The following is a 144,179-nucleotide window of genomic DNA, read 5'->3' as shown; positions in this document are numbered from 1 at the left end:
CGTCACAATTGAACAATCAATCACGTCAATCCAATTTCTACATGTCTCAAAACTTGGATCAAACTTATCATGATAATTTAAGTGTCCAAATACGAAAACTAGAGGGAAAACTAGCTCAAGAAAGAGAGATTGTAGAACAAAAAGTGAAAAACGATTACAAGATTATATCCCAAATGATGAAAACACTTCAAAAAAATTAAAGTTCAAATACAAACCTTGAGCAAGTTGATGTGAAGGATCTAATTGAAAAATTAGACATACCTTCTCTCCTCTCACAAATAGAGATGATGAAACAATTTCAAGAAAAGAGCACAAACTTTAACCATGTTCTAAATTAAGTTTTGTTTGATCAAGTTCCAAATCAAACCTCATTTAATCAAATGTATCAAACCTCATGCAATCAAAGTCCATTCATTCAAATTTTGAATCAACAACCAATGATCCAACAACATACAATTATCTAACAACAAGCAATGGTCCAGCATACACAACCAACACATCAAATGGTGCAATTTCAACAATATATCCAACCAAACACAATGTCAAAAATTGGTCTAACCAATTGTCAAGCATCAATATCCAACTCGGTCAACAAATCATTATCAACAAATACAACCAGAAATTCAAAAACCAAAGTTGCAACTCACATCAAACCAAATTTCAAACATGTCAAACCAACTCAACCTAATTCAAAATCAAAACATCACACCAAACAAAAGCCAAAACACCTTCAAACAAGTCCAAAATACAAAGCCAATTATGTCAAAACCTTGCAAGGATTCAAATGTGTCTCCAAAGAAAGATAGCTCTTTCAGACATTTCCTAAAGATAATCCTAAGCGAATCTTTTGAGAAAGATCAAAATTGTGCACCTGTGTCTAGCAATGGCTCATTCCCCCATAAGAAAATTGACTCTCCAGTGGCATCTATTTATACATCTCTTGAAAATTTTCAAGAACCTTTCATATCATCCTCACCAAATGATACACCCAAGGATTAAGTTCCCCGAGGGCTATCCACAATTGATTGCCAAGCTAATCCAATTCATGGTTCAAGTCCTTGACATGTCTTAGATATGCTAGACCCAATTCCACCATGCACTTCATTTCCCACCAAACCTATTTCACAGGATCCCATTCAAAGCCCATCTCCTTCATGTCCAAGCATTTATTCCTTGCCAAATTTGACCACCAATGTTCAAAGTCCAACCCCATGTCAAGAGGATAATTTACAACACGAAGAAATGAGTTCTCACATAAATCAAGATCAAGATCCTGAAACCTTATCATCCAGTCCAATTGTTGACCAGGATCCCATTTTCCCCAGACACCCATGATGATCCCCCTATCATTGTCCATCCCATCCAAAATCCTGTTAATATTCCACTCCTTACACAAGGTCAAAATATCCCTTCCATCCTTTCCGATATTCCCATTGAAAGTCAAGAGAAGAGCACATTTAAAGAGGAATCCAATGATCCCCCTTTTCAAGATCAAAGTATCCTTTTAGCTTCATGCCCACCACAAGATGTTGTCATCCCTCCATCTCCTTGTCATAATCCTCCATGTCCAGTCCAAGATCTCATATCTTTTGATGATCACATTATTCCTCCCACTCCATCTCATGAAGATTCTATCATTGATCCATGTCCACCACATGATCCTAGTCCCCCTCGTGATCCTAATCTCCCTCATGATCTTGATACCCCTCATGATTCTAACATGTTAGTGCAAGATGTCCATGAACCTCCTACATGCATAAATGGTTCATCCACTTTGGTCCAGTCTGATTCACTTCATGATCTCATCATGTCATGTCTACCTCATAATGGACTCACATCTTCTTCCCAAAGCAAAGAGTAACCTACAGGTCAAAATAATTCTAAAGGCAAAGGAATAGACCTTTGCGAGCAAGAACCCCTGCATATCAAAGAAAATATAGTCCTCTGAGACCTAAAGTCCAAAAAGAAAAACCCTCGTCTGTAGTTTCTCTTGCAGCTAAAGAAAAAATAATGCGTTTCAAACCCTCTGATTAGACTTTAAGGCATAGTAACCAAAATTTAGGCAAATCTAAAAGAAAAGTAAAGATAATTTCCAGCAAGTGGTTATAGAAAGTGAAACTGAGTCAGATAACAATTCATAAGGATGATGTACAATAAACCACCATCCAGAGTCCCAACTCCTCTATCTCCTCCTCATTATTTTCCACCAACAAATATAGGAATGGAGAAGAAAGAAGGGATAGATATAAATGTTAATTTGAATGTGTTGTTGCAAGATGGTACTCAATTAGGAACTGAAGGGATGGTTGGTTTGGATAAGCTTGCAACTGTTACAGAGCATATGGCTTCTGCAATTCAAGAAAAAATAAGGGTGCCCTTACTAATTCCTCCAACATTCATGTGGCCTGAATTGTTATTTTATATGGACCAAACCGTTCAAGAGGAATTTGAAACCTGGAAAGAATAGAAGGAAACATTACAAAATGAAATCAATAGGAAGGATAGGGAAATTCTAAAATTGAAAGCCAGTTTGGGAGAGGTCGTGGAGTTAGTCCCTCAAATTGTGCAATGTTGACCTCCACCCAAAGTATATTATTTATACTTAAAAGAACTATATCTTTTCTATCAGTTAGCAAGGGATTTTTGTGGTTTATGTTCTTCTTTGCTAACCCCAAGAGAGTTTCTATGTGCATATGAGACTTCAATTTTTTGTTGAAAAAATCTTGATTTGTGAGTTATATTTGCATAATTATGTCATTCCAGTTGACACTCATTTGAATCCTCTGTTATACATTGGTGATGTTCAGTTCAAGGCATTCATGTCTTACATCTAGAATTAGAATAGTTGGGGGCAACAATTTAGGCAATACAGGGATTTGGAATTAAATTTTCCATTGGAATTAAGAGCTAAGACATCTGACTCATACAATGTATTGTACCAATGCAATCAAATTTTAACTCACAACAAGAACAAAGACCTTGTTTTGGCAAAAAGGGAACAAGTGTACAAAGAATATGAAGCAATGGCTAAGACTTCAACACACATGGTGTTTGGATACCTTGCTCAGCGATGAAATGGGTTACCAAATGAGTTAAAGAAGAGGTAACCACACTCTCTACAAAACTATCATGCAATGTTGAAAAGGGCAATCAGGTACATCCAGTTGGGAAGATCATTGCAGGAAAGGTGGATTCCTCTCACATTTTACCCTCCACTTTTACTATACCTTGTTCTAGATTGGAAGAACCTTCAGACACATGAAAAAGAAGCTAAGGATACTCATTGGAAAGAAATGGAAGAAAATTGGGGTTTTTATTGGGATCCATATGTTTAGGCTATAGGAGAGACAAAGGTGACAAATTTCAGAAATAAAATATTTAAGAAACACGCAAATGCTTGAGGATAGGCATTAGTTAGGTTGGGGGAAAATGATGAGTCATCTTTTTGGCTATTTTATATGAAATTTATGTTATGTTAGATTTGTCATTTTGTGGCAGACATTACAGTTGAGATAATTATCAGCCTTTTGTGTTTAACCTATGAATGTTGATATCTATTAAACAACCTTATAAATGATATTAAATCTATTTCAATGATAAGGGAATGCTTGATTAAATATTGATTAAAAGTAGTATTGTTCAAATATATGTTGTGCGTGTTAACTTTTATGCATACAACGGGAGGAAAGACTAAGTCAACAAAGGACATTTGTTGTTGATTTGAAGAATTTAAATCCTGATCAAATAAGAATTGTTGAACCAGTCAAGCCAACAACTATTAACTATCACAAAATTCCTAGTTATGGTTAATGAAGTTGTTGCTTCAGAACATGTGTCAGTTTGTCAAGGAAATCTAGAGGAAACTGTGGCCTATATTTGTGCATGAAACTGAGTCCTAGAATGATTCACTCTTCTATGCTTTTATTTCTAATAAAAGTCATCTTCCTAGTTTGTTGGAAGTAGATCGGCTACGTAGTTAGTTAATTGTGAAATCTCTTATAAATCCATCGGTTAGAGATGGAGAATGCAATGCAATATTATCTTACTTGAGCACCGAGTGTACTTTGTTTCATAGTTGAAAATAATAAAGAGATTTCAGTTTTGTCATATTTTCTGTCAAAAAGTATCAATGTGTTTATGATGCTATTGTAATATTTAGATCTGGTTAAGATTTTGGAGGCTCATCCAAGGGGGGACACTTGGGGAGCATCCACATTCATTTACTTTCATTTTTGTATGTGTGAGTTCATTAGCAAGCTTATGTTCGTTGGTTAGAATATTTCAGTTAACTGTCCTGCAGCCACAAAAACTCTATTCTGTGACTGTTCTTGCAGCCGAAGGAAAGCAGATTTTTATGGTTACCAGGTGGTTAGTTAATTTTATACATAAAATTATAATCTTTATATTAAGTAGATTAAGTTGATATCAGTAGAAACCAACCTAAGAATTCATTGCTTTTCGTCAATTTTTTATTTAGTTGCTTCAAGCTTAAGTTAAGTATTCCTTATGAGTTTGTTAGTGCACATATAGTGCAGACTTGTTTCAAGTATATGTTCCTAGGTTGAAAAGTGAATGAGTTTCTAATTAATGAATTAGTAGTCGAATGATGCAGAGAATTGAATCTCTCGGTCAAGGAAATGTGTCTTAATTACTAGGGCATTAGTAGTAACCAACAGTCACCATTTTTGTTGATGATTTTTCTTGCTACCCTTAATCTTAAGAGAAATTATCGAAAACCTAAACATGGGATTAAACATCTAGGTCAGATATTTGACCCTATCCACAAATCAAGGACAAGAAAATAAAATATTAACAAGGCTGGACAAGCCTTCTTCACTTTGAGCTCCACCAAACTCAGGAGGGTATTCCTTATTCGCAGGTTCATATAATACCAGTAATTAATCTCTAAATAGCCAATTCTCGTTGGTAGTGGATAATTCTAATGTTCATAAACAATGGATGTTTATAATTCATCATTACCTGATACTAATCCTATTTCTTTCAAATAATCATTGAGAATAATTAAATTAACATTTCTATTTCTATCATATTGAAGAACAAATGATGACACTCTCACACTTTGTTCATCATTATTTGAACACCTTGGAGATGTTACAACTGAAATAAAAAGTAAAAAAATAATAAAGGAAATGTGGTTTTGAATTTCTTGATTTTTTCTGAATTGAATCTTGGAGGTTTCATAGACTAGTTCCTAATCCAGGGTACAGGGTCAGACCCATATCCAGATGCAAACATTAAACAATAATTTATCTTAATTAGTGAGCTTCTGTGGCATTAATGCCTAACACTAATACAACCCTTGCAATTATTATAGAAACCATATTTATAGATCCATATTGTGTCCCTAAACTTATTGCAATTCGTATGCAAGAATTTAATCTTTTCCTTGAAAAGAGCCCACAAACAAGCTCACAAATTCACAAGATTTTTGCAAAGACAAATAATAAAATATTTGATATTATTATTTGTATAAGATGAAGAAATTTAGTATGGAGACAAATTCTACAAAATTTCCATAATATATAATTCATAAACCAATTGATATTTCTAAATAGATTTATACATTCTTCTTTGTGAATGACTCCTCATCTGACTTAGACACTGCTATTCTACCTTTTTCAGTAGAACCTCCAATTTTCTACCATCCAGAATCCATTTTCTACAGCCCTAGAATTCATTTTATAAGAGAAAGGAATGCACCAAACTTTGGGCTATTTACAACTAGCATGTTTTTATTTGACACATATTTGGATTGTATGCATAAAAGAAAATTACCACTTCAAAACCTAAAACAGAAAAGGATAAATATTAAACTATGTGCATTAGAATTCATCTTGGTAAAGAATAAAATGTCGTTGAAGTCTAACTTCTTGAGTCATGTCACCATCACATTGTTTATGACTTTGAGGATACAAGATTCTCACTATGAAAACTAGTAGAGGAGCTTATAGAACTAGAAGAGAAGCTATAAGGGCAATCTTGTAATCAGAATAAGGAATAAAAATTTAGCTATCTATTTTAGCTAAATAGGCTCTTTACTAGAGCTAACTCTCCCCTATCCTCATTGTTTTCCTCCCCACTCCCCTTTGCTTCCTAGTCATCAGATGATGAAGGGATGAAGATAGGTAGCTTTTGAAAGGCCTTTTGCAATTGCAGCCTCCTTTCAATATCCCTTTAGTTACCTTCTGAATTTTCAATATCTCTTTAACTACAAAGTAGATTATTGTGACATTCTCATGACACCTGTGTCATTGAACAAGTGCACAATTTGTTTCCACACCTAGGAACTCCATTTTTCAAACTACTTTCAAACAAGCATAGAGAGAAACACTTATAATGTTTCTTGACCAACTCATCAGTCACCAACTTAAGAAAAAAATTGACGTTTCTAAAATTAAAATCTCTAAATATAGTCAAGCAAATTGTAGCATGCATATAAAATATCTTTTTTGTTTTTGTCCTTTCTAATGATTTGAGTTTATCCACTATGATTACATAACTATCACTCCAATTCTTCCTTCATGAACAATCCATCATCCATACTCATGCAACTTTTCATGCCACTAATTTTTTTTCTTTGGCTTATCATACATAAGGTCTTTTGATTATTCAGACTGGTGATGATCCTGTGCAGGTGATTCGTCAAGATCTTGTTTTCTGGGCACACAGTTAGCATTCCCGACCTATTGCTTTGTCAACACTTTTGCATGCTATTCCTCTAAATCTTAAATATTTTGATAAAAAAACATTGATGATCATCAACAAGATTTGAATCTCCTTGATTTTATCATTTAAGCTCGATGTGAGTCATCTAGTGTAATGCCCACCAAAATTTCTTAGAGAAATATAACCATCTAACATGCAAAATAGAGAATTTTTTTTTCTTCTTAAGGATAACTAATGCAACACATATAACTCAAAAACTGTAACATCATCTAGTCATGATCTTAGATGTTGCATACATCATCTACACATTCACATAATCAACTAAAACACATGATCATAAGCACATAAGTACACAAGCAGAAATATCAACATCGCATAGATCAACCTTCCCTTAGGTATCTCAATGCCATCACTTAACATGATACTAGGAGTATAAGAAACATCATAGAACTTAATTTATCATTAATATAAGTCATCTTACTTACATAAGATATATCTCATCAACTTAATCCTTTTTCTAGAAAATAAGTCCACACAAACCTAACTCATACCTCACATCATCTTTACACATGATAGAAATACCTAGACTATGCCAACAAAGAATGACAACTCCATTTACAAGAATAGCAATCATCTAGGATACAAATCAAGTTTTGCAAGGGTGTTTTTTCCACAACATTCCTAGTGATCATCATAGAAAACATCCATACAACTAGCCATTATGCATTTACAAATACAACCCAATTTACTTCTATGTTGTAGGTTCGTTTTAGAGCACCAAATCCAAATTTTCCTAATCACTTATTCCCAACCATTAATTATCCATACAATTCCAACATCAATACTAGAGATAACCATTTCCCACTCTCTAATAGAAGATTCCATGCAAGTCTCAAGAATAATATTCAATTCAATAACACAAGATACACATATTTCTAATTCAAATAGCATCTATTAATCCATCACGGGTACCAACCATCAATTATAGGAACAATGACATATCCAAGATACATTATACATGTATTAAGATTATTACAACATATCCTACTTCAAGAACCATAGTCTCAACTGCCACATCATTATCCAACTACATATGATTACAATGATGTCATCAATATTACAATATCCCTTTTACATCAAGATGGATAGTTTCCTAATCTATAATTATGAATTACTTGTGATACATTCTACATCTTTGCCACTAATCCACGAAGTGCATAATATTTGTTCAAGAATCCATAGACAATCTGGAGAGATAGGAATCCATATCCACACACACTAGCATCCAACAAAGAGAAGAACATCCCAATGGAAGAAGGGATCAACCACCCGACTATGTGGAACCATAACGAATCATCCCTTGTGCTAGAAAGAATGATGCAGGATCCCACTCATGCTCTAGATCTAGGTTGACACCTGACAACCAAAGGACATAACCAAGCCATCACTGAAAAGCAACCACATGAACAATGCTCCAAATTTGAACACAGGGATAAATAAAAAGCACAAAACATCCATAAGCTTTCCAACAAATTGAGGCACAAGAAATTAGGATCTACATGTAAGGAAGATTGTCATCGCATGATATCACCACAAAACAACAAAGGATATCCTAGGTAAGGGTAGCCAGAGATCCTTGTTCCTGACATCCGTGATACACACGTGGAATCATCTCAACCTTTAAGGAAATCAAGGGAGTTCAGTTTATCCAGATCACCACGATCTTCCCAAATTCACTCTGGTCTGCACTAGCACTCTAGGCCATGAGATGGGGCATCACCAATCCATTTCTTATCTTATTAAGATGAATTACTACTCCTATCTCACCTAAGATTAATTTATTAGGTTATCACTTGATTATACAATAAACTCCCAATGGACTATCCTGACGGTCTAGACCCCGACTCCTTAACAAAAGGAATCCTAGCAATCCATTCCTCATGACCTCAACACTCTCATGGAATCCCACTCTCCCTAATCATGCTCCTAGACCTTACGGAAACACATACACATGTAAAATAATAGGGCTATTAACAAAACATAACCCGGATAGCCAAGGTTCTTCATCAACAAGATAATCAACAAAGACATTCATAACAAATGCCAATAACCACACCCTTACATAGGCAACATGGAAAACATTGTCGGCAGTTGACACTCATTTGAGTGGGTTCATATGTTGTCATTGATGGTAACATGTTCTGGCTTCATTCTTTGGTTTGGTTCTTCACTGGCACCAGCAGATATCTTCACCGATAAGAAGGATTATATGGGTATCGGCATTGAAGGCCAACATGACTTAGAACATGGTACTGATATAGGAGGTCTACATCATTTGGAGATTCAACAATCGGAAAATTCATTTTGTTATTAATGTATATATGTAATGAGTCGAAATATATATTCATTTTGTAATTATCTATGTAAGTCGACATGAGATGAAAGATTGTAAGGGTATATAGGCCAATTAATTAGACCATTATGTGATATGATAGGACATGAGTGTAATGATTGTAATGAGAGGAATGTTGATGTTGTGAGAAATGCGAAGATCATGTAAGAGTTTATTCTAGTAAGGGTTTAGGGTTTTAGAACCGGAACAGTCAAAGCTTGAACCAAAACTCAATCATAGCAGATGCATTAAATGAGTTCAGTTTTATGTTTTCTTATTCAAAGTGACTGTAGTCAGTGAGATTCTTTTGTGTTGAGTAGTGTGCTCTAGGTTGTAATCCTTCCTGCATGTGTAGGCCCCCATATTATGTAATATATTTTTCATATGGCCAATGGATTGATATTGTGGGTCACAAATCCCACCGTGGTTTTTCCTCTTTGAGGTTTTCCACATATAATTCTCTATGTTATGGTATTCATTTGTGCGATTGGCTTATTGATTTCTTTACTTCTTTCAATTATATATGTGCCAATTTACCGGTTGGTGAATGCATGTTATAATAAGGTTGAAATTGAACATTCTAGCAGAACACTGATTCTACTCCCGGTCAATGTTCTAAATACAATAAGTATGTTCATAAGATAGAAGATTGTAGAATGAATGTAAAATGTCATGCCTTAAGAAAATTTAGACATATGGCTAATCAGTGCAAGTCAAGCAACTATATCGGTTATAGCAAGGCAATTCAAAAGAATAATGTTACATGTTATGCATGCAACAAGGTTGAACACATAACTAAGTTTTGTAGAAGAAAAAATCCATTGGTTAACAATGATGGATCAAATGATAAAGGTAAAGAGAAGGTCAATGAAATCTAGCAAGATCATATCAAGAAATGGGTCAGGAAGTCAAATGATCAATCAGTAGATGGAATTGCTCTGGTTACTCAATCGATAGAGGAGGTTTCTCCTGCATCGACATGAAGATCATCCGGTAGCTGAGACAAATGCCTTAGGGGTAGGCAAAATTAATGAATATATTACATATGCCCCGGGAAAGAGTTTTAGAAGATTTTCCAGACATCACAAATGGTTATCCGACATGGAGATGTTCGACCAAGATCCGATATGTTCCATTGAAAGTCATTCATATTAATGACAAATTAGGGTTTCTTTAAGGATAAAAGGTTGAATCCACTTCATTTTTTATCACCTTGTATTTAGAGCGATTAAGAGCAATACATAGCAAGTCTAAGGAATTTCAATGCGATCAGATATCATCTTGAGCAATTTCACCAGTGATCGGAAGAGTTATTTAGGGTTTCACCACCAACCATTTCTCAAGTACTTATTGAAATCATCTTTCATCATGGAAGCGAGATCATCCTCTACACCTACTTTCATTGCAAATCCAATTGTTGTCGAGGTTAAGGATCGTCCTAGGCCAATTTTCAAGCAATGCCCACATATTTCCACCTTGGATGATTCAATTGGTGTTTTTTCCTATGTTCTGGAAGGAGTTGTTTATTTGGAAGATGTCAGAGCATACATTCACTGCCACATTGAGGATATGGGTACCACTGACATCAAGAGTATGCATATGAGCGAGTTGATGGGTGACTCTGGAAAGATCAAGCTCGAGTATAAGTACATTGAGAATCTAGGGTTTATCGGTATTCTTGAAATCCCTGAATTCAAAGATGAGATCATCATATATGTATTGAGAAAAGTTCATGGAGAGTTCATTTGGTTAGAAATAACTTATAAGATCATGAAGGAGACCTTTAGGGCCATCACCAGTTTACCACAGATTAGTTAGCATCCAGAGAAAAAGATTTCTAATGATCAGGTTAACAAACTCACCAACGCAACTTCAGACCGACGATCGATGAGGGTCAGCACTATCACTGATAGAGACATCAAATTTGTCAGCATGATTATTGGGTATAAGGTAACTCAATCCAATCATCTCAATTCTATTTCCAGCTCCTGCATATATGTCGCACATAAGATTATGAAGGAAAATGAGAAGATAGATCTCTGTGGATGGATGTTAGGTGAGTTGTTAATTAACCTTGGGAAGATCAAAGGAGAGAAAAAAGGGACATTCTGGTATGGGAATCTTATTGTCTGCTTGATGTTATTTTTCATTATTGAAACTCCCGGTTTTGGGAAGAGATAATGGGCATTTGATATCTTAATAGGCAAACAGTTGAAACAATCTATTTCTAGTTTGGGTAGTTAGTGAGATGATAAGGTTTGGGGTTATTTCAAGGCATTCCAGAAGGCAATGAAATCTAGAGAGAGGGTTCCTAAACACATTGTTGAGAAATACTCAACCAAGATCTACTTTATGGTTAAAAAGGATGAAACCTTGATGGAAGCAGTTAAACCACGAAAGATATGGATAAAGGAGCTGGGATATGGGGTTGATGCTCAGATTTTGGATGCTTATGCCAAGATGTTGATTGATGCTCCTATTGATGAGGTTGAGAAATCCTTTGGCACTGCAAAACAGAAGAAGCAAGAGGTTCAAACTGAATTCAATTGAAAGAAGAGGGAGAAATAGCAAGGCAAGGCCAACAAATTTGTTGAATAAGTATATCAGGAAATTAAGGCCTTAATGGATGTTGTTCCGGAAAAAGGAAGGAAGAGGAAAGACCCTAAAATCTTCATGGAGCCTATTCCATCAGACTTTGTAATTGAAGATGACACACCTTTAGCATTCAAGAGGGTATTGAGGAAGAAAGGTGAGGAGTCTAAGGAGGAAGCAAGGAAGCAACTGGTAAGGAAGGTCACAATCAAGGTACCAGCAAAGAAAAGAGCTCCAAAGGAAAAACCTTCTGCTCCATCTGGTACTGGTAGAAGAAAGAAGATGGATGACATAGACCTTGCTATTGTATCCGATAATGTAACTATTATTCCACCCAAGACGTGTAGAATTTGTAGATAAAATCACTAGGGATGGTATGTTAAAAAATGTAAAATTCTATTATGAGCACTTAAATGATGATGAGCAGAAAGAAATTGAGGAAGCAATTTTATTATATTTGGATATATTTAAGAAGGCTTTATTAGAAATTGAGAAGCAAATACCGACACAACTATATGACAACCTAGATGCTAGGAGATTATCAGCTATGGAGGAGGATAAACGCATAAATATTCAAGAGTTATTAACTACTTGTGGATCCATTACTCCAAATGAGCTAAATATGACACTTGAAGTTGCAGACATGACAATTTTTCAAAGCAAGAACATGATAGTTAGTCTTATGTTAGGAAGGGTTAATGAAATAATTAGTGAAACCCACGAGGCATGGGTTCAATTCTTTATTGACAACCCTGGTTTCTATACTTCACCAAAAGCTAAGACAAACATTACTGACATCCCGGTTGAAGGGAAAGGCAAAGGTATAGTAGGTACCCCACCTACAATTTTGAAAGATAATAAGGCATTGGATATAGAGCCCCCGGTAGAAACTAATGTACACACAGAGGAGATACCAACAAATGTAGAGATCGGCAGATTCACAGAGTGTACAGGTTACAAATGTTGAGGACAATAGTCCTTCGGATCATAATGTACATGTTAAGGATGCAGTTCATGTGGAACCGACAATAACTAATACTGCACCAAGCGACGAAGCCACCGGTGCAAAAGAGGAAGTTATTAAAGTTAATAAACCATCAATAACTAACTAATACTGCACCAAGCGACGAAGCCAAAAGAGGAAGTTATTAAAGTTAATAAACCATCAATAACTAACTAATAGTTCATGTGGAACCGACAATAACTAATACTGCACCAAGCGACGAAGCCACCGGTGCAAAAGAGGAAGTTATTAAAGTTAATAAACCATCAGAGGAAAAGGGAGAGGAATCTGGTAGGGAACCCGTAGCGAGCACATCATTGTTGTCAATTGACACCTCATAGGTATAGTAGAAGAGCATAACTGAGATGAGTTCTACTGAGCTCATGATGATGGTTGCACAGAAGATGATGAAGGAAGGATCCATGGACAAAGGAATTATTGATCAATCAATCCCAATTTTGCATAGACTTGTTTTGGAGTGCCATTTTGACAAAGGAGCAAGCCCATCTAGCAAGCTCAAAATAATCACTGAGCACATTTCTAAGGATTTTCAATCTTTACAATAGATATATAATCGACAGGCATTGGAGAGATTCACACAAGCTAAGAGAGCCACTTTTGATCAAATGATTGAATCAGAGAAGAAAGAAATTACTGACAAATTGAAGTTAACTGATAATGCCTTAAGGCAAGTTCTAATATATATAGAGTATGTTGTAACACTGGATTACTTACTACAGATATAGATAAAGGGATTAAGGATTCGCAGGACAAAATTGTAGGTATAGTCAATTCTTTTGATGGCTCCAATTCTTTTACTACATCTATTGATGAACACATTTTGGTATTAGTAGCTCAAATTTTAACTCTTGAAAGGGATAAAGACACAATCATAAGGAGAGCTAAAGGGCTCATAGGATTGGTGAGTACCCGGTTGGAATCATTAAGTGTACATAAGAAGGAATGCATTGATATAGTTTGTAAGCCCACACTGGCAGAGCTTGAGGAGAAAGAGTCCTATGCTCACATGCTTAATGGACTTGTATTTATTTCCGGCACATTCAAATCTGTTTGGGACACTTATCTAGAGCTTTTGGAGAAAGCCTATCTAGAAATCTTCAAGTATTTTTAGCTTCGGTAAAATGTTTTTGGACACATTCTTTGTACAAACTTTCATTCTTTGTCCCGGTTTTTGGTATTTTTGGCATTGATGTCAAAGGGGGAGGTATAGGTGAAAAATATATTCTTGACATTGGGAGATATGGAGTATTTGTACAATTCATGATCACAGATGGATATTCAGCTCAGGGCGGCAGTCTTAGGGTGAAACCGACAAATGGAAACCATTATCATTTTTCACATGAGTGTTGCCATCAATGCCAAAGGGGGATATTGTTGGTAATTGACACTCATTTGATTGGTTTCATATGTTTTCATTGATGACAACATGTTTCGACTTCATTATTTAGTATGGTTCTTCATCAGCACTGATAGAAATGATTCTATGGGTACCGACATTGAAGGCTGACATGACTTACAATAGGGTACTAGTATAGGATGCCGACATCATTGGGAGATCCATCAATTGGAAAATTCATTTTGTTATTTATGTATATATGTAAAAAGTCGACATGTATATTCATTTTGTAATTATCTATGTAAGCTGACATGAATCATGAAAGATTGTAAGGGTATATAGGTCAGTTGATTAGATCATTTTGTGATATGATAGGACATGAGTGTAATGATTGTAATGAGAGGAATGTTGATGTTGTAATGAGAGGAATGTTGATGTTGTGAGAAATGCAAAGATCATGTAAGAGGTTATTCCGGTGAGGGTTTAGGGTTTTAGAATTAGAACAGTAAGAGCTTGAATCAAAACTCAATCAGGGATAACAAATGCATTAAATGAGTTCAGTTTTATGTTTTCTTATTCAAAGTGACTGTAGTCAGTGAGGCTCTTTTGTGTTGAGCAGTGTGCTCTAGGCTGTAAGCCTTCCTGCATGTGCAAGCCCCCATATTATGTAATATCTTTTCATATGGCCAGTGGATTAATATTGTGGGTCACAAATCCCATTGTATTTTTTCCTCTTTGAGGTTTTTCACGTACATTTCTCTGTGTTATGGTATTCATTTGTGTAATTGGTTTATTGCTTGCTTTACTTTTTTCAATTATATATGTACCTGTTTACAAGTTTGTGAATGCGTGTTATAATAAAGTTAAAATTAAACATTCCGGTAGAACACTGATTCACCCCCCTCTCAGTGTTCTTGGATTCCAACAAACACATAATCTCCAAAAGATTCAATATCTAGTATATCTAACAAGAGCCCAATAAATAACAAAAAAACATATCCATCTTGCTTATAAACCAATATTAACACAAATATTCAATCATCTCAATAACCATATATGTATCCAACATGAACCCAATACAACACCCAACCATAACTATCCGACTCGTATAAAAAAATAAATACAAAATCTCTACTCTGATCAAATCAACCAATATGGAAAACAACATAGAAATCTCAGTAAATCCAAAAATAGCTTCTAGATTAGCGAAAATTAAAAAAATTAAAAAACAAAATTGTCTTAGAGAACATAATACAACAGACTAGCACATTCAGATACTGACTCAGTGCCTTCACAAACTTATTCAATGCATATACAATATTCGATAGTGCATTTACTACACATTCTTGTGCTTATAATAAACAATCTAGTATATTTAATCCAAACTTTGGCGCATATGATTCACAGTTATGCGCATAAGAAACATGAAACAACACATACAAAACATAAAGTGGCACATACATTATACAAGGCGACACTTATGTACATCAAGTTAGCACATTCCTCAGACAGACCAACATATTTATACAGTACAATAGCACATTTACCAGTTCATTTAGTGCACACAACATAAGAAATAGTGCATATAACACATCAATAGAAACCTCGGAATTGGAAGCAGAATTGAATGATTAAGAAAAAAATGACCCAAGTACAATTTACAACTTCAACCACGAATTATGAAGACAACAATCAGCCCAAGACAAACATTACATATAGAAAAAGGGGTAGATATACGAGTTGCATTTAATTAAGGCTCAACTCGACACACAACAATACTTATCCAAAAAGACTTAGAACTCTCATTGACCCAATAACAAGAGAGTACATGTACAAACAATACTTTAAGCTCAATATTTACATATATTTTCCACACACAACAATTGTAATTTTCATAGACATGAAGAAGTCACTCCTTTAAAATTAAAAGAAAAAGGGGCCAAATCCTCCAACCTGGATAATAGAAGTGATGGAAGCAAAATTGAAGAAGCACAATCCACAATCCATTGAAAATCCAAGCCAAGATTCCATGAGCCAAAATAATTATTAGAAAATGTTGATGTTCATCAATCAATAGTATTCAGAAAATTCTCCAACAAATCCACCCATGACTAACTCAAATCTCCCAATAAATATAAATTAATTAAAAATTATACAGCTTCTCCAACCAATCAAAATAATCCAAAATAATATATTTCTTACCAACTATCTCGAAAATTAAAACAAGATAATATAAAATAATGTTATCCCAGTCTCCAAATCTCTTAGCCAATAATGAGAGAGGGTAAGGAAAGTAAACAAAAAATAAACAAATGGGTAAAAAGAATAAACAAAAATAAATAATAAAGAAACCCATTAATCGATAAATAAAATAGATAGGGCTATGAAATAAAATAAATAAATCAAAAGCCCAACAAATGTTAAACCACAAAAATAATATAAATAAACAATTAAATAATATTATATCACAAACACAACTCCCAAAAAGGCCAATCATAGCAAGGGGTAAGTAAACAAATAAATAACCAATAAATAAATAAGCCAACGACCAATAAATAAATAATTAAATGTTCGGATAAATATAAATGCTCCAACCAATTATAATTTAAAATCAATAACATTAATATCTCCCATGTATGTGTATTAAATATAATAAATAAATAATCTTTCATGCATAATTATAAATGCCCAATATTATGATCCATAAAATAACATTAATAAACAATAACCCTCAATAATTAAATACATAATTATATTTAAATATCAATGTCATCCATTAATTTTATTTCATATTAATAAACTATATAAACCAATTAATTAATTGATAATTGCAACTCCTCAAGACAACTCAACATAGGGTAACATAAAATATCACACAACGCTACACATGGCGACTGTTAACCAAAACACCAACTGACATGGTACAAGCTAAACCTAGAGTATAGAATGGGATTTCATGTCACCTCCAATCAACTTGCCATTGGGATAAAGACACACTCGAACCTATTGAACTAGATGGAGTTGACCTGTAACCACAAATGTACACACAACGACACACACACACACACACACACATATATATATACACATATATATGTGTATATGTACATATATATGTATATATATATGTATATATATGTGTGTGCGTATATGTATATATGTATGTATGTATATATATATATATATGTATATGTATGTATATGTGTATATATGTATATATCTATATATATACATAATGTATATATATTTATGTATATATGTATGTATATATGTGTGTGTATGTGTACATACATACATATATGCATGTGTGCACACACATGCACATATATTTATGTGTGTGTATATGTATAATAATAATCAGAAAGGTGAAAGAGAATCACGACGTCATATCATGCTCACGAGGCGTGGTATGATATTCTCTTTCACAACGCAATAGTAAAACAGTCATAACAAATATAACATCTTCTTCATCATCATTGCCCGACATAAACATGAATTGAGGTTAGCACACAACAAGATACCATCATATTAGCGTAAGAAAATATAAACCTTACATGCATAACGAGTGCATATAAATCACCAATCCTAAATCCCTCGTCATAATAGTCCCGAATATATTGTCAACCACATAACACCATTATGTCTCATCTGCCAATATGAAATGTCTAGCACAAGATAAATCATCATAAGAAATAATCATGAACCACATGTCCTAAATAATTCAATAATCACAAAGCTCAGTATAATCCTATCTTCAATAATCAAACTAGAGCATTGAATCAACATAGTAATCGTAATGAATCCACTATTCTCAAAGAGAATATCAATATTGAGAATGAAATGGGAAGCATCCAAAACATGAACAAATCTAAAAGTATTTATCACATCCTCTCATAAAGTATGAATCAGGGAGGGGCACTACATCTAGAGCTTCATCGATTTTATTCAATGAATCTCGATTTCAACTTCACCAGTCTTTCTCTCCCTTTCTTTTTGAAAAGCTCATTGAAAAAAGAAGTCTCACTGAGTCCTAAGTTGACATGTTGGACTCTTCATCAACTACAAAAATCCATCTTGATACTTGCTCAAGAACTCACCCGAGAGGGGAACCTCTTAGCAAGTGTTGTGTTATTCTACATGTCATTCTGTGGTTATTTTCCTCGGACGCTTGCTCAAGCACAAGGAGAACCTTATCGAGCTTCGAATATTCGAATTCTTGTGCTTCATCCTTAAGACTCGGGTCTCGGTGAGAGTTTTGAAACATCTCATTGAGTATCCAAGTTGACACTGCCATTGCGAAAGATACACTGCTTAGATTTGGGTGAGATAATTTTCTTTGTCACATCGAGTCCCAAGCTACCCTTTAGAGCCTCACCCCGCTAGCACACCAGATAGAACTCGGACGCTTGACAAGGCGTGTATAACATCTTAGTGCATGTCGGGAAAAATTAAAAGTGAGGCCAAATTGAAGCACGCGAGGAAAAGACATGTCCCTAGGACATCGTGGAAAGGGGCCAAATACTAGGCACAAGATATTTAAGCATTCATAAGGAGTGCAAGAGACTTAAGATAAATCATGTGCTATAGTTACTAGTTGAAATGAAAGCGCTAGAACATGGGGCCGATGGTGAATGATTAAAAACCCCTGAAGGAAAAACTTAAGCCATGGGTGACCATAATAAGAGGTCATTGAGCAAACATAAAAACTCGCCAAAGGGAAATTTGAAAGAACCTTAAACCAAGGCGAAGCTTAAATCCAAACCCTAAGGCACTTTGCAGAATCTTTTGTAAGGATATATCAGCATGCCTTTGTCATATTTTCACACAAGCACTAGAAATTCATACTGAATTTGAGGGTGCTAACAATATCTTCCTTCATGTGATTACATGTATGTTCCTTGGTTAGGACCTTTTCTTTACTTGAAGCGGTGCATCTTGTATGCAAATTCTCTCTTTACAAGGAGTGCAAATCTTCTCTTCATCCCTATGTTTGGTGGGCATTGATTTCCCTTATCCTTTCTAAAGATCCACATTTCCTTTGATGAGTGGTGTTTACTAATGATATGATATTATTTCTTGTGTGAAGATGTTTGTTTTCTCATGGATTCTCTTTATGCAAGAGGTGTATCCTTATCTACAACCTCTTCTTCACTTGGAAATGTATGTCTTTTATAAATAAACCCCTTACTTAGGGTCAAAAGTCTATCATCCTTCATCAAGAATCCCTTTTATCTAGCAATGGGAGGAAGGTATGAATTATTGTTTCCCTTCCTTTATTTTGGCCAATGATGTTATTTTTGTTAAAAATATCCTCTTGGAGGTAGATGTCTTTGAGCAAATATCTCTTCCTCCTTCTCCTCCAAAGGATTCCCTCTAAAATTGTTGCAAGATATCTCTTTTACAACTACCTTTTTCTTGCTTACAAGAGTCATTCCTATTTAGCTTGGATTTATGTACATTGTTTCCTAGAGGATATCTCCTTGGTGTCAAAGGTGTGTATCCTTGTTTCTAGCTTCCTTAAGACATCAACATAACTCTATTGTGAAATCTCAAGGGGGGCATACATATCACCCTCTTTGTACTATACTTGTGATTCTACATGTCTTCTACAGTGTGTACATTCTTGAAACCATACCTAACTCTCAGATAAGGTGCTTAATTCTTAACACCAGATGCAACCTTTTATATGTCTTGTACGGGGCATACATTCTCGAAACCATACCTAACACTTATATGAGATGTTCCTAAAACCAAACATATTTATTTTTCAATTTCAAGTCTTTTATAGGTTTTTTCATGCTTGAAACCAGACCTAAATCTTAGATGAGATGCTTAACTTTTGAAACTGAACGACAACAAATGCAACATGGTGATTTGACTAGCATAACATAGCTTGCTAAACCTTTTAGCTCTTCCTTTTTCAAGATGATTGGAACTAGCATAACACAATTTGCTAGACTATTCTGACTCTCCTTCTGTACATGAATCACACAACATAACACATCTTGTTGTCCTGTGAGTATTATGTTGTCATGGATCACCTAGAATAATATAGCTTGCTAGCCTATTGATTCCATGGTCTCTCTTTCTTTTTTTCTCATGGATCACCTAACATAATGTAGCTTGCTAGCTTGTAACACCCATGTTCACTCCTTTCTCCTTCCCATGAGATCATAGATTGGCTATTTGTGGATAATGGTTCATTTCTTAATACATACCCTTGCTCTTTTCATGTGAAACTTGTGTTCTTGTTATAGCATTTTGAGAATGATATTAGTGGTTGAGACATTCTGATTATCAAGGTCTCTTTGGCTAGAAAGTTACCTATTTTGAGCCATTAGGTAAAAAATAGCCTTAGGTCTAGTATCAAAGATTTAAAAGGTGTTAAAATTTTAGAGAAAAAGAGAAAGATCAGTTCAAACACCCTTTTATTAAATTTGTCAGGGGTAATTGATTAAAGCAATTCTCAATTCTTTTATTCAAACTCCAAACAAATGCTTTCAAAATACCCTTTTCGTGTTGAATATGAATGTAAAAGCATTTTTATTTCACATTTGGAGGGAAAGGTCAAGGTTGAAAAGCATAGTCATGCATTGTTAGTATGCTTTTCTTTTTGTTCATGTGGATTTTTCTTTTAGTTATTGATCTTTTAGTTTGTAGAGGAATCTTTTCCAGCAAAAGAACTGCATGTAAACTTACCCACACTTGCACTTCATCATCATAGACTCATTATGGAGCAACAATCTATAGCTTGCCAAGATATGCACGTAAGACGATAAGTTCCAAAGACATTCACAATGGTTTCATGGCAGTCAATGGTTCATGTCAAGTGTTTTGAGCATGAGGCATGCATTATGACAACGAGATATACATGAGAAAATCTTCTTTGAACCTACAAGTTTGTCATGCAAAGGCCATTCAAGGTTCATGAACAAAAATCTGTCCAAAAAAAAGGTTCACCTCTTTTCTCTAAAAATCCTTTCAGTTATAAGGAGTTATTCATAATCATTTATGCGAGGAATGTTGAGATGAAGTGAATCTAGAAGGGTGTTAGTTGTTAGGGTTGCATTATTCAAGGTATTTTGTTTAAAAGGGACAATCATAAGGCACAAACAAAGCCAAATATTTTTGACAAAGCTATGGCTATTTCAAAGAACCAAACAAATCAGTCTCGTAGTGACAACGAGCTGCATGAAAGGTAATTGTGATATTTGTAGCCAGAAAGGTTATAGTTAAACATTATATTTCATGATAGAATAGTGAAAGAATGAAGTTTGCTACAAATCAAACAACAATCATATGAGTATATGAGTAGTGATAGACAATAAAGAGCAGGAAAAGGTAGTCATTCCCCAGGTAGTGTAAAGGTGTATTGGCTAGCAATCAGTTAGAGGACAATCTCTTGTCACGAGATAACGGTCCTATGAAGACATTCAAAATATGACAGGGATCTTTTCTTAAAAGATGTAAGATCTAGTTTAAAGAAACACAAATAATGATAGGTTAAAAGGCAGAGATGTTTGACCTAAAGGTCGTAAAAGAAGAGGTTTATTCACTGAAAAACAAGAAGCATACGGAAATTACAATATCAAACGGTGATTGAACTCATTCGCTATCATAAAAGGATGACAATGTTTTGTTCTATAAAAGGAAAATGAAGCCAACATTGTTAACAAAATCAAAAGGTTTCATTATCATGCATTAGCTCAAAATCAAAGAGAAGTTCATGAGCACCCAAGAACAAGGTAAAGTCATATGTCACAGATCACCATGAAAGTCATCGCAATCTTCAACAAGAAGAGTGGTACAAAGCATGATCCAAGAGTCCTTGAAAAGTATCCAAAGGTTATAGCTGGGACATTAGCAACATTGTAAGGGATAATAGTGTAAACAAAGAAAAGATGATTAATACTCTAGCCAATTTAATAAAATTTATTGTTGCTGCAACAAAATTTGATCAAAGGGTAGTGGGTACAACAAACCAGTCATAGCAGTCCTAGATCTAGCAGGCTCTTCACCGCCATAGAGATAATAGAAAGACAGTAAAAGAGTAGTGACATAAGATTCAAAGACAAGGAAACCAATGATCTTACCATTGATATGATAGTAAACAAATCGAAGATAGTGTTTTAAGTAGATAGCGAGGGTTATTTGGGAAAAGCTACAACACTTTTGAGAAGATCACAAGCCTACAAATGACATTCTCCTTATACAAACATGGCAATGTTATAGTCACACAGGGAAGAGGGTAGACAATAAGATCTCAGTTTGTAGTATAAGGATATTAGATGGATTCAAAGAAATATACTACATAATGTCTGAAAGAAGTATTCAAGACAAATTTATTTACAAAGACCAAAGATAATGCTATGCAATGGTACGGGGTTGAACACCATCAAGAAGTAGGGGCCTCAATAATTTTGGGTAGTAAGTAGAAAACCATTCTAAAGGATAGTAGGGATAATGTTATTACCAAGGAAAAAAGAAGTACATAGGTCAGAATGCACAGTGAATACAATCAAGTGAATTAAGGGAGGATGACAGTTCATTGTCCATCATCACCATTCACAAAACAATCACGCTTTTGTTAAAACATAGAGTGGTAGTAGACCTTGAATACGTAAACAATGAAATCTTTTGACAATTTGCATTGATCACATGCCACAAAGGATTGTTTTAGTAGTGAAAAGCATAGTGATGGTAGATCAAGAAGGGCAATGTTGCTTCTACAATTATATGACAATCATTCAAATCCCACAATCCATGAAGCATGAGGATATATCATAGTGCATAAGAACACTCTTAGAGAAGTCCCACCATGCAGAGTAAAGAGTTTCAAAAGGATAGTAAAGAGAAGTGAACGACGAGGGCTGTCAAATAATGAAAGTCACAAGGCCATGATATCTTTCATGAGGCCTCAAGACAATGATTAAAACAATATTAAAAGACCTTTTGTAGTCAATGACAAAGTCAATGTGCAGTCTTGACAATCAAGGAGGTAGTCACACAGTCTTGTAGCAAAAAGGGTTTTTCTACAAGAGACTAGCAACAAGGGATCACTGTCAAATAAGTTTGTAAATGCTATCAAACAACAATAATCAACATGAGCAGTCTTAAAGAGGTTGAAATACCTTCAAGAATGCTCTCAATCTTACAAAAAAAAAAGACCCTAATAGAGATTTAAAGCATGTTCCCAACTAAGAGAAGAACTCATTTCAAAGCAAAGAGGGCAATGACAATACTTTCTATCAAGATAGAGAGCAACTACAAAGACTTAGAGCACATCAATTATTGTGAATAGAGTCCAAAAGTTGATCTCACTATCAAAATAGAGATCTAAAAGTGTCCAAGACAAAGAGGGTCACTGTCAAAGCATGATAAGACATTCATCTTATAGATTGAAACAATGATCTCAGTGTCATATCAGTCATTTCTAAATGTTAGAAAGACAATGTAGTGGACAAAAGAACAATGATTCTATCATAAAGAGAACAACCATGATATGTGCAGGCTGGTGGTAATCACAAGATGGAGATTACTATAAGGACAAGATTGTTGCAGACCTTGTTATTGTAACCATAACTCCGCAAGAGAGGTCTAAACAAGAATATAAGATGTTTAGAGGGTTTCGGGTGATATAGAGCCATAAGAGCAGTTTATAGTTATTGTAAGGATACAACAATAGATCGCAGGGAAGAGATTAAGAGACATTGAGCAACAATATTGTCAAAGGAAAATCTTCAAATCCATCACAAAGATCCTCATGGGAGGAGTGGTTACAATATTAGAGCATCATTGTCCATGAAGGAAGCCTGTGATAGAGATTAAGAGCTTCATCAAAGGCAAAATATAAAGAAAATTAGTTTTGGGATAGTAGTGATAGTAAAGTGCAGGGTTGTACATGAAATAAGCACAATGTCTTGACTAGGAAAGCATGTAAATAGTCCAATGGGGTTTGGTAGTGTTTGTCAAGCAAGTGTGACAGTTATGAAAGTGATATCAAATGCACTCACCATGAACCAGAGCATCAAAGATTTTATAGCAGTCATAATCCATAATGGTTGATAAGAGAAAAGTAGTCATATTCCAAATAATGACAGTGTGCAATAATGTTAGTGTTTAGTTTGACAGTTAAAAGGTGGTGAGAAAGCTTCCCAATGACATGTGTGACCAAGAAAGAGAGAGTACAACTCCATGAGACAACATTTACATGTTTCCAAATCTCCAAGATGAAATAAGTCCATAAGTCATAGGTTATATATAATAACAATGAATTCCAAGTAATCACAATCATTTTGGCCTCAAGATCAGAGGAACAATTTTATGAGGTGTGCTAGAATTGAATAGATATTGCACAAATAAGGGAACTTGAGGACATTTAGAAGGGGAGTTTCCAAGCTTGAATTTTAAATTCAAATTGTCATTAATGCAAGCATAGTTGTGAGGGCACTACTCATCAACAAAGAGAAAGGTTTGAAATTCAAATTTCAAATGTCATTAATTGGAAGCTTGAAATTAGGAGTTTAGGAGAAATTTCAGCAGTTCCAGTGCAACTAGAGATCCCATATGGATCGAGCATCTATCAGAGGCAGTTTGGAGAGTGAAATCAACATCATATCTTTAGTTCTAGCCCTATTTTTGTGGGGTTTTAAAGTCTGCTCGCCTAGCAAAGTTGTGATTCCAAATTCAAAATTAGTTGGTACTTGATTTAAAGGAGAATTTGCAGCCAACACACCCATCTCTTTAGTTGACTCAATATTACCACTTTTAGTCAAGTCAAACATCTAGAGCATGGAGTCAAAGGAAGCCGAGATTTCAAATAATTTTTTTTGGAGCCTTCTCTTAGTATAAGTCAACCTTCTTCCTCTTTTTCCTCTAGTTTAGAGTGTTTATCTTGGTTGTAGCAACAAGAAAAATCTTTGTAACTCATTTCTTATGAGCAATATTAGTTATTTTGCAATCATTTTCAATCTTGTAATGCAAGTAACTCCTAATTTTCAATAAAGAAGCTCAGTTGTTTCTCACGTTCCTTTGTTCCAGTATTGCATGTGAGTAGTTTGGATAAAAATATTCTGATTTTGTCTTGAAATCCTTCATTTTTGTCTTATTCCTTCAATATTTGGTTGTTGGTCAATGAATGTGTTGTTATTATTGATGAATGAAATTGTGAAAACAACACTGCTTTCCTTTGTACAAACTCAAAACTTTCATATGAATGATTTTTGCAAAACATGTCAATCTAAGTTGTGAACTTTTTCATAGTTAAAATAGTTTTGAGTCCAAGTAGCACATCAAGTTTTTATCAGTTGGTATATCACCTCCTAGTTTAGTTATTAAGTTGTAAAGCATCTCCCTATCCCTTTTCTAGTCAGAAATCTTTAGTTTACTAGGAGATCTAAAGGGGAACCAACCCACAATTTGGAGGTTCATCTTCAGTATGAGTAAACCATAGGTTCAAAGATTATCCCATGTTTCACAAGGTTGCTGAATATCACATTTAGAATTCGGGTGCAAATCCTCGTGACAACAACTAGTTAACTTGGAGATTTTTGTTTTTAGTACTAACCCCGTGTGTTGTGTGTCTTTGGTCTTTGTTTGGTAGATTGACGCTCAATTTGATAGGGCATATCGATGAAACCTTGAGTGTTCTGGATGCAGATTTATAATAAGAAATAGTGAAGGAAATGCTCTTTGGCTAAGGGCGATCAAGCTATACGAAGGAACAAATAATGATTCATTTTATGCTTTGTACGAAGGACTAAGATGGTGTAATAAGCTTGACCTTAACAATATTGATATTGAAGGGGATTCAATGTTCGTTGTTAATTCCATCATCTCAAACTATCAAGAGAATCAGAAGTTTGACCCATGGATCAAGGCAATCAAGGAAAATCTTAGCAATATAGATTATACATTGTCGCACGTATATCAGGAGGCGAACCAGGCCGCAAACTTCCTGTCCAAGGCGATGCTTGACATGGAGAATAGTCAGATTATGAATTGCCCAAAGTAGTTAGGTATCAAATCTATCTTAGGAAATGAAAGGGTAACTCAAACTTTTCAGAATGACTTATTCGGGTGGGAATGAAGGCTTATATTCATGACCACATTTGCATGTTACTATGGCCACGACGAAGAACTGGTGACATCGAGGAATGGATCTAGAACATTGTCGGTGAGAAAATATTGGCATAGATGCATGTGCACAATTCAGAAATATTGGAGAGGTTCGTTTACAATGTTATGAGAACAACAGATGACAAGGATGCCATAGTGAAAGCCATACGAAGACAACTTTGAGGGAAGACAAAAGCTACCCTCAACCACGTATCATTGCACCCTAAAACATGGCTTATTGGTGACGTGGTCTATATTAAGGCAATGAACTGGCAAATGGTGGAAATCATTCGTAGAATGCAAATTGTTCTTCTACAAAATCGAATGGATACTTATGCATATTTAGCTAGAATTAATAGAGACGTTTTGTCTCTTGCACAAATCGAGAGGCTCCAAGAAATGGTGGATGCCATCCGAATTTTGTTGCACACTTTCTGCAATTGATCTTTGCTATTAATAAAAGGGGCACTACCCCTGGTAGCCATTTACAATATATGTACGTACATATGTGTGTACATACATACATACATATATGTACACACATATATGTATATATATATGCATGTGCATATATATGTATACACATGTGTATGTATATATGTATACATATGTACATACACATACACATACATACACACACATGTATGTATGTGTGTGTATTACACATACATACATACATACATGTGTGTACAAATATGTATGTATATATGTATGTATATGTACATATATATACATACATATATGTATATACATGTATACACACACATACCCATACCCATACACATACGCATACACATACACATACACATACATCTTATATGTACATATATACATGTATATGTACATATGTATATACATATACATGTATATATGTACACATAACAATCATACATATACATATACATATGTTTAATAAGAAAGGTAAAATATATAAAATATAAACATATCTTTTTATTATAAGATTGAAGATCTCAATCAATACACTTTTAATAGAATACACACCAAAGTTTTCTCTATTAAAAATAGACATCACTGAAGTCTTCTTTATTAAAAATGGACATCACTAAAGTCTTCTCTATTAAAAATGGACACGACTTGTGTATTATTGCATATGTCAAAATCTATGATATATACAATAGTGGTTTTTTCATAAAGAAATTTAATATAATTTGACATTTTATCTAATGTATTAAAATATATAATTAAAAAAAAATTGAATTTTAGAATGAATATTTCTAATATGAATCAATAAATAGAAAGAAAGAGAAATAATATTTTAGAATTATTTAAATATAAAATAAATATAAATTATAAGATTTAATTTTTTATAATTCTATATGATAATTAATTAAAGTGATGGGAAAAATTAAATACCATAGATACATAAATATTCTTTATTTGCACACTAGGCTACTCAAATTGCAATTACATGTTACATATTAGGAAAATTAAAATAAAACTAAAACTTACAGAACATAAGATCTTTTATTCTTATTCTCCCTGAATCATACGACATTTAACATACCCCTAGAAAATCTCCCGCGTTCCATGTTTCATCGAAGACCTCTTTCAGTAGCTGTGGAAGTAAAGAAGAGCAGAAAAGGGAAGAGGATGCTTGACAGTAGCACAACATTCCACATTCCATTGCATTCAAGTGAAGTGACAGCGCTGGGTCGGAGGAAAAGAAGGCGGCCAAGAGAGGGCGCGGGAGAGGAGAAAAACAAGGCACTGGTTTCGCTGTCCACCAGCATACCATCACCTTCATCATCATTATCACAATTGCCATCACCATCACCATTTAAAGCAGAAGAAGAATATAAACTGCTAGGAATTGAATTTTTCCAATGTGACGCGCTACAATTGGCTCCAAAACTTCTTGGCAAGCTCCTTCGGAAAGACGATGTTATTCTGCAAATTACTGAGGTATGTTACAAACATACAATGTATTTCGCTTTAGGTTTTATTATACTTGCGAAATTGAATTTTGAAATTCTATTTTGTGGAAGACAATGCTGTCTTTTATATTATATAAAATTTACATGCACAGTCGCCTTTATATCCTGTTTCCACTTCCAGAGGATATCATCTTTATAATTTCCTTCTGGGTTTATAGAGTTCCTTGGATGTTGTTCGCAATTGCTAACCTACAACATTGCATGTCTGTTGGAGTTAGAAGATTGGAACCATGACCATTAGATCACAAACTCTATTCTCCATTACCACTACATCACATTGTCACAAACCGTTGGATAATGGCATGTGTCTGGACTCCGAACACAAATTTGAGTTCTTTTAAATGCTAAATATTCAATTTTGCTGTAAATTTATGTGGGTTATATTCAGACATGTATTGGAAAGCGTCTGCCAGCTAAAATAAAGGAAAACTTCAAACACAATAAAATTGCCCCCAAAAATGTTATATCGCATAACCTAAACCGTAATACATCCTCACTCTAACATAAACTCAACTTGAACAGAAAAGCCCCAAATCACTCATCATTATTCAGTTTGCTCTCTAGAGGGTGAGCCAGTGGGTTTTTTAGCTAAACACATTGATTTGGAAAGGGTTTTGTAGTGCTCTACATCAATTTTATGAGGACAGAAGCATTTGGAGCTCATTAATGCAGGTTTCTGCAACATTATTGGAGGAAATAAAGTAGAAACCATGCACCTTTGGACTTCCTGTTGCTCATTTTTATTGTCCCGGCTGTTAACGAACAGGTTAAATAGCTTTCACCCAAACACTGTAATGCCCCTCTCTAGAGCGTTTCTAATGTTTGCCCTAAAACAATAATTCAAACTCAAAGTGATAATTGCATTGTATTTATAAATATAACTTTGTTTAAAATGATGATTTTTTTGATCGGTAAACTGTGGGGACAGGGCTCATTCCCAATAAAAACAAAAAAAAATAATAAGGATCGCTTCAGACCCACGAATGGGGAGCGCAAAGAATAAAGAAACTAACCAAAGAATCCTTAAGAGAGCTCACAAAACCAAGAGAAAGCTCAAGGCAAAGAAAGTGATAGGAAGGCAAATCTGCTGCCATCAGAAAGACTGTAGAGACAAGTGCCTGGTAGAAACATCTCATTTGGCCTTTTTGGCTATTCCCTTTCTCATGCTCCTAGTGAGGAGGGCATCCATTGTTCGCTGAGTTCCTTCATCAACTGCATCTCTCCCTTCGATAGAGTGCTTCTTAGCTTCAAATTTGCGTCCTTTCTTCTTTTTAGTTGGGTTTGTTTTGGAGATGTGTTAGAAATTAGGATCTTAGGATACATAATATAAAATAAATGTATTAAAAATCATACAACCAGAAATTAACACATTACACAATATATACATGGGGAAAACCCTTTCGGGTAAAAATCCCCATAAAGCATCATTTTATTTAAAACACTAACAAATGTAGTCTATTATAAATTAGACTAGAACTTGGGGGCACTCCTCCAATACTTCCACGTGGCCAATAATACCTCTTGTGCAAAGTGAGACAATTCACTATAAACCTCCAAATTCACACACCTCTCAAATGAGAGAGGACCTCCTTAAATATAGGAGGAAGGGTGACTTCACTAGTCACACCTTTGCAATAACCCCCATTCATAAATAACTAATAACCTAATAGTTAGTCAATGATAATTTTTTCAAATGGGATGTGCTTATAAAGCATATAACATATAAGGTTAAACTTATATTAGAACATTATATATAAATGTTACAGGCGAATCAACATTGTGAAGAGTTTAACACATCAAGGTTAGAGTTTCAAGTCAAGCAAGAGATCAGAGTCGTCAAGACAAGGAACACTTTAGCAAAGCAAGTGCAACACCTACAACATCAATGCAAAATCATTCTAAGAGACAAGAGAATCAAATACTCCATCTAAGGCGAATGCATTGGATCAAGGTGTAACACCATCAAATCGACTTGGAGAGGCAACCTCACATAGCGGACTTCAATAAGGAAGACTTCATCAGCAGGCACAAGGATACAAAGAGGTGACTTGAAGGGAGGACTTCACAAGATAGCACAAGGCAATGAATCAAGATATTCAAAGGCTAGCGTTGCAACATAGGGGGCTCATCATCACAAAGAAGGAACATAAGACTATCTTGAATTTCCTTCGGAGATCCAAGAATAATAGTCAGTACAATGATGCAATCCCGCTTGAGGTACAACATGAAACTACCCCCATGCATCAAAGCAAGGGATTCAAGTTTGGAGAATCAAGGTCAAGTGCACCGTGAACAAAGGGTTCTACATCAAGCATCAACATCATAAGGTCAAGATCAAATATCATCAAGATGTAGTAAAACACAAGGATAATACTCCCAAGTTAGAAGATGGAGAGGCGAATGTGATCAAGCTAGATAGTTTCAAAAGAGTTAATAAATCTAAGGACTTGATCAAGATGATATGATTTGGGAATATGTCCCATCTTCATCACACCGAGCTTGGATAATGTTGAGTATCAAGAGATATTGCCCCATCACAAACATCTTGTGATGATCTACATGTTGTGCACGATGACATGCATACCATCATCATTCAACCAATCAAGTTTTTTCACATCAACTTGTCCAAGTTCATCATACTTGATTCATCTAATAAAGGAGCAAGTGACACATGACACTTCATCAAATATTATTTTATGTACCTAACTTCGAATATTATTTCATTGGTCAAGAAAGAGTATGTACCAAACCCTAATTAGGGTTTTATTGTTAAATCTTGGCCGTTGATTTGAGAATCATTCTGAGCCTTCAAAATGTAACGAGTCCTCTATATAAGGCTCAGTCTTCTCATTGTAAAGATTAATAGTTCAAGAATAGTTAGTAGTTGATTTGATAGACAATAGTTAGCTGTTAGAAGTAGCAGTAGAGTAGGAGGAAAGGACATTGTTGCCAAGGCTTGTTGTAATAAACATACTATTCTCATTGAAGGCATGGTGGATTTTGGTGTACTATTTCAACTTGTTACATGGTCTGTACTTCTCATAGCGTAGATCTTAATTAGATGAATGGAAGATCTTCTTGTTGATGAATGGTGAACCTATGTTCATACCACTTGGAGTTTGTTGATTGCAAATTGCAGTGTGTGGTTAAAGTGAACTTGATTAAAAACTTAACTTCAATTACTTAATGCTCATTGTTTATAATGTTGGTGTGCATAGGTGATATGAAAATTATTCGCTTATCCTTAGGAGATTGCACCATCTTTGTGTAGTTGTTTTCTCATGGTGAAGCAAAGCTTGGTTTGGTTTCATCAAGTCAACAATCATTTCCTACATTCTTAGGCATAGATTAGATCTCTTAACGCTTATTTCCTTTTATCTTTTATTTTTCAAGTGATTTAAGTTAGAGTCCACGTTCCATTAGAGTTCAAGCAAAACATAAGTCCCCTTGTGATTCCAGCAATATCACATCAAACACACTAAGTCTATCCCGAGCATTGAGTCGCATAGTTTGCATTGTAACCCTTGGAGTCATCTCATTTGATCACGTTGTATAACATATGAGGTTTCTTTGTTCAAGAGAGGATAGAATACCTTGGTATTTTATTTTGTGTTAGAGGTGCATAAAAAACACATCAACACAACCTGAGTGGGAAAAAGGTACTCTAGCCGGTTCAAACCCTTCTTGCCTTGAAAGAGTGGGTTGTATCCTAGCCAATATTTATCACTCAATGGGGAAAGTTTCTACTCTCCACCAATGGTAAAATCGGGCAGGCCGGTCATGAGTCATTTAGGTAGGCTGCACGACAGAGCAGATAGCAGTGCTCGTTCATTATCTCATAGATATGGAAGCAAGCTACTCCTTCCACCGGGGAGCAACTCTACTCCTTCCAATCGAGTTCCATTGCTAGCAGCATCACCTTGTTTGAATACCTCTCCATAGTCAATTCACCTTGTTGATCCACCAGCATATGAGGTGTATATTTTGATTCCACTTGGATTCGGTATCTGGATGGAAGGAAGGCCTAAGGAAGGAAGGATGGATTTCACTATTGAAAAGGAATCCTGAGCAACCTAAGTGGGAAAAGGGTTGATGCAAGGGCTGAAATGAGCTTACACAAACACTAGGGGAATGAACACTAAAGTGGATACAAAAGTTTCGGTGAAATTTAAAGGGTATGCAATTTCCGACACTATAGTTTCACTTACATATTCCATTCCTTACTAAAATTTTCGTCTTCTCTTTTCTAAAGGAGCTTAACATTGCTTAAAACATTTCCATTTATAAACAATATTCCTTATCAGCTCCAATAATAGGGAAAGGATTGCAGGTTGCAATATACAAGCTCAATTATTGTGATATGTACTATTAAAATACTGTATATCGTGATCCCACCATTGGGTCTTTACGAGGGACTTGTAATAATATACAGAATTTGAAATGTTTGCACATTGGTTGAAAAATCTGCCTCACAATCTCACTATTTTTATCGTAACTTTGGTATGATTTTAGTGTGTTGGTCTGAAGGATTGAACTCTTAGTCTTAGTTTTTCACAAAGTTTGGGTTTTAGAAATGTCGGGTCATTTAATCCTCTTAGTTTGCAATCATAATTTTCTTATGTAGTTTGTACAAATTGTTGGAGCACATGCATCCAAAGATGGCTCTAAAGGCCTCTAATGTATTTCTTAATTATCAGCACCTCCTCAACCCTTATTTGAAACTCTCTAGTGTACTCTTGTACACTTTGACCATATTCCTATTTCAAAAATTGCCACTCCAAGCATTTTTCCTCTCTATGACATGTTTGGGGAAATTGTTTCTTAATCAAGTTCTTTACTTGATCCCAAGATCCAATAGGAGATTGCTTTTTTAAAACTATACAATATAAGAGACTTCCAGACCAAGTTAAAGAATTCTTTGCCATCGTCAATCTAACAAAGGAAATCTTTTTAACCAAACTAAGTGAATGTATACTAAAGTATACCTCCATATGTTTCAACCAATGGTCAAGCTTCTCCCATTTACATCTGCTTTGAATGGTGGATTCTCAATCTTTGCTTCAAACATAAATTAAGGTGTCCTTAGTAGAGTTTTTTTACCTTAATATCGATCGTCTTCTTCTATGTAGTGTGCTTTTTACCCCACTCTTGGTGTTTTTCAATGAGCACAACTTCACCATAAGAGCCTCCATAATCCTCTTCACAGTCTTCATTGGCTGAGGTATGCTCGCAACATCAACTTCTAGGCTGAGGAACCTTGATTCTTCATCAAGGGTTTCTGCATGTCTTATTATTCCTCCTAGTTCTCTCTTCCAACAACGGGATTCAATGTCTTTTTGCAAAGGCAACAAATCATTTCCACTTGATCTTGTTGTGGGCATCAAGCTGCAAACTCACTCATAATAATTTCTACCAATTGTAAGAACTTGTTTGATACCAATCTAATATGTAAACTATAGTGGCTATGCCATATGATAGTCATCAACATATGGATCTGATGAAGAAATTATGAAGTGTTCTCCTTAGATGAGCAATCTGAATTAACATGTAAAAAAGAAAATGTGAGCTAAGAATCATTACAAAAGAAGGCACAAGGAGTTTACCTTAGAGATCCCAAACTTTGCAAGAAAATTCCAGCAAAAATGATGCATATCATCTCCTCCTCCACTATCTTCAATGACAAAAACAATCTTCGGTCCCTTGGGCACACAAACAACTTTTAAATTTTATACTTTCAGATTAATGGAAGACTGAGAAATCAGAATTTAACTATTAAATTAGATTGTTTGCAGTTAGAATTAATAATTTTCAGACTTGGGAACAAACATAGAAGATAAGCAAAATGAAACAAGACACCATTACCCTGGGAAAACCTCCTAGGAGGAAAAACCTAGCCAGAAAAGATCCTCAGATCTGATTATGGATTATATTCAATATTCTGATTACAATACTTATCTCTTAGGTAGCTTGATGAAAACACCTAGGGTAAACAGCACTTCTTTGCTGTTCAAATCAATGGAAATGTCATCTTCAGATCTGCATCTTGATGGCCTAGCTCTTCATATGACAGAAGTATTACGCCTTCAAACAGCAGACATACTTTGCATCATTTGGATGGAATTCGCCTTCAAGGTGCAGATGTATTTGCACAGAATTAACTTGCAGCAGATAGATGAATTCGCCTACTTCTCCAATCAGATTTTGCACTAGATTGCAGAGCTAATGCGCTTGAGGGTTGAACAAATGAAGATTAGGTTTGATGCTTGCCAAAAGTACTTTACTTATATGATGCTTGACCTTTATTAAGTCGGCTTGGTTTAATTTAAACTTGGTGCCATTTTATGTTTTATTTCATCTAATGTGTGGCGTGTTCTTTTATAGGGTCGGCCCTATTTGAAGGGAACACACAATCTTTTAAGTGTGGCGTGAGAAAGGGCCCAGCCCTAAAGTGAATTCCAATGTTGCCATCGGCAATTGGAATCCGCCTCCCTAGTTATAAACAACAACAACCTGAAATAAACTAATTTCTGTATGTAAGATCATACACAGCTCTCTTACACAATCTACAATTCTGATTTTTCCTAATGCAATCCACTTGGAATCTTTGCATCCTCTTTTTAATTCACTTCAATCCCTTCTGTGTTGCCTGTTGGGGGTTTCCAAAAGCTTATTATGCATGTATCATGATTCTCAAAAGTCACTAGAAGTCAAACAGTAAGGTAATTCAAAGCATTTCAGAGCTTTGTGGACTGTTATGGACATGTGATGAAACAACTTCGTTGTGCAGTGATGGAACTACAGGTTGGTGAAACAAATGGCTTTGCACCGTGGCCTCAAAAACTTCATTTTTCTTCCTATTGATGCCTCTACCCTGAATAATGTGTCTTTTGAATTGTGTTGCACTTTATCAATGAAGTCATCTGATACTTTTACAGATCTTATCAACCACTAGCTGTAGAAGCAAACAAAAGTCTTTGCTGAGTCTTGGGTGTTAGGCTATCCTCTCATTGCATTGGTGTTATATGCTTGTATGGGATCAAACCACAAATAGAATGCCCTAAAACACTTATATCATTGTAGGAAAGACATAGTGCTAGAACTAGGCACCACATCATCCTGATTCCCAATCATTCCCAGTCAAGCTTCTAGCATGGTGATGATGTGGATGCTAAATGACACAGCCCAAATGGCACCTTTTGAGTGAAGACATGTCCAGTCTCTGGTGGAAATTTTCTTCAACTCTGATTCATGCACAACACTTTTGCACTTTCTTCTAACCACAGAGATACTTGTATGGTTCTTTGTGGGCTCAAATTTTTTTTCCAACAAAACATAAATCACTCCTTTTGATAAATCACTATTATCAGCTGACAAGTGATCTGCAAAGGGCAAATGCTCAACTTAAATAAGTTTAGTGTCATCAACAAGCAATGTGCTATCCGGAAACGGGTAAAGAAGTTTCCATATCAGGTAATGGAGGATGCAATCCAGAGTAGTAACATATACTCGAACCAATCTCAGAAGCACAGCATGCAAATCACAATGTTAGAGATTTTCTCTTCTTTCCTCATTGTCATTTCTTTTAAACAAACCTTAGAGATCTAATAATAACAGTTCAAGGGATTACGCTGCTATAAACTGTTATTAATTCAAGAGTAACTACGGATTTGACTCAACCCTTTGGTGCTCTCAAATCAAGAAGCATGTGATTTCAAGAAGAAGCCCAAGGCTTGTTGAAAAGAGTATAAAAGATGGCATGCCAAACTGCAATTGCAAGTGCTTGCATTCAAACCACAAGCGTCTCCAAATTTACAAAAGAAAAAGGAGCTCTAGGAACATGACTGAGCCCCACAAGGAAGTTCATCAGTCTGATTTGCAACAGGCTGTTATTATTATCTTAGATGAAGAAACCAAAGGTGCTCACTTTGCTTTATGCTATATTGCTGAAGCTGGAGTTAAGGCAATCAAGAATCCTACCAACTATACATACACCAAAGGTAAGAGTGGCAACCACTCTGCTTTCCTCCCTGTCTGATCTAGTCTTCTAATTAATCTTGTCACACCTATTAGGATTGCCACTGCCACAAATCTGATTGCCAATTCCACCAATTCCACTCCTATCATTCCCATCCTCCACAATGTGGAGAGCAGGTGTGATATCCCCATATTGTCAAATAATAATCATTTATATCTAATATACTAATGCATCAATTATTTTAATATTATATAATCAGATTCATAAACATAATAAACAGATTATTAGTCACATTCACATAAACATTAAATATTTATATTCTTATTTACACAGTAATTATAAGGCAACACTAACGTTGATAAGACGGATGATGTATGATAAAACATTAATAAACAATGATTTAGATTTGGGAATAAACACCTAGTGGCAGACCAGATCTGACTCATGTCAGATCTGTCTGCCTTTGCATCAATTACATAAACCATATATGAATTTTAAGACCGATCTGCTAACAAGTTTGGCAAAGGATAAGAAAACAAGAAAACTAGGAATTTGTTTGTGTCAAAAAAAGAACACTCAGGTTGAAGCCACACAATACACAGCAATCGGTTAATATGCTTTAGTAAATGATATTCATGATGACCAATGAACAACGATTACTAAGTTCGATAATTAACAACAGCGATGTGAATGTTAAAAATATTAATTGTTAGTCAACACATTAATCAAGAGGCATGATTTGTCAAAAGGAAAGGTGCGATCAAGGAAAGGATGTATCCATCACCGAACAAAAGGGTGTGACCATTCAACCATTCAAATATATATTTAATAAGAATCACATACTCATTAGGAAGGGGGGAAGATATCCATCACAACAGATTAAGTTTAAAACTACAGAAGATCAATATATATTATCAATCAGGTCAGAACATAACTGTTATTAAGTTACAGGCAGTAACATCCTTGTTCTTGGTGGTATGCATGGGGATGTGCTTAATATATGAAGCCTGATAATGTTGTTATGCAGAATTTAATAATACTATTAATATAGACTGCAATACGATGACAGTCATATTTAATTTCATTACTGTGGCAGACCATGTCAGATCTGTGTGCTTTTACAGCCACAATAGCTAGAAGTGGTGTTAATAATTTATATAGTAGGTAATTACCAAATATATCGGTTATATATATATATATATATATTCAAATTAGAATAAGGATAATAGATTTATATATGATAATGATGTTAGCAAGATTTATATTGGCTTGATATATATATATATATATTTGATTATATTTTCTTAGATTATTTATATATGCGTGTCTTATCTCGTAATCAATCAAAGGAATGAATGGAGGAAGTCTGTTAGGGAATTTCAGTTTACCAGTTCTCCCAAGCTAAGTAGGCTATCCCCAGGGATGGAATTGTCATAGTGGGACGTTCTTGCCTCTTGTGGGCCAAGAGGTGAGTTGTCATAGTGGGACGCTGCGCGCTCTTGGGCTTAGTTGGGTTGAGCAGTTTACAGGCACCCTCTCAAGGCTTTCCTACCAAACTAAACTATGATTGGTTATAGGTAGAAAGACATGTTTATCATTCTTTGTAATATATGTGCTATTAATCCATGTATTCATTCGTCAATTCATAAGTTTATTGAATGAATAGATTAAGTCACTCTCATAATTTGAAAAAAACGATAAACTATATTATGGAATTACTAATTTAGGACGAAATTCAGGTAATCCCTAGTTGGGAACATTACAAATGGTATCAGAGCCTTGATCTTGCCATCCTGTTGGGTAAGACTAAAACAATGAATACATTCTAGTCAATAAGAAGATCTATCAATACATTTATTCACATATATAATTCATAGATTAAGTGAATTCACACTTCATTCTTTATGTGCTACGTGTGTTCATGTGTATGCGTCATGACTTGAGTGAATTCATGTGTATGCTTCGTGTCTTCATACATTCAAGTGTATACTCTGTGTTTTCAAGTGTATGCTCCATGTTTGACTGAATATTTTTAGTTAATCTAGAATATGTGAATAACAAGAAGAAATTAAAGAGGATATGAATTTACCTAGAGAACATTGTATTTGAGGTCATAGAAGTGTGCCATGTTTCTAATCCTCATGCATAAGTCTTTTCTGGGCTGAGAGACTTGGTGAGAAAATTCTGCAGCTTGATCCGCAGTTGGAACATATTGCAATTGAACTGATCCGTCTTCAACAAGCTTCCAAATAAAATGACAATGAATTTCCACATGCTTGCTTTTTTCATGGAAGATGGCATTCTTGGCAAGTTTGAGAACTCCTTGATTATCATAGATCAAGGGAGTTGGACTTGCTTGACATATTTGAATATGCGCAAGCATCCGACGAAGCCAAACTGTCTCACTAGCTGCCTTAATTGCTCCTCGATACTCTGCTTTCGTTGAGGAGAGAGCCACTGCCTGCTACTTTTTACTAGTCCACGTGACTGCACCAGATCCCAAATCGAACACATACCCAGATGTTGATTTCCTGTCATCAACCAAACCTGCCCAATCTGAATCTATGAAACCACTGAGTCTAGGATTGCGACTCCTAGTGTAAAGAAGTCCATAATCAGAAGTGCCCTTGACCTAACGCACCACACGCTTCGCTGCTACCCAATGATCAACCTTGGGGCTATCATGAAGTGTGAAATGTAGCTCACTGCAAAATTGAGATTAGGTCTAGTGTTAGTGAGATAGATGAGATTGCCCACTAGTTTCCTGAATGTTGTTTCATCTATAGGAGGAGAATCAGACTTGGCTGACAACTTCAGTTTTGTCTCCATAGGCGTGGAAGCAGGTTTACAATCTTGCATTCGAAACTTGTCAAACAAGTTCTTGGCATACTTAGACTAAGAAATAAAAATACTATCATCAGTCTGCCAAACCTCAACACCTAAACAATAATGGAGAAGCCCCAAATCTGTCATGTCAAAAGCCTTGCATAGGTCTTGTATTATTTCTGCAATCAAACGTGCTGCACTGCTAGTAATGATCAAGTCATCCATCACTAGAGTGTTTGATATACATATTTGGGTTAGAAGGGCTACGCTGAAAACCATGAGAAACCAAGTACTGATCAATCTTGATGTACCACGCTCGAGGAGCCTGTTTGAGTCCATAGAGTGATTTCATGAGTCTACATACTTGATGTTCTTTGCCGGCAATCTTGAAACCAGGAGGCTGCATCATGTAGACTTCTTCCTGCAACTCACCGTTGAGGAAGGCACTCTTAACATCCATCTGATGGACTTTCCATCCAAACTGAGCTGCAATAGCGAGAAGAAGATGAATTGTACTCATCTTGGTAGTAGGAGCAAAAGTCTCCTCATAATCAATGCCCTCTTGCTAAGTGAATCCTCGAGCAACCAATCTGGCCTTGTATCTATCCAAGGTACCATCTGCATGATACTTGACCTTATATACCCATCTGCAACTAATGGGCTTTTTTCGTGGAGAAAGATCGAAGAGAACCCAGGTGTTATTCTTCAGAAAGCTCTGATATTCAGCGTCCATTGTCCGTTCCCACTTCGGAATCCCTTTTGCCTCTGCATATGTTGAGACATGGACCAGCTAGGACTCGAACCTAGGACCTTCCATACACTGCTGGAGTGCTCTACCACCGAGCTACTGGCCCCTCTTGGACCAGTCCATCGTCGGTTCGGGTGTGGCTTATTTCCAACACCAACACCTCCCCTTAAGCCACACCTCTCGTGTGCTTGGGGCTCCTAGCCTGGACCTGGCTCTGATACCATGTCGAGACATGGACCAGCTAGGACTCAAACCTAGGACCTTCCATACGCTGCTGGAGTGCTCTACCATTGAGCTACTGGCCCCTCTTGGACTAGCCCATCGTCGGTTCGGGTGTGGCTTATTTCCAACACCAACACCCCCCCTTAAGACACACCTCTCGTGTGCTTGGGGCTCCTAGTCTGGACCTGGCTCTGATATGATTCCAGGCTAGGAGCCCCAAGCACATGAGAGGTGTGGCTTAGGGGGGGGTGTTGGTGTTGGAAATAAGCCACACCCGAACTGACGATGGATTGGTCCAAGAGGGGCCAGTAGCTTAGTGGTAGAGCACTCCAGCAATGTATGGAAGGTCCTAGGTTCGAGTCCTAGTTGGTCCATGTCTTGACATGGTATCAGAGCCAGGTCCAGGCTAGGAGCCCCAAGCACACGAGAGGTGTGGCTTAAGGGGGGGTGTTGGTGTTGGAAATAAGCCACACCTGAACCGACGATGGACTTGAACCTAGGACCTTCCATACGTTGCTGGAGTGCTCTACCACTGAGCTGCTGGCCCCTCTTGGACCAGTCCATCGTTGGTTCGGGTGTGGCTTATTTCCAACACCAACAACATATGTCTGAGGCTCATAAATACTATGAATGTTGGCCATGAGAGAAAAATTGACTGTAGACTGTTGTTTGCTCTTGTTTCTGGACGATCTACCCTCAATGAGCTCATCAGAACGAACTTAGCCCACCATTTAGGCTAGAGAGTAGAAGAACCGACATCGGATGCAAGTGGAATAACTGAAACTGGAGGTGGAATAGGATCTGGAATAGGTGGAAGATTATCATCATCCAGATCAAATTCAGAATCTGCACCATCCCTCCCATTAGGTGAACCAAATGGAAGACGGACACCCAAATTAGAAGCCTTTAAAGGCCGATCCTCAAAATTCTGCTCAGACGAGGAAAGTTGAATGGTCCCTGTTCTTCATCAAAGACAACATGACGACTGAAGATAAGACTATTAGTGTCTACATCAATCAGTCGGTAAGCCTTGTGGTTGTCACTGTACCCTTTGAACATAAGCTTCTAACTCTTGGAATTCAACTTGGAACGCTTTTCATCTGGAATCCATACAATATGCTAAAGAGCCAAAAACTTTCAGATGACTAATCCTGGGTTTGCGATCAGTTCAGGCTTCCTCAGGAGTCTTTCCCTTAACAGCATGTGTGGGAGACCGATTAAGGAGATAGATTGCAGTGTATACTGCTTCTGCCCAATACTTCTTAGGAACATTCCTGTGTTCCAACATAAACCTAGCCATTTCTGTAATGGTGTGGTTGCGACGTTCTACAACGCTGTTTTGTTGAGGGGTGTATGTTGTGGTTAACTGACGTTTTATGCCATGTGTATCACAGAAAGTGGAGAAAGCAGTAGAACAAAACTCCCTCCCATTATCAGACCTAAGAGTAATAATAGAACAACTAGACTCTTTTTCTACTAAGACCTTAAATTTCTAAAATATAGGAAACACATCTCATTTCTGTCTAAGAAAGTACACCCACATTTTACGACTGAAATCATCAACAAAAATCAAGAAATACTTGCACCCAGTAACAAAAGGTGTATTCATTGGACCATATTCATCAGTGTGGATCAACTGTTGTCCCTTAGAGGCTCGCCATGAGTCACCATCCTTGAATGGTGTCCTGTGCTGCTTCCCAGCCTGACAAGCTTCACAAACTCGCTGATTTTGAGTTTGAATTTCAGGTAGGCCATGTACTAAATCTTCTCGAACAAGCTAAGCAAGGTAGTGAATGTTCAGGTGACCATATCGCTGATGCCATAAACTGGTGATAGAGGACGACTTAGTCGTAAAAGCATGCTCAAGAGAATCACCCGTATCCACAAGTCTGTATAGACCATGATCCTCAATGCAAACAGCTATAGTAGTGCGAGATGCACGATCAACAATCGAACACTTGTGTGCACTGAATATCACATCAAGCTGAGGAGAATGCCGCATGATCTGACTCACTGAGAGTAGGTTTAGTTCCATGCCAGGAATGTGGTATACATTGAGGAATATAAGATTCCTCCCACCAAATTGTATCTAAACGTTGCCCTTATTGACAATAGTATACTCTTCACCTCCTCCAAAAATGATTGAATCAGTATAGGGAGAGAAGTTTGTGAACCAATCACGCCTGTGAGTGAAATGCCAAGAAGCACCAAAATCTATATACCAAGAAGAAGACTTCACATGGTTTGCAGGTCTTTTAGCCATGAAGGTGTAAAAGGCAGACTCTTTTTGCTCTATGTGCTCAGCGACATTGGCTTTAGGCTGAGACCCTCCTTGCTTTTGTTGTTCATAAGGCAAAAGATTGCAACAATCCTTGATCATGTGGCCATATTTATGACAGTAGTTGCATTGAACCTTCTTCTTCTTTGAACCATCCTGAGACTGATTAGAGCCCTTTTGCTAAGATGACTGAGAGGACTGAGATTTTCCTTTATCCTTCTGAAAGGATTTGGCTGCAAAGGCTTGCTTTGAGGAGGACGAAGTGGAATTGCTACCAAATTGTTGTTTCCAACGATCTTGTTGTAGAAGTTTGGTGCACAACTTTGGAAATTTCAGATCAACATTCGTTGAAGTAATGTTGAGAGTTTCTATGAAGTACTCATAGGATTTTGGCAGACTCTTCAAGGTAATGACTACCATATCCTCTTCCTCCATTTTTCGACCAATAGCTTCGAGTTGATCTCGAATGTCCTTAACCTTCATGAGATTCTCTTGTAAGGACATACGTTCATCTATCATGATGGAGAACAATTGGTTCTTTAGGAAGAATGCTCGGCTTTTGTTGGATGTCTCATGTAATTCCTTCAGGTGCTTCTAGATTTCTGATGTTGACTTGCCAGAGGGAATCTGAGGTAACTGGTCCTCTGTGACAGAGAGATTGAGGAGCATGACGACTTCTCGATTTTGCTCATCAAACTTGTCATGGTCCTGTTCGGCTAGGACGAGACACTTTTCCCAAAACAAGATCATCAAGGCGGCGATATTCGAAGATTGTCAGCATGTGCTGCTTCCAGGTGTTATAATTCTTTCCGTTGAATCTCTGACTGCCTTCCAACATTAAGTTGGTCAATGACGCCATTGTGCACGCTTCCCAAGGCATGAAAAAACGAGAAATTTGAAAAGGTGTGAAATTGAAATAGAGGCAAAATCATGTACAGACTTCGAAAAAGACAACATACGATTGGAACAAATCTCGAGAAGAATTTCTGGTGACCTAAAAAAATCTGATGACGACCTAGAAAACTTTGCAAAAACCCCAGAAAGAATTTGTGGTTTAAATTTTATTCCGACTAGAAAATCTAAGGATTTAAAAAAAACCTTAGTCGGCAAACCCAGATCACAAAATGTGAAAATGTCTGCTGTAGATGTTGTCACACACAAAACCCTAGCCGTAGAGCAAACTCCTGTGAAAAAAATTCTGCAGAAAAGAGCATCGTTGCTGGTCGCAAAGGAACAGACACGTCAAAATTTCCATCACAGAGCCGCTTGGAACAGGTCATGGGTATCATAGAGGTCACGAAAAACAATCGCGAATCGCGAGACCCAAGAAGGGAGAATTGTGGGCCGCGGAAAGCACAGAGATCATGGCCGTGTTTGAGCATGAAAAGTCGCAAAATGGAGGTCGCTAGTCGAGGGCAAAACACGACATAGACGAAAAAACCCTTCGTGTGTGAATAAGGTCGCATGGGCTGTGAAAACAAAAAATCTGACGCAAATGGCAGAAAATAGTGAAGATCCGACCCAAAAGTCGCAAAATCGTCATTGGAAATAAGAAGAAAATCCGCAGGTCTAAAGAGTTTGGACATAGAAAAATCACGAAAAATAAATCGTGATATATGCATAAACTCGCAGAAGAAACCCATGAACCAGAAAAAATTCGCTCAGAGAATAATTGTTTTTTAAATTTCTTTAAAAAATTCCTTTCGATTTTTTTTTTGAAAAACAATATTATTATTGTTCTCGCTTTGATACCATATTACGATTAGTAATTGGTAAAATATTTGAATGAATTAAATGAAATGATCGAGAGATCATTTAAAGAATTACAAAATCTCGATCATTTAAAGAATTACAAAATCGATGTTTCTAAAAAGAAACAATTGAAAAAAGAAACTAACTAATTATTTACAACATATTACATAATTGACCATTAATTAATAATAAACAATATTATTCTAATGATCAGCTGCACTAGAGAGATTATTGAGGCAAAGTCTTATTCCATCTTTGAAATTTTAGAGTTCAAGTGCCATGGACTCACTTTTTGAGGGTTGGGTTTCAAAAATAACTAGCTAAAAAATTTACAAATAAAAAAACAGCAAACTTTTGAAGTTGTCTTGGACTTCTCATTGATCTTGTCTTTTTAATATGTTGCTGTCCAATGTGGTTTTATTAGGCTTTCAGAATTCATGTAGTTTACAGATATATTCCCTGAGATAATTCATTTATGTGCTGGTTTGCACTTTATTAAAATTTGTTTATCTACTATGTGTAGGTGGAAGCTTATCGACAGAACGATACAGCGTGTCATGGTCGATTTGGCATTACAGCACGAACTGCTCCAGTGGTCTGTCTCTGACTCTTTAAAGCTTAAATGTATGGGATCTTCATTAACAATTAGAATCGAATAAAATATTAAAAGAGATCCTATTTTCTTAAAGGTGTTTGCTGTCAAGGTTATGTATATAATGTTCTCCATTGAAGTTAAAATGAGAATTTTGTTTGCACATTGTTGATGGAGTTATATATTTATGGTTTTGTTAGGGACAAAGATATGTAGTCTGGAAAATGGTCAAGATGTTTATAGCTCAAATTCTCTATTATTCCACAGCTGTCATGCAATTTCTCACATTGTATCGGGGATCTATATGTAAAATTTTGACTAGGAGGGCGTTCCTATTAGCTTTGAGGAATGTCATGGGCATCAGTGGTTCAAATTCTTGATTTCTTTATATATAGATTTTATTATTTTTCATGTTGTAATGGAAATATCTTATTTTACAGTTTGGACCAGGAGGGCGTTCTTATGTATATTTATGCTATGGAATCCATTCTATGCTTAATGTTGTAGCTGACAAAGAGGGCATTGGTGCTGCTGTTCTAATTCGTTCTTGTGCTCCAATTTCTGGTATGCACTAGTGGATCTGCAGATGGTCTTTTGTTCAATATTAGATTCAATTGAAATTATTGTTCATGCTTCCCTAAAAGGCATTATAAGGTAAAATATGAAGGGCTAGAAAATATCATTCCAACAATCATTATATGAGAAAGAAATAAACCAGACTAATGCAATTACTCAATCTCTTATTTTGTTTCCACAAGTTTATATGTTCTTTTGACATGTTATCCAATATTACTACAAGGAAAAAATATGTAGAGGAGAACAAAGGCAATTAATGTAAAATATGATGGAAATAGATATATAATTTTTTGAATAAGAATTTTGAATCATCAATGAAGAGTTTCCCACATAGCAAGGCTACTAGAGTTGTAAGACTAATGGGTATTTTTTTGCCTTTGATATATCTGTATGGTGCTCAATCTTAGGACTAGTGACTGGTTGCTCTTCTGTGAAGCATATGCCCAATCTGACATGAAACATAGTTTTCAACAACCCATATTTAGCGTCGCTAGTGATATGGAATATTCTTTGATATGTATGACCCCAACTTATGCTCAGCTGCCTTTTCAGGTTTGGAGACCATACAATCTCGGAGAGGTCAAGCAACCAATAAGCCTATTCTACTTACTGGACCAGGCAAGGTTAGTACACTATTTCAAAGTTTGATATTTTTAAGTTTATAGACATTTTATATGAGGCTCAGGGTTTAAATCAAATGATACAAGGTTCTGTGTATAATTGAACACAAACCATAAAAGAAAGCAGAAGTTTATGAAGCTTTCCAGGGTGATACAAGGCTGTTGTTCTGCTGGGACTGTTTGCTTATAAGCTGTTGAGTTTCAAAATTTTTACAATGTGGCACTTGCAAGTGTTACTATAATAGGAATGGTGCTTATAATCGTTGGTCACAGTTGATAGAAGTGACTTATCGATTGTTTAATATTTGCTTTAGCTCAAATATATTCCTTCTAAGCTTTCTTTATTTATTCTAATCCCATTTATTATAACATGTGAAGAAAAATGAGATAAATTCTTTCTCCCTCTTATGCTAAAGAACTTTACCCTTATAATCATCAGTGAGGGACTGGATTGGTTCAATTTGTAATTTTCAGTTTCTTATCAGTGAGACTAGGAGGTTTCAGTGCCACCCAATCACTTGGTAATTTCTTCATACTCTAAACACCTTACATGTCGCATTTAGGAATCATTTAGAACTAGTTGTTTCAATTTTCAGTCTATTCATTGGTAGTCTGCATAGGGTATTTTCAGATTTTACATTCTAAACTTTAGAGAAAACAACATTATAGAAAATTGATAACATTAGGATAAATTTTTTATGCATTTATATAGGTAATATATTTCTTTTATCTTCTCAAAGTGTCGTTTTCAGTTCCTATCAGTCATAGAAGTTATTACTGTACATTAGATTGATCATAGATCAGTTGAACTCCATTTAGTTTACATCTCACATTATTGTAACATCTTGCTTCAATGACGTTTGTTGTTCTATTTAAGCTTTTAGCCATTCACCATCACTATCACAACAAAAAAGGAAAGAAATTGTTTGAATAAATAAAAATAAAATTTCTGTTCATATTTGCAGTGTTGTGTTCATTTAATTTCAGCAATTAGTATATGTCTTGTTGACCATTTGAAGGAACTTGGAGAAGCATAGTTAATTATATCTAGTTTGTTTAATATTATTCATTGTTTGCTATAACAGCCTAGATCAAGCGATCAAAGAGTCTCTTGTTCCTATTTGCTTCTTCATTTTCATTTTTTTTTGAGTGCACATGAGTGGTTAAAAAATGTGTGATCATTTTCTGCTATAGAGTAGGATTTACTTTCTTGTATTTATGATAGAATATCAGAGGCGTTGAGCTACTCTTGAAGAGTTACTTTCCTTTGAACTAACCATTTCCATGCCTAGCTTGCCTAACGAACCATCCTTTAATAGGTGGTGCCTAGTTTCTTAATCTTCACAGCTATCTTGCCTACTCATTCTATCCTTTGGAATGTATTGCCTAGTCTCTTTATCATTCATCAGCTTGCCTTGCATTTTGTGCACATATTTACCATCCTCCTTTTGTAATTGTTGCCATGGAACCACACATATAGTACTTAAAATGTAAAATGAATACCAATTGGTGAGTAGATATGTAAGGATGTATCCTTTTGAACTCTTGACAGGAATGATTAGCCCCCTTGTTATGGTTATGCTTTGAGAGAATTGTTCAAGGAGTTGCATGTCTAAAGTTCAGGTTTAGCCAAGTAGAAGGTGCATTCATTGCATGGAATAAGAAGGTTCTGATTTGAGGATTTGGAGCATTGGAATCACAAGGAGAAGGGCTGAAAACTGGGATGTACGGGATAATTGCTTTCGATAGTGGAGGAATAAATGACACCTCCATAGAGGTAGGAACTCATCTTCCATAGGGTTAAAACATGTGTGATGACTGGAGAAACTATTGTACCAAAAGCGCAAAGTGAAGAAATTGTGGTCATTGTGGTTACGGTTGTCTCGACTGTAGAAGTTTGAACAGGTAGAGATGATTCCGACGACTCAGGATATAGTGATGGATTCTTTGTAGCCTTAGGGTTTGGGGTTTGAATCGTAGTAGTACTTACTGGGCCTATAGGTTGAAGTAGAGAAAAGAGATATAGGTATGTAATGGAATAGGACATTAGCAGCTGTACAAGTTGCCTAATGCAGATTTCTTCTAGTTTTAAAGTTTGAATTGACAGATGCCATCTACATCATACACATGTCATTGTTGGAATCAAGGATCACTGAGAGGGGGGGGGGAGGGGGGTGAATCAGTGATCTGCCGGTAATTAAATTTTCTGACGTATTCTCAAACCAGTGGAAGCATATGCAAGAAAGTAAAATGCAGAAGCACAAGATAATCAACCACAAAATCAAAACACCAGAATTTTTGCGTGGAAACCCAAATGGGAAAAACCACGGTGGGATTTGAACCCACAATATTATTCCACTATGGCCAGTAGCAAAACAATATTACATGAGGGGAATGCACTTGCATTTAGGCGCACTGCCTAGAACCAAAGGTTTAGTCACAAAATGGAAGTCTCATTGACTTACAAATCAATTACAATGATTACTACAATGTATGAACTCCAAATAGCATCAAATTATGCTTGGATGAGTTCCGGTTAAGTGCAATAAGTCCGGCTATAACACCTTTGCAACTCTGTTAGCTACCGAATCAAGAATTCGCATGTGAAACTGCGCCAAAACGGTTTCTTGATCTCAATTCGCTCATACCATACATCAAAAAGATCTTTCACACCAGTCTTATATATCCGCAACCACAAAATAAATCATTCACCAAGTCGACCAAGCACAATATGCAATGTAACGTGTAACCAGGTGTCGACTTAGATCGGATCACCAAAACGTGTGCAGATCCATAAAATGATATCAAAATGACTTCTACAAGTCGGCCTTATCATCCCATGCACAAATCTTACCACCGCAATCACCGCAACGCTTCCGGTCCAAAAGATCCTTTGCTGTCTTGAAATACCGGAGATAGACTACCAGATCACTTAATCCACCAGTTACCAAAAAGCATGACTGCCGGATAGGATTTCCATGAAGAGTTGCCATCAATGACAACCCTAAACCATTAATCAAGCAGCGATATCCACTGGATGAGTGTCAATTGCCAACAATCTCCCCCTTTGGCATTGATGGCAACACTCGTGAAAAATGACTAAGTGTTGAAACCTATACACCGGATCAAAATTTCTAAGGCTCCTCCTTAGACCAAAATCTCAAAAACTTGTATCATTCTGTACATTTTTCACTCTATTCTCCCCCTTCGACAACAATGCCAAAGTAGGGATGCTGTCCAAAAATTTATGTATCTACCGTACACTATATACATACTTGAATATGTCAACAAAAATGGTCTTAAAAAATCCTAAGTGAGTATCCCACCCACTCTTCAAGTTATCCAAAACTGTGATGAAGGCACTAAAGACATAGGTATATATCTCTACATCCTTCAATTCAGACGGAATAGGTTGAGCCATTGTCTTTAAACAATCAACTTTATTGATCAACATGGTGTCCATCTAGGGAGCAATAAGGTTGCGGAGCTCACCTACTCGCCTCAAAATTCTCTCCTTTTCTGAATTTAGGCTTGAGATTTGATCTGTGAGAGCCATCACCCGACCTTCTATACTGCTGGCAAGGGCAACATTAGAGTCAAATGTCTGAGATATGCTGTCAAGTTTGCCTTGGCAAACACTTATCTGTTTATCAATATTATGAAGTGAATTTGGATAGTGAAAGGCATGATTTGTATATTTTTCCTCCTTCACTCAGTACATCAGAAATAGTCTGCAATCCTTTATGTAATTTGACTCTAGTATCCTCAATCATTTTCCGAAAGGTCTGCATTCTCACCTCCTTGAATCTATCCAATACCTTCTTGGTGGTTGCCTTCTCTAATGATTCAAAATTGGTATTAATGCTATTAATTAATTGCAAGAGCTTACCGGAGGGGCTGGAATTTGGATCTAGTTGCATCTGGTACCACCTTTTGCAAAATTTCTATAGACATCTCAATTAATTTCTGATCTTCACTTTCTGATTTTACCAAGTCCTGACTAGCTTGAGCCTGGATTGCTGCTGCTACCATTAACCTTTCTATCAGGGACATATATCCAATATCAATAGGTTTATCAAAATTGATAGAAATCTGCGGGAGAATTCTTTTGCCTTTGTCCTTAGGAGTGTCAATTGCCGTGACTACCGGGACATTGTCAGTTCTCTGCTCTCCCTTCTCTTGTACATTATCCTTGCTTATTGTCCTTCTCTGCCTCTTCTCTTCCTGCAACCTATTGTTGTACAGTAAGATCTTCTTCTTTATCCTTCTCCTTCTCTTTAGCCTGTGCACTGGTGTTGCCACTTGGTGCAGTGTCATCCTTAGGAGTCTCTTGGGCCTCTTCACCTTTTATCTCCACTATCTCCGGATGATCAATCGGAGGATTTTGACTGTCAGCAGCATCAAGAGTTGAATGAGTCTGATCTACCGGATGAGAGGAGTCATCTTTTAGAGATTCATCATCATTTATTGGCACCCTATTGACTTTTAGAAACTTTTTCCATATTTCTTCTATCTCTTTTCTCACTTCTTCAACTTTACCAACCATAAGCTTGTTAACTCTATTCTTGCTCCTAAATTCCTTCCGGTTGGCCAACTCCAAAAGTATATCAACTTCTTCTCGAGATATGCAAGCACTGATATTTATCAACTCACGCTCTTTCATTTCTTTGTCTAATCTGCTTGCTGTTAGTCTCCTAGCATCAAGAATATTATACAAATCTTTGGGAATACTGTGTTCTAGCTCAATTAATGACTTGCTGAAGTTATGCAGATGCAATACAACAGCTTCCTCAACTTCCCTTTGCTCATTTTCATCAAAATTATCATACTATTCACTGATATTTTTAAGATTGCCATCCTTAACAATTTCATCAATTAGTTCTTTTGCAGATAACGGAGGAATAAAGGTATATTTACCTTCTACCTTGCCGGATTCAAGGTCCTTATCAAATTCTGTTCTCAACCTTCTTCCTCTTTTAGGCCTGCCAGTGAGAGGAGGTTCTGATTTTGTCTTCTTGCTTTGCACACCACCAGACTGAGGCTTCCTGATTACTTTGACAAATTCTCATTTCCTCTTTGCTTTCTCTGCTTCCTCATCTGACTCGGTCTCAGAAGCAACAGGGGATACAACTACATAAGTTCTCTTTGGCTTTTCCTTTTGCTTCAACACACCTTTTCTGGATGAGCTCTATGTTGTAGATGACTTCATCGGAGTGGGAGAAGACTTAGTCTCCTTAGGCTTGGACTGGGAGGGAACCGGTTCTGTCTCAGACTTCTTAGATTCAGTTTTTGCTTTCTTCTTAGCCTTCTTAATTGCTTCTTTGGTGAAACCCATCTGCTCAGCCACTGCCTCTGCCATCTTTGTTACTTTTCTCTTCCTCTCCAGCTGAGTGAATTTCTTATGCAGTTCCATGTCTTTTCCCTTGAAAGTGCCAAATTTTTCTTCTTGCAGATCTACCGGTTTGCTCAGAAGGTGCTGTGCGTAAGCTTCAAGAGTTTGAGCATCTACCTCATATCCCATTGGCATTATCCACACTGTCCTAGGCTCTACTGCCTCCATATGGCACTGATCTTTATCCACCATGAAACAGATAGTGTCAGCATACTCCTCCACTGTTTCCTTAGGAATTCTTACTTTGTTCTTCATTCCGCCTTGGAAGATTTTAAAGAAGCTCCACAAGGCAGCTGTTTGATTTTCTTTGTTTCCCAATCTCTGTAGACCTTGCTTGATCTGACTAGCCACCGGTAAGTCATAAGCCCATTGGATTCTGCCTGTGTCGGGGATCTCATTCATAAAGTACAGTGCAAGGCAAACAATTAGTGAACCAAATTTAAAGACATTCTTCTTGTCCGTTTTGATCTTCTTTAAATTACTCAGGAGCTCGTCAAGAAGAACTGTACACAAATCATACTGTATATCTTCTTTACCATTTGATACGCTGCATAAATTGTAGTACCAGAGACTGAATTTAGTTTGCTAGACTGGTAGACTTTGTAGCCAATAATCATCAATGCAAATCTAATATCATGTTCCCGAATATCATCAATTGTCATTGATCGACTGTCAAATTGAGCACCGGTTAACTTAGTGACAGTAGGGTTTGTCACCTTCCTCAGATTAGGTTTGTCACTGATTTGATTTAGGCATGTTACTGCATGAATTGCCTGCTTGGTTATTTTGTATGGTCTGTCCAGCCAGATAAACTCGTCATGCACACGACTCAGAATGTACCTTACCCATTCATCCTCATTGAATGTCGGAAAGTGAACAAACTATGTAAAATTATTCCTGTATAACTGCACATATTTCGACTTGGGATTCCCAACTTCATCCATTATCCGCTCAGTATACAGGGTTAGGATGTCTTTATTTCCAATTTCCTCAATTAAACAGTGAATATATGCTCTTACATCATCAACATGTAGAACTCTGTAAGGAACAGACGAAAAAGCACTATTAGGGTTATCTTCAACAGACTTAAATGGGTGTCTTTTAAATTTCGGCCTTGATCTCTCAGAGACTTCTACTACCAAGGGTGTATCAACAAAAGAAGACGCCATTTTAAGAAATTTAGGGTTCAAACGCTTCGATAAATACCTTTTTCTTCTTTCGGATGCACAAGAATTCTTTGTCGGATCACCTCAAGCTATCTGATCACCTTGAAATTTGCTTCGCCTTGCTCTGCAGTCTCAACTCTTCATTCGCAATGTGAGAAATGATTTATATTTCGCTCTTTTAACTCCGCAAACCCTAATTTTAAGTTGACATAAATGCGCTGTTAAGGTTCAACTGGATGCTCTATTCAGCATAAACCATTCAACCGGACTCCAAGATTGTCATGAAGAATTCTGGATAATAATATCCAAACATTTGCAATCAACCTTGATCGATCACAGATCTCTCCAAGGGGTTTCGCAAGATTGTGCATGAAAATGCCACCCCCTAAGGCCAAATGCCTTAGTTACCGGATGAAGATCCTGCACCGGATTCGGGTGCAGATCCACTGTCTGTCTTGGATTCATCTTTTCTAACCCACATCTTCTCATGTTTGTCTCCGATCTCTTCTACTTTAGCTTTGCCTTTCTCATTTGATTTCCCTTTGTTTATTGGATCATTATTCTTGCTTCTGTAGAATTTTGCAATGTGACTGGTTTTATTGCATGCACGGCAAACAACATTTCTTTGTATAGGTCTGAAATTCATCTGATTTGGTCTCATCCTGCATTGGTTAGAGATATGTCCAAACATCCCACAGGCATAACATCTCCTGTTCTGAAAATTGTTTATTACTGCTCTGCACATATTTGACTTGTGACCAAAATTATGGCATATGAAACACTGACTAGTAAAGGTAGGACCATTGTTCATATTATTCATTCCATTATTCATCCTACTTCTGCATTGATTTGCCATATGACCAAATTTATTGCAAGTAAAGCATCTACCATTGAATTTATAGGCATTAGGCTGGCTTACCGGAGGATTCTTGCTCTTCTTCTGATTAGGTTCTGCATTGCCTTGACCAGATTCAGAGGATTCTCCTTTTTCAAATCCAAGTCCTCTCATGTCTTTTCCATTTCTCTGACTTTTCAGCATCTCATCAAGCCTTGCTGAGCTCGCATTGAATTTGTCTTTGTATTCATTTGCAATAGCAAGTTCATCTCTTAGGGCAACAATCTGTCTTTCAAGTTCTTGACCATTATTCCTTGATTGTGTCAACTCTAGTTTCAATTGATCATTCTCATAGGTAAGCCTGAAGCATTCATCTGCTCTTTCCTTCAATGATTGTGTTAAGCTTTCTTCATTCTTCTTCCGGTCTTCAATCTCCTTAGTCAGCTTCATCACAATGGATTGCATCTCATTCTTCAATACAACATTCTCTCTTGCAAGCTTGTCACATTCATCAACTTTGGCCTGATTATCCACGCATTGACCTTCTTTCTCCTTCAACTTGTCCATCAGCTCTTTCCTCTTGTCTCTTGAAGTGTTGACCTGATGTTTCAAATCATTAATGAAGTCTTCTGCTGCATTCAGATTTCTCTTTAAGGAGCTTATCTCATTTCTTGCTGCATCAAGATCCTCAAGTGCCACACAAAGTTGTCTTTGAAAACCGGAATCCATTGATTCAATCTCCCGGACCTGCCTCAAGCGGTTAGGCTTCCTTGGAGGAACTAGGTTCTGATACCAATTGTTGGAATCAAGGATCATTGAGAGAGGGGGGGGGGGTGAATTAGTGATCTACTAGTAAATAAATTTTCTGACTTGTTCTCAAATCACTGGAAGCATATGCAAGAAAGTAAAATGTAGAAGCACAAGATAATCAACCACAAAATCGTAACACCATAATTTTTGCGTGGAAACCCAAATGGGAAAAACCATGGTGGGATTTGAACCCACAATATTATTCCACTATGGCCAGTAGCAAAACAATATTACATGAGTCGAATGCACTTGCATTCAGGCACACTGCCTAGAACCAAAGGTTCAGTCACAAAATGGAAGTTTCATTGACTTACAAATCAATTACAATGATTACTACAATGTATGAACTCCAAATAGCATCAAACTATGCTTGGATGAGTTCCGGTTAAGTGCAATAACTCTGGCTGTAACACCTCTGCAACTCTGCTCTGTTTTGCTTCTCTGTCAGCTACGGGATCAAGAATGCGCACGTGAAATTGCGCCAAAACGGTTTCTTGATCTTAATTCACTCATACCATACATCAAAAAGATCTTTCACACCAGTTTTATATATTTGCAACCACAAAATAAATCATTCACCAAGTCGGCCAAGCACAATATGCAATGTAATGTGTAACTAGGTGTCGACTTAGATCGGATCACCAAAACATGTGCGGATCCATAAAATGATATCAAAATGACTTCTACAAGTCGGCCCTATCATCCCATGCACGAATCTTACCACCGCAATCACTGCAACGCTTCCGGTCCAAAAGATGCTTTGCTGTCCTGAAATACTAGAGATAGACTACTGGATCACTTAATCCACCGGTTACCAAAAACCATGATTGCCAGATAGGATTTCCATGAAGAGTTGCCATCAATGACAACCCTAAACCATTAATCAAGCATCGATATCCACCGGATGAGGTCAATTGCCAACAGTCATAAATGTGGTGTGTTAGTAAAATTGTGGAATGTTGGGGTCTTGGCACATGGGATGAACTGGAAAGCATGTTGTCCATACCAGAACTAGTAATTGTCCTATTCGAGCTTGCAAGAATATCTCCTTGCTTCATGATTCTTTGCACCACTTAACATGTTTCAAATTTTGTATTAGTTGCCTCTCTTTTATAGACTCTATTTTGGTGCCTTTACTTTGATTTCTCTTTTTCTTCCAAGAGTGCCCACTCAAATACATTTTAATAAAATTACTACAAGAATACTTCATTTAACTAATAATAATATTTAAGTTTTCTTCTTACAATGTTTTCAAATAATATATGTAGGACTAACTCAAATTATTATTAAACTTCACCCCACTAATTTTATCCTTAGTCCATGGGAAATACAGAAATGGGTCCCAAAGTAATTTAATTAGAAAAGGGGACATGGCAACTATTGCTCTTATGCCATGTCCTAAAGTATCACATTCCATAATGAGTGTTATAGAGAAATTGGGGTATCTAGAACTAGAGTTGTGTTCATGGCTTGCTTTCGCTTCTCAAATGCCTTGGTAGCTACCTCATTCTAGTGGAAGGAATCATTCTTCAACAAGGCTATGAGAGGTGCCACTATGCTACCTCAATTCTTTACGAATTGATGATAGTAACTTGAAGGTCCTAAGAAACTTCGTAGATTCTTAGGGTTCTAGGCATTTTCCATTCAACTATGGCCTTGATCTTGAGACGGTCCACATGAACTCCCTCATGTGAAACTATATGACCTAGGTACTCCACTTCTTTGACTCCAAACACACACTTGGATGGCATAGCATAAACTTGATGTTGTTCAAGAATGTCCAAAACTTGATTTAATTGCTGCAAATGTTCCTCCCAATTTTTTCTATATATTAAGATTTTATCAAGAAATACCAAATTAAATTTCCACAAAAATGGCTTGAAGATGTTCATCACTTTTAAATATAGATGGTGCATTTTTGAGGCCAAAAGGCATTACTGAAAATTCATAGTGCCCTCACGGGTTTGAAAAATTGTCTTATGTACATCCTCATCTCTAATTTTGATTTGATGATAACTAGAACAAAGATCAAGATTGGTAAAATAAATAACAACATTAAACTCATCTAACAAATCATTGATTATTGGAATGCGAAACTTATATTTTATGGTGTACTCGTTGAGCTCTCTATGTAGGGCACATCCTCTAAGTGTCATTTTTCTTGTGCACCATTATCAGTGGAGAGGAGTAAGCTCTTTGATTACACCTGATTACCTATTTAGCATCTCTTGATCCCTCTTCTTGATCTCACTTTTCTATACATAGGATACTTGTAGGGCCTAATGTTGGGTGGTTGGTTCCCTAGTACCAGTTGGATTACATAATCATTAATTATTTTTGGAGGTAGTCCTTTTGGCATCTCGCAAAAAACTACCGAGTTCTTATCTACAACTCCTTGTAGATTTGGTGGTGTAGAAAGCCTTTGAATGGTATGCTTCTAATGGAAACAATTAGGCTATGAACCCATTTTCCCCCTTGTTAAACATCTTTTGCATGTATGAGAACTTACCATTTGTGTAGACTTGAACACAATCCTCTCAACTCTACTTGCCTTCCCTTTGAGGGAAAACACATGAATAGCTCCTCAAAGTTCATCAAGCCATTGTATGTCCACCTCAACATTTGTTGCATTGATGGAGATAGCAAATGTTGAGCAATCAAGTCGGTAATCTCCCATGGACAATTTAGTGCTACGACATTTCTTCAAAGACCGACAATACTCCCATCTTTAATTAGGACCTAAAATTTTGGAGCTAGATATATACAATAATTTAGTCAAGTAGCTAACTTTGTTGATGCAGTTGTGAGTGTTTCCCGAGTATGTCAATAGTGTTGGTCTCTCTCTTCAAGCAACCCACTATCTTGAGCGTTTGTGCATTAATAATGCCCAAAAGTGCATGGCAAGAAATATCTCGATGGGTATCTCTTGAGTTCTCATTTGGCTCATTGCCAACCTCTAATATTTCTTCTTCATCACCATTCTCTTTACTTAGCCCTTCAATGTAGAACAACTTCTTTTTGGCACATATATACCCTCTTTTGTATTTTCTATCATAGTTAAGACATAAATCTTGTGCCTTTTCTTCTTCAATTTGTTGAGTCAAATCTAGTGGGTTGAGGGAATGGTTGTGCTAAAGAGCTCTTCTCTCTTATGCCTTTAAACACCTACCTTCTAGGAGTTAATTTCTTTTCCTTTACCCTGCATCCTAGAACAAAAGACTCAGATGTAGAAGTAGGACTAAACATGCCCACTCATGTTGGATGTGATCTTGGAGCCCATCAAGAAGAAAGTCATTCAAGTTAGCCTCTATGCTTAGATCAATTCAATCACCTTGCCACTTTGTCTCCCTCGAGCCACGACATCCTGCCATCATCCCATGATTTGCAGGCTCTCCATTAATGCCGACCTACTCGTCAAGTACCATGTTGATGAACACTTCATCGACCTCTGCGTGCTCACCACCTGGTGTCCATTTGTGATCCTTGTCGACATCCACCTATGGTCGTTTTGCTATGTCGGTTTGGCATCATCTTCAGATTCCTATGTCGGTTTGGCATCATTTGCCGACCAAGACATACTACCGGTTCAACTTTACCTTACCGGTATAACCTATCCTCACCGGTGGACCATCATACTTGCTAACCTCTTCTCTGTCGATGGATCAAGTTGATCTTCCATCAAACATACTGGTCCATCCACTAAGTCTATTTACCGGTAGCATTATACTTCTCTTTGTATACCGGTGATCACATCCCTATTATCCTTTGCTGGCTTATTGGTGGTCTTGCTTACTGGTAGATGCTGCACTTTATGTGTACCAGTAACATACCTTTTCTGTCTACTTACACACTACATCCTTCATACCGGTTGACATCACTACTTACTTCACCCATACCGGTCACCACCACTTACTCACTGGTGACCATGCCATACCGGTTGACATCAATTACAACCTAATGGCAACAATTTGTAATGATCATGGGGCCTAAAATTGCTTTTGGATCATTGATCTCAATGGAGATCAGGCTAAAAGCAATTTCATGCCCCATAAGCTTTACAAAATGTGGGTACATTTTACCTTGTGGAATACAATGAGGGCTGCTAGCTTATATTTTAAATCAATGGTAGCAACTAAATATTATAGAGTCTACCACTTAACCCATCAACTATTTCCACCCTTAGGCCCCTACTTTTTGTACCTTTCCATAAACTTTAAAAAATAAATAAATTAAATGGATGGATTTGCCATGGTAATTAATGCATTTCTTGTTATTTGCGAGGATTTGCCAAGATTTTTTACAAAATTTTAGTAATGTAAAAAAATGGGCAATAAAATTATTATTTTTTCGAAAAAAGGAAAGACTTGCCAATAGAAATTAATAATTTTTTCCAAAAAAGTGAAAGATTCTTCGGGATTTTATATCTTTTTTTGAGGGGTTTTTAAAGTTATCCCTACTTCGATACCACATTTTAGGGTTTGGAGGGGCACATTTCAGTTTTTTGTGTTATAAAAAAAGTCAATGTTTTTTAAAAAGTGGCAAAATTTGCTAGTTTGGCATGGGTACTTACCAAATTTGCCTTGAGTTCACACAGGATAGACCCACAAGTAGAAAGCAAGACCCTATGCGACCTCGCTAATGGACCATATCGGACCCAAACTTGAGACCTCCACCTAGTGGACCGGTAACACAACTATATTAATGATTATATAACTTAAGTAATAGTTAAGGTAGCCACGATCCGAACTCATAACCTTATGCATATTGTAGGATTAAGGGCGTAACACAACACATCCCTATCCTTACTATAACACACTTTCATAAATAATTTGAGTGTATAGAGCAGCAAAAACTTATTGTGTGATAGATCCTTGTAGCTCCTGTGGCACATCTATACAAGCCTCAACATGCACTTCATTCTAATTATTCCTTGTTGAATTTGTGTCATCTTAGCATGCTAGCACCAAAAGTTGTTTGTTGTGTGTATATTCTATAGTCATCGTATTCCATAAAATTACATTTATGCAAGGCATTTGTTGGAAGAGGTGTAGCACTTAACGAACAAGTCCAAGCTACAATCACCCCCATCATGGCTTTCAATGAGACTATGTTGGGTTTGGGCATTCTCCAAAACGATCTCACTTCCTCCACATTTTGCATATTTTGCAACATCATCGTCTATAACTTAATCTCCTTGCTATTGTAGGGTGGTCCACCTAGGCTTTCACTTGTTACATCCTCCACTATGCCAATTGTGGTTGGCATAAAATGCCTATTGTTATATTTGATAGTATTTGTTGTTTGGCAATGTATGAATTATTTGTAGTAAGTGGGTTGTCACTTGGGTAGTTATGTGTCTGTTGGTTGACGGTTGTGTTCCTCTCGACAACCATCGGGTCCTTTAAATATGTTGTGTACTGCCAAGGAAGGTAGTATGGTATAGTCGGATCTATTGTAATCCTTGGCCGACCATCTCTGGTCTTCTTCTCTATAATAATTTCATGTGCGAATAAAGATATATTTTACTACTGTAACTGATATGCATTGTCATGTATATTATTATTTCCCGTATTTAATTTATCTGATATAGCAGTAAACATTTTGGTGTCGTTGCCTTAAACGAATTCGGGTCAGCTTTGCATGATTCATGCCCTTAGATCCCAATAAAGGCAAGAAGAGGCCAAAGGGTGGTGAAGACCAAGCAATTAGGCAGTCTTTAAGGATTGTAGAATAAAGAGAGTGAAGAAGAAGATTACGAGAAACATTTGAGGAATATCCAACCGGACGATTAGATCATCTGTCCATACAGTCAACGTTGGATGAGGAGTACGAAGAGGAAAATATTGAACTCATAGACATATTCCGCTGTCTAGCCATCTTAGGGGAATCGAGATTTGGAGGATCCGAACCGCCGACCCTCAGTCGGAGGAAGCACAGGGATGAGTCAGAGCTTGGAAGTACTCAGAGTGTTGGGGACGCTGGAGGTGGATGTGTCAGAACAATCCACCTAGGTCCGGTGCACAAGGGAGTAAGCAAGCGAGAAACCAATTTGCATTGTATCAGGAATTTGTCCCTTGCCGAGGAACTGAGAATAAGGGGCCCTAAGCCAAGGACTCCTATAATGTTCTCTTTTTGGGATCACCTTCTACTTTACCCCAAATTCACAAATCCAATATGAAACAAGGGCAAGACATAATTAGGAAAATAAGCCTATTTTTCGAACCCCGCAATGAGATTAGACAACAATGTAGATATAACTCATGAAATACATCCAATTCTAGGGTTAGAATATGTATAAATCAATATTAACAATTACTTGGAAGCTCACCATAACGAGAGTTGAGTTGGAAGACATGATGAGATGCCTTGAGTATCCTCTACCCTAGGCCCAACAGCAAGACCTTATCCTTTGTGGCCTCATGTGGTCCTCAACCATCATCATGAGGTGGCGTACCTAGTGAGGGCTTTACACCGCTCCCCTCCATCATATCAACCTCTCACCTCTTATGATTGATTCACTTCAACAATAAGGTGCCTTTGACCCTTTTCTAGTCATCATCCTAATACCTTAATGATTTCACTTCTTGTATTCATGAACCATAGTGGAGAAGAGGGGAGAGATTGCGGAGAGTGCCCCAGAAACCATCTCTTCTTAGACCCAAAGACCGTATCCTTTGTACTCCTTTGGCCTCTATGGGCTCATCTTGTCCCACTTTCAGGTGGCATATCTAGAAGAGTGTCCATACACCGTACCCCTCTCCCAATACTCTCACATTTCCCTTCACAAGTTTAGAAATGTAATAAATATTCATGTTTGCTAAAATATTAATGAATCACTGTTAACTGCATTAGGCAATGTTTAAACATTATTATATTCCTTGATAGCATTATGATTATTATCAATATTGACAATGCTTAAATGTTAACAACTTTGTCTAATATTAAATTCATATTAATTTTCCTTTTATGTTTCCTTAATTAAGTAGTACATCCAGATTTGTTTTATATCCTTATGTCTCCTATATGAATATAGAATTGATTGTTAATGACTGTTGTTTTAGTAGTATTAATAATATTAAATTGTATTTTAAGTATCTATTGTATTAACAATATCAAATTGTATTAACCATGTTAAATTGTATTCATATTACTAATTGTATTAGCTGTATTTTATTATGTTAACAGCCTCATGTTGTGTGTTGTCCTCATTTTTGTTTTAAAAAATGAAGGACCATTACATAAATTTTTCTATCTATGGCACACTTCCTAAGGCGGAATTTCGCCCAATCCTTGGACTAGCTTAATCCTCAGTCCATCCTTGAACCACATTTCGAATTTCATCGCATTCTGGGTTCGTTTGCTATGTCTTTCCTTCAATTTCGGGTTTTTTCTCCCTGACTACAGGTGGGAAATTTTCCTTGAATTGCAAGTTTTAATGATTTCCTTTGTTTTGGTCTTTGGAAGGAAATTTTTGGCTAAATACAAGTGCACTTTATGGAAAAAAAAACTTGTAACTTACTTTTATTTCCCCCTTGTTGCTTTTTGGCTTTTTAAGTCATAATAGGGATCTTTTGGATAAGTTACAAGTTGATTTTAAATTGCATATTTATAAATAACTTGTAATTCTTTTCTAAAACCCCTATTTTAATGTCTTTTGCTTGTAATAGGGATTTTAAACACCTATTATATGTGTTAAAGTTATTAAAACTTGTTGTAGGGATTTTATTTTCCCTTTACAAGTAATTTGTAACTTGCACATCTCTCTCCAAAACCCGATTTTGCTTAGAAATTGAATAAAGTGACAATTTTAAACTTGCTATTATGCCCAAAAAACCCGATTTTCTTCATAAAGTGCAAATTGGGGAATTTTAAATCTGTAATTGCATTTCTAAAACCCGATTTTGCCTTGTTGAGGGAAAAGTAACATTTTAAACTTGTAATATGGGAATTAAAACCCGATTTTCTCTATTGCATGTAAAATGGAACTTGTATTTCTTTCCCAAGAACCCGATTTTCGTCTCCTAAGACAACTTTGCCACAAATTCTTCCCAATTTTTGTGGAGAAATCCATGGAGCAAGGAGGCGTTTTTGTTGCAAGGCGATTTATGTGAGTTATGGGACACGTTGCTTTTGATTTGGTGAATGGTTTAACCCTTATTTTCTGCTAAACCGTTTTCCACATGATTTCCAAGACCCACGTTTTGGTGGATCCAAACTCCACGAAGATTCAATCTCCTAAGTCGTTTTTGCTTTCCATGCTAAGACATTGGGGTTTGATGGAGGATTGACCACTTCTTATGCCTTCAAGTTTGCATTTGGTGCCACGTTTTGCTGCCCAAGGCGTTTTTGTAAAATGTGGCAAGGGTTTTAGAATGCGGTTTAATTTCTATTTAAGAGTTCTTCTTCCTTATTTCAAAGATTGATCATCTTTTTGAAGAGGCATTTTTAGTTTGAAGCAAGGTATGATTTCTTTTCTTCTTTGTTTCATTTTCTTGTTTTCTTGTTTTCTTGTTTTTCCTTCCTAGTTGTAAATTTTTGTATATGATTATTTTGCCCCAAAAATCGGTTTTGTGAGAGAGATTTTCCCCTTTGCAAAGCAATTTGTGAATTGCATTGTTTTTCCCCATTTTCCTTCTTTACTTGTCTTCGGGATTTTAAATCCCGATTACAAGTTGGATGAAAATAATTGTTCTTCCCTTATGGTTAAAAGAATTTAACCATCTTTTGTTGAAATTCGAAGTTGCAAAGATGAAAAATACCCATCCTTCCAAAATCGGGTTTTTAGAACAGGATTGCATGTCCAAAGTTCTTCCCATTTTCTTGGAAATGACATTCCTAAAATCTTCCTATTTTTATCCATCCATATCGCCTATATCCGTACTTTCTGTTCACGTCATTTCCTGCAAGTCTAATTCTCATTTTTCACTCATTTCTCCATTTTCCGTTTTACAAGTATACTTGCATTCGGGTTTTAAAAATCTGATTGCATGTGCATTCTTCCTAACTTGTATACTTATAAAACTTTCCCCAAGATTCGAAATTGGTCAAAGTCAAGATTCCCAACATTCCCATTTATTTCCCATCTTTCTCTCACAAAATCATGAAGTGCAAGGGTTGGAGTTCTTCCCATTTGAAGAAGGAAAAATGTTAGTTGTAGCTGATTATGATGTTGCCTTAACACTTTTAAGTTTTCATCATAGTATACCAGGTTGTCCTTCAATGTCAGATTTGCCATCATCTCTAATTCCAAAGAAGATGAAGTATAAATATGACAAGTATCAGAATGAAGTTTCACCTTCGCAAGTTTCCTCTCCTTTGAATCGCATCAAAGACACAGAGATAGGGCATGTGAATATGTCAGAATTCATTAAGAGGGTGGAGGATCCGCAGGATAGCAATATGCAGTGGCTATTGGACAGCCATATTCATCATGCGTCTTCTTTCCCAATGGCTGCCCTAGAACCTGAATTTGTCCTTGCTTGTGCTCATCACTTTGACAAGGAAACGAGAACCATTAGAAATAATGATGGTGAGGCGATAATCCGCCTTGATGCTCATACCATTGAGAAAGTCTTCAGAATACCACCAACACCTGTTTATATGGAGATTTCCAAAAGTAGTGCAGTTGAGTACTATGTCAAAAGGGAAAAGGACTGCAAACGTCATATTAACAGGTGGATCCATGAGCCACGACCTGCTTTCTCAAGGTGGGCCAAGTTGTACCGTTGTGACTTCAAGTGGGAAATTGGAGACATCATTACTCTCCTCAGCAGGATGATGGGTCTTGAACACTCTAATGTTTTCGAGCCCTGGATGTACCAGTTTATCATGTTCATAAGGCAGTCCCATCATATATCATGGGGAGAGATTATCAGTGATACCTTGTGCGAGCAACTTGTAGCAGTCCCTTCCACCATGACTTTCTACATGAACTCATACTTGGTGTATTTGGCAACATCACTTAGACATTTCCCTGGTCTTTCTACCAAGGGTGATCTCTCGCTTATACTATATGGGAATATTATGATCAGCTGCCTTTGAGACCCAACAGACTGCATTTCAGAACAGTTCAAGATGCATTCTTTGGTTACTTCATGTGCCAGTTTGACAAGACTCTAAAGAACAGAAAGGTGTCATATGAGGCATGGGAAAGAGTGAATGAGTATGGGTGCTTGTTTCTTCAATTCCCGACCTTTACCTATATGAGAGTCGAATGCTATAGTGAGCAGCCATACATGCTTCCTAGATTCCCAACCGATAAGATCATTCTTATGGAGTTGGGAAGACAGATCATGGCTGTGCATGCTCATCAGTCTGTCAGACATAAGGTTGGAATGGGGATTTCTACAACAAACCCATTGAAAATTGGCCGGTATTCTCTTGTCACATCCGTCAAAGCCAAGGCTATGGAGACTGAGATGCAGGAGATTGAGATGCAGGAGATTAAACTCAAAAGGTTTAAGTCCAGGGCAGATTTTGACTACCGGGGTATGAAGGAAAATATCAAAAAGTCCTTTGTGCATGTGCATCGTATTGAGGATATTCGGGTAGATCTCCGTACAGAAATGGAGGTTCTTAAGATGGATTATTGTAGGCTTACCGTTGAGCAGGTTATTGATTTGAACTTGGTGGATATTCCACAAGGGATGATTGATGATGGGCATGTACTTGATCCTGAATATATTTCACGAAGGGTTGAGGAAGCTCCACTTCCTTTAATCCAATGGTCACATAAAGAGTGCACTTCCATTCTTGAAAGATTTCAGCCTATCCTGGCAACACCAATGCTTGGCTGAAAGGTAATGGTGTTAGACTCATCAAAATCAAGGTTGGAAAAGAAGATGACTCTACGGGGCCTCTTGGACGTAAGTTTGAGATTCAGGTTGACAACAAGGAAGGTGCATCATCTTCAGGCACTAGGATCAAATTGCGGGTTAGTCGGGCAACAGTACTTCCTCCTGAGGAGGCAACAGTTCGTGGGAAAGAGAAGTCTCGGCTTCACATTCATGTGATTGATCCTGATGATCCAAAAGGAGGACAACAATCAGATGATGCTCCTAGATCACCAGCTTCGGAGTCACCTCATGAGATTCCCTCTTCAGTTTCTATGGAGTCACCTTTATTTCCTCCTGACATTGTGGTGGAGGAGTCTCCTTAGAATGCCGTCCCCATTTCAGCAGTTGAGCCTCCTATTGATCATCAACAAGAGAGTCTGTTGGAAATCTTTGAGGATACTCCTGCATGCATTCATCTATCAGAGATTGATACCTCTCCTTCCAGCTTTGAGGAGTTTATGAAACATACTTCATGTCCGTTGGTTACTGAGAAAACCATGGTTGTTATTCAGACGGATACTTCCCCCAGGGTGACCACAGTTGTTCAAACAGAAACTGCTTCTCCTTTGCTCGCAGCTGCTACTGAAGGAGAGTTGATAGCTTTACCTCCATGGCTTAGTTCTTTTACCCCAAAGAGGAAGAAGCAAGAAATCTCACTCGATGCCTTTGATTATCAACAACTTAAACAGTCTAGGCCCAAGGTTGCTAAAAATGCCAAGACTATCTCAAGAGTAACTGTTGACAACAATAAGATGAAGGTGGCTGAAATTGTTGAACCTTTTGCAGAGAAGCCACTTGAAGAGATGTCAGCTGCTGATTACAAAGTCACAAGGGTAGAATTGGGTAAGCAAACGCATGAAGTGGTTAAACATGATGCCCAGTATTCTGTAGCCTCACTAGTGCAGTGGTATGATGAACTTCTAGCAAAGAAAGATAAGCTAGAAGAGGAGAACCGACAACTTGTTGCAGCTGTTCATAAAATTACAAAACCTGCTGTTGAAGGGAGTAATCCTACAAGTTCTTCCGGTTCCCAAGAATCAATTCGTGGGGTTGAAAGGGCTGCTCAGAAAGTACAAGTATTGGATTCTTGGGTTGATCAACTTCATGATCTATGTGCACAAGTGCTGAAAGACATTTTTCAAATGATGTCTAAGTTGGAGACCATTGAAGAGAAATTGAATCATACCTCTGAGGCTTTCAAACAGAATTTGGAAAGTGTTGAAGGTAGTTTGACAATTTGGCACACCATGCCCCAACAATAGTTGAGTGTTCTTTAGGAGCATGCCATTATTCCTTCCAGGGTCATGTACTTGGAATTACTTGGAATTCGAAGAACTTCTGGACAATAAAGCCCTTGTTCTCAAATCCCTCATTGAGGAGATTGATGATGCAATGAGAATGCAGGATGAAGTATTCCAAGGTATTGTTTCTCATTGTGAGAAGGCCTCTTGCAGCATAATGAGTCAGAATGGAGAGCTGATACCAGAAGAAGAAGTTCTTGCAGATCTACAGATGAGGATTCATAATGAATGGAGAAGCGAACAATTCTCAGCTGCTTCAATTTAGGTTTTGATGAAACATCAAATCTTTTTGCAGGAAATCCAGTCCATCTTGGTGAAGAACAACTCTATGCTTCTTCGATGCCATGATACCATTGTGAAGACCGTGGTTGTTGCCAAGAACACCCACGAACCGAATCCTGATGAGCTACGAATGGTCATCCAGAAGTTCGAAGGATTCATGTCTTCACATGCTGCAGCCTAAGTGTTTTTCAACACTTAGTTGTGTTTTTCTAGAATTGTAATCTCTTTGTTGTAGTTTTTCTTTTGACAAGTTACATGTAAAAACCTTTTTTGTAAATTGCAAGTTAAGTCATTACTTGCACTTTTTTAATTACATGTAAGGCAACTATAGGTTGTTTTCAGTTAGGACTGTAGTTGGAATAAGTCTTGGTGGTTGAGAGAATTTCTCAAGTTAGTTGGGATTCTCCCACCTTTTTCTCATGACTCCTCTCCTATAAATACTTGAGGGGTTCTATTGTAATTTTGATCTTTTAGAAAGCAAGCAAAAACTCTGCCAAATTTGCAGCAAAGAAGTCTTTGAGCTTTTATGTGTAAATTGAAGAATTGAAAGGAATAGAAGAAAATTGCTCAAGCTTTGAGTCTTTGTGCTACATTCTTGAGTTTGTGTTCCATATTACCTTTCTTGCAAGTGTTTCTTTGAGAACTTAATCGAATCCGATTTGTAGTGTTTGAGCTGCAAGTATTGGAGATTAATTTAGTTAAAGTAGAAGTTCTATTGGGAAAAGTTGTAAGACTTTGTGCTTACACTTGTTCTTAATAGAGTTTAGAAGTAGATTTTGTGAGAAATAGCTGTGTTGTTGAGCTCACACTTGTTCTTGCTGTCTTGCGTAGAAAGAATAAGATATTTCAGCCTTTGTGCTGTTATAATGTGTTCTTAATAGAATTAGTATAAAAAAAGGTAGATAGGACTTCACATAATCAAGACTTTGAGCTTGATATTATTGTCCCGTCTCGAAGGAAGTGACCGAAGTCTTTGAGCTTTCAAGAAACTTCATTTCCTTTCTCTCATTTCATTTCAAAAGTTTTTATTGCTGTTTTATATCAAATCGCTATCACTTTTCTGTGAAGAGAAAAGGATATTATCTTTCTTGAAAGAAGAAGAAAGAATGCTGTCCCATCCTATTTTATTTTTAAAGTTATAGTTAGATAGGGGGAGCCTTCCCTTAATTAGGAGAGTTTTACTCACACACTGTGGTTGAAACCACAATTTTGTATATTTCTCCGAGAGTACAAAATTTTCAACCAACTGTAATGTCCCCTTCTCGTTGATGTCCTTCCAGTGGTCCATTAGCCTATTCTTGAGACCCGAAGGCTAGGTGGAATGAAGAATGAGGGTCAAACATTGATGAGGCGAGAACTTACTATTTTTAGTAAGTCAGGGGTTGGCTATTTTGGTGATACTGTCCTATTGAGCTCTCTATGCTCTGTCACTGGGCGCGAAGATCATGCTTTTCAGAGCAGTAGTTCATGACTTACTATTTTTAGTAAGTGGCAGTATGGCATATTTCTATTTTTGGCAGTGGACAAGGTCCTGATCCTGCAGCAGTTCAGTGGTCTTCCTGGCTCAGCTTCATCCTGGTTTTGACAATAATTAGTATTGGAGCCATAAGTGACATAATTAAATATTATTTCCTTATCCTAAGGTTAAATATTTAATTAATTTGATTAGTTTTATTACTGATTTATTGGCTTTGGAAATGGCGCATAATATCTCGTAAGTGCTAGGTGAATTTTATGTCTAGAAGGGGACGTCAAATTGTTAATGGAGATATTATTTTATTTCACCTCAAGTGTTTGCTAAGTAAAATCGTGGTCCTTGCTGTTTGGCGTGAGGCTTGACTTGAGGAATGGCGCCATCCTTGGGGTCCACGTGAGAGTAATGAAATGCAAATGGGAAAGTTGAATTTGAAGCATTTGCATTTGAATTTGGTGATGTTGAGGTTATAAATAAGAGCCTTGGGCTCCCATTCTCATCATCTTGAAAATTTGCATTGTTATGGTGCCAAATTGGCATCAGAACTTTGAGGCTTCGGAGTGCGGCTCCCTAGTGCTTCCCAGTTTCGTACTTGAAATATAGTACCTAGCTGTGTGCTGTAATCTACCATACTCTCAGTGCGTATCTTAGTCCTTTTTGGTGTTTGGAGCGATTTTGGAATTTGGTGGTTTGCCTATGGCTGAAGTACATTTTGATCATACCTCTCTACTGAAGTGACTGACCGTTATGGGTATTGGCTCATTCATCCTTCCTATTACTGGCGATTTACACTGTAAGTTTGTGGCACCTTTGGTTGAGCATTGAATTTATTAGATAAAATCAAAATTCCTTAGCTAGGCGTGGGGTTTTGAAGTGCATTGGGATGTGTGCCAAATAAATAAGGGAGTTAAGATAGTTTGTCTTTGGTTGGTTTTCATCGTTGCTAGCCTAGTGTTGGTTTGGGACTGATTTTGGGTGTTTTGGATAAGTATTGAGAGAGTTGTGAGCATTTTAGTGATTCCATAGGCTGCTGGCTTTGCAATTCCAGCCTGCAGATTATGATGTTAGCAGAAATTTCATGTTCTTATTTGGATATTCAACATTACTCTCTCTCACATTATCTTTATTATTGTAAAGTTAAGTAGTAGTAGTACTACTAACCAATTCTGATTTGTAACTCTCACCCTGCTGAAAAGTGGAAGAGGCTGGCTTGCTGCCTATTTTCAAGTAAATTGTAATTCAGTCCTCCCACTGCATAAGTGGTTGAGTGATGTCTGAGTGTAATGGTCCTCCCGCTGCATAAGCGGTTGAGTTGAGATTGTTTTGTAATTTCAGTCCTCCCGTTGAAATATTGCGGTTGAGTGATTTGTGCCTTTGTGTGTTTCTCTTGGCTGGTTCACTACCAAGTTTCTTGCATTTCTGCTGGATAAGCGGAAGGGGCTGGCTTGCCGCCCAAGCATTGTATTGTTTCCAGTTATTTGAAGCTAACGATCCCTCAACACCGTATGCTCTCACCTTCCCACATTGGGCACTTGGTGATCGGAAAGTGGAAGGGTTGCTTTTTCCAGCATGTTTTCAGTTATGCTTTCTAACCTTAACGGGTTATTTGTTTGTGGATGATAATTATTGGCCTAAAAAACAAAAATAAAATAACTGGGATATTACAGTGGTATCAGAGTTGGTTTTCCTGCCAGCCTGTGAGTTTCAGTGGGTTCAGAAGTCTCCATGAGTGACAGGGACGTCAGATACTACAACCGAGAATAGAAGAGACAGCAGTTTCAGATTCCAATAGTGTCGGAAGAGGACACATTTTCAGAAGTACTGAGGAACAAAGGGAAGGATTTAGATTCTTCAGACTCAGTGGATTCAATGGCAGACAAGACTACAGAACAAAATGAGGCACCCGATAAGAAGGTTGAGAGACAATTCAATGCCATGATGGACATGATGTCTCTACTGCTGGCCAAACTTAACCAAAACGTTGTTGGGACCCCTAACTAACCCAACAATGGACCGGAAGCCAGCACTTCTAATGCTCCTGTAGGCAATGGAAATGAGAGTAACAACGGGAGCAACAATGGAGGTTCAGCCCCAAGACCTTTACAACCTGTATTTCTGCCAAGAGAAGTACAACAAGCTGAAACAAAAATACCTACAACTGATGAAATAAGAAACAACTACATGGAGTATGCTTCTCTCCCTGGTGAGATCCGAGATATCCTAACTCTGGATTAGTTTATGAATCAGAAAATGAAGAGAGGAAGGAGGAATGCCTATAAGTTTGCTGCCTCGAGAGATTATCAACAAGCTCTTGGAAGAGTGACCTTAGCACACTTTGATGGAAGCGCTAAGAGCACAGCTAGAGCATGGGTGTAGAAGTTGGACAATTACTTGTCCTTGAGGCCTATGCCGGAAGAAGATGCCATCAAGTTTGCTACCTTGCACTTGGATGGAGTGGCCCACGAATGGTGGTACCATGGGTTGGTCACCCTTGGTCATAACTTAATCACCACATATGTTGATTTCACCAACAAGCTGATTGAGAGATTTGACACCAAGGATCCAGAGGTGAAGTTTAGAGAACTTGCACAACTCAAGCAGCAAGGTTCGTTGGACATTTACGTAACTGAATTCCAAAATCTGTCAGTTATGGTAAGTAGCATCTCTGAGAAGCGGTTAGTTGTCCTTTTCACTGAAAGACTTGAGGAACCTTTGAAAGGTTGGGTTAAAGCATTTGATCCACCCACCTTGGTAGAAGCTATTAAGAAATCTCGAAGCATGGAGTTGGCTGCCCCAAGGAATAAAATTCAGTCCAAGCCTTTTCCTTTCAGAAAGGATAAGAAGAAGTTCACAAATCAGACCAAGAGGTTCCCTCCGTGTATGGATGATGAGCTCCGTCAAGAGCTCTGGAGAAAGAATCTTTGTTATTCTTGCAAAGAACCTTGGGCCCCCAGACATAAGTGTCATGGAAAGGGCAATTTGCATCAGATGGAGTGCTATTCTGCGGATGGATCAGATTCTGAAATTTCAGAACAGCAAACTGAAGTTGAGGACAGCGAGTATGAAGAGGCTCCTGAAGGGCTTGAATTTGGGTCAGAAGATAGAGGAGTGGTTGCTCAACTCTCGAGCATTCACAAAAATGAGTCCTTTAGAGTTCGGGGTGTGATTGGAGAGCATCGTGTCATTGCTCTCATTGACACAGGAGCAACACACAACTTCATTGATGAGAGGATTGTTGCTAAGAGGGGACTAGTGGCAGAGGAAGTTGAGGGCTTCAAAGTCATGGTAGCAGATGGCTCCACTATATCCTGCAATCGAATGATTTGTAACATGTTTCTGAAGTTGGGAAATCATGAAATTAGAGATGATTTCTTTATGGTGAGCATTGGTGGGATTGATGATGCAGTCCTTGATGAATACTAAGAGGGGGGGGTGAATTAGTATACCAAAAAATACCGAACTTAAACACTTAAACAGTTTAGCAGTAAACCGGTATAACAATTTTACCAACAAACCGGTTAACACAAATGTAAACCAAACAGCAAATAAGGCATTCACCCACAGAAGCACAATCACCATAACACAATAGATTTTGACTTGGAAACTCAAATGGGAAAAACCACGGTGAGATGAAACTCACAAGTAACTATCTGCAGAATAGTAACCAGACCGGTTAAGGTTATACTGGTTACGGTCATACAATGTTCTTTACCAGAACAGATCCTGTTAGGAATCTTAATCTCTGTTAGGAGATGAGTCTGATTAAAGACTACCTTGTGAGAGGATTTCAGATCCACAGTTGTGAACCACCTTGTTAGAGGATTTACAAAGGCTTTGCCAGACCTACTTGGTTAAGGGTTACAGACTTGTCGAAGATGTGAGTAATCAACAAGTAAGTGATCTAAATAGTAGCACATTATGCTTGGTTCGATCCTTGATAGCTCATTGTTAATGCATTTCAGCATTACTTCAGTTTTCAATATCTTCACACTCTGTTTCTTCACACAGACCTAATCTTCTTCTGTGATCGCACATGCAAAAGCTTCATCAACCACACAAAAACCCTAATACACCTAAAACCCTAGACATGATGTCCTTATAAAAGAATCTGATTTCACGTCGTTCCAATAGAATTACATTGCAAGTTCCTAGGTTCATAGCATCTAGACACATTTGGTAACATGACACAAAATCACCCTCAAAGTGTCGGTGGATGGTAACTCATCACAAAAATATCGGTTGGTAACTCATCACAAAGATTACCGGTTCATACAACTTTACCGATTGCTGGTTGAAAACTCATCACAAAGTAATACCGGTTCAAATATTAAACCGATTACCGGTTGACAAAAATGAAGACTGGGAAGATGATAACTGCCGCTTCAGTTCCTTCGTACCACTTGAGGTCCTCGAACCGCTTGAGGTCTTCATACCGCTCAGGATCGGTAAACACTTTCTGCAAAAACCGATAGCCTAAAGGCTATAATACATAATATCGGTTTGGAACAAATACCGGTTGAGCATAACTCATACATACAAAAAGTGATCTCAAGCAAGTGTGTGTTCATCAATGACAATCACAACAACATCATCAAAAATGCCAACAGTCCTCGGGATTCAATGGCTGAGATCTCTTGGTGAGATCACACAAAACTTACAAACCATGGAGCTGAAATTCATATCTGAGGGGAAGAAGGTAGTATTGAGAGGAATGTCGCATGGTGGACTTACAGTTGTATCCTTGAAAAGGATGGAAAGGTTGATCCGCCATAATCAGGTGGAGTGGGTAGCAGAGTGTTTGATAATGCTTTTAAATCCATTGTTAGACAAGGGCAGCTATTCCTCAGACATTCAAGCAATGATCACGGATATAAGTAAGGTCATGGTCATGCCCTCAGAACCACAAAAAGAGAATCGGAATTATCCTAAAGACATTCAAGCCTTGACAACCAAGAGAAGTAAGGTGTTTGAAAACCCACCTCCTGGCAGATCCCCTGAGAGAGGTGCCGAACACATCATTGAGCTTGAAGAAGGAGCTAAGCCAGTTATGACTACTCCTTACCGGTATCCTAAGAAGCAGAAGGATGAGATTGAGAAAGCAATTTGGGAATTGCTTGACATGGGTTACATACGGCCTAGCAAAAGCCCCTTTGCTTCGGCTGTTGTTTTGGTGAGAAAGAAGGATGGGACCATGCGCATGTGTGTGGACTATAGAGCCTTGAACCAGAAAACCATCAAGAATCGGTATCCTATTCCGAGAATTGATGAGCTCATTGACAAACTACATGGTGCAGTGTTCTTCTCCAAGATCAGGTCGGGGTATCATCAGATTAGAATGAGAGCTCTAGATGTGGAGAAGACCGCTTTCAGATGCCACTTTGGACATTTTGAGTTCCTAGTCATGCCCTTTGGCTTGACTAATGCACCTGCTACCTTTTAGTCATGTATGAACATAATCTTCCAAGAACAGCTAAGGAAGTTTGTTTTGATATTCTTTGATGACATGCTCATATTCAACAAATCTTGGAAAGAACACTTACAACACTTGGATGACGTGTTAAGCATATTAGAATCCGAATCCCTGTTTGCCAAGGAGTCCAAATGTGAGTTTGGGATGGAAGAGTTTCTCTACCTTGGTCACATTATCAGTGCAGGTGGTGTGAAGGTGGATCCTGAAAATATTAGAGCCATCATTGATTGGCCTCCTCCCGAAAACATAACACATTTGAAAGGATTTTTGGGTTTGTGTGGGTTTTATCGAAGGTTTGTGAAGGGTTATTCTCAGTTGGCTGCCCCCCTCACAGATCTTACGAAGAAAGGAGCTTTTGAGTGGTCCGAAAAGGCACAAACAGTGTTTGAACAGTTTAAGGGGATCATGAGTTCCTGCCCTGTTTTGGCTTTGCCTGATTTCACCAAACCTTTTGAGCTGCAGTGTGATGCATCTGGAGAAGGTGTTGGTGCAGTCCTCATGCAGGATAAGCATCCTATAGTCTTCGAGAGCAGGAAATTGAGAGGACTTGAGAGGCTGTATTTAATTTATAACAAGGAAATGCTTGCGATAATGCATGCCCTTGTGAAGTTCAGGCAGTATCTGGTGGAGAGTAAATTCATTGTTAAGACTGATCATAATAGTCTTAAACACTTCATGCATCAGAAAGATTTGAATGAAAGACAACAGAAGTGGGTGAGTAAGCTGCAAGCTTACGATTTCGATATTGAGTATGTTAAAGGTAAAAACAATGTTGTGGCAGATGCCTTATCCAGAAGACCCCATTTAAGCTCACTATGCGAGCTTACTGCTGATTGGAGAGAATTGTTGCTTGCTGATTATGCCAAAAACCATTTTGCAACCAGCCTTATAGAAGGTACTTTTCATGATGAAAGGTACAAATTGGTTAAGGGATTGATACTGTACAAGGGAAGAATCTTCATGGTGGCTGAATCTAAGTTAAAAGAGAGGATTTTGAAGACTTTCCATGACATACCCCTTGCTGGTCGCCAAGGTTATTTCAAAACATATAGGTAGATCCGAGAGAGATTTTCTTGGAAGGGACTTAAAAATGATGTTTTGAAGTACATTAAGGAGTGTTGTACATGCCACAGAAACAAAGATGAGCACACTTTGTCAACTGGTTTGTTACAACCCTTGCCTATTCCCGGTCAAAAATGGGAAAGTATTTCCATGGACTTCATCACTGGGTTGCCTCGGGCTCAAGGGAAGGATAGTATTTATGTGGTAGTAGATAGGCTAACTAAGTTTGCTCATTTTTTCACCATCACCAACTCTTTTACAGCAGCTCAGGTTGCTGAAGTATTCTTTCGGGATGTGTTTAGATTGCATGGGTTACCAAAGAACATTGTGAGTGATAGGGACAACAAGTTCCTAAGTGCCTTTTGGCAAAAGATCTTCAGATTATGTGGTACTGTGCTCACTCCAAGCACAAGTTATCACCCACAGACTGATGGGCAGATTGAGATAGTCAATAAGTGTTTGGAAGGTTATCTTAGAAACTGTCTTGGAGCAGCAGAATACATGGGTGAGATGGCTTCACCTAGGAGAGTATTGCTACAACTCCTCCTATCACATGTCCATTCGGATGTCACCATTCATGGCACTATATGGTTATGAAGCTCCTAGCTTCGGACTTGGTATTTGGTGATAGCGGGACCTCTCAGGCAAAGGATATGATGCAACAAAGTCAAGATATTCTAAGGATTCTGAGGGACAATCTCCAGCATGCATAGAATTAGCAGAAGTTGTATGCCGATCAGCAGCGAATTGAGCGCACCTTTGAGGTGGGTGACATGGTTTACTTGAGGCTCCATCCCTACAGACAGTCTACTCTCAAGAAGTGTGGGGTTGAGAAATTGAAGCCACGATTCTATGGGCCTTTCAGAGTCAATGGGAGGATTGGAGAAGTGGCGTATGAGTTGAAATTGCCAGCAAGCAGTAGGATCCATAATGTATTTCATGTGTCTTGCCTTAAGAAGGCCCTGGGACATAATGTTGTTGCTTCAGCTGAGTTACCTCCGCTTGATGAGGAGGGAGAGTTGGTTTTGGTTACTGAAGCTATCCTTGATTTCAGGGAACGATCTTTGAGGAGAAGAGTGATCAAGGAATACTTGATCAATTGGGAAAATCTACCAGCAGAGGATGCTACGTGGGAAAATGAGGAGATTTTACTACATCCAACCTTACAGTTGCTTGAGGACAAGCAATTTTGGGGAGGGCGGACTGTAATATCCCCCTCTCGTTGATGTCCTTCCATTGGGCCATTAGCCTATTCCTGAGACTCGTAGGCTAGGTGGAATGAAGAATGAGGGTCAAGCATTGATGAGGCGAGAACTTACTATTTTTAGTAAGTCAGGGGTTGGCCATTTTGGTAATACTGTCCTATTGAGCTTTCCATGCTCTATCACTGGGCGCGAAGATCATGCTTTTCGGAGCAGTAGTTCATGACTTACTATTTTTAGTAAGTGGCAGTATGGCATATTTCTATTTTTGGCAGTGGACAGGGTCCTGATCCTGCAACAGTTCAGTGGTCTTCTTGGTTCAGCTTCATCCTGGTTTTGACAATAATCAGTATTGGAGCCATAAGTGACATAATTAAATATTATTTCCTTATCCTAAGGTTTAATATTTAATTAATTTGATTAGTTTTACTACTGATTTATTGGCTTTGGAAATGGCACATAATATCTCCTAAGTGCTAGGTGAATTTTATGTCTAGAAGGGGATGTCAAATTGTTAATGGAGATATTATTTTATTTCACCTCAAGTGTTTGCTAAGTAAAATTGTGGTCCTTGCTGTTTGGCGTGAGGTTTGACTTGAGGAATGGCGCCATCCTTGGGGTCCACGTGAGAGTAATGAAATGCAAATGGGAAAGTTGAATTTGAAGCATTTGCATTTGAATTTGGTGATGTTGAGGTTATAAATAAGAGCCTTGGGCTCCCATTCTCATCATCTTGAAAATTTGCATTGTTATGGTGCCGGATTGGCGTCAGAACTTTGAGGCTTCGGAGTGTGGTACCCTAGTGCTTCCCAATTTCGTACTTGAAATATAGTACCTAGCTGTGTGCTGTAATCTACCATACTCTCAGTGCGTATCTTAGTCCTTTTTGGTGTTTGGAGCGATTTTGGAATTTGGTGGTTTGCCTGTGGCTGAAGTACATTTTGATCATACCTCTCTATTGGAGTGACTGACCGTTATGGGTATTGGCTCATTCATCCTTACTATTATTGGCGATTTACACTGTAAGTTTGTGGCACCTTTGGTTGAGCATTGAATTTATTAGATAAAATCGAAATTCCTTAGCTAAGGGTGGGGTTTTGAAGTGCATTGGGATGCGTGCCAAATAAATAAGGGAGTTAAGATAGTTTGTCTTTGGTTGGTTTTCATTGTTGCTAGCCTAGTGTTGGTTTGGGACTGATTTTGGGTGTTTTGGATAAGTATTGAGAGAGTTGTGAGCATTTTAGTGATTCCATAGGCTGCTAGCTTTGTAATTCCAGCTTGCAGATTATGATGTTAGCAGAAATTTCATGTTCTTATTTGGATATTCAGCATTACTCTCTTCTCACATTATCTTTATAATTGTAAGGTTAAGTAGTAGTACTACTAACCAATTCTGATTCGTAACTCTCACGCCGCTGAAAAGTGGAAGAGGCTGGCTTGCCGCCTATTTTCAACTAAATTGTAATTCAGTCCTCCCACTGCATGAGTGGTTGAGTGATGTCTGAGTGTAATGGTCCTCCCGCTGCATAAGCGGTTGAGTTGAGATTGTTTTGTAATTTCAGTCCTCCCATTGAAATATTGCGGTTGAGTGATTTGTGGCTTTGTGTGTTTCTCTTGGCTGGTTCACCGCCAAGTTTCTTACATTCCCACTGGATAAGCGGAAGGGGCTGGCTTGCCACCCAAGCATTGTATTGTTTCCAGTTATTTGAAGCTAACGATCCCCTCAACACTGATGCTCTCACCTTCCCACATTGGGCACTTGGTGATCAGAAAGTGGAAGGGTTGCTTTTTCCAGCTTGTATTCAGTAATGCTTTCTAACCTTAACGGGTTATCTGTTTGTGGATGATTATTATTGGCCTAAAAAACAAAAAACTAATAATTGGGATATTACACCAACATTGTGTTAATAGTATTTTATTTTATTAACAACATCATGTGTGTTAACAGTATTTTATTTTATTAACACTTGTTTTAGACAGTGAACAATTCTTATTATCATATTAATGAAATGTTGTATTCTAACCAGTAAATAAATATAAAACAGTTCCCTACGAATTATCACAGATTTTAGACTTGCCGTGCCAAGTGTGATGGTTGCTGGTGAAAGTCTCACCTTTCTTTTCTCTCTTTTTCCCTATTCTCTTTTTCTTATCTCCCGTGTGTGTTGTTGGAGGGGGGGTCAATGGTATTTAAAACCTTTGACCTTCCATGTCCCTTCAAGGAGGACATGTCGCCTCTCTTGGATCATGACTCTTAAAAACCAATGTATTAACTAGATATCGATGCATATGCTTCATTGGTAATAAACAAGTTTGATATATGTAATAATAAATTGTGAATAATTCTATTAATAATAATATGTAATGCATATATTAGTAATACCATATTATTAATAATAATAATAATTTGTGGATAATTCTTTAATATTATTTTGGTATGAATAATAATATTTTTAATAATAATAATGTACTGAAATGATATATATAAAGAGCTCATGCGTCGAAGAGAGTGCAAGAGAGCCACAAGAATGCGAGCAAGAGTGAGACGGTCCAATCTAGTCGAATACACAGGGTACCTTCTGAGTGAAAACAATGATGAACACCTAGGAGAAGCAAAAACTCCCTAAATTTATAGGGGATGGATCTGAGGATCTCGTATGCCATTGCAAGACTTGCATAACGATATGGGAGGCAAATGGTTAGGACGACTAGGATTATTGGCTGAAGGCATTCCCCACCACCCTATGGGGAATTGCCTTCAATTGTTATACAGACCTAGCGGCTCAATACAAAGCATCATGGAACAAACTGAAGAAGGCATTTCAGAAAGAGTTTAAGTTGTTGAGAGATGACAATGAAATTGTTGCAGAAATTTACAACACTAGGAAAGGGAAGATCAAGAACGTATGAGCATACAATCGTAGGCTCAAAGAAATGCTGAACAAGACGGAGATCCAACCAATTGATGGGTTGAAGAAGAGGTGGTTCACTAAGGGATTGATCCCCTTGTTGCGCAAGAAGATAGTAGTGCCTCTGTTCTCATACGCCGATGCTTACAATCGGGCAATGGACATTGAGAGTGAAAACAAAACATTTTCCCGAGGGAAGAGGAAGACTGACAATGACAAAAGCACTAAAGGTAGAGATGTCCGCACTCTCAAAGCTAAGTATTTTGATATTTCTTTGCTTTCAATTTTTCTTTTCTTTCTCATTTTTCATACTTATTTTGGCTTGTAAGGAATGAAGCTTACTTTGGTTTGAGCATTACTGTGGTCGCTGAAGCAGAGCCTTAGAATTTTGACTTGCAATGACTTCCGTTTGACAAAACAATAGATGTTAGATGTGAAATGATCGAAATGTTGGTGGCAAGACACAACAAGTAACGAGATTTTAAAATGAATAAGCTTTAAACCAAATGAGGTGACTACAGGGGCAACCATCAATTAAGTGCCCTACCAGAGTGGTCATCAAAGAAACAAATTGAAATATATCCTAACTTCTTACACCAAAGCTAGGCACAACATACACATTGTTGCAAAATGATAGAGAAACAACCCCTTCGAAAGTAAACCTACACTAAGGAAAACAAAGCAAACTACTCTAAAGCAGAAAACAAGGAATCTAATCGAAAAACAAAAAATCAAACCACCCTAAAACAGAAAAAGAAACTAAACTAACTATATACAAGGAGAGAGTGACTGAACATGTAACATGCTAAAATTAAATAAAGCATTTAAACATAAAAGTAACTTGCTGAAATGAATATAGCCGTTAACATGATCATTGCAACTTAACATAAAAGGAAGAGATTTTTTTTTTGAGATACATAATAACTGGATGTAATTACATTGTTCTAGACCAAACATGAACGTAAGATAAGAAAATAACTAACATTGCATTAAATGAAAGAGAGAGGGTTTAGAGAGTACATTTCAACTGATGCTAACATTCTGAACCTTTAGAACTTTATCAAAATACTAGTGAGGAGGGAAAGTATCATCAGGACGTTTTTCTGCCCAACCATGGACTTAATAGTCCCCCGTGCCATATCCAACTGGATTGGCCCGACCCTTTGCAAGGAGGTAATGGGAAGTCGAACACATGCCAACTGAATTGGATGGTAATCCTACACAGGTCCCTAGTCAGTCATACACTATTGGCCACCCCTAACTAGTATGACCTTTGATTGGATTGTGTATCTGGGTTAACATGCTGGATGACGTTTATAGAAGTAACATCAATATGATTGAGAGTTTCTAGATTATTGCAAACACGCTAAACATGAAGTCAATTGTTTAACATCTTGCTTAGTTGGATTGAATTCCTGAAGGTGACCAAGTCCTTGAATTTGTCACTATGCTACTGCATTCGGACTCTATGAGGCTCATTGGCTACCATACATGTTTTGACTCAAGTTTTCCATGTTGGTCAACAAACTCGAGATGACTTATACTCTTAGAATGAAACCTTTCTTGACAAACCCTGGGTTAATTTGATAGGGAATTCATGCTTGTGCCCTTGAGCTAGCAACCTGCTCTTCATGAGTACAAGGATGAATCCAAGTTTAATGAATATGTAGAAATCACCGTCCTCCTTTTCATGAACCAATGTTTTGTACAATTATACCAGTCTTAAGTACAATAGTTGAATGGTTCGTATTTCACACAGTCTTAATGCTATTTACACAAGGAAAGTAGTACGTGGCCTTTATTAACTGGCGTCCGCCATTAAGTTACAAAAGATCAACAAATGATGCCCTCTTTACACATGAAGGTTACATGAATCTCAACAGTCATTAGTTCACCACAGTTTGGCATGTTTGATTGTATCGGCTGGTACTCTACCTCATCTTGAGGTTAAATGCCTTATTTTATTTAGATAAAAATTGTTCCCTTCTGGTTTCATTGAAGCATGGTTTAAAACTGAAATACTTACCTTAGTCAGGGAAAGATGAGATAGACGACAGACTGCTATCACCCTCATCAACATTAGCTTCTATGTTTTGTGTGTATTGTGAGCATTCGTGCTGCTACTATACTGTTCAATGAATCTACTTATTTGTATGAATGCTAACTGCATTAGGGGGCTGTGAAGCTATGTATTTTTATATATAGAACTATCAGCATTAAGAGCGTTATAAGTTTCCTTGCCTATCAACACCTTTCTCACTGAGGTAATATTTACTAAAGTCTAAGTGCTCCCATAATGTTTATTATGCCCAACAGCATTAATGAGCTCTGAAATACTATTCTAGTCAGACGTTTCTTACCAAGCTGAAGATAACTTAACCATCTTGATTAATGCTTTCGTAGGAGGACCCTTCCGGCCCAATGGTTTCTAAATAGATGTGATTACACTTGTGAGTGAAATCATAATTACACCCTTCTTGACTGCAATTAAAGGACCTATGCCAGCTTTACATCCATCTCACTTGAATTTAAAACTCTCTCTTAAGGAGTATCTGTTTCCAAATAGATGTGATTACACTTGCGAGTGAAATCATAATTACACCCTTCTTGACTGCAATTAAAGGACTCTAGGGCATAGGTCTATGACAAGTGAGTTTTATTTATAGTTGACCATAACTACTTCTCGTGATCAGCACTACTTCTCTTAAGGAGTATCTGTTATATTCTACTCATACAGGATTGCAAAAGAATTTGCAATGATACAACTAAATCCCTGGGATGGGAAAATAGGGGGCATAAGAGCTGCCAGCTTTACATCCATCCCATAAGTATGGAATGTAAACCGTGCCTGACATGTTTCTTCTGTCCTGGCATCTTGAGAGTATTCTTCAATGGTGACGCTATCTGCGTCGAGGTATAGTGGTACCCTTCTACCCACTACCCTCCTAGTCTAGGGTATTAGTTTTATCATTAACATGGGATGGTAATTCCCAAACAATAGGACATCCTTACTGCTGTTATGATTTCCCGACTTAGATATTTCTGAAATAGCTCCATAAGGGGTAAATTCTTCATATTACAAGTCTCTTGGGTCTGTACATCCTCTTTACTGAGGCATAATGTTTTTATATGTCTTCAATCAGCTTTATTCTACAATTTTTTGGTTATAACACAAACTCATATACACTTCAAGTAAATGATAAGTATGTGTATATGTATATATATATATACATTTACTAATAAAACTTCATGTTGTTCCAGCTAGAAGGTAAATCTAGTTTTCCACATTTTCAGGTAAAAATGAACCCAACCAGCCCTGCTGTTCTTAACTCAATACATCTTTTTACTGACAGAGAGTTGTTCTCAGCTATAGCTTTTAACACAATATGCTAGTGTTTATGGTGCAAGGGTTTTTATTTTAATACTTCTTAAACATAAAATATTAAGCCCTGAGTCTAGTGTATCACATCTGACAAGAATACACTTACAGCCATTCATTCAAAACACTATACATTTGTGCTCATTTCTAATACATAATTTAATTCTCAACCTTTCTGAGAATGCACAGGCATACTGTTGTGCATGTACAGTATGGCTGTGTATAATCATCTGGTGCATTAATAAATAAATCCTCCATGATAAACTTAGTTTGGTAACTCAGTTAATTTTATGGAAGCAAGGAAGAACTCCTTTAAGGTTATTCCATTTAACTCTACAAGAATTCTTGCTTTTTGCTAAACAAATGTAGACCACTAAGTAAAGCATTTCTTCTTTTAAGAAAATCAGAAATGCAGAGGTTTGAATTAAAGAAATCAGCACCCCAAAACCATAATCCTCTATCTTATGTATTAATAAGACATTTCCCTTCACTTAAAAGTTAAAATTAACCAGGAAATTCAAGCTTTAAGAAGAAATTCGAATTGCTAGGGTTTTATAATAACACATGACCTGTATTAAGAAGAGAAAACGTTTGAAGGATGTTCTCCAGCCCTCTCCCCCTTAGCAAAACCTTCAGTTTCTGAAAACGCAGTCGCAGAAAATGTGAATTCGCAGAGCAAAACCCTCCTCTTCCCTGCTAGAAAGCCATGAAAATATCTATCGTTCTTTTCCAAAATTGGCTTAAGTATTCCCCAAAACACGTTGTTCCTCCTCATTGTGCTCTAATACCAGCTATTCTCCTCCCCAAATCTGCTAGGAAGTGCCACCCATTTTCATGCCTTGGTGTGAAGGTGAAGATAGGGTAGTCACACAAATGATGCCCGATAGAAAATATCTTTTATTCATATCGATTATATGAATATCCCCCAAATTCGCTTATGCCTCCAAAAATTTAAGGTTATACGATATCAATGTATTATATACCTTACGTTTTTTTTTAAAACAAACTTTTATTTTTGGCCGATAAAAATATCATCATCAAATAATAAGGAACTTGTAAAATATTGTGCTTAAAAAGGTTTCATAATTTCCTTTAAAATATACCACGTCAAACTCGGCTGCGTCTATTCTGGCTCCAAAACGGATCTTTCATACAGCGTGTTAGCGACAAGTTAGTCAATCGCAACCGTTAATTGCAAAATCGACAGTGTAAAACGCGCGACTAGCACTCGTGTTAGTCAATCCGTACTGTCGTTTTGGAGCTAGAAGAGACGCATCCGCCAAACTCACTTATCGGCTTAGGGGTGATTAAATAACATGCTTCCCCTTTTTTATAACCAAATTATAATATCACCAAATATACTTGGCCTAAGGTTAATGATTTTATTATTATTTAAAAAAAAAAAATAATAAGTTTTTTAAATTTATTTTTAAGGTTACTTAACCTTTCCAAGAATATTGTATAATATATTCATAGATTTACATATATGAATATATAAATATATTTACATGATAAAACATGAGCCTCTTGAGACATTTAAAATAATAATTAATTAAAAATTCCTTAAAATAATAATGAGTTACCTCGAAATGGAATAAAAACCTAGGGTTGTGAACCCTAAAATCTCTGCACGGCCAACTAGGGTTACCTGATGCGACGACATATGAAGTTTGACAAGTCAATCATAAGTCTACCTGTCTCAGGGTTAGGGTTTCAGAAGGCATAAGTTCTTCCTCACGTTACCTCCCAACCTGATGATACTTTCCCTCCCTTCTCGGAGGGTGACGAACCCTTGCACTCACTTGGCCTAGTTCAAACAATTAGTCTGAAATCTTGTCATAATTCTGACATTTTGAAAATATTTTTAACATAAATAAAGCATCTTAAATATCATCATGATAAATATCAAAACATCAATCTAACCGTTGTAAGTCATCATTTCACTGTACTGAACTCAAATACCATCTAGGGCATCATCACTCAAGTATAACATAAACATCTAGGGCACGATTAGCATCGTGTAAATATTGCATAAAACAACTAGGGCACAAACATCTTGGCGTAAAGCTGCATTAAAAACGACTAGGGCATAAATGGGATGTAATAGAACAAAATGTGGACTTTTTGTGCGAACCCTTGACCCAAGATGACTTCTCAGAGTGTGCAATAGCAATAGGGAAAAGGGCATAGTCCTAAGTCTGGCAGGTTCATCTTTGTATTCTGAAAGAAAAACTTTCAATGGGCCACTCTCATGGTCAATGGGGACATTAGGCAATATTATCAACTGGGGCAATTCATTGGGTCCATGGTTGATCCATGTACATGTTTTCCCTAAAAATTCAGAATCAAACTGATAACATTCAAAATTAACAACAGAAAGGAAAGAAACAACCTGGTGTGTTTCTAAGTCATGCAATGTGTCATGTGGTGGGAGATCCTCAACAACTTTGGGAGGTTGCAATTGGTGGTACAACATCCTACTTGAGTTTGGCATGGGTAAATCAGTGTCATATTTAGCAGTGAACTGTGCGGATTGAAAATCATATTGGAACTCGAATTGAGGAAAGTGGGGCACCTTGCCTATTGGTGCATTCTCATGTTGCATAAACTATGCAACCTCATGTGTTTTTGTTAGCATATCCTCAAATAGTAAGGCCTCTCGGATAGCTTGATCTTCAAAAACTTCCCCAATTTGTTCCTGGAATATAACTCCCTCAAATTGTTCTCCATTCTCCGGTTGTTCTATAGGGCTCACTTGATCATCCTCTTCAATGTTTTCTTCCTTAGGTACAAGGCATGCAAGGCCATTCACTGTCATACTCTAAGCATTGGATTTATCTAGGCTAGCATCTGACAACTCCTCTTTTTCATCCTCAAAGAGTGTGATGCTGCAGTGGTCTTGCATTCTTCTATACTCGTCAGCAGCGAGGCATGCGCTTCACATTTTATTTGTGATGCAGTCCTCTGGTGATTCCGATAGTCCAAATTCGTATCTGACTTAATTGACTGCCTCTAGACACAATGAACAAGTGAACTCGGAATGAGGGGCATTATGAACTCTACACCACCAAGGTAACAACACGCTTTCCAAGCATATCTCTTCATTGGGACCAAATTGGTTCTCAATCAGAACCCTAAATCGGGTAAACTCATCATTCAATGATGGAGAATTTGAACTACTTGGTTCTACAAACACTTCTAGTTTGGGAATATCCTGGACGAAGATTCTCCCTTGCAATGTGTTGTGCAAATCGCACACCCATCCCCGTCTTGGACATGGGACCCCCAGTTTGTGCCTTTCTGTCCTTGCGGAAGAGGAAGGGGATATGAAGCTATCAAGTGCCGCTAAAACCAAATTCGGCCTCTAGGGCCATATTGCGAGCATAAAACTCCCCAATTCTCGCAAAGTCACCTAAATGTGAAGAAAGAGTTAAAGCCTGCAATGACGTTGAAATGCCGATTTTCGCCAAGGGATACAAAGGAGATAAAGAATGCAAAGTGTCAAAAAAACTGACAAAACTCCTTCAAATCCTAAAATTTGCACTAAGGGGGGAAATTACATGAGTTTCTAAAAATTGGCAAAATGGGTGAAATCCCCGAAATTCGCCAGTATTGGATAAAATACAAGAGGTAAACCTTGACAAACTCCTCCCATTCACCAGAAATCGCACAATGAGGGACAAGTGATAGTTGAAAAGTTTTTAAAATTTGCAAAAAATCACATTTTAGAGGGTAAAAGTGTGAAGGGAAAGAAGTTTGCAAAAGTGCCCAAAATCCCGAAATTCACCATAAAGGGGTGAAAATGTCAAAGTTTTTAAAACTTGCAAAGTGCCCAAAATCTTGAAATTTGCCATAAAGGGGCGAAAATGTTAAAGTTTTAATAACCTTGCAATTACTCTCAAACCCCCCGAAAATGTGAAAATAAAATAGTAAGGCGTTAACTTAAAGTTTGCGGAAGTGCCATTTAGGCCGAATTTCGAAAATGTCTAAGTATGAACTTTTAAAAAAAACTTTTCGAACGCGCCCCTCTTGCCCGAAATTGCCAGGAACAACTAAATTCGCAGAAGGAGTAAAAGCGTTAAAACTTGGGAAATTTTCAAATCACCCTCCAGGCGTTAAATTTAATGTTTGTTAAATTAATTTAAATTTTTAAAATTAATTTATTAAAATGGGATTAATGGTTTGTAGGTCGCAGGATGCCATCGCAGAGAACCAGGTGAAGGCCTGAAAATGCAAATCGAAGAGGGATCGCAACCAAGGCCAAGCGCTGGAAGCTGGAGGAGAAAAGATGAAGTGCATGATCAAAGCGATGAAGCATTGGGAAGCGTGCCACCTGGGCAACAAGTTAAAGTTCACCACCAAAGACCGAAGAACACTCTAAATGCAACAATCATGCATTCCCAGGAAAAGTACACAGCTGGATTTAACTCCAAAAGTTCAGTTTCTAAAAACTGAAACTGTTTTATTATAAAATTGCCTGTGGGTCTCGTGCAAGATATTTTTGTGGACAGTTATGTCCAACTGCCAAATTGATCGAATTAAAGCCAAATAGTGACAAGTAGTTGGAATTGTGGTTGGTTGGATAACCGAGAATTGATTGGGCATGGGTTAAGGCTGCTAGCTTTTGGATGGCAGGTTGCAGCCCTTGGATGCAGTCAATCCTAGCCTCTGATTCAATATTGTAAAAACTATAAAAGGCAGAGGCCTTTCTTTTGTAAAGGGTTAGAGATTTTTGTTAAATAGTTAGACTCTGGTGAGACAGTTAGATTTTAGAAATTAGAATAGGTTTGATTTTAGCAGTAGCATAGGGATGCTGCAGAAATTGTTGTAATAGGCAGCTGAAATCGATATACAGACATTGATTTGGTGTTTATTGTCTTGTTTTCATCCTGTTTGCATGGTTTCTTTCAGCATTTTAGATAGATCTTTCTGTTTTGGGTGTGCAGGTATTTGATAGATTCAGGCTCATACCATTGAAGATATACTGATTGTGTATCCTTTTGTATGGTTAACCTGAGCCTTTGATTGTGCTTAGTTCAATTGCAGGTATCCGTCTGAGCTGCGCCAAAATTGGGTGCTGCGTTCGCAGTCTGAAAATCTTCCAAGTCCCCTTGAAGATTGCACCGTTCGTGCAAGGTTGTGAGCTATTCTGGCCAAGCAGGAATTGGTTATGTTGAATCTGTCTACCCGCATACCCGTGTTGTTAGTTTTAGATCTCCTATCCCTTCCCTTTTGATTTTATTTCGTAGTCTGAGAATCACAACAAGCCAGCTTGTTGCAAATCGCAAGTCCCCTTGTGCCCCCAACAAATCACATCAATCACTGAGTAATCCTGCAGTCAAGACCTGACAATCAAAACCTTGAGGTCGTCCCCTTTGATCAACAAACCAACATTAGGGATTTCCTTATCTCAAGAGAGGATAGGGCACTTAGTGAGTACATTCTATTCTGCGTTGGCCGGATGAAGTCGTAGCAATGCAATTTTAGACACGTCAACACAATGCTAGCTACACTCTTGACAGAAAAGTCAGACAATTTAGCTCATCATGTCCAACTGTGTTGTGGATTCTGCAATATCTCCCAGATGCAAATTCAGACAAATGCCTGGGATATAGTTGTGTATTCAATCTCCCATTAAGCTGGGAAACGTCAGCCTGAGGACCATTTCCATGAGGCGGCTGCTCCCACATTTTGACTACCAGAATTTTTTTGTTTTCAGTTTTTCTACTTTTTCTTTTGGGTATTTTCTGGTTTTTTTATTTATTTTTATTTTTTCAATGTTTGAGAGATCTAACATATCTTAGATATAGCATTTGAAAGGGTACATAAGGCTCAAGTTGCTGCAAAATCACAACTTGCCCTCTCTCTAGCACCAATTTTGTTGATGGTGAAAGCTTGCACTTTCGGTCAATGCATAATAGAATGCTGAGTGTATCCTATCCTTTCTTGAATAAGGAAATCTCTAATGCTATTCGGGCTGATCATAAGAGATAACCCCAAGGTTCCAACTTTCAAGTCTTGACTTGCTTAGGATAACTCAGGGTTAATGTGTTTTGTTGGTAATCATGAGGGGACTTATGCATCTGGCAATTTGGTTTGCATCTGGTATAGTGATCTGGCGATGCTTTACTTCTCAAACTAGGGAAAATAAATAGCAAAGGGACAAGGTTTAGAAATCCTGGGGACAATGACAGTAACGGTTGGTGCTGAAGGCAGATAGATTTCAAATAAAACTAGTTCCTACTCAGCTAGAGATAAACTCACAACTCAATAGGAATAGTGCAAGCTTCAAGGGGAAGTAAAATATTTTCAGACCATAAACATTCATTTGGATACCCAATTTTGGCACAATCCAGAACAGACACTCATAGTTGAACTAAGAGCAACAATAGGCTCAAACTAACCATGCACAAAGACCTATAGTCAGCAAGCCTCCAATGGTATGAGCCTGAAATCAAATCAAATACCCTCATAGGACCGTTGGACCTTAATTAGCTAGATGAAGAGAAACCGTGCAAACAAGTTAGGGCAAATGGCAAGACACATATTTCAATGCTTTATTCATCTATTCCAACTGTCATTACAATTAATATTTGTCGAACAATCCTACTCTATTCTAATTCTACTTCTAAGTATTGCTACTAAAATCTAACCCCCTTTAATGAAAGAGGCATTGACCTCTTATAGATTTTACATTTTGAATCAATGACTAGTATTCCATCCATCCAATGGCTTTGATTTGCCTTCTAGAAGTCCTAACAGCTCTTTGTTTAATGATCTCAACAATCATCAACCACCTTTTCAGCTACCTTCAACTGTTTTCAATTAATCCTACTAGAAGACAAAATTTCACAGGGCCCAAGGCACAAAAAGGTGAATTTGGTAGCTGGGAAACAACTAACTTGTGGCCCCCTTTTGAATTGCATTAAACGAGGCCCACAAGTAGTCATTTTACAATAAAGCAATTGCTTTTACTATCTGTCCTCTTGTTGTGACCTTTTCCACACATCGCCCCATTGCTAATGGGGACCCTCTCTTTTCCTGCTTTCTAGGGTTGTTGTTAGTGTCCTATGGCCTTCCGCTTTAGTTTTACCAAGCCTTGCCTAGTTTTGAGTAGTTCAAGCCTTAAGGATTGAAAGTTAGTTTTTGCAAACCAAGTGATTCTAGAGTCAGGACATCGTCAGAGTGCTTAGAAAGGTCAAAGGATGAAGATCGCAATTGATCTGGACGAATTTGGACAACTTTCTATTTTTAGAAAGTTCACTTTTTTGATTTTTCCTATTTTTTAGGAAGTTTCATTTTTGGCATTTTTAGCCCAATCCCTGGTATGGCTATTTTTAGAAAGTTTTCCCTATTTTTTAGGGAGGTCTGCTTCTGCTTTTCCAGAATGGGAATCTAGGGTTTGCACCAATCCCACTCACCTGCTTCGATCGGGACCTAAAATTTCTAAGTTTTGACCTAAAAAGTCAGTTCCCTACATTTTAGGGATCGTACTGCTTTAGATGGTTTACCTAAATATGGATTTCAAATTTGAAGTTAATCTGGTTAAATTTGGTTAAAATGTGAAATTTTCCAAATTTTTTCTAATTATGGCTAATGGATAAGTTTGAGTGTCATGACAGGTGTGCAGAAAGTCCGCCCAAGCAAAGATTCGCCATGTTGGAGGAATGACCAAGATTCTCTATGTTAGAGGTGCTTCAAAAGTCTGCCAGGCTTGAGGAGGTAGGCCAAAAGTCTGCCCAAGATGGAAGGGACACCAAGGGAGAGCCTTCAAAACTCCGCCCTGCCTTGTGGAGTGAGAGAAGTCCGCCATGTAGGAGCCTTAACAAAACTCCACCATGCTTGAAGAGCTGGGTCAAAAGTCCGCCTTGGTGGAGGTAACACTAAACTCCGCCCTTGGAGAAGGAAGTTGAAACTTCGCCTGGTTTGAGTCCCCATCAAAGTTTTCTAAAGGGGAGAGACTTCAAGAGTCCGCCATAGGTTAAGGAGACTAAGAAGAGGGAGCTCAAAACTCCGCCCTCCTTGGTGCCACCTCTAAACTCCGCCTTGGTTGAGTCATCACCAAAGACCGCCCAAGGGAGAGTCTTCCAAACCCTGCCATGTCTTGAAGACCCTACAAAGTCCGCTCTCCTTGGGGTCACTTCAAAGGTCTGCCATGCATGTTGAAGGAGATGCCTTCAAACTCCGCCCTCCAAGCAAGTTGCCAAGCCTTCAAAGTCCGCCTTGGTGGAGGTAACACCAAAGTCCGCCCTATGTAGGAGCCTTCATGAAACTCCACCCTAGGAAATGTTCAGAGGTCTGCCGTGCTTAGGGTAGGCCCAGCAAAAGTCCGCCATGCCTTAGTAGCCCTTGGTGTTGGAGGTAAGTCCGCCTTAGCAAACAAGGAGATAGAGGAAGACAAAACTCCGCCCAAGGTGCTAAGTATGATGATGAAGACCTGCTCAAAACTCCACCCAATGCCTTAAAAAGGTTGTAAGAGATGGTTAAGAAAGCTCGCCATGCATGTTGGAAAGGCCATGAAGAGAGGCCATAAAAGTCCGCCCAAGGTTGTAAGAGATGTTCAAAAGAGTCCACCCTTGGTGTCCTTCAAACTCCGCCATACCTTGGGAAGTCTCCAAAAGTCCGCTCAAACATGAAGGTCAAACAAAGTCAATAAGTTTGGAGTGATGTCATCAAAATCTTTGAAGCAATTCGAACTTAAAGACCAAGATAGAAAGCTTTCCTTTGGAAGGGAATATTGGAAGATGGCTAAAGATTTCAAACTTAAAGACCAAGATAGAAAGTTTTTTTTGAAAGGGAATATTGGAAGATTGCCAAAGATTTCGAACTTGTAGCCAAATTAGAAACTTTTGGAAGATATTTTTCTACGAACTTGGAAAGATAACAACACTTTCCTAAAGAGTGAAGTTAAAATTGGAAACATGAGTTGGACGATTTTAAGTATTTCTAATTGAAGATTCAACTTTCTTTACAAATACTTCGTTGTAACTTCATTTCTACACTAAGAAGTTCTAAGTTATTAAGGAGAGCATAGTAAGGTATTTTCAGATTGGAGTTCATCTATAGGAATTTCGACATTGCTTACTATTTACCAAGCTTTTTTGGCAGAAGTTTCACAGATTTTAAGAAAAGACAACCAGTATAAGGAAGAATTGTTGAATCCTTCCTGAATTTTCTGAGTATTTTTGAGAAATTTCCAGCCTTACTTCCATCTATTCGAAGGTGAAATTGAATTCATGGTGCAGATTTATGTATTTTCTGAGTATTTTTCAGAATTGGAGGAATGATGCTTAGTAGATTTATTCGAATTTTTATAAGGAAGTTTTTGAAGTTATAACACTTGGTGTTAATTTACGATCACCACCATCCTTGAGATTGAACGGTTTTTCAAAATGAAATTTCAGTTTTTATGGCTAAGTATGAGAATAAAATGGAATTTTCAAAACACTTAGCCATTTCGCAGCCCCCTTTTGTCAATTTATGAATTAATTTCTAACTTCTAGCTTCATTGTCTGTTTGTAGATCCTAGGCATGATGAAATTCGAAGTGGACAAAGACGCCCCTCTGGAGTCAAAGATGACTTCAAAATGGAAAAATGTTAGTGACACCAACCTCAGACACATCAATCTAAGGGAATTTAAGAAGCGAATGTTTGGTCTGGACAAGCTTGTGTCTACCACCATTGCACGAAAGATGATGAAGAGTGGCATCGTGCATGTTGCTGGCTTCCTCCCCACCATGCAATGCAATGAGTTAGTAGTTGAATGCGCTAAACATTACAACCCCACCAGTAAAGATATTGTTGCACCTGATGGAAGGGTGCTGGCGAACATTAGTGATGAGGCTGTCAGAGAGGCCTTCCGGATCCCAGAGTATCACAACATGGTGTATGTAACGAAGGACGAAGCTAAGAGCATGTATCAGGACCAGTTGGTGGAATATGATGCCATAGTCAACCATTCCTGGCTGGACAAGCCAAGGAAGAGCGCCTCCAAACTTCAAAGGAAGAGCCCGGTGAGGGCGTACTTCAAGGAGGACATTGGGGACATGATCGTTCTACTCAACAGAATAATGGGAAATCCTCAAGGTGCCCCATTCGAACCTTGGATGTATTATTTCATTAATGAAATAATGAATGGAGTAAAAATGATAGACTGGGCCAGGATGATTAGCGACAACCTAGACAGCCAGCTGAGGAACCTAGAGGCGAATAGGACCTTCTTCATGAGTTCGTACTTGTTTTATTCCTTGGCCAGGACCTACAGATACAGAGGCCTCACTTGCAGAGGAGAAGTAGGGAACAAAGAGAACCAATTCCCAGTCTATGATTGCTATCCCCAGCTCCACATGGAAGAAAAATTCCATTTCAAAAGAGTGAATGATACCTTCCTCATGCACGCCACGCGAACACTACAAGGTGGACTGCACCAGAGACTCTCTCAAGAGTCTATGAACTTCATCAGTCGATTCGGGTATTGGTATATCCAATATCCAAAGTTCACTTACCTTAGAATTCAGGGATTATCTGGGCCTCCATACAAGCTTCCAGCTTACCTTACCAACCGAGTGGTGTTGCTCGAGGTTGTAAGGCAATTGGAGGAATATATGGTGATTCAAAGGGATAAACAAAAGAAGGTAGGGACTTCCTCTCTTACAATTGGTAATGGGCTGGAGACATGTCCATTGTCACAAGCTGCTGCAACTGCTGAGAAGGAGCTGGCCTGGTATCCCTTTTATCAGTACAAGGCAAGAAGGAATTTTGATCCATTCCACCGAATAAAGAAGGTTGAAGGAAGGACATTTTGAGCACAGGCCTGATCTAGAAGATTATTGGGCTAACGCAGCCGATAGTTTCGAAGTCAGGAGGAGATTTTGGTCGAGAATTCCTTTGAGCATGGTAAGAGCAACAAAGGTATTCAGAGTAGCTGACCAAGTAGAGGATAGCCTTGAGCTTCAGCAGTCGGGCTTCGAAAAAATGAAGAATGAACCACTGGTTTTGATAGATTGGACGGAGGGAGAAAAGTCAGATCTAGCTGACCTCATGAGGACAGTGGTTGAGTATTCTAGGTGGTGGACATCGAAAAGGACAAAGCAATTAAAGTCCAAAGGTGTAACCTTGACTTACGAATTGATGGGAGTGGATGATTCTTTGCCCTCCAATCCTTGTACTTCCGCAGGTAATGCTCGGAATCCAGAAAGTGTTGGGTCCCGGAAGAGGAAGGAGTTAGTTGGGAGCTCTGTAAAAGTCATAGAAAAAAAAAATTGTAGGGGAAAGAAGGGAGTCTAGCGAAGGCCAGTCCATTCTAAGTGCCGCTTCTATCGTACCTGATCAGAATGCAGTTGAGGAATAGGAGATGAACATCTGCATGGTTAATGATGAAGAGAGAATGCCTTCTCCTTCGGTTGAGGAAGTAATGAAGGAAGTTGTCCAAAGTTTGGACAAAGAGCAAATTGAAACGCCTACATCTCCCATAGTCTTAGATGGCATAGCTGCAAACCCAGGAGGGACAGATGATGGATTTGATCAGAATACTGTAGAGCAATCAACTATCCTGGATTGGCTAAGGGAAAGAATAAAGGCTAAGGTCCCCAAGGAGGCCTGTTCCGAAGAAATCACAGTAGCATTCCTGGAGAAGGTGAATGAGCCAATTATAGCTAAACCACCCAAGCACGCCAGAAAGTTTTCTCTGATTCAACGAGACAGTGCAGGATTCAGGACAGTCCAGATAGCGGTGCCTAGAGAAGGAAAAACTAGGGACAATGTCGTCGCAGATGATTACAAGATCACCACCATAGAGCTAGGTAAGCCCACCCAGGACCAAGAGGTCCAGTATTTCGATGACTCTTGTAACACTCTGAAGACAAGTTTGGCCCATGAGAAAGAAAAGAGGAAAAAGGTTGAAGAAGAAAACCAACAGTGGAGAAAGTATGTTCTCCATCTTACCAGACCACTTAACCATGAGATACCGGTTACCCCTCCATAGTCTCTTCAGCAGGAATCGATGAAGGATTATGAGGACATGAAGGGCTCATTCACACAAGCCAAGGAGTGGATTTCAGACGCTTCAGCGCGTGCTGACATACTGGTAGAAAATTTAGTGTCAGCACACGAGTCGGCCTCTTCGTTGATCAATCGTATCCAAGATCTAGCTATTAATTGGGAGGATGTGGAGGAAATTCAGGATGAAATACTCCTGCATCTGAAGGTTATCCGAGGTTTGTCGAACAGAAGCCTAGTGGATGCAGGTATCATACAGGCCGGAGATAGGTACGACTTCAGCACATGGTACTATGCCTTGGTCACTCGGATTGAAGTTTTGAAGAAATCCGAGAGCAAGTGCTTTGAGACAGAGGAAAGTGTGAGGGAGATCCTGAGCAAAGTATTTCATGTAGCATCTAAGATCTGGAAGAAAGAAAGTATAAGGGAGAAGCATTTACAGGCTGAAAACCTGAGAGCCAGGATTCGGTCAAGCTTCTTCAAGGATTCAGGGATGATTGACAAAGGCAATCTCTCGAAGATTGCAAACTTTCTCTTCATCGATGAAAATTTTCTTGCCCAAGCGGTTGAATGGGAAAGCATCCTCGCCACATGTACTGATGATGTGGACATCATCGACTTCCAGATTGGCAATTTGCCAAGTGTCACCATAGAGGAGGTCAAGCTTATTGTGTCCAGGTACATCGAATCTGCGAAAGAGGAAAGTGGACGCTCACCTTAGTGAGATTAGCAACTATGCCATGTGTCACTTTCTTATTCATTCAAGCTGATAGTGTTTTGGGAAACCCAAATTAGGGTTTATATCTATCAACCTTGGCCCTTGATCACTGTTTGATCTCATCTGTTCGTTTATTTTGAAAAATTATATAGGGTTGCCTCCTCTCATTTGGAGAGTGTGAGGTTTTTGATGTATTGTTGCGTAAGGTCATTTCCGAATAATATATTGCATGTGCGCTTGCTTTGTAATCCCTATTGTTTGAATGATTTGCATGGTTTCAATTTCCTCAACACTTAGTTAAAATTAATCTATATTTGCTTTCATTGTTTTTTAATTTGAATGAAGGATTTGATAAGTGTCAATTGATGGTGTATCTCCGCTCATACTTTTGGTGAATGGATGATTTCCATTTTACTGTGCAAAGTTAGTCTGAGCCCATCCCCTGTGCATCCCAACATCTCGATCATAAGCACAACCCATTGAAGATTGCACCGGCTTTGTGTAGTTGTCCCTAGTGTGGCGAAGCAAGGTTTGGTTTCTCGAGAGCACCCAATTGATACCGTCTCTGGAGTTCGTAGGATTAGATTAGCCTTCTTGAACCCGATCTCTTTTCTCCTTTCTTTTGAAAGTCTAAACCCCGAAAATCCCCCCCCCCCAAAAAAGAAGAGCCTAAAATTGCTAAATCCATCTAAGTCTAGCAGTTCAAGACATTTGTTAATGCAAGTCCCCCTTGAGATTTTCAGCATACACTACTCAAGAAGCTATTTCACTAAAGTCGCTTCTTCGCACACATAGACCTTGGAATCAGTAGTGATTTTTTAGGAGAGGATAGAGTGCCTTTGGGTATCCTATCCTAATGTTTGGTAGATGATAAAACAGACACCAACATAAAATGGCGCTAGGAGGGCTTGATCACTATCAAGTCTTAAACAACTGAACTCGAATTTGTATTTGCATAAGTCGTTCACAACTTTTTGTTTACCCTTCTCCCACGCACCTACATAAAATGGCGCTAGGAGGGGCTTGATCACTATCAAAACCTGAACAACTGAAGTAGATATGATGCGGCATGGTATTGCTGCATGAATTCCCATTCAATCTGCCTCTTGAACAACCTGAACAAGGACTAAATCAATCGTACATTGTAGATCAGTTACGAACACTTGCTTGGAAATCAAAAGTAAATCATTCTCAGTTCAAACAAGTGAGTCACATCATTACCAAGGAAGAAGAAAGGGGTCAGTTAATAGAGACTGTGATCAAAGAGAATCTAGAGAGACAAAGGATTTCTACTCTTCACAAGCAAGTTCTTAAAGAAATCTGACAATTTTCCTCCACCAATATGAGAAGAAATGGGCTTGCCCATCACTCCTCCTGAACTAGGAAGAGATCTTGAACCAGTGATACAACCAAACTTGAGTTTCAACGATGAACAAGAAAATATCATCACTGAGCTATATAGCTTGGCCTGGTCTGTGAAAAGAAATTATCCTGACTGGTGTCGAATGTGCTTCATCCTCGAAGAAGAAGAAGAAATTGCCAACCACATTAACGCACAAAATCAGCAAGAACAACAAGAAGTCAATCCAGCTCCTGAACCTGTCCCCGCACTATCCCAACAAGAATAGACGCTACGCTGGATCGCATAAGTTCTTTCTCCCCACATAAATTTTAGAGAATCCTCAGATCAGCACAGAGTTCATCCAAGGAATTTGTGGAGTTAGAACGACCCACAAGATCTAAACAAAAGAGGGTAGTTTCACCAAAGGAAGGAGAAAGTCAAGCAAAAGAAGGTAGGCCAGAAGAGGAAGATATTCCTGAGCTATTTCAAACCCCCGCTGCACAAGTCACAAGCACTCTGCCTTCAGTATCCCTTCCGTCAATTACCCAACAAGTTCAACCAGTAGTTTCCCAAACAAACGTCTCGATGGCGTGGCGTCCAACCAATGCGTCCCTTATGGTTTTTACAGCCTACAATGCAATGCCAAAGAGCCCTGAGCACTTTTGTTCTAAGTTTCATAGTTGTGACCTAAGCCGCTCAATTGATGAACATATCAAGATTTTTGAAGATCTTCTACATAATAGAGATATCCAACATGAGGATGTGGCTTGTAGATTGTTTCCTTACACCTTTGACAAAGAAGCCTCTCATTGGTATATCCACCTGCCAACCGACTCTATCTATAACTGGCAAGAAATGAAAGATATTTTCTTGGAAAAATTCAGATCGCCAATTTCTCCATCTAAATTATATAGACAGTTTGTGGAAATAAGAAGGCAAGAGCATGAGCCTATTAGCACCTTCAATAATAGATTCCACAAGGCTTATACAAGGCTAAGAGATCCCTACAATTTGAATAATGTTGCAGCATTGCCTGTTTACTATGCAGCATTAGATCGCCTCACTTCCATGTTTGTAAAAACAAAAGGCACCCCCCCAACCAATTTAAAGGAAGCCTATGCTTCAGCTATTTCAGTTAGCAATGATTTGGAAGTAGGTATTGCTACAGGACCCTTGAATTATCTGGGAAATCCCATTGCACAAGGACAGATTCAGAATATCAACAGAGCATTGTCTCAAAATACGCCGGTGATGAACCCAGTTCCCATAGCCAGTAATTAGTTGGTTCTCCATCTTGGAAATCCCGTCTCGCAAGTGCCTCCGCTGCAACCAATATATCTCCAAAATGCGACGACCTCAAGTCGAACCCCGGAGGAGAAGAAGAAATGAAGGAACTAATCAATCAAGTAAAGAAACTGTCAGCAAAGGTAACCTATTTGAAAGGCCAAAACAACCAAATATAGAGAAATTATCAAGGGAATCATCAAGGACAAGGTTCTTCTAGATACACAAGAGATGGTCAAAATTTCCAAAGAGAACCAAAACTACCAAGGGAATAATCAAAATTTCCGGAACAAAAAGCTGCAGACAATCGTCCTGCAGACAAAGTATTTCTAGCTGAAGCTGCTTTGTAAGGATGGTGTAGATTGCGTCGTACTGACCAACACTTAGAGTTACAATGCCATGAATTCCAGGTAGCAGCAGACATTTTTTCAGAGTGAGAGAAGGAATTCAGGAGCAGAAGAGGCTCCAATGACTAGATATGAGATTGTTCCTGTAACCAGGTATGACCAGGCTTTAGTCATAGAAAATGTCAGATCCCCATTCCAGAATGGCTCATCATACAGGCCCAGTTAAAGATTCCCACTTGCATTTGCTAATAGCCTCGTGGAAGCGCCACAAGGTCAAATCAAGCCTGAAGTCCAATTGGTATCAAATCAGCCAGCCACAATCAATGGCTATAACTTCCCCCCATTATATGATAGTGTTTTAGTAGAAGGCACTAGGGAAGTACAAGCATTCTGGCAGACGTCTGGAAACCAACCCCGTGTATACCAGAGGAATACTCGATATAATGAGCCTTTAACTACATCTATTCCTCCCAACAACTTTCAAACCCCACCAAATCCCAATGCCACCAATGCACCAATTTTGCCCAGGGATTCTCCTGAATATCTGCAGCAGAATGCCCAACCTAGCAGGATGAGACCCATTAATTCTCCTCAAGTTGACCAAAGGCGACCAACAATTCCCCAATCCGAACCAGTCCAAACTCAAGCAAAAGAGGGTCCCAAAGATGAGTTGAAAAGGCTAAGTTCATACGTATTAGAGGAATTCAAGAGAATAAAAGTTAGCCTGCCTTTGATTGAATTAATGAAAATTCATGAAATTAGGGAAACAATCTTTGGCAATATCACTGAAGTTGTAGAACCAAGAATCCCTCTGTCAAATGCGGTAAACAGAGGAATGGTCCATACCCTTGCTAATACCAATGTTGTATCATTTGATGCTCCACAACAATCTCCAAATTTTGTAGGCATGATACATACATCAGTTGAAAACCAGGAAAACATTACGCCAGAAGAAGTCCTTATGGACACAAACATATTTCAAGAGGAAATCCGGGCAGGTGAATCACCTCAGACCTCACAAGGAGGAGACTTTCCCCTCAAGAAGAAGGAAGAGAAACAAGAGAAGAACCAAGTAGTTTTCTATCAAGGGAAGGACGAACCTGCTCCATTCTTGTTGTCAATAAGAATATTTGGTAAAATGTTGCATAATTGCCTAGTGGACTCTGGTGCCTCCAGTAATGTAATGATAAGACTGAGGTACCTGTGATGGGAGAACTCAACAATATCCACATGCAATTGGCAGCAGACCCAAGAGTGCAAAGTTGTATCGACATTTCTGTCGTGGATATCCCAAATGGATATGGCATGTTGTTGAGTAGGGACTGGTCCAGAAGACTAATTGGATACATCTCCACTAACTTTTCCCATATGTGGTTGCCATGGAAAGGGGTTCCTAATCAAATGAAAATCGACAGTACCCCAAGGCTTAAGTTGATGATTACAGAATACAGAGAAAATAATGAAATATTGTTTCTCGAGACAGACTTAGGGTCCTATACACCTAGGGTAAATGAAGTTTTGACATTACAAGCCTCCTCCATAAGAGAAGCAATTGGAGACGAATCTGACTTCACATTAATCGACGATCCATACAAAGAGAAAAAATTGTTCAAAAGCTTCAAAGAATTCATCTGGACAAATGTATGTCAAAGGGTAGAAATGAGGAGTAAGATTCATGAACTACTGCTGACCAATTGGTGTCGGGTTCACGACACATCTCATTCAGAATTAACTTTTAAAGAATGCCACAAAGCAATCAAGGAGGTTCGTCAGATGCTTCAGCAATTTGCAGACCCTGGAAGCGATACCGAGAATAGACAAGTTCGTCAAAGGCATGAGCCTGAGCAAAGTATAGAGGTAAATATGGAGGAAGATCAACTGCAAGACCTCTGTAGGCATGCCATTGAAATACAAGCTTCATCATCTTACCGAACAATCAGACAAGAGGTTGAAGGTGAGATCAGCCAAATATTAGAAGAGTTTAACAGAAATATTATGGAAGTTCAAGCTCTATCACCTGTGCAGGAAGAAAAGGAAGAGCAAGTTCCAGTATGGTCTCAACACAGAGAACATGCATGGATCCCAAGATTTGACGGATCCTATTCCAAGAAAGGGGCAGGAGCCGGGTTCAAATTAACTAGTTCCGATGGGGAGATGTTTCTCATAGCTCGTCGACTCCAGTTTCCTTGCACAAACAATGTAGCCGAGTATGAGTCATCAGTACAAGGATTATTGTTCTCCATAAGGGGGCTAAAATTGTACAAGCCTTCGGTGATTCGGAGATAGTAGTCAAACAAGTGAGAAAGCAATATGTTTGCCACAATAAGAGACTATCCCATTATCGTAACAGGATCTAGGATCTCCTGGAGAGCTTTGATGCCTTCAACATCCAGTTAGTAGGGTGAGCAGGTAACCAGATTGCTAACACGTTAGCTCAAGCAGCCAGTTCGCTAGAACCCCTTGCTATAGAAAATATGGATCATCTGTCCATAGAGTTGTCACTAAATCCCTCAATCCCGGATACCATCACAAATTTTTCAGGTGTTTGAAGACGATGGTCGAGTCCGAGAATTTCTAACAAGCTTAGACATTCACAGCTCAAATGATTGATGATGAGGAAACAGAAGAAGCAAAAATAGATGATGATGGGATTTTAAACTTGAAAACAAATTTCATCCCTAGAGGGATGATATAGTCAGAAAGAATGTACGATCAAGACCAAATCAATGAAATAAAAGGTCAAAAGACTGATGGTGACCAATTTGAGAAAGTCAGTATGGCGACTGAAGGTGATGTTAAAATTGTGTACATAGGTAAAATCTGTACACCGGGAGAAAGGGCTGGGATAATTCAAGCTTTAGAAGAATATTCTGATGTCATAGCATGGAGCTATGAGGACCTGAGCACCTATGACAATCCCTCTCAAATAGGACAGTAGACCTTTTCGGCAACGCCAGAGGCCAGTCAACCCATTACTGGAGCCTCTTATACACCAAGAAGTTAAAAAATTGTTAATGACTAGAATCATTTTCCCAGTACGCCATTCAACTTGGGTCGCCAACTTGGTCCCAGTCAGGAAAAAGAACGGAGAAATAAGACTGTGTGTTGATTTCCGAAATTTGAACAAAGCCTTTGAAAAGGACAATTACCCCCTGCCGTCCCTTGATGAAGTTTTACAAATTGTGAATGGTTCATAGATGATGTCCTTTCTGGACGGATACTCAGGTTACAATCAAGTACTTGTTGAATATGAAGACACATTGAAAACTGCATTCACCACGAAATGGGGAACATTTGCCTACAAAAGGATGCCGTATGGGTTGATCAACACTGGAGCCACGTTTTAGAGGGCCATGGATATCGCCTTCAGAGAACTGATTGGGAGAAGTATAATCATCTACATGCATAGTCAACCACAACTTGGGGTCCTATGGTGACATAGTCTCTAGATCTATCTTGGTCACCTCTAAATATCCCCAAAGAGTGGCAAATTTTGTCAACTCAATACAAATGATGCTGGCCTCTATAGAATCATAGATTTTCTCAATGCTCTTCATGAATCCTTCCTTCACCTCAGCATCTTGTATAGGTGTAACTCTACTGGGCCTTTGCACGTACCACTTCAGGTTCAATGCATAGGCAACCATGTGTAAGGGAGTGTTGAGATTCTCCCATTTGTGATGAATGATCGATTGAATATGCTTGGTGTAGAATTGCAATGTGAGGTCCTTCTCTCATATAGAAGCCTTCATTTGATCAAGCATAACTTTGCTGTACTCAAAACTCCTCTCCAAGGTTAGTTGCATTAGCATCCCCATATCAAAATATTCTGAATGCTAGAGCAATGATGGAGGCAATATATTTTGCATCAACCCAAAAGACATCACTCTTCACCACCTCCTTCACCCTCTTCCCCTGTTGTGTCTTCGACTTAGATCACTGATTCCATTTTGCTGTCATAATTTGTTAGTTGCAGTGCCTCTTGCAACTCAGAGATACTCTCCAAGAGAACAAAGCATGATGCATACCAAGTCTCTATAGATTTCAAGAATTCCTTCTTGGAGTAGGTCCTAAAGTGTGCATGTGAACTGTGGTGGTTGCTAATAAACATCTGCACATTTTTGTAGCACCACTAACCATTGTTTTGATTCAGCTGATCATCCCCATGTCCTTGAGTGCATTATTCATGACATGCAGACAACCTTTGATAGACTGCCTCAATTAACTTTCCTGTAGCTTTGCACACATGGGCCCCATCTATCACTTCTTGCACCACAACCCTAAGGAAAGAAGGCCCCTCTGTACATGTAGCCATGATATTGATGAGTGGATGATGCCAAATGTCTGTCCACCCATCCATGACTATGCTGCATCCACTTGTGATCTAGGTACTCTTCATTTTCTCCATCAAAATATTAATCTTGGAATAATTTTTATCAAAGATTGTTGTCCTCAATTTAGTCTCCCTTGGTGACACATATGATGGTCCCATCCTTATTATCTTTCCCATAGCTTCCTTATAATAAGGAGAGTGACGCACATGGAATGGAATGCCATCAACAATTTTTTTTTTGTCAATAGCATCATTTGCCTCATCCTTTGCTTGCATGTTGAATAAATCTGCCAAGGGCTTTGAAGTTGCATACCTAGTCATCTTACGTTTCCCCTTAGGCTCTGCTGCCCCTGAACTAGATGGATTCATTGGCCTTGGACTCTGCAAAGTATAAGTAGAACTCTGTTGATCCTATATCTCAGGTTCTCTTTCACCTTTTAACATATATCTACATTTGCCTCAGATAAGAAGCAAGTGAGCATTAGTTCTAGTGATGCTACCCAACCATTCAAGTTTACATATGTTGCACTTCTACAACCTAGTGCCCCCAGTTCTCCCAGGCTTTGCTGGTACCTTACATGCAAATTGTTTTAAAGGGGACTTCGGATCAAAGGGTCCCTTGGCCCATTTTTGGAGGATTTGAGAACTGCAACTATAATTTTGACTCCAACAAGAACTTGTTTGATTGTCAGTGTCACCCCTCACTGCTTCTTTATTAGGATCATCAGATGATTCATTTTCACTTTCAATTTCTACTGCAAATCCTTGTCCCTGACTCTCATCCTCACTCATGCTGTGAGAACTCATAATGATAATGATGCAGCAAGAAACAATGATTAAAAAAATTAATTAGAAAACCTATATGCCGCTGTCATAATTTGTCAAATTAAAAATATTTTTATAGCATGCAAGCCTAAATGCTTAAGGTGTCCAATGTATTGCTAGTGATAAATTTTTCAATGAATCGTATTGATTTAGCAATTTGCAAGTACTTAAAGAAAATTAAGATGAAATTAATATGCTGCTGTCCTACAAGCATGATGTAGAAATTTGCATGCATGCAATACGTTCTAATGCCTAAAATTAATGTTTTTATCAATACCCAAAATTAATGTTTTATTAATCCTACAATGTGAAACAACGTTTTAAACTTTTTTCTAATGTTGAGAGGCAATCACAATGTACGAATAAGCATAAAGCTGCTGATAAAGTGCTACTGCTGGGCAGGGACAGTCAAACAAGGGCCAAGCAAAGTTGTAATAAAGAAGCAACAAACAAGCTTTAGAAGGCTGTAATGGCACTAGGACAGAAAACATGAAGCTCTTGGAGGTGCAAATTAATAGCACAATGAGTTATAGACACTTCTATGACCGTAGCAATGCAATTTGATGAATTTCTAGTGTGTTTGGGGGTGCCAATGCATTGGGACAGTAGTGAATAAACCTTGGAAGGCTGCAAAGTATCAAACTTCAAAGTGAACTACAAATGTGTATTATACTATTCCATTGTCGAACACTGATTTGCAAATGTTTTGTGACAAAAAGGGGCAGTTCTCTGTCTCAAACGGCAGGGTTTTTAATCATTTATAACAGCTCAAGATTTGAGACTATTTGAATGCCCACGTTGTAATCTTGAATCACTATCAGTCTCGAATCTTGATGCCCTCTTCTTCTTGCAAGAATGCCCCTCCTAGCTTGCTCGCTCTCCTTCCAGGTGAAGTGCTCTACTTCACTGATTTTGTGTAATTTGAAATGAGACCATATGTCTCTTTATAAGCTTTTTGGGAGGCCTTGGGGGTGGGAGTGGGGCCCATTGCTAATTAGGGTTAGGCTTTGCACTTATAAAACAATTTCTATTTTTATTTAAAAAACCAACTTTATGCCTTTATGCCGCGGGAGACATTGCACGTTTCTGCCAGGGTTGAGGGACATCTAGGCATCCCCTAGGCGTTTTGGGGATGTCCTAGAGTTCCCATTTCAGGCATTTTCAAATGAAACGCCCTGGAGATGTCCCTTCTCAGAGGGAAACGTCTTAGGGACAGCAGAGATTCATGGTGGAGGTGTCGGGACAATGAGGGATGCCCTCGTGGCATCCCCACGTCTTTGGGACATCCCTTTTTAAAAAACTCCACATTTTTTTTGGGAGGGGGGGTGGGTCTTTTCCCTATGGAACTATGTTATATACTCATCTCATGCTTACACATGAGTAATGAGCTTCCATTATTGTAAAATTCTGCACTTTGTAGAGTTTTGCTATCATATTGTTCTGCAATATTTTTTTCTTCAAGCTGTTACTATTCTAATGTGCTTCGTTCACCTAGATTGTGGGTCTTGTGTAATCTCATTTCCATCATAAGTGAATCTTACACACACCTTAGTGCTTCCAACATCACCCACTAGCTGGATCACTTCCAGCTCTTTATTTTTGGCAGACACCTCCGAGTCCACCGAAAGCCTTGCCATCGCCTACTTGTAGTTGTCCAAGAATTTCTCCCTCAAGTAAGATAGTGCCTCCATTTCAGCCAATTGGGCCCATGCTAGGGTGGCTTGAAATCATCATTTTGGTGGTGCCTCTCAATAAGGTGCTCTTCTCTGTTCAATATTCTGATCTCTCTAGTGAAGTTGCCCTTCTGCAGTGGCCTTGTAAATGCTAAGAATGACAACCTCATTATTAAGGTCATTGTTTTTTCTTTATACCACGTTGTCAATTGTAGAGCTGTTGATAAATTGCAACAAGTGGACCTAATGGAATGAAAACAATTTCTCTCTCTCTCTCTCTCTCTCTCTCTCTCTCTCTCTCTCTCTCTCTCTCCCCACCCCCCTTTGCCTTCATTCTAGAGTCTGCAGCCCATAATAGTACACTCAATCAGGCAAGAGCTGACAACTATAGGCTTCTGAGGCTTTGATAGGATGTAAGTTTTATTGTATGCAGTGGTGCATACATTACAAAATAGCCTTGTATATAATCAAGGAGTAAACAATTCATGGAGAAACCAAAACTCCTAACAGCTATGCCCACTAGTATGCTAATACTTGCTAACAATATTATATATATGCTAATACATCTAATATGTCTAATAAATCTTACATTACAAAGCTAGGCATGATAACCACTTTTAAGAGAATACATTCAAGATGAGTGACTAGGTATGGATTTACTTGAGCAAGTTTCGAGAGGCTTTGACAGCAAGCAAGAAAGCTCGCATCACTTAGATATGGGCCATTTATCATCTTATAGATGGATGAAGAGAATGCTTTCAAACTTTAATTTATATTGTGAAGATGAATTCAATAATCAATTGTGAGAATTTGTCTTCATGAGTCTTACAAAGAGGAGGAAGAAGAGAAACCACTACTTTCTATTGAAGAATTTTATTTGGATACACAAGGGGAGATAGAGGAGGAAATTGTGTTGCAGAAGCTGGTCAAAAATACAATAAGGCCACAAGAATTTTGGCAGGGTGGGCTCAAAGAAAAGACACCAAGACAAGTGAGGTGGTATTAAAATAGAGAGTGGGAGAGATCTTTCTAAATATCATGACGAACTAAGCTTTTGTGGGGCTAACAGTCTTCTAAGAATGGAACATATGATCCATATGGGATCAAATAACAAATACACTTAACAACTAATATTAGACAATTTTCATTGCAAAATGAGGTATTACTTGTACTGTCCCGAGACTGCCTTAGAGGCTTTTCCTCTGCAAACTGGTGATTGTAGTTACACAAGTGTATTGATGGTGAAACCTCACCTGTAGAATTGCCTGCCAAAGCAGTGGTCCTACCTGAATCTGGCAATACTGTAAAATGACTGCAAAATGATGTCTTTTTCAATTCCCAACAATTGGGGTCCTTCAGTGCATGAAAGGACAGCTCTGATGCTTGTACAAGTAAGACAAATCTCAGCTATAAAGGAATGAGTGTAGGAAGCGAAGTTTTATTGAATTCAGCTGTTTATTGATAGAAGAAGTGTAAAAGGTAGTCGAGATTTGGGAGAAGTCTAGCAGTGTTAAATACTACATGAACACTCCAATAATGTTCTTTGTAAATTGTGCAAGTTTAAGGGAGAAAATGCTTTGATCAGTTGTCACCATCAAGCCTGTTTTCCCCAAACATGAAATCTAGGTGAAATGTTTTAGGTATGGTGTAGGAATTGTAGTTGTAAATTTAGTTGTTTGTAAACAGAGGAATTTAATAGGTAGTACCGTAGTAATGAGTGAGGAGAAATGTAGTGTGATGAATTCTTGCAAGCACACTCAGATTGTGTTATTTGTAAATTGTCAAAATTAAAGAAAGGAGATATGGTGGTTCACTATCACTGCTGGGATGGTTTTCAGTGTTTCACCATCCTGAAATCCTAGGTTGAAGTTTTTTGTCTTATGGTACTGTTCTTGTATAAATTTGCTGTTATTGTCCATGTTTTACTTCCAGCAGCAAATGCACAGTATTTCAAGCATAAAGTCATAAACTATATTTTAATTCACTGGCATTTGAAATCTATTTCAAATAGGGGCAGCAATTTGCATTTACAAATCTGCTTTTAGTCTGAAACAGCATTAGCTTAAGAGATTACAGACCAATCATAAACATGCAGGATGAGCCTTGGAATGGCTCAAACTGTGACCTTCTTGGTAATATCAGTCTGTCATTGCCATTAAACTAAGCGTGGTGGACTTAATGACTTGCCGACTATTTAAGCAACTTGAATTGATTTTTATCTTGTTTTGATTATTTTTTCCTTCTATTTTGGCAGGTTGGGCAAGCATTAGGTCTTACAACAGATTGGTCAAATCATCCACTTTACACTCCTGGTGAGTTCACCTGCTTTATTAGTTTTCCCCTTTACATGTATGCACTCAAATTTTTTTATTTTTTATTTTTAATAATGCAAACAAAATAGTGAGCACAAGTAATGGTATTTGTTTGCATTATGGGTTCAGGTGGGTTGGAATTATTGGATGGACCTGCAGTCAAGAATATAGTAGTTGGGCCAAGAGTAGGGATTGAATATGCAGCTCGAGAAGATGTGGAAGCATTATGGAGATTTGCGATTGCTGGAAGTGCTTGGATAAGTGCACCACGCAACACCCTTAGACCTGCCTCTTCCAGTTCAATTTCAGAATGAAGGGTGACTACTTTTAGGTACCTCACGAATTTTTCCTCTGCCCTTTGCGTTCTGGTAAGCATTTTGATATGGATTCGGATATACGTTGTGCAACTGTCTGTGAATTTTTTCCCGTTTTTGTAATTGTATCACAGGAGAATGTGAACAACTGTTCCAAGAATGTCTAAATTTATAATCGAAGTAGTGATTATGAATTTTAGAATTTTGTATGATGCTTTCAACTTTGTATCAATTTCATCTATGAGATTGTATGGCACTGTATCAAATCCTCACAGTAGCTCTCTTTTTTTGACATTTGTAATATCTGGTGTCATGTTTATACTATTATATGAAATCCTTGTATGAAAATATCTTGGACGTGAAAGTCACTACCTTTGTAGAAACAAGCAAAATTTCTATTCTGTTCATAATCCTTACTAAATTCCAAAATGAAGAATGTCATTGACCATTGCATCGGTCTTTTTCCTTTATGCTGCAAAATCATATTAATAAATAAATAGTACATGTATGTTAAAAATATATACAATGTTAATGAGGAGGGATAGGAATGGCTGGATAGGGTTTTGAGGAAGCCATTTTTTTAAAATTTTGGGGACATTGAGGTGACTATTAAAATAATAAGGAAAAGTATTGAAAATTTAAAAAACACAAAAAAAATTTAGACAACTTAAAAGAAGCTGAATTTTTTAGTGTTACCAAAAACACTTGTTTCCAAGAACAAGGTTGTCCTAGAAACTATAACTCGTAAAATGTTGGAGAAAGTCTCAAAGCAATAAGTGTGTTGGTTCCCAAATCAACAGATCCACCAAACCCTAAAGATTAGCCACTTTCTTATACTCAAGTTCAGGGTCGGATTCGTTCAAAGAACAAGATTCAATCGATGGATTGAAATCTCTTGCACTTCTGGCTCTGCGGGACCTAAGCGGGTCTCCCTATACAATGCATTAAGGATCTAATACTTTCTACATTTAGACATTGTAATTTATAGCAAATATTTTCCAATGAAAACGTACCAAGGAAAGTCTATTTAAACTTGAATCTGGCTATATTCTCAATATTTCAACATTCACTTAGCAATTGGGAACAAACTCTAAGTTAAACCTACTCCTACAACATAAATTTAAAAGAGATTTTGATAATATGATTGATTTTGGATCCTTCCAGGGTTTGCACAAGAAAATCTATCAGCCTTGTGCCTTGTCCATTAAGCAGAGTCAAAATAAAATAACCAGTTAATAATAGCATGAACACACAATTAGTGACCCTAAATCATTTTTGCATTACAACAATAAGGCCTCTCATAGACATATAAGCAATCTACTTACAGATCCTGAAATGTAACACAATAACCCCATTATTTGGTTGAAAGCAAAATTTAATATGTTCACCACACAAACATTTATCAAAACAAGTGTGCAACAAAAATCATAAACATCCTTGACATTTCCGATTTAAAGAAAATTGCATAGAATTTAGGAGACTTAGCTATATGACACTCTCATCTTAGCTTCAAAATAACTTGTTTGCCATTATCACAAATTTGATTATATCACTTTGAAACTAAAAATTTACAAAAAAAACAAAAACTCAAAGCAGCTATCTTGTACAAACAATTACAATACTTATTGAAAAATTGAAGAATAGAACCCCTTCAATGAATGAGAAAGAGAAGAATTGAAGAAGAATCCCTAAAACTACATCTAAATGAGACACTTGGCTCCTTCATCTTCGTTTGATCTGCAACTAGAATCTGGAATCCTTTCTTCTTTCTCATCTCTGTCTTTTGATCTATATCTTTTTCTTGCAATCGACTTTGTCCTTTTTTGCCTTTGCTTTGCCTTTCTTAGTTTTCTTGTGAAAATTATCTTATACATTGGCAAAATACTTAATTGCAACTCTTTGCAACATGTTTTGATTTCACAACTCTTTTCCCTTTTTATCTGCATGTGAAAAAGGCTTAAATTGGGCAAAATTAATTCATAATATAGCTGCATTTGATTCTTTGTCTCGTTCATCCATGTGACACCTGGTAGCTTGTGAATGTTCCAACACTTTCCCTTTATTCTTTATTCCTATGAATGCGTTTCATATTTGATGGAAAATGTAATTTATTTCAGCACTTTACTTCTCACGTGAAAATACTTCACTCAATAAAAATATTTAATGCAACATTATTAAATTTTTAGAAGTGAAGACAATTTCCACTCTGTGCATACTTTGACCCTGTTACAAGTGCAGATGCCGTTGCAACAAAAGATCGACCTGTTAATGCCCGATACAACCACTAGACTTATAGAATCCATAGGAGGGGGTTAAGCCATGTCACAAACCTGAGCGCTGCGCTGCACTGCACAACACAAGGAGACCAAGGGTACACACCTTGCAACAGAAACAAGGATTTGTAATAATTCCTTCAAGGGGAAACAAAACTTGCAGCCAAAACCTATGAGAAAAGAGTCAAAGATAGACACACAAAGGAAATCCAACATGTACACCCTCAATCTATAACTGCTAGATTGAAATCTATAGCATACATCAAAAACACGGGCCGGGTGTATCTTAACTCGAGTACAAGCAAATATTGAGCAACAGTTTGGAACTTTTCAATCATTGCCTTCAACCTCATAGGCCTACTCACAATTGGGCCTCATCATTTGGCTAGTATTGTCTATATTTATTGGTGAGCAAATTCTACTATTGAACATAGCTCTTTTTGCTGCTCCAACGTATTCCTATTTTATTGGTTTAGATGTTGAAAAATGGTGCATAGAAACAAGGGAATTCCAGCTCATTTATTTCTATGGAAGATTTTGTTGGGTGTTGTTATATGATAGAGCGAATTAGGTCTTTCACAATCTTCACGACACAATCACACAACGCTTCATTTGTTTGTGCAAGAGATTATGAAATCTGCAATTTTGAAAATGTCCCTACGTAGAAAGAAAACAAGGCACACAAACCTTGCCCAAAATGTGCATTTCTCCATCGCTGTGGGTTTATCAAAAGCCTACAACCTTAAGTATTCCACGTGGGAAGCCACCCTTCAAATCTATTGTTGAAACCCATTGTTGAAACCAAAATGGGTCAGTCGAGCTTATGTTGACCTCCATCGCTCTATTGATGTGAGCCCACCTTCTCGTCCACCATGACTCTTGCTTGAACCAGACTGAGCACCAAGTTTAGGGGTTTCCCCCGCACTTCTCTGCCTCTTCTTTAGATTGCTCTAATTCCCTTGCGTGATAGTGGGGAAGGCACACTTTTGAAAAAAATAAGTTTAATTGTTACCTCACTTTTATCTCCCACAGGCCCCACCACTCATGCCTGCTATCCCACACCATGGTTGGGCTTGTTCACTTTTGATCCACATGATAGCGGGGTTGAACTTCATTGTCAAGAATATTTCATTTTCTCATCTTTGAAGCATTAATGCATGCCCTAAATTTTTTATGTGGTCCCCACCATTACCCCGCGAGCCTGTAGTCCATCTCGACCTGATTGCATTTACCTCATGGGGTAGCAGGGAAAGATTTTATGAGCTTGATTGCAAATGAACCTTAGAATTAAACCAATGAAGTTTAATTTGAGTTTCACATATTAGTCGAATAAAAAATGATTTAAAATAATCATTAACTTCATGGCTTATAAAACATTTTTTCACTTCATTGATAAGACCATTATCATTTTGTCCATATAATAAAATGAGTCATTTTGCCTTCACATACATTAAATCATAAAATGATTTAAATAATAAACATTGTTTTAAAATTAAATTGAATGGACTTTATAACACCACAACATATGTTGGGTCCCCTTGTGGGCTTGGCTAAAAAAATTTGTTCTCAAACTACTAGACCTTGAAATATTTTGAGATTGCAATTGTATGCATCTGGAGCCAAAAGACGAAGTGGTTTACCATTAAATTTTGTTTTTTGACAACTTCTTCTAGACTTCAAAATTGACTAAGTTGCATCTAGAATTGCCCTCGAAAACTCATCAAACCTAACCATGAGACCTTGATTTTGAACTAACACACTGATATATGTCATGAGGATTGGTATTGTCAAACGGTTCTTTGTGATTCCTCCTAAGGTGCACAATTCTAAAGGTCAAAGATGGGCTCTGGGATTGATTTGACAAAATGCAATTTTGAAAACTTTTTGAATCTTGAAAACTTCGGGCTTTGAAAAAATATCAAATCTTACCCTGGAGCCATTAAATTGAGCAAATCATTCATGAATATCACAAGAATATGACTACCAACTGGTACTTATGATAATCAACAAGTTGCAAGATACTGATGGTCAAAGATTGGTTCTCTGATAGATTTGGCATAGTGTAGTCTTCAAAACATTTTGAACCCTAATAGCTTCAAATGGGATTTGAAAATTGATCAAATCAAGTCATGGTGTTATGAAATTGAACATGAGCACTTATTTATGTCACATGAGTGTTTGCCAAATGTTTTCTCATAAACATTGAATGGGCTGCAAGATATTAACTGTCAAAGTAGGCCTTTCAGGCATATTCAATAGTGTGCAAACAACAAAACCTTCCCAAAATCAACCAACTAAGGGCATCAAAAAACATATCAGATTTGATTTTGGGAGTGTGTAATTGAGAGTCTGCTTACTTATGACATGTGAGTATGTTCACCAAGCTATTTGACATAAGGATTAACCAGTTACAAATTATATCCCTCCAAAATAGGCTACTTGGGCAGATTTGACAGGGGTGTTTTAAGTGCTGCAACCAAAATGCAAATAATAGGCATTTCAAATTCTCAAAATTTGAAGGTGACAATTGATTGGTTATAGATTATTCAAATTGCCAACTCTAGCAAACCTCCTACAAACAAAAAACTTTCTTGACTCGACCCATAAGTTTAGTTTGAATGTTCAATTACACAAATAAACTAAACAACAAAGCAAACCCAAACAAAAGCAGAAGGCAACATCAAAAGGATTGGACACACATTATACACTAATATCCAACCATATGCTATTGTTTTAAATGTCTAATAGATGAATTGAAACTCTTTTAACAAGAACATCAAGCTTGCAACACTTGCAAATGGTCGTAGCACCATCAGAACCCTTGTTTCCCTCTTGCAATTGTCAAGTTTTGAACATATGGATATTAGAATTGATAGTTGGCCCTTGCATAATGTGTTTTATGTGTTGTTGAAGTTTTTCCATGTCTTCCCCTGGTATCAAATTGAAATCCAAAGATCAAGATTATGAACTTAAGAGTCAAAACCCTTTAAGTCTAACAATTGTCAATTATGAAATCCCCAAGGCAATGACAAAACCACCACTTTTTGATATTCGATTATTATGAAATTGCAACTCAATGAATTGGTTGTTTCATTGCCAATTGAATTCTACTTGAGTTTTCCCTTATTTCTTTTATCTTTTATTGCCTTGGGATGTTTTAGGCCTTCCAAAAGTCTCCTTTTGCATCAAGGACTAGTTTTTTTAGCTTCGAAACCTCCAAGTCTGAAGTGAGGACTATTGGTAGTCTCTTTATTGGAAACACCATAAATTAACCCTACGGTCATGTTAATAATCCATTTTTAGATCACACCTCTCCATTGAGGAGGCTTTTGGTCCTCAAGAGCTTAGGGACTCACTGATGGGGATTTTTTTCCCCACATCCTCCTTTTGATACCATTTTGCCTTGCTTGGAAGTCCCCTATCAACTCAATCAGCCATGTTTCTTGTATCCCTCTCCTCATTATTCTCTTTTTGTGGTGAAGTACATCAAATCCAACTCTTCTTGATTGTTCAAAGCTAAATCATAAATTGGAGGCAACAATAGGTCTTCTTCATCTAGCATTGAAGGCTCAAACAACCTAAATTCTCCACATTAATCACAAAGTACGTCTTCATGTACAATGGTGAATCCAAGCAAAAAACTATTTTTCCGTACCTATTCTATATTTTAGAAAGTGCCATATTTTAAGGGCTTAAGGCTTTTGATTGCCCTTGGAGGTTATCCCTCCCCAAGTACAAACAAACATGATCACCCACCTTGAATTTGTACTTTATCTATAATGACCCTAATCCTAAGTATGAGAGTGTCTTGATTACTTTCTATCCTTGGGCGAGAATTTTTATTTTCTCATACTGTTATGCCTTCCCTTCATTCCTTGCATTCTACAACCCTACTCCTTACATCATGTATCTTTGAATCTTGATCCTTGTTCCCTCCTGCATTAGGTATCTTTGAAGCTTGATTCTTGATGTCTTGCCACTCTTTTTATCAAGTCCTCAAACCTGCAGAACCTTGCACTCTAGCACCCTTGCATCCCATTCCTTGCACCTTCAACTTTAGACATTTAAAGAACATAATAATTTCAATAAATGGAATTGTTTTAGAGTAACATCTTGGCTCAATTCCACGATCTTGCTTAGCCTTGCATCAATTTGGTATGTCTCTCCTCATACCCCTACGTTTAGGCACGCCTCTTCTTGGACCCCTACCATTTGAACAAAGGATTATTGATTGTCATGGCTGCCCAAGAACATTATTAATATCCTCAAATTTGAATGTAAAATGATGATAAACTTTCAAATTAATATCAAATCATTTGGGCGTATGCTAGGATTTTAACCTCTTTATAAGGCAACAACTTAATTATTTTGAGCACCGCAACTTGATTGTAATTTGAACACTTGTATTCAACTATTAGATTTAAGGACAAAAAATGTTTGGATTGGGATATTAAAGGACAAAAACCCTTTCGTTTCTAGGGGAAAACTTCATATGTAGGTTGCATCGATACTTAAAGCTTGAAGAATTTTAGTAATGTTTTAGACATTTACAATTTTTTTTTTTAATATTTGAACTATTTGTAGTCATTTTAAATTGGGCACTTGAATAAAACACCTGAATGAAATATTCAGCTCCAACTAACATTACATGTGCAAATCATTCATGTTTGTTATAGATGTTCTTGATCAAATATATTTCACATGAATATTTGTTATGGACATTTTGCTTTGATCTTGTTAGCCTAAAGAGTAACTCAAATTGTGGATGTGCCCCAATGAAAGAGAGATTAGATATCAAAGATAAGAGAAAAAGAAATTGTAAGCACAAGATTTAGAAGAAGACACGGCAAAATGAGGAAGAAAAATATTAAACTATGAAATATTTTTTTAATAACCAATTAAATCAATTTGAGCTAAACTAACTGCGATAGTATTAGCTTAATGTCAGGAACTAATAATACAACAAAAAGTAGGTAAGTTAAATGCTCCCACCTTTGATGAAAACAACATGATTTTAATAGAGGAAGATGTCATTAAGTTTGCTACATTGCATTTAGAGGGTGTTGCTTATGATTGGTGGCACCATGGTTTGGTTAGACAAAGACAACCTTGTGAAAATATTCGATAACTTTAGGCAAAAGGTTTTGGAATCCTATGAACTGCTAAATTTCAGCAAGTTGCAATAATGGTTCCTCATATTTTTGAAAAATAATCATTTTTCTATTTGTTGAAGGAGGCAATCGAAAGATCTCTAATGCTTGAGCCATTTGCCCTTAAGGTAAAATTCCTAGCCAAAAGATGGATCATATTTTCAATATAAAGGATTTTTTAATAGTGGGGATCATATTCATGGCCAAGGAAGATTCTTCCTCAATCACCTACAAGAAAGTTGATGACTACAACAAAAATGAACTTAGATGGAGGAAGCTATATTTTTCCTATAAGGATCCATGGAGACCTAGTCATAGCTACCTTGGCAAAGGCCAAGTTCATTACATTGATGTAATTCCTAATGATGATTTAGATTTCTAAGAACCCGAGTGACAACTAAGTAGAGAGGAGAATGAACTTGAAAACATGGAGGATGAAAACACTAATGAAGGTACACTTGTCATTCTTATAGGAGCATCATCCTTTCAGAGTTCAAGGAGTACTATTTGAGCGATTAATCACAATGCTTATTGATAGTGGGACAATCCATAGTTTCATTGATGAGAGTTTGGTGGTTAAAGGAGGACTGAAAGTTGAGGATTTTGAAGGGTTTGATGCAATTGCCATTGATCAATTCACCATTCCATGCACCAAAATAATTTGACAATTCAACATAGCCTTGGGAGACCATAAGGTATTTGATGATTTATATATTGTGGGTTTAGGAAAGATTGCCATGGTTTTGGGTGTGCAATGGTTATACTCACTTGGCAAGTTTTCATAGTGTTAGATTCTGTGAGAAGCGAGAAGCGAACCAAGATCTAATGTTGGTTGCCTATTATATGCGACTCCAAGCAATAGCTGATTGAATATCAAAACAACTGGATGAAGAGAAATCTGAAATGAGAGAAAAAAATAGACAAAGAAAGAGAGTTTTGGGAAACTCTCAATACTCTCACCAAGCTACTATTGAACTAGTGAAGGTGAGAGTAGAGTGCTAATTATATAGAAAAATAATAGCATATACATCCAAGAGGTTCATTAACTCCAACTCCCCCCCCAAAAAGTGGGAGGTTTTACCTACTCGATAAGATGTCAAAACATGTGGCATAAGCTCCTTACATGAAGACATGAAAGGGGTTGTGAAAGTTGTCACATAAAGCCAAAAGAAGGTGAGAAACCCAACTACTGCATAATCCACTTGGGAAATGAAAAAATAGTTGTTATGAGAGATGGTACAACAAGCCAAAAGAGGGTGTGTAACTCAACTACCCATGCGTGGGTGAGAGTTACACATATAATTTAAGTATTTGGCCATGTGTCCTCATATTAATCACTTCGAATAACCTAAACAAGCTTAAATAATGTGTAGGAAACTAAATTTCCCTTGACATAAGGAAAATAAAAAACCTACACTAACACGCCCCTTAAGCATAGCTTAGGTGGGTAAAAAGATGGGTCTTAGCAAATGAGGCCATGTTAGGTACCCATGTACATAGTGATCCCCCGAAAGAAGAAGTCTCTCATAAGAGGAATAGCCCCCTAAATAAAGAGAGAAAAGGAAGAATGAAGGACTAAGTCCCTTTTGAAGTGGACACCTTTTGCATCCAAAGCAAAGCTCGCAAGTGAAGGAACTTTCTTTCGCTGAAGGGTTTGGTGAAGAAGTTTGTAGTCTACTTTGATGTCGAAAAATACTCAAGATCAATGATACCTTCCCGAATTAGCTCCCTGATGTAGTGCATATGTATCTAAATGTGTTACATCCTTTGGTGATGAATTAGTTTTCTTGAGATTTGTGTAGCATTCTGATTATCACTAATGATGATGGTAGGCTTTCTGACTGGAATATTAAATTCAATGAGAATATTCTAAAGCCAAATAGCTTTAGTGGTAACATTAACTACCCCTCGATACTTAGCCTTTGTTGATGAAAGAGCAATTGTAGTCCGCTTCTTGCGTTGACCAACAAACTGGACCAGAACCAAGTGAGAAGCAATACCCTAAAATAGACTTGTGATCCCAAGAATCACCTGCCCGATTTGAATCTATGTATCTGTAATGTCCCCTAATTAGTTATATTCTAAATTATCTTAAATTTTCCCAAATGTGAAATACGTAATTAAGTTTTAAGGGAGTACCTTTGTATAATGTTTTCCAGCAACACAAAATTATAGAACATATATGAAGTAATACTTATAAATTGAAACATGTACTAATGAATTAGATTGAGTGATACAATTCTTTAATGTATTAATTACCATTAATATTATATGTAGGTTAGTTGCCATTCTTTCTTATCCAATCCTTAGTGTACTAGGGTAGGCTAGCTGGATAGGGTGTCCAAGAGACCCTCCACCCTAGGCCCAAGAGTAGATGCTTCATCCTTCTTGGCTCCATGTGGCAGGTGTTTATCATCCATCATGGAGTGGCATAACCAGTGAGGTGTCCTATCGTCATTCCCCCTCATCACAACCACCTGCCCTCTTAAGCCCAAGAGCAGATGCTTCATCCCTCTTGGCTCCATGTGGTAGGGATTAGGCATCCATCATGTAGTGGCATACCTAAGAGAGGGTCCCATATTAAGCAATAATATGCAATTGATATGATTAATCAATTATACAATCTCATATAGATTATAAGTTCCATTGTAGAGTTATATCAGTTTACGTTTATTGTTAGTATCATCATATTTATCAAAACCTTAATTATCAAGGTTAGCTTAGATTACTGTGTTATATCAGATTTTGTAATAATATTTAGATTACACTTATTATCAACTTTATAATAAACTAGTTTCATTCCATTATATTATATTACCATATTTTAATGTTGACAACATTATAGAGTTCATCTTCATCACACTCGTATTCCTCATTATGGCATTATATTTGATTATGTTCATTAGCTGGTTTCAGTATTAAATTATATTTAGTGATCATTTATCAGATGATTGATTGCATTATTGAACCATATTTACTATGAACGATCATTCACTAGATGATCATTTGCATTATCAAATTGTAGTAATTGTGTCATTGTGTTCATATATTTCCAAGTAAAACTAGGGTAATGCAGAGTCCGTCCCTTTGCTGGGTGTCCTGTGTGTAGGTCTAATGGGGTAGCTTCTTTGTTGATCGTCTCTTTTTTTCCTTCCTATCTTGCTAGCAATCTGAATGGTCTTCCTCTATCTTTTATATATGAAATTAAGTATGACACCAAGAACAAAGATGCTACTACCTATAACCCTTCTAATCTGATCCAATCCATGGTGATGTTGCTGGATGCTTTGATTCCTTTCCTTTATAGCTCTCAATGTGAGGGAGAGGTCACACCTCTTCATCATGCATGCCCTTTGGCAAGAGACACACTCTTTCACCATTAGCACCTTTTGAAAGAGTGCAACTCTTCATTATTTCTGCCCTTTGAAAGGGACATAACTTTTCATAATCAGGTCTGCACTTCTTATTTAAATCAGATTAGCACTTCTCATTTCCAAATTATCCCCCCTGTCAAATAAGGTTCTCTTGTCCCTTTATATCTTATTGTTGAGGGAGTCACAACTTTTCCTTCCATGTCTTTTGACGATTCATTAACTTAATTAAATTTTAATTAATTATATTCTTCTATATTTTAATTTAATTTTTAATATTTAAATTTTATTATTATTAAATTCTATTTCAAAGGGGACATTACAATATCCCACCAAGTCAATTTCCATGTACGTTGAGTATTGAATTCCATAATTATGAGCACCTTGATTGTAGTGGAGGATCCACTTAGTTGCTTTCCAATGCAACTAAATAACTTGTCGGTATGAAGTGCCATCAAACAAGGGTGAAGAGAAATTAGCCTCAAGTTTGACCCCTGACAAAAATGGAGTTGGTGCAAGCTTACAATCAACCATGCAAAATATAGAGAGCATTTAAAGTGCATACTTGGGTTGTCCAAGGAAGATACCTGAAGATGATTGAGTAATCTCAATCTCCAAGAAGTAATGCAAAAGACCCAAGTCTGACATTAGAAGTCTATCATGTAGAGCAATTTTAATTTCTTTGATGGTGGATGGGTGCCTCCCTATGATCAACAAGTCATCAACATAAAGAACCAAAAATGTGAGTTTCATCCTGTTGTAGAACGTATACATTCAGATTAGAATGGTATCAAGTGAAACCAACTATTAGAAGGAATGAGTCCACTTGGCCATAGAGAGATTTCAGAAGTCAACGTAGAAGTGAGGGATTTAAAACAAACCCTTGTGGCTACTCCATGTAGATTTCCTCTTGAAGGTTACCATGAAGAAATGCACTCTTCACATTCATTTGAGGAAATTCCCAACGATGGGTTGCAACTATAGCAAGGACAAGTCGAACATAATTCATCTTAGCAACTAGTGCAAAAGTCTTAGAGTAGTCAATTCCAGGAACCTGGGAGAATATTTTTGCTACCAAGCGAGCCTTATACTTGTTAATCGACCCATCTATTGCAAATTTTGTTTGATAGATCCACTTGCATCGAACAAGTTTCCTTCCCTTAGGAAGAGGGACTAAATCCCATGTATGATTACTTTCCAAAGAATTGAACCAAGTTTCATACATGGGATTTAGTAGGATGGAGAAGTCAATAGCCTTTGACATCATCTGGATACCCAACAATTATGCAAGGCTTGCTTTTCAGATCCATAGCCTTACATTTCTCTATTGGAATGTGGGCCCATGCAAGTGAACCAAACACTTTTAATTGTGGGTTTTCAACCAGTCCAAGCTTGAGAAGGGGTTACCTCCTTCACAACTTTGTGAGGGAACTTGATTCTAGATGTAGCACACACAATTGACGGCCTTTGCCCAATACTAAGGCGCCAAAGACTTAAGAGCGAATTATACAATTAGCCATCTCCTTCAAGGACTGATTCTTGCATCCTGCAACCCAGTCTACCAATGATTGTACAAAAATGTGTGTTGCATGTTGATACCTTTTGAAGCACAAAGCTGTTCAAATTGATCATTGACATATTCACCCCTATTATCTTGATGCAGGAGCACCGATCTAGTTCTTACTGGTTGAACAGTTTTCAACGTAATTGCTTGAGATCGTGGTATTTCTTCTTATTTGAGTGTTTAGTGTTGTGGTTTTGGGTTTATTTCCTTGTGTTTGTAGTCTTGTTTGTGTTCAAGTTTCATGCCATTTGGATTTAATCTCGATGAGTTATTGACTCCGGTATTGTCCCGGTTGATATGTTCTTACTGGTTATTTTGGCAAAGTGTTGAGCGAGTTGGATCGGGTTGCGGTTGATCTCTGTGACTTGCGGATTGTGGATTTATGTTTCTTATGCTGTGTTTGATGTTCTCGGAGGACCGCGCATTGTTTCATGCATTTTGGAAGTTGTTCTTAGTGATTGGAGCCAACATGTTACCGTTACACGTTTCATGAACCGATTGGTCTTTGGGCTGACTTGATTGAGTTGTAATTACTTGCGGATGGTATAAATGGAAGCTTGCAAATCATTTGAGAAGACATAAGTTAGAAGATCGAAGACTGAGTTTAGAGATCGAACAAAGATGTAGATCCAGCGAGATTCTGATCCGATGGATTGAGGCCGGAAGGTTGAGGTTCGGATTAGGGTAGAACCGACAAACTGTTTCCGAAGGCCGATTTGATATGTGGATGATTTGTGGATCTTATATTTGTGTTGTAAGCATTGTTTGTATCCTGGACTACGATCCATCATGTGGCACGTGTAATTATTTAGACTGTAATAAGAATTGTTTCTATTGTTTACTGATTATGTATTTTGTGTTGTTACCAGTTGTTCTTTCTGCTATTTCTGTTGTTGTATTATCGGTTACCGGTATATTTGGCATGGATTTTGTGTTAGGTTGCAAGGTTGGGCTGTCCTTCATTGGATCTCCCTACCTTGACTGCATCAAGTGGTATCAGAGCTGGTTTGTGAACCCGTTGTTGGACAGAGTGTTGATTGTGCACTAGTTGGTTGGAGAGAAAGTTGAGACAACTTGATCAGATCGCCGAACGTGAGGCAAAGAAAGGTTTGCAAGTAGATCGCCGATCCTAGAACTTGAGCTTGAGGCAGTTAGTGGGTGGAGACTTGAACAAATCGCCGATTGAGGCAAGCTGTAGTTTAAACTGGTAGATCGCTGTGGAGAGGCAACCAAAAGCTGTAGTCAGATCACTGAATCCTTGAGGCAGTTGCAAGTACCTACTGATCGATTGTTGAACTAGATCAAGTGGTGGGACTCACTTTTCAATTAACCCCGAGAGTTTGATGCAGAAGCACCGGTCTAGTTCTTATCGGTTGAGTAGTTTTCAGTGGAATTGCTTGAGATCGTGGCATTTCTTCTTATTTGAGTGTTTAGCGTTGTGGTTTTGGGTTTATTCCCTTGTGTTTGTAGTCTTGTTTGTGTTCGAGTTTCATGGCATTTGGATTTAATCCCGATGAGTTATCGATTCCGGTATTGGCCCAGTTGATATATTCTTACCAGTTATTCTCGCAGAGTGTTGAGCAAGTTGGATCGGGTTACGATTGATATCCGTGACTTGCGGATCATAGATTTATGTTTCTTATGACGTGTCCGATGTTCTCGGAGGACTGCTCATTGTTTCATGCATTTTGGAAGTTGTTCTTAGTGATTGGAGCCGACATGTTACCGTTACACGTTTCATGAACTGGTTGGTCTTTGGGCCGACTTGATTGAGTTTGTAATTACTTGTGGATGGTATAAATGGAAGCTTGTGAATCATTTGAGAAGACAAAAGTTAGAAGATCGAAGATAGAGTTTAGAGATCGAGCAAAGATGTAGATCTGACGAGATTCTGATCCGGTGGACTAAGGTCGAAAGGTTGAAGTCCGGATTAGGGTAGAACCAACAGCCTGTTTCCGAAAGCCGATTTGATATGTGGATGATCTGCGGATCTTATATTTGTGTTGTATGCATTGTTTGTATACTAGATTGTGATCCAACATGTGGCATGTGTAATTCTTCAGATTGTAATAAGAATTGTTCCTATTGTTTATCGGTTATGTATTATGTGTTGTTACTGGTTGTTCTTTCTGCTATTTTTGTTGTTGTATTACCAGTTACCAGTATATTTGGCATGGGTTTTGTGTTAGGTTGCAAGGTTGTCTTGTCCTTCATTGGATCTCCCTACCTTGATTGCACCATATCTATATGTAGAATCTTGATGAACTTCCTAGATTGTTTCTCTACAAAAGCTTTGACATCTACAAAGTTCTCAAAGACCTCATACTTCTGTTTGAGAAAGTAAACCCATGTGTATCTAGAAAAGTCGTCAATAAATGTCAAGACATATCTAGCTCTATTGAAGGATGGTTGTGAAAATGGACCTTCCAAGTCACAATGTACTAACTCCAATAGTTGTGTAGCTCTCCTTTCTTTGTCTTTATCATACTTCTCCTCAGGATGCTTACCAAGAATGCATCCATGACAAATTCCATCAAAAAATTGAATAGAAGGCAACCCTAAAACCATGTCTTGTTGATTGAGTTCAAGTGGCCAAACTGTTGATGCCACAAACAACTTACATTATTTGCATGAGTGAGTTAGACCGTTGAAGGAGATTTAGAAACAAAGTGAGGAAATTGATACAATATGGATTGATGATATGCTTATCTCACAACAATAGTAGACCTATTACACATTTCATTGATTACCATTGTATTTGGTGTGAACTCAATTTGCTTGCTAAAATCAGTGTGAGTGATATGATAAATAGATAAGAGATTAGTTGATAAAGAAGGAACACAAAGGACATCCTCAAATGTTCCTTTGCCCACATCAATAGACCCTCTCCCATGCACTCCAATGAGAGTGTCATCACCTATTAGTATGGTAGGCATAGAACATGGCTTTAAAGAAGTTAAATCATCTTTTGAAGAAGCCATGTGGTGCAAAGCACCCGAGTCAATTATCCAAGAATTTGGTTGTGAAGCAACAACAACTAGGGCCTTACCCTTTCCTTTCCCTTTACTCTTATCCATGTCCTTAGAAGATCCTTTTGGTGAACTATGTTTCATTGAATCGAACACCTTGATATTGTTCTTTAAATACTTATGTTCATCATGACTAGACCTCTTACATTAAGAAAACTTGACTTTCTCCATCGTAGGTTGTTCACCTTTTAATGAAGAGGTCTAGTTATTTGCTTTTGAAGTAGCAAATCTTTGATTTTTCTTCTTCTCTCCTTAGTTCTTTTGTTTCTTATCTTGCTTACTAGACTCTTTCTGTTCTTTTGTGCCTTGATTTACAGGTCTAAGACATGCGACTTAGAGGGATTGATTGTACCCATTTGAGCCAATTTATCCTACTTCCTAGTGAATTCTGCAGCAAAATAATTTATGGAAGGCATTTTGGATGTGGAATCTAGGGCACATTTAGTAGCATAGAATGTAGAAACAAACACTGAATAGTTAGGATCAAGCTTGGAAAGAATGCTCAAGAGCAATTGCTCATCATCTTTCTTAATTCCACACTATTCCAACTACAATTTAAAGATTTGAGTTTTGTAAATAAGTCTTCTATAGTGTTAAAATCAGTTGGATTCAACCCTATGAGTTCATTCTCAAATTGATGAGCTCTTAAATCATCCTACTTACCAAAGATGTTTTCCAAAGTGGTCTACACTTCATTTGGTGTAGTGGCAGATTCAATGTGGAAAATAAGGTCAAGGGAGATTGGCATACATGAAGTACCAAAGGCTTCATCACGTTTGTTAATCTATTTTATCTTTTCTCACCTTGAGGTTCAGTTTCACATCCCATTGTAACATGATGATATCCATGTCTTTTCAAATATATTGTCATCTTAAATTTACATTCAAAATAGTGTATCATCCTAAATTGTACTCCCTTACAATTTTGTCTGTATTTGGGCCCTCACCTTGGCATTCGTGCCTCGAGGCTTGATTGGGACCTGATTCTGCTCATACTATGCAATTTTTCCGCTATTTTCACCTCACACCATCTTGCCCTCAATTTTTGGTCTTTGATTGGGTAGGACCAAGGCATGGCGCCCTAGTCCCCTCAAGACTAGAGCGCCCAATGCCCTGGTCCTCCCAATTAGGACCCAATATTGGGCCCCTTAACGGTCACAAGGTTTGGGCGAGAATCTAGACTCCGTGTCGGGGCATGTCAAAAAATTAAGTTGTTTTTCGACGGGCATGTATAAAAGGAGGTCTACCCCTCTCATTTTGATATACATTCAATACAATTGAGCATACACACACATCAATTCAAGTATTCAAGAAAGTGAGCAAGCAATCAACCTTCTTTCAAGCATTGGAGCAAAGATAAAGTCAAGATTCAAGCATTGGAGTGACATTCATGTTCAATGTTATTGAAGACTTTATGAAACCCTAATTTCATGACTTTATGAAACCCTAATTTCATGTGGAGACAAACAAAACTTCACAAGGAGGTATTGTATTTGTGTTTTCAGTCATTATTTTGCATCTGTCTCAAAAGGAGAACATTTCCTTTACTGCAATTCAATCATATCTCATTTCTATTTCAAGGTTCATTTCTAAACTAGGGTTTGACTTAGGAAAATCCCTATTCCCAACCTATTTTCCTTTTCTACTGTGTGCAAGAGCAGGTATAGAGCTGCGATCTTCAAAATTGTCTTTATGTATAGTGACAGATTAATCCCCCATTGGAATGCGAAAGGTGCGGAGGACCAGAGCGACCACCATCCCAGTCCTGACAAATAAGGAGCTTCTTCTTGGAATAGGTTCGAATACTCTTACAATCCTCAAATCCAGGTTCGTGGCTCGATCTGATGATTGTAGCTTATTGTTTATGCGTTTTTACATCATTCCAACACATTTACCCTAATTTCAACATTTTAACAATTCAACTTAGAAGAGGGCAGTCTAATCAAATATGGTAAATCCAATAGAATTATCAACCCTTGTCCTTGCTAGTTTGTGGTTAGATCCATTGGGTTTACCTCCCTTTTTAATGTATTGGTCCCTAAGTAAAAATTAAAGGTTTTCATCCTTCTTGTGGTGGAAACTTTAATTTTTCACCAATTACATTTTGGTGAACCCGACTTCTTACATGTTCTGAAATCTAAGTGTTTATGCATTTCAAATTCAAATTTACATTTGCAAGGTTAAATTTTCATTGAATTTAAAAAAATTTAGAGGTTGAATTCACAGAAACCCTATTTTTTAATTCTAAAATTGAGCTTGTGGGTTGTCTAATTTGGATTTATTATTTCAGATCTGATTATTCATTTAATTTTAAATTCAAATTTTCCCTCCTAGATCTCAATTTCAAATTGAATTACATAAATTTAGTGGTTGAAATTACAAAAACCCTAATTTATAATTCTAAAATTTATCATGTGGGTTGCATAAATTTTTAAATTAATTTTCAGATTTGATCTTTATGAATGTTATTCTATGATCTATATGCCTTTATCTTTCAAATTCACAAATCAAATTTCTTAATTAATTGGTTAATCAACCATTTTTTACAAAATTTTATATTGCTTAATCATAATTTTCAAATTCAAATTCCAATTGTCCTCCTTTGTGCATGAGTTTACTACCATTAGTCCTACCTATAATAATCCCATGAGAAGAAGTTGTTGAATTAAGGCTTCCCAAGGTTTAATTATTAGGATAACGAGCCTAATTTGGATGACTTGGCAGAGGGTGCGGTGAATCAATGTTTTAATAATCAACTTCAAATCAATTTTTTTTAATCATATAACTTTTTTGTTATAATTGGATGTTCATTTACTAGAATGTATTCAAATGTGATAGCCAAAAGCAAATCCTCATCAACATAAAAACTTAAATGTTGTGAAGTGGATAAATGAAGTAACAAGACCAAATTGCATGAAACATGATAATCACATAAACCACAAGAGAGTCATAACAAAGTATTTTTCATGAGTGGAAAACCCTCATATGGATAAAAGATTAGTTGATAAAAATGTCTCACTAGCTTAATTAAAAAACCACTGTTTACAAAACTTCACTGGCTACTTTTGTGTCTCACTGACCAAGCCTCACTAGCTATAAGAATGTGCCTCACTGGCTACAACCTTCACATCATCATAATTCTATAAATGAAAGGACATAGGATAATCTTTGTTTTATTACAAAGCATTTCTTGATTATCTCATTTTCATTTGAGACAATAAATTATATATATCTGTGTATGCAAATATAACTGACACTATGAAGTGCTTCACAATTTCAAAATAGATTGCTCATCAAAGCTTTCAACAGAGACACAATAATAACTCTTTGCAGAGTGTAAATATTATCTCAATCGAACCCTTTTCATAGTGACTATGTCACCTCTATATAGTAATCACAACCTTGAATAACTTTCATCAAAAAACTGTGTATACAACTGTTTCCCAAAATTGTCATCATAATTGGAAAATCACCATTCAAAAATATAGTTTCAAAACTGTCAAGATAAGCTATTGGAGATAGCTTTGAATCAATATATTCAAGCTTTATTTTAAGAAGAGTATCCAACAAGTAATATGCATAAAAACCCCTAAGCAGTGTAATACTATAAGCTTCAAAATTTGTGAAAACTATATGTTGTTTTTCCTTATATTTTAGCAACCTGACATGAGGAACAACAAAACTAGGGTTAAGAAAAATGTTACCAGAATATATTTATTTTCTATAGAAACAATTGATAGCACCTGGAGTAATCAAAACCGAACAACCAATGCTTGAATACCATGCCTTGCAACTGCCATTCCACAGTTACCATGATTAGCTTCATACTCTAATGCAGCCACAACTCTCACAAAAACTTTTGTGCCCTAATCGTAGTCAAACAATATACCTCCATTCAAAATGCCACAACTTGTGTTTGTAGCCGACAACAAACAAAGAAATAATGTCTCCTTTGATACTCATAATGAGTATAATGCCAACCACTTTTATTCCCAAGGTCAAAAACACAAAAACATCACCTTATTATGACCACAAGCCACTAATTATTGCCAAAATAAAAAAATTACCTTGCATTAAATTAAAAGTTATGCATAAGTCATTGATAACATATTAATAACTTATCAAAGGCATTGATAATATATCAATACCTTATTAATGACAAGGATACCAAGACTTAGAAAAAGAATGATCATTGTCCATTGAATGATACCAAGACCACGACAAATTAAATATGATGAATGTCAACTATGCAATGCCAAAATTACTGCCAAGCATATATAAATTAGATCATCCTGTAAATGAAGTATACCATCCCATATTAACTTCACCAAGAGCAACACTGCCAAATGAAGTGACTGGTGCGAACCACTGTCCAAAGGAGTAAATGTATCCATTGAAATGAATAATGCCAATGACTAGTACCAATGTGTCTTTTGTCATCAAGGACAACAACTAAAGGTAACAAACCTCCCCTTTGTCCTTGGTGGCAAACACACAAACCTCTCCCCCTTTTTGGTAGCAAAGACAAAGGAGTAGAATAGATTGAGTAATGCCACTGAAATAAAAAATACCAAGAGCACAACCGATTGGAGTAAATGAGAAGCATTTGAGAAATATGCACTGCAAAGGAAAATGAGAAGTGCCACTTTGCCTGAAACGATAGTCACTAAAACTGGCATCATACAGATCCACTCATAACTAGTAGCGTAAACATCCACTAAAACTGTTAGCACAAAATTGCTTAATTCCAAGAAAGAGAGGTAACCATTGTGAAAAACAATGGAAAGCTAGTAAAGCAATATAGAAGATCATTTTCAAGATCCAGAGTATAAAACAATGAATACATTGTTACTATCAAAAGAACTAATTGTCAAGAATAGGAGAACCAATGGTAAGCTCAAGATCATGAAAGAATAACCATAGAGCATAGGCATTGTATACCTAGCATGTACAAAAACATGAACCACTGTCACTGAAAGTACTGTCAAAAGAAAACAACTGGATGTGCAAGACATAAAATTTTCAAGTTGCAATACATCAATAAAGCTCAAGAAAAGATCATTATCTAGGCATACTATTATGATATGAAGCAAAAATATCAACCACGGTGACTAAAAACTCAAGTGTCAGGGATAGAAGATAAACTTGAACAACTCCCTCTGAAACATTGCAAAAAAACAGATCAGAGCTAGTTAGGAGAACTAAGGGAGTGAACATTGAGTGTATCCCTAAGCGCTTCCAATACTGCTTTTGGTAATGGTTTTGTAAAAATATCAGCCACATGATCACCTGATGCCATATAGTCCAAAATTGCAGCATTTGATAAAAAAATTTCCCTTAAGAAATGATACTTGATAACAATATGTTTAGTTTTGGAATGTATTACAAGATTTTTTTGAAGTATTTATAGTGCTAGTGTTATCACACAAAATATGAATAGGTTTAGATACTTCCACTTTGAGATCTTTTAGTGTTTGAAACTTCCATAAAACCTGAGAACATGTGGTGGCAACAATTTATTATGCTTCAACAATTGAAAAAGACATAGAGTCTTGTTTCTTTATGTGCCATGCTACCAACCTACCACTCAAGAAAAATGCTCCTCCAAAAGGGCTCTTTTTGTCATCAATACATCCTTCCCAGTCAGCATCAATATAAGCAAGGAAAGTAAAATCATCATGTCTTGGATATAACAAGCCATAATCAATAGTACCATTGACATATCTAAGTATCCTTTTAACGACATTAAGATGAGATTTCTTGGGAGAGGACTGAAATTTGGCCACCAAGCATACATCATGCATAATGTTAGGCTTTGTGATAGTCAAGTATAAAAGACTACCTATCATAGACCTAAACATAGTATGATCTACATCAGGGAAATCAACATCTTGGCCTAATTTGCAGCCGGTTTCCATGGGAGTTCCAATTGGTCTTCTTTTATCCATTTGAAATTTTTTGAGCATCTCTTTTCCATATTACATCTGAGAAATAAATATACCCTTCTCAAGTTGAGAGACTTGTAACCCCAGAAAGAATGACAACTCTCCTAGCATGGACATTTCAAACCCAGATTTCATAATGTTAGGAAAATAAGAGCACATGTCATCATCATTGCTTCCAAAGATAATATCATCTACATAGAAAACAACTACAAGAATGTTATCACCTTTTTTCTTGTAATACAGATTATTGTCAACACCTACTTTTGTAAATCCTTGATCTTGCAAATGCTTATCTAGTTTAGAGTACCATGCTCTAGGGGCTTGTTTCAGGCCATATAATACCTTTTCAATCTATAGACATGATCTTCTTTACCTGCACATTCAAATCCCTTAGGTTGTTTCATATAAACTTCTTCCTCAAGATCACCATTTAAAAAGGTTGTTTTAACATCCATTTGAAACACTTTGAAATTTTTATAAATAGGAAAAAGCTAGAAAGATCCTTATAGCTTCAAGTCTAGCTACAAGAGCAAAGGTTTCCTCAAAGTCAATACCCTCAATATGAGAGTATCCTTTGTAGACAAGTCTTGCCATGTTTCAGACTACATTTACCTTGTCATCAAGTTTTTTCCTAAAGATTCATTTTTCTCCAATAACATTCTTATCCTTGGGCCTAGGAACCAATTCCCATGTTCTATATTTCTCTATTTGATCTAACTCTTCTTTCATTGCCTTAATCCAAAGTTCATCTTTACTATCTTTTGTATAGGTTTTAGGTTCAAGTTTTGAAATCAAACATAAATGTACTCGATCACTTGCACGAGCAAGATTTCTTTTGGTTTGAATACCAATAGTTCTAGCCCCAATAATTTGTTCTTGAGGATAATTCCTTTGCACTATCTTTGAAGAAATTTTAGTTGTTGACTCCACAAGTTTTTAAGGAGTATTTTCTTGATCTTTCTCTTCTTCTTCTTCTAGTTCACTTCTTTTTTTGGTGGGTGAATATCTTTATTATCTTCTTTTTGATGTTCATAGGGCTACAACATCTCCTATACTTTCACTTTAGTGCTTTCAACCACTCTTTTCAATCTTTTATTAAAACATTAATAAGCTTTACTATGAGTGGAATAGCCTAAGAAAATACCTTCATCATAGAGAGATTCAAAATTACCTAAACTATCATAATCTCTTTTGATAAAACATTTACTACCAAAGATTTTAAAATACCCAACATTTATAGATTTGCCATACCACAATTCATAAGGAGTATAATTAGTTTTTACCCTTAGCTGAGCTTTGTTTAATGTATAGACTGCAATATGGACTACTTCTTTCCAATAGATGTTAGGTAGATTTGCATATTGGAGCATTGTTCTTGCCATTTCTTTAACAATCTTGTTTTTCTCTCTTTGCTACATTGTTTTGTTGTGGTGTCCTTGAGGTTGAAAATTGTCTCTTAATGCCATTTTCTTCACAGTAATCTACAAATTCTTTTGAAGTGTACTCTCCACCTTTATCTGACCTTAGGCACTTTATTTTTAGATTTGAATCCCTTTCAACCATTTTTCTAAATATTCCGCACCTACCAAAAGCTTCTGATTTATCCTTCAAAAAGGTCACCCAAGTCATTTTGGTATAATCATCAATAAAGAGCATAGAATACTTTTCACCATTCAATGACTTGTCCTTGTATGACCACATAAATTAGAATGCACAAGATGTAAAGGTTTAGTTGAAAAATACTCTTTATATTTAAAACTTACTTTTGTTTGCTTACCTTGCTGGCATTCCTTGCAAATATTGATGCTAGGTTTAGAAATGACTGACATATTTCTTACATTTTGATTTTTGTTGATCTTAACAAGATTGTCAAAATTGATATGCCCAAGTTTTATGTGCCAAAGTTTACTCTCTTCAATTTGACTCATGAAACAAACATTTCCATCTTTAGTGCTATTTGTGGTCTCATGAAGATTATAGATGTTTTCATTTGCTCTTAGACCAACTACAACAATTTTTCCCGGTATCTTACTGATTTCACAACCTTGAGTAGTAAATGTGACTTCGAAACCATTATCACAAATTTGACTTACACTTAGAAGATTGTGAGTCAAACCTTCTACATAGTAGACATCATGTAAGGGCGTATCATTATCCAGTAGTATGGAGCCTTTTCCTTTGATCAAAATACATAAATCATTCCCAAATTTGACTAAACCACCAATGTAACCTTCATATTTGAAAAACTTGCTCTTATCACCAGTCATGTGGTGAGAGAACCCACTGTCTACAACCCGTAGATCTTTCTTTTGACCATGTATGGTTGTTTGGACAAGCATTGCTTCATCATTTGTGTCAACTTTCTTTGGTTTCCAAACTAATTTTTTTTTGTTATAACTAGAAGATGTCTTGAGGTAAATGCTAGTTTTTTTTTGTTGTATTACAAAGGTAGGTCTGCAAAATTTAGCTTGATGTCCAAGATTCCCATAGTTATAACACTTCAATTTGTTCAAGAACTTAAAAAGATTTCCATTTACAAAGCTAGGCCTTCTTCTAGACATAACCCTACATTCACTTGCCTTGTTCCCATATTGATTGCAATAGACGTAATAGCCAGAGAAATGTAGATTACATCTTAATGAATCACCTCTTTTGTCAATGAGTTTCTCATTTGCAACATCAACATGTTTAATGGAATATGAGTATTTTCCTTTTGTAATCCCTAGACCAGTCTTATCCTTGTGGTCTTTTTGTTTATTTAAGAGGTCTGCCAACTTGTCACTATTGTCACACATGGCAAGGTTTTTTTTCAAAGCAACAATCTCTGCCTCTAGTGCACAACATTCCTTTTCTTTGGTATTTAATTGTTCTTGAGTAACTTCTAAAATTTTCTTGTTTTCCTCAAGTTGAAGCTCTAGACCCGAGATTCGTTTTTCAAACTCTGTAATTTTGTAAATCAGATTGTTTGTATCTTTTTGAGTTTGGTTTTTCTGCACTATGACTTCCTTTTTGAGTTTTTTTATTTCACTAAGAGAGCATTTTAGCTCACCCTCAAGATCAACCTCAAGTTCAAATTGATCTGCAATTTTTTATTTCTATTTGTCATTGGGAGTAATGATAGCCAGAAGTAGGGTTTCTTCTCCTTCTTCAATAGACTCTTGTAAGCAACTGTCTATTACATCAATAAACAAACTTTTCTTCTTTTTAAAAACATTTTTATTTTTAAAATTGTACTATTTTTTCTTTCCTTGTTTTCTACTATGTTCCTCATCACTTTTAGGGTCTTTATTAGGGCATTGAGCAACATAATGCCCGATCTTCCCACAACTAAAACATTTAAAGGGTAGCTTTCGTTTATATCTACCTGATCCTCTCCTTAGTTTTCTCACAAGTACAAACTTATTGCCATCCAATTTCTCTGAATTAGAGTTTTATCATTCTCCTTTTTCATAGACTAAAAAGTAGTTCCTTTGCTAGTAGGATTATCACTATAGATTGTCATTTCATAGGCTGTAAAGATACCATGAAGTTCATCCAAAGTGATTTTGTTATATCTCTTTCTTCTACAACAAAGATTTTAGAATCATATTTAGGTGTCAGTGACCTTAAAACCTTTTTAACAACTTTTTCTTCTATTTCTTCATTGAGACCACAAATTGAATTTACAATCTTTTGGACTCTTAGAAAGTAACCATCTATCTTCTCTTCCTCAGTCATCTTTAGGCCTTAAAACTTGGCTCTAGAAGTTTGTAATTTATCCTCTTTAAGTTTTTCATCACCCTCATAAATGCTAGACAATTTATCCCAAATAGACTTTGCATTTTTACAATCCATAACTTTAACAAGTACATCATTTGTTAGTCCACAACAAATAGCATTTGCAGCCATAGCATCACATTCATAAGCCTTTTTTCTTTAGTAGAGGGTGCTGCAATGGCAGTGTACACATTTTCAACTGTAGACCAAACCTCATAGCGTAGAGAGGTTATATGATGCTTCATTTTAAAATTCCAAAAGGCATAACCAGTACCATCAAATAATGGTGCTCTGGAAGTAGAAATACCTTCTTGATTTGTCATGGCAAGTACTCTACTAGGAATCCCCTAAGTTGGTTAGACTTTCAGCAAGGGTATGGCTCTAATACCACTTGTTGGAGTACGGAAAACCTTGAGAGGGGAGGGGGGGGGGGTGAATCAGTGTTTTAATAATCAACTTCAAATAAATTATTTTTTTAAACATATAACTTATTTGTTATAATTGGATGTCCAGTTACTAGAATGAATTCAAATGTGATAGCCAAAAGCAAATCCTCAAACAACATAAAAACTCGAATGTTGTGAAGTAGATAAATGAAGTAATAGGACCAAATTGCCTGAAATATGATAATCACATTAACCACAGGAGAATCATAAGACACTATTTTTCATGAGTGGAAAACCCTCATATGGATAAAAAACGACTCGATAAAAATGCCTTATTGGCTTAATTAAAAAACCAATGTTTACAAAGCATCGCTGGCTACGTTTGTGTTTGACTGACCAAGCCTCACTAACTATAAGAATGTTCCTCACTGGCAAAGCCTTACTGGCTAAATATGCCTCATTGGCTATAACCTTCACATCATCATAATTCTGTAAATAAAAGAACATAGTATAATCTTTGTTTCATTACAAAGCATTTATTGATTATCTCATTTTCATTTGAGACTCAATAATTTATATATATTTGTGTATGCAAATATAACTAGCACTATGGAGTGCTTCACAATTACAAAACATATTGCTCATCAAATCTTTCAATAGAGACACAATAATAACTCTTTGCAGAGTGTAAATATTATCTCAATCGAACCCTTTTCACAATGACTATGTCACTTCTATATAGTAATCAAAACCTTGAATAAATTTCATCAAAAAACTATGTATACAACTGTTTGCCAAAATTGTCATCATAATTGGAAAATCACTGTTCAAAAATATGGTTTCAAAACTATCAAGATAAGCCATTGGAGATAGCTTTGAAGTAATATATTCAAACTTTAGTTTAAAGATTATCCAACAAGTAATATGCATAAAAAACCTTAAGTAGTGTAATACTATAAGCTTCAAAATCTGCAAAAACTATATGTTGTTAAATTACTTATACTTCAGCAATCCGACATGAGGAACAAAAAAAAATAGGGTTGAGAAAAATGTTACCAAAATATATTCATCTTCTATAGAAACAATTGATATCACTTGGAGTAATCAAAACCAAACAACCAATCCTTGAATACCATGCCTTTTAGGCTCCATTCCATAGTTACCATGAGAGCTTCATACTCTACTGCGACCACAACTTTCACAAAAACTTTTGTGCCCTAATCATAGTCAAACAATATACCTCCATTCAAAATGCCATGGCTAGGCTTTGCAACCGACAACAAATAAAGAAATAATGTCTCCTTGATTACTCATAATGAGTATAATGTCGATGACTTATTATTCTCAAGATCAAAAACACAAAATCATCATCTTATTATGACTAGAAGCTAGTAATTATTGCCAAGATTAAAACATTACCTTGCATCAAATCAAAAGTTATTCAAAGTCATTGATAATATATTAATAACTTATCAAAGACATTGATAATATATCAATACCTTATTAATGACAAGGATGCCAAGACTTATAAAAAGGAATGATCATTGTCCATTGAATGATACCAAGACCACGACAAATGAAATATAATGAATGTAAACTATGTAATGCCAAAATTAATACCAAGCATATATAAATTAGATCATCCTGTAAATGAAGCATACCATCTTGTATACATGTATCATCATCACCAAGAGCAACACTGCCAAATGAAGTAACTACTCCAAATGAAGTGACTAGTGCCAACAATTGTCGAAATGAGTAAATCTGTCCACTGAAATGAATAATGTTAATGACTAGTGCCAATGTGTGTCTTTTGCCATCAAGGACAACAACTAAAAGTAACATGATCAATTTCGTGTGAAGTTGGGACATCCTTGGCTCTCTTCGAAGAAAGTGATTCGTTCTACTGTTCATGTGTTTAAAATTCTCCCTTAATGACAAAATTGTAATAATTAATCATAGCATCTACCAACCCACAATGAGATGTGGAGATGTTAATCATGATTACTTTTGGTCTAAACAATTTGAGCCTCATAAACCTAGAAGTGATGCTCTTTTTCATTCTTATCAAAATTGGAAGAATGATATGGTCTTATCCTTGAGTAAGCCTAGAGATCCTAAACCCATTCCTCTTCTTCATGATAGACCTATTCCTCCTCCTCATGATAGACCTATTCCTCCTCCTCATGATGGATCCGGTCTTCTTCCTACACCTTCTATTCCTCCTTTATATGTCGTGGTCTCACCTCCTACATCTTAAAAAGGGAAGTTCCTAACATCTCCTATCTTTCATCCTAGTAAACCTTCTCCCATGCATCCTTATTTAAAAGAAGAGAATAAGCCTATGCCTAGTGATCCTAAGCCTTCACAACCTTTAGCTAAAACTAAAAGAAACTATTGTGCGAGAGAACGGTGATAGAAACGTCGTGATAAGGCTCGCGAACTTGCTTCTCAACTTACTTCCTCCCCAAAGACACCAAATGTTGATATTATCCCATTTGTCCAGCCCTGGCCTAACCCTAGGGAGGAAGCTCAACCTAAATCACCAAAACATATATTGCTTAAGGAAGATGATGGCTCATGTTCTATTCGTATTAAAGATCCTATTTTTAATAATCTTGATGAAGAGATGGATGAAATTGATGTTCATGCTAGAAATGATGACAATGATGAATATTAATATGTTGATGTTGACAATAATTTATGTAGACAATTTTCACAAGTATTAATCATTGTCCCTAGTAATAGACAAAGTGATCCATCATTAGAGCATGACCCTTGTTTGGAACTTGTGGTAGCTCCATCTACCATGCTCAAAGTTGCTCCTCTTGCATATTGTCCACCTTACTAAAACAATGTTGAGAAAGATTGGGAGGCAAACGACTTGCTTGATTAGCTTCATTCATGTCATAGATTATCTCTCTCTCTCTCTCTCTCTCTCTCTCTCTCTCTCTCTCTCTGTTCATAACCTTCTTCTATTTGTCGTCCCTAGTGTTGTCTACTTGAGGACAATGCAAAGCATTGAGATCTCTTTTGGTCTCTCCCATGTTGACTCAAAAGACACATGTGCCCTTATTCCATTGTGGTTCTACTTTCTTTGGGGGTTGAGGACAATTCAATGCAAATATATACATGATATACATTATTTATCATAAGAGCATACTGACCTAGAGTTAGGAAGAACCCTTATGTGTTTTGTAATCATCATCCTTTGATGTATCCTTCTCAAGGGTATGTCATTGTGATAATATGCTTGCCCTTTGGATGAATGTGTACTACCTTAAATAAATTTCTCTCATTGTGGCATACAAAATTGCTTTAATTTGGGGGCATAAACAGTTGGACACAATGGATCACTGAGAGGGGGGTGAATCAGTGATTTAAACTCTTTTCTTTCAACAAGGAGATACCTGTAATATATAAAACAAACTGAGTGCTAACCGGTAACTTAAACAATGCAAGCAGAGTGTGAAAAAGGACTTGCTAAAACATTAACATACCACATGCACAAGAATACATCACATAAAACCAAATATATAAGGGGAAAACCCAATGTGGGAAAAACCTCAATGAGAATAGCTGCTGGAGATCTTCTGCTCCAATCTAGCCTCACAATGGATCTTTGATTACAAAATTTACGGCACCAACCCAAGGAGTACCAACTCAAAGGAGCACCAACCCCTGCATAATTTATAGGCTACAACCCAAAGGAGCTACAACCCCTGCACTAAGCTACAACTTAGTGAAAACAATATAAGAATCAGATATACAAATGAAATCACTGTTGCAAATGAAGTTTTGCAACCTTACAATATTCTCCTTTGTCGATTTCAGCCTTACCGGTCTATATACTCTCCACTCACTCTGCAACTTGACTTTGCTGATCACTTTTCTCAATCCCCTCTCACAATGTATTCCTTCTATCAACTCACACTCGATCACTCTTAATCAGGCACAACTTCTGTCGGTTTGTCACCTCTGTGTTCAATGCACTCTCCACCGGTTGTTCCTTATACCAGTTTACTTTTCTTCTCCTTATCGATCAATACTTCTCTCATAAACACTTCAAGTGTTTATCTCTTTGGCTCTTAGAAATTTCACACTCATCTTCACACTACAACAACAACAATCACAGTCTCAAGTCATCGTATTTAAACTTGAGCTTTCCCGCCAAGAATTAGTTCAAACTTGGGGTGGTTAGGGTTTCCTTTACCTGACACACTCTGCATGAGATCCGATCCAGTCTATCTTGGATCGATCACTTGCACTCGAGGAAAGCATCTGTACACATTTTCCATTATCCAATGCATACTTGCTAAAGACAGCAATATGGTATATGATTTTTTACCTTGAAATCTGTTGACTCATAAAAAGCTCAGTTTTTTCCTTCTCGAGATCTTCTTGCAATCTGATTTATTTGCTTCGATCCAGGTGCCAAATACTCCCTGATCCTCTGGCATTCTTTCTTCCTCGAGCCGCATTAGTCAGTTACAATCCCATTATTTTTGGTTGTTTCATTAATGTTGACTAGCTGTTTCGACAACCATGTCGATGAAGGCTTCATCGACCTTTGCATGTTTTCCACCTCAAATCCACATGGCATCACAACGGTCATACACTTAACTCTCTGACACACAGTCGGTTTACACTTGAACATTCATCAAACTCATACCAATACAGGCCTTTATCGGTGAGACCTTCTTCTCCTCCTAACCGGTAGTGAACACTACTTTAGTAGCACATCTTCACCTTTGGTGGTTTGTGATTACTTTAACATTCTGCCTCTTCATCATAAACATGTAGCCAAACTCCAAACCAGTTTAAGTTCTACCGGTTATTTGACACAACATGCTCACACACACATGCATCTCACCTCATACCAGTGAAGTCATTGATAGTCTCAACAACTACTTGTCTTTCACCATAGCGGTACATTCTTCTTCATACCGGATGACATATCTCTACTGATAGCCTGCCTGCAATACCGGTTGACATCAATGACAACTCAATGCCAACAATCTACCTCTTTGGCATTGATGTCAACATCTTCTTTTCCGCTTTCTCTCCCCCTTTGACAACAATGGCAAAGGGAACCTTAGTCTGACACCAATAATCTCTCCCTTGACTGCATCCGGTTGACACACTCTCCCCCTGTGTCCATGCTTCATGATTCAAGAGTCATAAGATAGTAGCAATGGTTGACTCCCCCTGAATCATGCAATCTCCTATGCATTCAAGTGTTGCTAGATGGTGGGACAACTCCCATCTTTTGTCTTAAATACTCAAATGGGCCCAAAGGAAGTGGCTTGGTAAATATGTCTGCAATCTTCTCATCAGTGGGAACATACTCTACCATGACCTCCTTGTCATCTACCTTCTCCCTCAAGAAGTGATACTTAATTGCAATGTGTTTTGTTCTTGAGTGCATTACTGGATTCTTGGAGATGTTGATTTCACTTGAGTTATCACACTGGATTGGAATAGGTTTTGGTATCTCCACCTTATGTATTTCAATGTCCGCTTCATCCATAAAACCTGTGAACAAAATGTAGCAACTGCTATGTACTCTGCTTCAGCAGTAGATAGTGACACTGAATCTTGCTTCTTACCGTGCCATGATACTAACCGATCTCTTAAGTAGAAAGCACCTCCACTTGTACTTTTCCAGTCGTCATCACTTCCTGCCCAATCTGCATCAGTATAAGCCTGCAAAGAGAGGTCTCCTTTCTTTGGATACCACAGACCATAGCTGATAGTTCCTTGCAGATACCTAAAGATTCTTTTGACTAGATTTAAGTGAGACTGTTTAGGAGCAGCTTGGAATATTGCTACCATGCAAACAACCTGTACAATATCTGGTCTAGATGCTGTTAAATACAACAGACTACCGATCATAGACATATACAGTGTTTTCTCAACTTCTGGTGATTCATCTAGTTTGCTCAGCTTACAACCGATAACCATGAGAGTACTTATCGGTTTGTTGTCCTCCATTTGAAATTTCTTCAGCGTGTCTTTCGCATACTTGGTTTGGGAGATGAAAATGCCTTTATCCTTCTGTGAGATCTGCAAACCAAGAAAATAGGACAACTCACCTAGCATGGACATCTCAAACTCTGTCTTCATTTGATCTGCAAATTCTTTGCACATGATGTCCTTAAGTAAAAATTAGTAGTTCTCCATACATATAATGGTGGAAACCCTAATTTTTCACCAATACAAATAGTTATATGATATTATAATAGGAACTGTAGATGCATCGATGATAACGAAAAAGAAGATTTTAAAGAATGACAAAAGATGCAAGAAATAAGACATGTGAGACACTCCCCCCTTCCACTAGTCTCAAAAAATCACCCCTCTAAATATTACAAGGTTGGCACTTTATAATTAGTGTGTTTACATGATCTTTACTAGATTACAATGCTTTTTAGGCCACCAATGGACAAAACTAAAAATTTTGATATAAATAAATTCAAAAAAAATAGCCTTATTGCTATGTAATACTCTTCAATACCTTTCCAACGCCTATTCGTTTTAAAAAAACCGAAGTTCCTAGGTGAAAGATATGGCTTGTTGAGGAGAAAAAGAGAAGGAACTTCAACTTGCAATCTCTATTAGAAAATGATAGATTTTTTCAATGAAAACCAAGTGGATGGAAAGTTCTCATTTTACTAGCTTTCTATCAAGTACTCGTTTGCAAAAATCCAACACTCGAGGCAAAAGTTATGCAATTTTTTAAAAGGTTGCTAAATCTACAAGCCAAATGGGTCACACTTGATTCAAACTCAATTTCTAGAAAACATATTGACTCTATGCAAAAAGTTAGAGATACTAAGATGGTTTTGTTATGCTGGCAACCAAATCCAACATTTGATTTTCCTGCAAAAGAGTAGAAGTTGGATTTTTAAAGCCAAAATGAATAGAACTCTAGTCAAATTTTGAATTTTTCACTTTGCTTGCCTCCAAATTTTGATTTTGGTGAAATAAAAGTCACTTTTGACTTTCTCAAGCCTTTTGAACACTTTAGAAATGCTGAAAAAGTCTCCAATTTACCAAAAAGCTACAATCACCTAGATCTCATAGGAACACATGTATGTATAAACCGAATTAAGTAGAAGCTTATTTTCCTTTAAATTGTTTTGACTCTCCAAGTCACACGAGAATGCAAGGGAAGAGTGTACTTAATTTATGAGGAAAATATTAGCTATTTAATCTAAAATCTCTCTAAAATTTGAAAAACAATGCTATACCAAATAACATGGTTCTGATACTATGTTAGATTTTGTGAGAAGCGAGAATCAAACCAAGCAATAGCTGACCGAAGATCAAAACAACTAGATCAAGATAAATCTGAAATGAGAGAAAAATAGAGACAAAGAAAGAGAATTTTGAGAAAATTCTTGATTCTCTCACCAAGCTATCATTGAACTAGTGAAGGTAAGAGTAGAGTGCTAATTATATAGAAAAATAATAGCATATACATCCAAAAGGTGCATTAACTCCCACTCCCGATAAAAAGTGGGAGGTTTTAACTACTTGGTAAATTGTCAAAACATGTGGCATTACCTCCTTACATGAAGACAAGAAAGGAGTTCTGAAAGTTGGCACATAAAGCCAAAAGAGGATGAGAAACCCAACTACCCCATAACCCACTTAGGAAATGAAAAAATAGTGGTTATGAGAGGTGGCACAACAAGTCAAAAGAGGGTGTGTAACTGAACTACCCATGTGTGGGTGAGTGTTACACATGTAGCTAAAGTATTTCACCATGTGTCCTCTTATTAACCACTTCTAATAAATTAAGCAATCTTAAATAATATGTGTAGGAAAATAATTGCCCCCTACCATGAATAAAAAAAAAAAAACCTACACTAACATATAGAATCATCAATCAGTGAAGCTTAAGTTCAAATTTGAGGGAAACATGCAAGTATTTACAACTTAAAGAATGGAGAGGGTCTTATGCTAGGGACAAGTTAATTGGGTAGAAAGATATTTGGTTATATGTACAATTTTATCCTTGAGCAAGCAATGCACTTATCATGTTGATATTCAGAGTATTTTGGATAAGAATCATATGGTTTTTAGTCATTTGCCTCTACTACTACTAGGCAGAAGACTATTGCATATAATAGAGAGGTCATCAAAGGGCTCTTGGAGATGGTTCACATAAGGTTCATTTCTATCCCATTTGTCTCGCGTGTCATCCTTGTGAAGAAAAATTATTGCACCATGTGGAGTGTATTGATTACAAATATTTGAATAAGAAGATCACCGACAATAGTTATTGATATTCCATTCCTAGGATTGATAGGCTCATTGATGAATTGCATAAAGATGTGTACTTCCTAAGGTTGATTTGAGGTTAGGCTACTATTAGATTTATGTAAGCGAAGTATATGTGCATAAAATAACATTTGAGTGTCACTTTGGGTATTTCAAATTCTTTGTCATGCTTTTTGGTCTGACATTTACACTAGCTACTTTCTAGTATTGCACGAACCATGTTTTCAAAAGAATGGAAAAAATTATTTTGGTTGTCTTTGCTGATATCCTAATTTAGACTTAGGAAGGTCATTTAAAATATCTTAGATACAACTCTAAAAATATTAGAGCAATATTCTCTCTTTGCAAAAGAATCAAAATGTGAGGTTGGGGTGACATATATCTTGTACTTAGGCCATATCATGAATACTCAAGGTGTAAAGGTGGATTGAGAAAAGATCCAAGTCATCCTGGATTGACCTCTTCCTACTGAATTGACATAATTAAGGGGATTCCTTGGTGATTGCAGCTATAGATTTGTTAAGGTGTTCTTATAGCTAGCCTAGAGGATCTAAGGATGACAACACTTGGACTAGGAGATTTGGTTTTTGGAGGACAACTTCAAACAATGTTTGTATATATAGAAGTTTGGAGGATTTTAATAGTGTTTTGGACATTTTCATTATATCTTTGCAGTTATTAAAATATTTTCAATCATTTTATATTCATTGTAGATGTTATAGATTTAATACGTTTCCCATTAAATTTTTTTTAAGTATTATAAATCCCAGTACTTCACATGAAATTTTAGCTAAGGGTCATTACATTATTGATGTTGACCATGTAAATTTTCTTGTGATTATTTCATAGCAACATTGAAGGGACTAATTTCCAAGCAACCAAAACACATCACAAAAAGTGACAAAACTAGTTGATGTATGTACTAACGTATTATAAAGCTTTTGAAGACATGCAAAATTCTCATCCCATCCTGTCATGCACTTTTGATTAAATCTTCTTAAGAGGTGGGGAAAGGTTAGGTTCACCGCTTTTTTTTTCCATCAATTTGAGAATGAGAAGTGTCAGAGTGGCTCAATTGTGTGTCCGTTCCCTCCCAAATTATATACCAAGATTTCCTCAACAACCTAGCACCACTTTGATATGATTCATGTGTACCCCATGTGAATTCATAAATGTAAAAAGTATAGTTATCTTGTTGGCCTTAGGAGTCTCTTTAAAAATAATGAACACAATCATTTTATTGAATCTATCTATTGCCATAAAAAAATTATCATGGCCTCTCTTGTACATGGGAAGACCTATTCATGGTCTTGAAGGTGTTGTGAGTGACTAGTGCAATCTGTTGTTGGCAATTTGGAGGAATTGATTATGTGTTGCATTGATGTTTTTCATTGATGTCAACACTAGTTGTTTTGTTGTCTACCGAGTTTTGGTAGAGTGGTTGGAGTATGATGTTGATCTGGAGATCTTCTCCGGTATGCTCCGATTTGTGGAATTGGTTTGGATTGGTTATTTATGTGTTCCTGATGTGTATCACATTCAGTTGGTTCAGGATTTGATGATCTGGAAGCTATCATTTGTTCTAGTAAGCCTTTTGATTACTGGTAAAGGGTTTTACCGACAGAGCTTTTTTTGAAGATCTTTTGATGAATTTGATAAGTGGTGTTGGTGTGGCTTCTAGAAGGTTATCAGGATGTTGATGGTTATCCTGTTTGTGTTCCAGTTGATCGGTGGTGTTGCATTTGGTTTATGGTGACCTATTTTAGGTTTGGTTCTATTCTATTAGGTTATGGACCGGTTTATGTAATGTGTTGGTTGATGCTCCCAATGCGTTATCGATTGGATTTATTGATTGGTTTATGTTGTTTTGGTCTTAGGACAACTTGGTTTATCATTGGTTTGTAGGATTATGTAATGGATTTATTGTATTATCTTTTAGGTTGCCGACCTAATTGTTTAGGTCCCAGGTTGGTATAAATATGTTGTAAGATCTCTTTATAGATCATGGACGGATGGCTGTGTGATTATCTATGTGGGAATAAGGTTGTGATCATATGCAGAGGATTTGGTCGATCGTAGATGATCGAATTGAGTTTTTGTAAGAGGTTTTAGACCTTTGGTATTGAGCTTAACCAGAATTGTACTCAGGCATAGGAGATGTTATTCTAGCAGTTCAATCTTCATTTCGGATTGTAGTCTGATGTTTTCTATATTCATCGAGGCTCCTTTTGTGATGAGTAGTGTGCTCTAGGTTGTTGACCATCCTGCATGTGTATGCCCCTTATTGTAATATTTATTCATCCAATCAGTGGATAGATATTGTGGGTCTCCAATCCCACCGTGGTTTTTCCTCATTGAGGTTTTCCACGTATAAATCTGTGGTGTTATGGTGTTCATCTTTGTGGTTGCATTGTTACTTATTGTTATCTGCTTTTGTGTTTACCGGTTGCTGAGTTGTTGTGTTAATAAGGTTAAAATTCATCATTTCGACAGAACATCGATTCACCCCCCATCTCAGTGTTCTTGGATCCCAACATCTGCAACCCTGTGTGAACTTCAAGATATATACTTGCATATACATTTACATACAAATTTGAAGATTGGGCAAAATATTTGGAAAACCAAAATGACTTGAAACATTTGAGTTATCAACCTTATAGAAATAACATCCTTTATGTATACACAAATTTCTCAACTTGTATAACAACACTTGTTTGAGCAAATTGTCTACATTTGGCTCAAAACCAATTAGTTTTCATCTTTTTCTTTGCTTATAAATCTCACCAAAATATTGATAAGATGATAATATTCTATGTAAATCTCTTTTTGCAAAGGGCTCCAATTGAGAAAGAGTACCCATCAATGAAACAAGTGGTGGCTTTGACAACATATTGGCTACTTTGTCACTCTTCATATGTAATTAATCACCAAGTGGAATCATTTGAGGAATTCCATTCACTTGTAATACCTTTCTTATTGAAGTTTAGTTTTTTCTTGCAATTATTGAAGAGGTTGATGATCCATGTGAATGTTTCCACCTTTTCATGACTTAAACTAGTGAATTTTTTATTATCAATTGAGGTCCCTTGGTTCTATTTCATTGCAATTTGATTGTTGTCTCGACATGTATAGGGTCTGAGGCCCCCTTCAAAACTTATTGCTTTTGGTTTTCTATAGTCAAGTGGGTTGTTATTGGTTGATTATGCTTATCTTGTTAGATAATGTTTTGTATAGGGTTTTAAGGTCCCTGCAAGATCTCGTTTACCTTCAATCAAAATCTTGTTTTCTTTCTCCTTTGCAACAAAAGAACTCCTATTGCATATTCACATGTATTCATTTCTTTGAAGAGTTGCTAGAGATTATCCAAGGAAAAAATTGATACATGGTTGGTTTTATGTTTTAGCTTGTCAAATATCCTTTGATGTTTATTATGTTAACAAAAACACTTTCCAACTTCTATTG

At 37.2% G+C, this 144,179-nt stretch overlaps 1 protein-coding gene across 2 annotated transcripts; it reads left to right on the top strand.

Moving 5' to 3' along the window:
* The first annotated feature begins 27,625 nt into the window (after window positions 1-27,625).
* Window positions 27,626-107,404, top strand: LOC131035091 (DNA-3-methyladenine glycosylase). 2 transcript variants are annotated; one of them, XM_057966727.2, is made up of 7 exons: window positions 27,626-28,071; window positions 44,428-44,499; window positions 44,937-45,060; window positions 45,625-45,695; window positions 106,584-106,641; window positions 106,771-106,972; window positions 107,090-107,404. In XM_057966727.2, the coding sequence occupies exons 1-6, from the start codon at window positions 27,697-27,699 to the stop codon at window positions 106,953-106,955; spliced, it is 885 nt and encodes a 294-aa protein (XP_057822710.1). In that variant the 5' UTR covers window positions 27,626-27,696; the 3' UTR covers window positions 106,956-106,972; window positions 107,090-107,404. The 2 variants fall into 2 exon arrangements, with proteins under 2 accessions (XP_057822710.1, XP_057822709.1); XM_057966726.2 differs by having other exon boundaries at window positions 27,627-28,071; window positions 106,771-107,404.
* The last annotated feature ends 36,775 nt before the right edge of the window (window positions 107,405-144,179 follow it).

Source organism: Cryptomeria japonica, chromosome 3 (genome assembly GCF_030272615.1).
Source record: "Cryptomeria japonica chromosome 3, Sugi_1.0, whole genome shotgun sequence".
In the NCBI taxonomy this organism is placed as follows: Eukaryota; Viridiplantae; Streptophyta; class Pinopsida; order Cupressales; family Cupressaceae; genus Cryptomeria; species Cryptomeria japonica.
The sequence above is the reverse complement of the archived record's forward strand: the minus strand, read 5'-3'. Positions and strand labels throughout refer to the sequence as shown.

What these genes read in the sequence shown, in the direction of transcription:
- LOC131035091 (XM_057966727.2), top strand. Translation starts at nt 27,697, where the DNA reads ATGTTTCATCGAAGACCTCTTTCAGTAGCTGTGGAAGTAAAGAAGAGC. An exon ending in TTATTCTGCAAATTACTGAG is followed by an intron (nt 28,072 to 44,427) that starts GTATGTTACAAA and finishes TACTATGTGTAG; the next exon opens with GTGGAAGCTTATCGACAGAA. An exon ending in TCATCCACTTTACACTCCTG is followed by an intron (nt 106,642 to 106,770) that starts GTGAGTTCACCT and finishes TTATGGGTTCAG; the next exon opens with GTGGGTTGGAATTATTGGAT.